The 121,665-nt window shown below is 51.5% G+C and overlaps 1 protein-coding gene across 2 annotated transcripts; it reads right to left on the bottom strand.

Annotated features, from left to right (window-relative positions):
* Positions 1 to 7,550: 7,550 nt before the first annotated feature.
* SOS1 (SOS Ras/Rac guanine nucleotide exchange factor 1) lies at positions 7,551 to 121,057 on the bottom strand. 2 transcript variants are annotated; one of them, XM_056130571.1, is made up of 23 exons: positions 120,863 to 121,057; positions 82,367 to 82,492; positions 73,210 to 73,341; positions 70,824 to 70,988; positions 69,266 to 69,475; positions 66,022 to 66,165; positions 61,629 to 61,739; positions 61,033 to 61,131; positions 48,865 to 48,992; positions 47,858 to 48,149; positions 47,494 to 47,764; positions 38,274 to 38,355; positions 36,582 to 36,704; positions 36,219 to 36,322; positions 34,313 to 34,535; positions 32,403 to 32,522; positions 29,625 to 29,787; positions 28,660 to 28,777; positions 19,209 to 19,381; positions 18,717 to 18,833; positions 16,490 to 16,754; positions 9,377 to 9,495; positions 7,551 to 8,713 (listed from the first exon to the last, which is right to left on the bottom strand). In XM_056130571.1, exons 1-23 carry the CDS (start codon positions 120,947 to 120,949, stop codon positions 8,252 to 8,254), a joined length of 3,834 nt encoding a protein of 1,277 aa, XP_055986546.1. In that variant the 5' UTR covers positions 120,950 to 121,057; the 3' UTR covers positions 7,551 to 8,251. The 2 variants fall into 2 exon arrangements, with proteins under 2 accessions (XP_055986546.1, XP_055986545.1); XM_056130570.1 differs by having other exon boundaries at positions 47,494 to 48,149.
* Positions 121,058 to 121,665: the final 608 nt, after the last annotated feature.

The following is a 121,665-nucleotide window of genomic DNA, read 5'->3' as shown; positions in this document are numbered from 1 at the left end:
GTGGCTACAGCCTTTTGCTCGTTTGTTCGTTCCGTGCTCTCGGACTCAGACGTGCCCCATGAGTGGCTGCTTCTCCCTACCACGTGTCTCTCCCAAAGCCCCAACGATGGTTTTCTTTTCTTTTCTTATTTTTTTCTTTGTTTTGCCACACCTGATAATGCTCAGGGTTACTCCTGGCTCTGCCTTCAGGAATTCCTCCTGGTGGTGCTCTGAGGACCTTATGGGATGCTGGGGATTATTTGGGTCAGCTGCATGTCAGGCCAGCGCCCTGCCCACTGTGCCATCCTTCCAGTTCCCCAAAGCAAATATCAGATAACAGAATCCAATCTCCTGCCCCAGTCTGAGTGGTGGAGAACTGTGTTGACTCATGATGCAGAAGATGCATGCTGATTCCCAGGCAGGAAGCGAGCTCCAGACCAGCATTTCCCTCGCTGAATGGTCCAGAGAGTCGGCGCGGTGAACAGTGCTCTCTGGAAACTAACTGCAGGTCAACACAGCGTACCTGCTGCGGGGGGAATTGGATGCAGCTGGGCAGAGTCCAGGGCAGCCCGAGTGTTCTGGGTTTGCAGTTCACTAGTGAGGCTCCGTAAGGCAGCTTCCAGACAGATGGACGGAGGCACCCAGGTGGCTGCTCATGTGGCCGCAGACGGGGGCAGCCCAGGTCTGTGTCTGGGGCTTCTGCAGTGCCCTCCTGTGTGTGCCAGGGCAAGTTGCTAAGAAATCAGACTCAGTTCTGCGAGGGGGGCCCGGCTGTGGCGCTTGCCACTGGGTATTTTGGAAATACAATGTCCAGCATCAGCATCTGTAGTAGGTCCCAAATGACAGTCCTAACAGAAAAACATCGGGTTCTAGTTTGCTCTCGTCCTGGGCAGGTTTGGGGTCTGGGTCCAGGCCATGCCAAATCATTGTGCGCAATTTGGCTTCCCCAGAGGCTGTTCCTCCAGCTGCTCGGGTTTCAAATTGCCTTCACTCCTCTGATGACTAATTAGGTCCTTCCTCCCTTAGGGTTTCCAACAGTAAATTTCTAAAAATACTTAAGGGTCGCTTCCCAGCTTTCAGCGTTTCCAGTATTTCGGAGTTAGAGCTGAGCTTTGTATTTTCTGAAATTAACTCCCTTTGACATTAATAGGTCGAACTCTTGTCAGGTCAAAAACGTTTAAGGGGGTGGTAGAGGGTGGGCAGCGCCTGAAAGCAGTGCCAGACTGGCTGGGCGTGGGGAGTCAAACAGATGTCACCGCTGTCACAAATGCAAGGAAACCAGAAAATCCCTCTCCACTCGGTAGTGTGGGTCATATGGAAGATGATCCCTGGGAAGAAGATGTCTCACACCTCTCAGCCTTCACCTGGTCCTAGGAAGCTTTGATTTTACATTGTAGCACCACTGGGAGGTTACATCATAGTTGCATTGTAACACCCCAGGAGCTACATTATAGTTATACTGTAGCACCCTCTCAGCTGCTACATTGTAGTTATACTGCACACTGTAGTCATACTATTGTATCCTATCAGTTGCTACTTTTCCCCTACACTGTAGCCCTCGTCCAGGAGGGCGTCTGTGGTTCCTGCTCCTTTCCTGGAAGCCCGACTGTCTTCCCCTGCTCCCCAGCCTTCCTTTCTCTCTCCCCCGGCTGTGCGTGTCTGCCACTGGCTCAGGCTCCGTAGCCCAGAGCGTGATTGGGCATCTTGTCTATCTCACAGGGACATGAGTCAGCTGCATGCCAGGCCAGCGCCCTGCCCACTGTGCAGGAGCTGGGTGGGTCTCTCTTTCCCTCTCTGCCTCTAGTCAGCACCCAGCAGTGCTCCCTGAGTGCCAAGAATCCTGGGGGCCCCACACCCTGCAGCCGGCAGAGGCTACCGCAGTGACAAAGAGCTGCGAGGGGCCATGCTCTCCCTCTGCCTTTTGACTTTTTAAAAGAAAACGTCCCAATCACAAAGGAAATAAAATAGCTCTTTGCAGACACGGTGGCGGGCATCATGCCTGCCTGCCCTCCCAGCACGTGGCCCTATAAACACCTCTCCATGACAAAGTAAGGGCCAGGGCAGGGGGAGAGGGTGGGAGACGGACACAGCCTCTGTGAGAGATAAGAGATGAGATTCCCCACCCCCTGAAGTGGTGATGTTTTGGTTTTGGGCCACACCTGGCAGTGGCTCTGCACTCAGGGACCACTTCTGGCAGTCTTGGGGACCATGTGGGGTGCTGGGATGGCACCCAGGTCGGCCTGTGCAAGGCGAGGGCTCTCCCCACTGTCGTTCAGGCCCTGGAGTGGCTGTTTTTGAGGAGCTGGGGGTGGGGGCTGGGGGCGAGCCAGGCTTTGTGCGTCCACACTCTGGGGGCAGCTGGCCTGCACGGGACATGCAGTGACACTGGCCTGAGCCTCAGGGAACCCCCGGGCCTCACCTCCTGGGCATCTTTCACAGTGAGGGCACCGGTAAAAATGCAGATTTGGAGGTGCAGTGCCAGGCCTTCCTCTCCAGTGTTTGGGAGGAGTTTGGGGCTAAGTGCACTCAGCTGGTTCTCAGGCGCTGCGGGCAGAAGCCGGCTCTGCTTGCCCAGGTCAGCACCCAGAGGGTGCTGCACCCACACACGCAGGCAGGGGCTCCAGGGGAGGCTGGGACTCAGGACTGTGGCCCGGTGAGTCTCATGGGTGGGGGAGGAAGGGGAGGAGGGGACAGATTCAACCAGGAAGCAGGTTTAAAAAAAGGTGAGAAAGTAGATAAAGGCTTTTTTTTTATACTTTTTTTTTTTATACCAGGGTCCACACCAGGTGGTGCTCAGGGCTCACTCCTGGAGGGGCTCAGGGGACCCTATGGGGTGCTGGGGATTGGCATTGCAAGGCAGGTGCCCTGCCCATTGTATATTCACTTTGGCCCCGGCCACCATGTATTTAAGGGGAACCAAGTTGATGTGCAGCATTAGGCCTGAGTTTTATTTTTTATGCATGATAGTCTTCTTTTTATTTTTGTAATTACTTAAAAATGTAAATGCCATTCCTAGGCCTTTGACTTTTTTTTTTTATTGAATCACACATTACAAAGTTGTAGGGCTGGAGCGATAGCACAGCGGGTAGGGCGTTCGCCTTACACGCGGCCAACATGGCCGACCCGAGTTCGATTCCTCCGCCCCTCTCGGAGAGCCCGGCAAGCTACCGAGAGTATCCGATATGCCAGACACAGTAACAACAAAGTCTCCAATGGAGACGTTACTGGGCCCGCTCGAGCAAATCGACGATCAACGGGAGGGCCTTTACCTTTACCTTTACCATGATTGGGTTTCAGCCCTGCAGTGTTCCAACACCCATTCCTTCACCAGTGCTCATTTCCTACCACCAGTGCCCCCAGTTTCCCTGCCCCATACCCCCCGCCTGCCTCTATGGCAGGCATATCTCTCTCTGTCTCTCTGTCTCGGTCTCTTGGCCCAAGTTCTTTTTTTTTTCTTTCTGGGTCGCACCCAGCGATGCACAGGGGTTACTCCTGGCTCTGCACTCAGGAATTACCCCGACGGTGCTCAGGGGACCCTATGGGATGCTGGGAATCGAACCTGGGTCGGCCGCGTGTCAGGCAAATGCCCTACCCGCTGTGCTATTACTCCAGCCCCCCCTTGGCCCAAGTTCTAGTAAAAGAGAACATAGAGGCTCTAGGCAGGGCTTAATATGATCTTTTGGGATCTTGTCATCCAAAATAGCCACAACTTTTGTGTCCAAATCAAATATCCTGTTTCCAAACTGTCGTTCCCAAGAGCTGGGGGTCTGATCTTGTGTGTCATCTACACGCGTTTATCTGGAAGTTTCTGCTTCTCGTCTCAGACTGCTGCGTGAATACGGGCCATCCTTAGAGGAAATGGGGCTATGTCGGTTTCCCTCGCCGGGTGCCGATTGTGAGCACACCGGGGCCTGCCGGGGAAGTGGGGTCGTGGTCCCGGGAGCGCACAGGGCACCAGCACGCAGCTGCTCTTGTGGCTGAGACAGACCCCGGCGCACCTTCTCCTGTGTCAGGCTGCCCCGTCACTGGGTCTCACCTGGGACCTCCCTCCCGTATTGACACGAAAGAAATCTTCCCTGCTCCAGCTGAGCCTCAGATCTCAGTGCTGCTAGTAAAGTGAGGGACAGTTGTGGCCCCTCACCCCGTCTGGGTCCCTGCACGAGTCTCTGTCCCCTCCGAATGGCCGGCTGTAGTCGTCCTGAACTCTCCCTTCTCGAGCCTCTTGGCTGTGCTCCCGGTCCCCCGTCCCTGGCAGTTGGTCCCTCCTGGTCCGTTCCCTGGCCCTCAGCGCGGGGCTGCTGGGTTCACCTGTCTTGTCTGTAATGACCTCATGGGTGACCGGATCCAGCCGGTGGCTCTCATTTATGCCTTGGGGTTGGGGATGTCTCTCCATGGACCTGGTGTTTGACCCCCAGCAACAGGAAACGAAAACAAATCCCTTTATCCAGAGGGATACCTCACAGGCGATCAAGAGTCCTGGGTTCGAGTAGCTGATGAGACTGGTTGGGGACCTGCTTGCCCCTGGGGCCCCCTTTGCAGCCTCTCAGTGGCCCGAATCCCTGATGAGATCTGGGCTGAAATTCAAAAGAAGGGGCCCTGGCTCAGGTGGCTGGGATGCGCAGGGCCCCCGGGGCCCCGAGTTCTGCAACCCCTGGGCTGCCGGGTGTGGGGGGGGGGTGGAGCCTGCCCTCTGTGCCACAGCTGCAGCCCCAAAGGCGCCGTCCGGGTAGAGCAGAAACCGCCACAATCTTAACCGCAGGCTTGGGTTTGATGAGTGTCAGCCTGAACATTCTCCCGCAGCGATTTAACAGGCTCTGTGAGGTACGTGGATCTCACAGTGCTTGGAAACAGAACTTAGACAAGTGAATGATGGCAGGGGTGTGTGTCGGGCTCACGAATGAATTTCAGGGTTTCCTGAAACCTGGACGTGGCAGGAATCCAAACCGAGTTAATGGGCCCAGCCACTGATCGCCACGTGATGCTGGTCCAGCCACTTCCTAGCCTTGCCTTTTCGGAAGGAACACCGATTTTCTAAAGATTCCGTGCTTCAGCACAACTGGCCTCGCATGGGCCACTCCTTGTGGTGTGCATCTGGAAACGGCCCCCTTTCCTGCCTCCTGGGAACTGGGGAGACCAGTTTAGAGTTCTAAAGAGCTGATTTCCATTTCCAAGGCCCCCGGCGACTGCAATCCTGACACTTGCTGTGGAAGGAAATATGGGAATTCTTCTATGAGAACCTGATAGGAGAATTAGTGTCTCAGGGAAGGGAAGGGGCAAACTATTCATGGTTCGGGGCTGGAGTGATAGCTCAGCGTGTAGGGCGTTTGCCTTGCACACGGCCGGCCCAGGTTCAATTCCCAGCATCCCATATGGTCCCCTGAGCACCACCAGGGGTGATTCCTGAGTGCAGAGCCAGGAGTAACCCCTGTGCATTGCTGCGTGTGTCTCAAAAAGCAAAAAAAAAAAATTCATAATACAAGCTATGAATTACTAATAACATTCAGGTATCACCAGTTCTCGTGCCATGCAGATAAGATGGTCACTGGGAGGCCATGGGTCCACTTTCTCCCAGCATATCAGCATGTTGTCAATCTATTTTTTTTTTTTGCTTTTTGGGTCACACCCAGCAATGTTTAAGTAGTAATGAAATGTTTAAAACTAAGTCATCATGTTCCCTTATAAATAATTTTACCAAATAATTCTTTTAGCCAAACCAGTGTGTGTGTGTGTGTGTGTGTGTGTGTGTGTGTGTGTGTATGTGTGTTTGTGTGGAAGGGGGCACACCTGGCGATGTTTAGGGGTTACACCTGGCAGTGCTCAGGGGACGGTATGGGGTGCCGGGGCTTGAGCCTGTGTCAGCCTCATGCAAGGCAAGTGCTCTACCCGCTGGACTATGGCTCCAGCCCCTCAGCTAAACCGATATTAACATTGTGATGCTCATTTTACTGGTAAATATTTATGTGCTGTGCAACAGGACTGACACTTGTACAACAGCCATACAATATAGATTAAAATAATAAGCGGGGGCTGGAGAGATGTTAGATACAGCAGGTGAAGCATTTGCATGCAGCTGACCTGGGATCCATCCCCAGCATCCTGTGATCCCTCACTGGGTGTGACTCAAAAACTGAAATAAGCGAACCTACCCGTCGCAGCAGAATACCAAGAAGCGAATGGTGATTTTCTACAGCTGGAGAGGAAGGAAAGGCTTCCATTACGACAGCGTAAAAGAGCTCAGGACACCTTCCCTCAGCCGACATTTATTTTGCTGAGCCACTTAAAACTTCGAATACAAGCGATCATAAAAGGAAAATGATGACAATTGTGGCTAAAGAAAGCACAGCTTGAGAATTAAGACATGACCATAGATACTGATTTTTGATTTATGGAGGAAAAAGGCATTGAGTCTTTGGAAGCACCACGTAGCCTCCCACTCAAAGAGTTCTGTCCCCACAATATCGGTCATATCACATTAGCATGGCACACTCAAATTCGATTTCCACTCAAATCCATCAATACATCCTCCAGTTTAGATCACAGTAACGTATTAGCCACATAATTTGATACCGAGTGGACTTTTACGCAATTTTCTATACCTTGCATATTTCCTGATCATCTTAATTTTAAAATACAGGACTCATTCTTATTTTTATTTTTTGCTTTTTGGGTCACACCCGGCAATGGCCAGGGGTTACTCTGCACTCAGGGATCACCCCTGGCGATGCTCAGGGGACCCTATGGGATGCTGGGAATCGAACCCGGGTCGGCCGTGTGCAAGGCAAACGCCCTCCCCGCTGTGCTATTGCTCTAGCCCCTCATTCTTATTTTTAAAATAAAGGACTCTATTTGGAGGACAAGAGTGAATAACCTTTCAATAAATTTGGAAATGTATACCTAATTGTTGCTTCTTTAAAAATGCTTCAGGATGAAGCGCCTCTTTCTACTATTGACCAGTGCATTTAAACAAATTCATCCTTGGAATCTTCCTGTCCTGAGCCAGAAGTAAACGGTTTAGGACCTTCCCCTCGGAGTGTTCCCTTTGGGGCTGTGCTTTCAGAAAGTCCCGCTGTGGTGATTTGTCTCTGAGTTCGGCAGGTCAGTGGTGACGCATTCATCTTCCTGACCACTTCTTTTTTTTTTTTTTTGCTTTTTGGGTCACACCCAGCAATGCACAGGGGTTCCTCCTGGCTCTGCACTCAGGAATTGCTCCTGGAGGTGCTTGGGGGACCCTATGAGATGCCGGGGACTGAACCCAGGTCAGCCGCGTGCAAGGCAAACGCCCTACCCGCTGTGCTATTGCTCCAGCCCCCAATACAGACTTTAAACTGTATGTACGTTGTGCAAGAAATGAGGAAACCTGTCTAAAGTCCTGTTAAGAGCCCACCCTACCCCAGCGCAGCCTCTCCCGCCGGCAGCCTGTCTCTCTGCTCCTCCCGAGGGCATGTCCACTCCGCAGTCGCCAGGGCGGCCCCCAGCGCCACCTTTATGCTCAGAGCTCGTGTGGGTTTCAGTGGAAAGAAACGAGAACCAACCACTTTGTCCATATAATAATTTAATATATGACAGCCAAACAAAGTATCTGTATCTTTATTCAATTAAATTAAAACAGGCCTGCCAATTATATTATTGAACATTCACTATATACACGTGACCAGGGCGCACCCGGGAACACGAGCCGCGGGGAGGCCGGGCAGGGGCCGCGTCCCCCTCGCGTGGCAGGGGGCCAGTAAACTCTCGTGAGGGGACGGGGCGGCAGCCTCGCACTGATGAACAGTCCAGAACGGGAGTCGGCTGCCCGACAGCTGCCGCTTCCGAGTCCTTCCGTGCCGGTGGCCCGGCCTCTCCCCGCAGCCAACGCCACGTCTCGTCTGTCGGGAGGGTGGAGAATGTTCCTAAACGGGGATCATTATTCTTAAAAACAAAAACAAAAGTACCTCTTTGGTGAAGCCTCGGCGCCCACCCGCACGCAGGCTGCGGTCCCCGCCGGCCGACTGCTCAGCCCCTCGGTGGCTAGAAACTACTCTGGCGCAGGGCCGGGCGGAGGGCACGGGCGCCCGCCCGCCCCGTCGGAGATTCCTTCTTACAAAGTGCATGAGAGTCCGAGTTACAAAAACCGTCATCACCGGCCCGAGTCCCGTCCCTCGGTCGCGAGGCCACGGGAGAGGCCTGTGGCCGCCGTCCAGTCCTCTGGCCCGGGCTCCCCTCGACGGTCACTCGCGCTGACCCTTGGGCCGGGTCCTGCTGCCTGGAGGCGGTGGTCGCTGTCCGGGAGTCAGGAGGAGTGGGCGTTCTCCAGCAGCGGGGGCCCGTCCCTGTGCACGGACGGGTGCGTGTGCTCCCGTTTGTAAGTTTTTGGCGGGAGTTTGGGGATGAGCTGCGAGGTGCTCTGCCGTGGGGGCACGGGCGGCCCGGGGGCCGGGTGCGGCGCCGCCTGGGAGGCGGGGGGCGAGGGCAGCTGTCTCCGGGGGCCGTGGGGGGACGGCGGCGCGAACGGGGAGGGGCTGTTGGGGAAGAAGGCGTTGCCGTGGTCACTCTTTTTGCCCAGCGGGGGGGGCTGCAGGTGGAGCGGGGAGCTGGAGAAGACGTCGGGGGTCCGCACGGGCTCTCGCGGCGGCACCAGCGGGGGGCTGGGGCTGTCGGGGGCTTCCGACAGCGAGTAGCGCGGGGAGTAGGCCTTGGCCGTGGGCTGCCGCGGGGGGATGGCGGGCGGGTTGTCCAGGTGCTTGGACATCATCTGCACGGGAGGAAAGGACGCGCGTGAGGGCCTGCGCGGCGGGATGTGCGAGTCACGGCGGCGTCTGCGCGCGGGCCACTCACGCAAGCCGGGCTCGGGGCTCGGGCCTTGTGTTTCCAAGGGGCTGCCTGCTAGCTCATTAAACGGTGATTTTTCTCAATTATCTTACTTTGTAAGTTATTTTTCTCAACATCTGCTTGGTCGTGCTTACCCCAACATAAAATCATTTCCGAGTTAAGTTGCCAGTTGACAGTGTTAAAATCACAGGGCATTTCCCGAGGCTCTGCGTGCTGTGCTCCGCGCAGTGGCACGGAAATGAGGTGGACCAAGGGGCAAAGGAGCCCCAGGAGCCTCCCGAGGCGCGAGGGGGCAGACAGGGCTTTGAGCGTGGGCTGCAGCCCGTGCCCCCTCCCACGCCCTCAAGGCAGGCACGCAGGTCACCACCGAGGGACACTCCCTCACTGTCTGGCTCGAGAGACCAAACCTGCTTTCCCACCGCACCCACAGCTGAGATTAACCAGGGTTTTGGACACATGCCCCCCACCGGCCCCCCGGAAGACCCCCACTCTCAGGAGCAAAGCATCACCCATGCCGCGAGCGCCCTGCCCCCTGCCCCCTGCCCCGGGGCCCGGGCAGACCCCGGTAACCGGGTTTCTGCTCTACCTTAGATGGCGACGACTCCGCCGGCGCCGATTCTGGCCGTCTCCGCGGAGGAACGGGCGGGGGTACAGACGCCCCGTCAGTGCCCCTCGAGAGGCTGATAGATGACACGGAAGCAGACCCTGTGGGAGGCCACAGTTTCAATGCGCAAAGTTCAGAACCGTCATTTCACTACTAGCCCTGAAACGGTTTAGCTGGACATGGCTCGTATTTTTTCTAAGAAATAGAGTATAAAAAGCAGTCCGACAAGCTAGAATTTCCTTTATTAGAGCAGAATGCAAAAGAAGCATGCAGAATTTTCAGGGGGGGGAAAAAAGCTGCCAAAGACAGTTATTTTGCTTCTTGAACAAAATAACCACCCCACTGTTACTCTTATTAGAATTTCAAATTTGAGTCTGAATCTCAGATTACCGGAAGAGAAAATATTAGTTTCTAATACTGGAGCACTGATTTCTGTTAAACTTTTGCTGATGGACGCATTAACCGTCTCCCTCCGCCGTCCCCCAGACTTCCTGGGACTTTCCTAGCGCCCACTGGGAGCCCTTCAGAGGGGTCTAGCAGGATCCTCGTGGCTCTCAGGGGTCCCGGGGGAGGGGCACGCCTCATGTCACTAGGCTGGGCAGAGGTCCCCTCGGAGCTCGGCAGGCCCATCTCACTCTAGACCCACGGCCTGGCAAGGGGCAGACCACTGAAGGGGCCTGAGGCAGCAGGTCCAGGGAGCCAGTTTCAAGGCACCTGCAGAGAGGTGAGTCAGACCTCCAGCTGGAACCGATCTTAGACATCAACGGCGGTCATTCTACTTTGAAAGTCATCCATAAAATTGAGAGCCAGTTTGCAAAAATGATTAAGAATATCTGAATAAAACTTCAATCATTCAAAATTAAAGTACTTGGCAGGTTCTTTTTTTTCCTTTAATGGTTGCTTCATTTTGTCAGTTAAACAATGTAACAAGTAGAAGTTTTCAAAAGAGTGCTCTGTGTACTGACAGTATTTAAAATGATCAATATTTTGATCACCAACCTTTTTTCTTAAGAGATGTTCTAAGTTAATGTAGCTTATAATTATTTTCTAATGTTTCCATTTTGAAGTCATTTGTACGAAAAGACAAAAAATTTACCTATTTAAAATCATGAAATAAATTGTTAGTTTATGTTAGGATGAATGGCAGATATCAACAATGAAAATTTATTTTGCTTGAGTGATGAATACATAGGCCACGTTACTCGAGTCACAGTTAAGATGCTTCTGAAGCCAAACAGGCGTTATGCGATCAGTACTGTTGCCAGAAGATGCATCCTGTGATTCCCACGTGGCGCGGGGAACCGTGTACCCAGTTAATTACACGCATGCTTGTGTGTTAAAGTTGGTCGTGAAATGTGTTTAGAACTTTGGAAAAAAAAAGAAGCGGTTAAGCGTGGAAGCCACCCATTTAATTTTCTTGTAAAGGAGAAAATAGGTTCTACGAAAGAGCACGAGAGTGTCTAGGCCAAAGCCGATCACTTAGGACGAGCTAGCACAGGGGAAGCTCGCTGTCAGATGCTGCAAGCAAGCGTGGGCAGCAGCGTGGCGGGAGCTTAGCAGGGCCTGGGCCGCCTCAGAGCCAAAGCACGGGAGGCTTAACCAGATATACTGACGTGGGCCGTGGGGCTGTGCCACCTGGATAAACACGGTATCGCTGCCTGCGAAAGGAAACAAGGAAAAGGAGGTTTTTTTCCTCTTGCATCAATATATTCAACTCATCTGTAAAATTTATGATAGAAAATGCTATTTTTGTCATCCTAATTCTCAATAATGGAATACGGTCTATCAAACAGCTCAATACTGCTTTGAGGAAAATAAAGAATTAAACTGAGTTAATATATTGGGAATTTTGAAGCTCCTTTTAGACCCACGACCTGATGACACGACCCACACGAGAAGCAATCACGGACCGTCCCTGAGCTCTCCTACAACACGGGAGACGTAAATGCCATACATCAAACGTCAGTTTCGCAATCTCCAAGCTATCACATAAGTAGTGAAGCGGGAAATGAAAGAGACATTCTTACTATACTATCTGTGAAAAAACCATATATATGTATATTTGCTTTTTGGGTCACTCCCAGCGATGCTCTGGGGTTACTCCTGGCTCTGCACTCAGGAGTTACTCCTGGCGGTGCTCGGGGGACCCTATGGGATGCTGGGAATCGAACCCGGGTCGGCCGCGTGTAAGGCAAATGCCCTACCCGCTGTGCTGTCGCGCCAGCCCCAGATCTGTGTAGCACTAAGCAAGACTGAGAACAGCTTTTCCTTCCAATTTTTATTCTTTTCTGCTGGCGTCACGCCTGGTGTGCTCAGGTCATGACTGACCCTGGTGGGGCTCAGGACAATATGGGGGGGGCAGGGGTGCAGGGAGTCCAACCGGGCAGGCGGGCAGTGTGCGAGGCAAGCGCACCCCCCACTTACAGAGAGAAGATGGGGCCCGAGAAGTAGCACCTTTTTTTTGGGCTTTTTTGGGTCACACCCAGCGATGCTCAGGGGTTCCTCCTGGCTCTGCACTCAGGAATCACACCTGGTGGTGCTTGCGGGACCATATGGGATGCTGGGAATCGAACCCGGGTCTGCCATGTGCAAGGAGAATGCCCTCCCCGCTGTACTATCGCTCCAGATCCTAATATCTTGGTTTCACTGCCTGGAAAACATGACTCAGATTTTGTGTGTGTGGCTGTCATCTGTGATTTTGGCGCCACACCCGGCAGTGCTCGGGGCTTACTGCTGGCCTGTGCTCCGCGATCATTCCGGGCAGGCTGGGGGCCGCCCGGGGTCCCCGAGGCCGAGCCTGGGTTGGCCGAGTACAGGGCAAGTGCCCTTCCCCTGTACTTTCCCTGCAGGCTGTAATAACACGCCAGGAATTCTTGTCAGGTACCAAACACGTTCAATGACAGTGACTCAGTAGTGAAATCCGATGAATTTAAAGAGCAGGACGAATCTGTCAGCCATAAATTCCAGATCAGATCACTGCCCATTAGGACCTCCGGGAGGGCCTAGAAGCACTGGTGCCAAGGTGCAAAGCCAGGCGCGTGGCCTCGAGGAAGTGGATGTGTGCCAGGGCTGAGGCCACCGTGGAGACATTCCCTGCTTACGGGGCGCCGCAGGAGCGAGCTTTCGCAGACAGGCAAGCAGAGCGTCACGGTTAGCTTCTGTTCCGTGCGTCACTGACAAGATTTCTGGGTGCAGCAAATATTCCCGGCTCCGGGGGCGTCCAGAGGGCGGGGCTGGGGGCACCCCCTGGGCCCAGGGAAGTGCCTGCCACCGGCTGGTGTCTCGCTGCTCACCCGAGTGAGCGCAGGCTCCAAGAGGTGGGGGTGACGAGGGGGCGGTTTCCTGTCCTCTGCGCCCTCCAGCCAGCGGCCAGCCTTGCCCTGCCCGGGCTGGTCACCTTGGTCACACCGGTCACGGCTCAGCACCCCCCACCTCGTGTATCCTGGGGTCGCTCTCGGTGGCAGTGACAAGAGCAGCGCCCGCCGGGGAGCTCCCGCGTGTGTCTCTGCGCTGTGTCTCCTGTGTCATCAAGACTCGAGTTACCAGAGATAAGACGCGCTTGGCAAGGCCCACGACAGGTACTGAGTGAATAAACCAATGTCCGCTTTTAAAATAATGTATTTTTTCCCCTTCCATTTCCTTTTTGTCTCTGGGCCACACCTGCCTGTACTCAGGGCCACTCCTGGCGGTGCTAGTAGACCATCTGCCGTGCCCGGAACAGAGCCAAGGGCAGCACCAGGCCCGGCCAGCCCCTGTGCTGTCTCTCCATGTCAGGGCATTACTGAAACAACTTAAAAGTACTTGTGGAACTGGTGTAAATTCTAATCAAACTTCTCTCTCTCTTTTTTTTTAAATTTTGGGCCACATCCTGCGATGCCCAGGGAGCACTCCTGGCAGTGCTCGGGACTGTCAGGGCGGTCAGCACATGATGACAAGCCCCTGCTGCTCTGCGGCTCTCTCCCGCCAGCCCCCGCACGCCGCGGACACGAGAATGTGCGGAGTGATCCTGGCAGCCCTCTGGGGGAGGCATCCCTGGGCCCCCACTCTGGGGCAGCCGTGGGGCCACTGCAGACGAGGCCCCCAGTGCACACAGGTCACTTACAAATCACAGGGAAAAGTCCACAGACAGGCCACGTTGTTCTGGCTATCGGGTCAGGCGTTTCAACTTCTACTAGGAGCGAAAGAGGACTGATAATTTCCTTAAAAAACGGAAGAAACTGGGCCAGAGAGACAGCACAGCGGGGAGGACGTTTGCCTTGTACGAGGCCGACCCGGGTTCGATGCCGGCATCCCGTGTGGTCCCCCAAGCACTGTTCGGAGTGATTCCTGAGTGCAGAGCCAGGAGTAAGCCCTGAGCATTGCCGGGTGTACCCCCCCCCCCAAATACCCCACAAGAACAAAAGAGAGAAACTGCGGTCAGGGCCTAGCTCAGGTGCTGGCTACCGTGTGGAGGAGCCTGGACCCCCAGGAAGCTGGGCTGAGGCCTGACCTCCAGGCCCATGTTCACGGCATCTCGTCTCTGCCCCTGGCTGATTTCCAGTCAGGCAAAGCCCGTGTTTTCTCTTGAACACGCTCTTTCTCTCTCCTGTCTTCTCAAGTAAGACTCAGTGAAAAGTACCTTGCTTCACCAAAAACAGGTGTCTGGCTGAGTGTCATTCTTCGGTGAGTGACACAGCTCACTGATCCCGCCCCCGTCCAAGGGGCCTGACAAAGACCCAGTCCCGGGGAGGGAGCTCTCCCGCCCGCTCCCCAAATGACAAAAAAGCAGAATTTACGAACTGATTGCTTTCCTGGATTTCTCACTCACGCCAAAATCTTTGAAACATCCAAAGTTATCTGCTCTACACAAATCAACAAAACAAGACCCACTCTGCGAACAGTTAAATGAGAATAATGATCTGAGGGTCGGTATCTGGCAGAAAATGCTGCTTTTCTTTCGTTACTTCAGTGGGCCAGCAAAGTGGGGTCAACAAACGGGGATTTTTAAAAGCCACAAAACAGGTTTCTATCTAACAAGACTTCATAATCCTCAGGTGTCAGAGTAAACCCAGAATAATAGCATTAAAAAAAAATGGATGTGAAAAGGTAAGGCCCTGGGTAATTACAGAAGTATGTACTAAGCGGAAGTAAAGACCCTGGGTCAAATATCAGAGGCCTCCAGAGAGAATTTTGAAACGATTCTCTGACTGGGTATAAATCTTCAAAATCTAGTTTGAGGGGCTGGAGCGATAGCACAGCGGGGAGGGTGTTTGCCTTTCACGCAGCCAAGATGGCAGATACAGGTTCGATTCCCAGCAGCCCATATGGTCCCCCAGGCACCGCCAGGAGCGATTCCTGAGTGCATGAGCCAGGAGTAACCCCTGAGCATCGCCGGGTGTGACCCAAAAAGAAAAAAAAAATCTAGTTTGACTTTTCAGCATCAATATTGCAAACAGAGAGAGAGAGAGAGCAAGAGAGAGAGAGAGAGAGAGAGAGAGAGAGAGAGAGAGAGAGAGCGCACTCGCGAACTCGCGTTTGCCATAGAGGCAGGGACGGACATTGGTGCTGGAATGTGCCCTGGTGCAGGGACGGGTGCTGGAACACGGCATGACTGAAACCTAATCGTGAACAGCTTCGAATGGCTCTATTTCACTGTGATTCAATTCAAAAATCTAGTCTGATTCCCAGAGGCACAGACAAATTTGTTTTCTTTAAAATCAGAAAGCTCACTTGCGGTCTTGGGAGACCAGCCAGCGTTCCCGCGTGCAGGGGCTGCCGGCAGCAGCAGGTCTGTCTGTCCAGCCAGGGTGGCACCTGGTCTGCACGGAACCAAGGCTTGTGACCAGATTCGGGCTCTGACTTACTAAGGAACACATCTGTGTCCTTAGCATGGCCTTAAAGCTCAACCTGAAGTTGCTCATAAAACACAGAAGCAGGCGAGGCAGATTTAGGTCGCATTCTCTTGGAAGGGCTCGGATGGGCGAGAGGCTTAGCTGGCGGCCAGGGGCCCCATGTGCTTACGAAGCATTTAAATATGCTGGCCATTACTGAAGCAGGAGCTAGAGCAAATGCACGTTGGATTTTGGAGACTTTTAAACAAAACAGAGAATGTAAGAACAGTGCATTTTATGTTCGTCTGCTCAAATATTCCACATAGAGTGGGTTAAATAAAACATATGACTAACTTTCACCTAATTCTTTTGCTTTTTCGGGGGGACACACCTGGCAGTGCTCAGGACTCAGTCCTGAAGAGGCATGGCGCACCAGCTCCGGACCCCTTTCTGCTTTTGTCCCTGTGGCTCTGTGACCCTCACGGTCACACGGTGCTTCATTTCTAGTGGACAACACGAGGCCAGAGACCAGCAAGGCTGGGCGGTTCAGTGGTCAGGGCTAAGCCTGAGACAGCAGAGAAGGCGCTTCCTCGGGCAGCGCAGATGGGGCACCGGGGGGGGGGGGGGGGGGGCCGAGAGCCCCTCCGCATCTGCTGCTTCCAGGCAGATCCCAGAGGAGTGCTCTGTGACTCTGGGGCCACACTGAGTGTGCTGAGGGCTCCAAGGACCACAGGTGGTGCCGGGAACTGAACCCAGGCCGGGAGTGTGCGAGGCCAGCGCCCTGCCCCTGCACTGCCACTCTGGCCATCAGTGATTTTTTCCTCCCCCCTGAAAAGGCCAACAAGTGAGTCTGGGGACCTTGGGCAAAAAAGTAGGAATTTTGATGTGGTAACTGCGAAGTTCAAAAGCTGTGAGTTTGGCGAGGAGAAATGCGGTTCTCCACAGAGCACACAAAACCACCAGCTCTGCAGGCGCGGCTACAGCCTGGGCCGACATTCCCTGTCGCTTCGGAGCCACCTTTGTCCTCTCTGACCATGAAGGAGTGTTTGACACTCGACACTCGCCACTGCCAAACAGTTACTCAAAGTCTCCGTTACTAATTTCCTCCCTGGGCCTTTCAGTAACGAACAGCAGATTTGAAGAGAACCGTTCGAACAGGTTCTTTCGAATCTTTCGAAACTGTGTTTGTGGGTGAGTTTTGAGAAATCAAGAAATCACAGATCCTTGGTTTCTGGTATCTATCGCACCGCTGACTCCTCCCCAGCGCTTAAACGCCGACACCTACTTGAGTGGAATGGGCTCGAGTGCTCCGAGTCGAACACGCTGCAGACGTCGGTGGCGCTGGAGGCCCCGGAGGCGGGCGGGGGCGTGAGCGGCGTGCGGGGGGAGTTGGGTGCCGACGCGGTGCTCTCCGCCTCGTTCTCGTGGATGCGGCTGTAGCTGATCTTCCTGGGCTCCTGCTGCAGGGGTGTTGGGTGTCTCATGGTACCTGGTCTTGGGTTTGACGGACGAACACCGGGAGATTTTAGGGGATAGCTATATTTTTTTGGCTGTAGACATATCAAAAGAAACACAATGCTTACAATACTGGCACAGGAAAGAAGGTTCTCCGAACATCCCGGGGAAATCCAACTCCTCTCGGGCTGCTCAACTCCTAGAATCCAGGGAACCGCAAGCCTCTGGAGAAGCTCCAGGAGGAGTGAACTCAAAGTGTCTCGTGTCTGTGAGTCGTGGCTGTCTGAGGCAGACGGAGGCCGCTGCTCTGGTTTGGAAGTGCCAGGGAAGAATCTAGAGCCTCACATGCACGGCCAGTGCCGCACCTCTGAGATACACGCGGATGCGGGAGTGCACCTTCCAAAGGACTGGGTTTTAGTTCTTAGAAAAAAAAATCCTGGTGGATGGAAAGCCCCAACATACACGATACATTTCTCCAGCCCCGTCCCTCGACCTGCCCCTCCCTGCTTTCACAAAAGAATCTGCTGAATTTAACTGGCTGGGAAAGCCAGAACCATCATCGTTGGTGCGAGCATCTCACCACTCTGTGAAACACGACAGGATCACGGTGTGCTGCTTGGGGAGGAATCGAGCTACCTAAGCGTTTTCCATCTGTGTATGTTGTCTTGCGGAATTCCTTCGGTGATACCCTGGCTTACTGTTTCTGATCATCTTTCCTCCTTGTGTTTTTGCCGTGCTCTCTGCCTGGGCCTGCGTGCCACCGGGTGTCTAACTCACTCCAGCCCTGAAGATCCATCTTTTTAAAAAACTGTTTTGTCTGTTTTTTAAAACGAATTTTTATTAAAACCCCAGATTTACAAATTTGTTCGAATATAGTTGTTTCTGGCGTTTTAATGTTCTAACACCACGAGTGTGACCTTCCCTCCACCAACATCCCTGGTTTCCTTCCCAGCCCCAAACTGCCCCCGTAGGCACAAAACAAATTTACTTTATATTGCTTATTCCAACAAAAGCTTAAGAGTCACAAATAGAATGATCAGAAAATAGATCAGCAAAAGCCAGTCTGTGATTGCTATGACTTTAACCTATGAACACAAGGAAATTAAAGCCATTTAGTACGGTAAAATGCCTATTCTTACATGTACGTAAGTTTTCAATTCTGGAATCTATAAAATATATTGCATTAAATATTATTTTGTACTTGGATCTCACTAAGGTAGAAATCTGATAGGTAAGACATGATTATTCCCATGGTGAAAAAAAGTTTTAGATTTTTTTTTCTTGTTCGTTCAAGAAATTTATCTTGAACATGAGATTTATCTCGGTCACCTGCAAGCTGTTTTTCGCTCACTTCTTATTTTTGTGTTTCTGGGCCACCCCAGCAGTGCTGGGAGTTATTTCTGGCTCTGCACTCAGGCTCACTCCTGGTGGTGTCCAGGGGGCCAGCTGGGGTCCTGGGGATGGAGAGCCGCGTGCCAGGCAGTGCCCCCCTCAGCTCTCCGGCCCCTTCTTGAATTTCTTTCTTCTTGTTTTCACTCCTGAGTTCTTATGAGAGAGCTTATATTTGAATCAGTGAAGTGATAATAGTATACTTCACTGCCAATAACATAAAACAATGGAAATAATTTTCCCAAAGAAAGTATCTGTAGCCCAATTTGGCATATTTATAATGAATAATTCACAGTTAAAAATTCCAGTAAGTTATGTAAAGTGCCAAGTATATATCAGTGTAAGTAAATGAACGATTCAAATTTCCTACCTTTAAATCTCGAATAACATTTTTGTCAAAAAATAAGCACATATAAGCCCAATTTCTTTTATTCGCTGTATCAAGGTTTATTCTGGATATCAAAGTTCACTGACTAATGGAACCAAGTGGGTCACGTGATTCTATAGATCAGAAGGGTTTTATTGAGTGTTCCTTGGCGCTTCTATCACGTTTGTGAACGCCTTCACCTGAAACCAGTCCATCTAGTACATTGGGGGCACTACCGATAAAGCACGAAGACTGCAAAAATCTATAAATGAAAAAGAAATACAGATATATGACCACTTACAAATCGTGGAGGAGGCTTAGCGTTTCGTGGTTCTATTTCCAGGGATTTGTTGAAAAGGTAATCTGTAAATTCTTTTTCCATGCTACTTCCCATCGGATTCAAGTTTTCAAAGAACCTCTAAATGCAAAGAAACAAACATCAATATGATAATCAACTTGAAATTAATGAAAATTTAAGAAAATATTTACCATAAGAAACCTTTTTTTTTTTGCTTTCTGGGTCACACCCGGCTATGCACAGGGGTTACTCCTGGCTCTGTACTCAGGAGTTACTCCTGGCGGTACTCAGGGGAGCATATGGGATGCTGGGAATCGAACCCGGGTTGGCCGCGTGCAAGGCAAATGCCCCACTTGCTGTGCTATCGCTCCAGCCCAAGAGAACCGTACTGATTTTACGCTTTATTTTATTTTTTCTCCGCGAGGAGATAAGTTTTTTCGATCCGGTGATTTCTAAGTTCAGCCAGAGATTCGCATCCCCGACGATCAAACTCGCCTTCATGTCGGATTCTACGCGTAAGCAGTAAGGCTGGTTCTGGTACTGCTGGATCTCCCCCGTTATCTCCGCGACTTTCCTCCGCTTGCTGAAGTTGATGAGCTCTTTCCCATGCCGCTTGAGGACCTCAGGGTTGCCTTCTTCTGTTTTCAAGATGTTAGTGAGATAAATCCCTGGAAGACACAAAGACATCATCTCTAAGGAGGGAAGAGCAGCTTCTGCACTCGCGGGCACCACCTCAGTGACCAGCCGGGCCAGGCCACACCCCTGCTCTGTGGAAAGCTGGGCAGAGACAGATTAAAAAAAAAACAAATATCAACTTACTGTTACAGACAGGTCTTATAAGTGTCTCCCTCCCCCAGAAGAACAGAATCAATACATTTATTTTCATTCGGGGGGAATAAGCCATCCCCTATGTCCCTCAAGGGTATGTATTCAGATTTTGTCACAACTTTGTCATGACAAAGTTATTTTACTATTAAGAATTTTAGAAATAACTTCTCGCTTCGAAGACATTTTTGGCAACAGGGGAAATGTCTAATTCACTTTTTTTTGGGTCACACCTGGCGATGCACGGGGCTTACTCCTGGCTTTTGCACTCAGGAATTACTCCTGGTGGTGCTTGGGAGACCATATGGGATGCCGGGGATCGAACCGGGGTCGGCCGCGTGCAAGGCAAACGCCCTACCCGCTGTGCTATCACTCCAGCCCCCAAAAGTTTGATTTTTTCACTTTGACCCACCAAGCACTGTAGCACTGTCCTCCCATTGTTCATCGATTTTCTTGAGCGGGCCCAGTAACGTCTCCACTGTGAGACTTGTTGTTCCTGTGTTTGGTATATCGAAGACGTCACGGGGAGCTTGCGAGGCTTTGCCATGCGGGCGAGATACTCTTGGTAGAGAGGGGCGGAGGAATCGAACCCGGCTTGGCCGGGCTGGCTGCGTGCAAGGCAAACGCCCTACCGCTGTGCTATTGCTCCAGCCCCACATTTTCTTTTTGCTTATTTCTAAGACCCTTCGAAGAGGCTGTAAAGATTCGTAATTTGAAGCAAGACTGTCTGGAGAGGCTTAGCTTGTGGGAGTGTGGAAGAAGCCGCCAATTTCCCGCGCAGGAGCTCCTGTAACTGGGGCGCAGGACCGAGTCGAGTCCTTCCATCACCGGGGGGCTGGTGACTGGCGCTGGCTGCCATCACCGCGGCTGAAACAGCTCCTCCCCAGGCCCGAGCTCCCGTCTGCTTTGGCCACCCCTGCTCCCCGCGGGTCTGAGCTACTAGGGTTCCCTGCGCTTCCGTCTCTCCCGTCCTCGAGTGAGGCCGCGGGCCGCTGTCAGGAGAGAGTGGGTGGCCTGAAGTCCAGGATTGGGAGTGTGTAAGAGCAAACGAAATGCTTCATGGGCTCCGGCTGCAGCCGCAGTCCTCTTGTTGCTCTTCTTGTCCTGGTCTGTGATGCTACTGCCTGTCCCCCGAAAGTACTGCGAGGCGCTTTGGGGGGAGAAGAGTGCCTCTGGGAACCTGAGTGGATTCCCTCAGCAGCGCTGAGAACATGACGGAGGCGCCCAGTCTGGTCACAGACGGGGCAAGGAGAGCGTCACAGGCGAGGCGGCCTCCCGTGAGCCGGGAGACGGGCGCCAGGCCTGCGGGCAGCGGGCGCTGGTTCCCGCTGGCCTGAGCCGGCACGCGCCGGGTGTGCAGGTCCCGGGCTCTGGGCGTGTGGAGGGGCAGGCGGCCGTCACGTCTCGGCCCTTCGCCATCCATCAGAGCGAACGGAACAAGGCGTGGGAGTCCTAAGGAGGAACTGGCGCTTCTGATGCTGCTGTGTGGAGACGGACTCAAAATCCTTTTTTGGTCACATCTTGAGAAAATTAAGTAATTCGCTCAATAGTTGGTAAAGTCCACATCAGCTTGTACTGGCCCTAAAAACGTCCAGGTTTAGGCCCACCCTGGCGTTTCCTGCCCCCCGGGCCCTCCTGGCTCCTCTGCGGGCGGTTCACCATTAGTTCTGGGAGCAGCTCTTGGTCTCTCTGGCTCCTTCACAGCCAGCGAGGTTCTTCTTCCCGTCAACCCTGAGCGGCCGTGTTTGACAAGCAGAGTCATTAAAAATAGGCGAACCTGACGACAAATTAGTTTCCCATCCTGGTCCCATGTCAGCAACCCAATGGGGAGACTTCGTGGGCATTAGTGCAGGGACCAGGCCGTGAAGAGCCTTTCCTGAAGCGCTTCATGCTATCTCGGAGGTGGCCAGACCACAGCACTGCCTTCTGGAAGGGTCACTCTGGCTGTCCTGTGAAGCCAGTGAGGTCAGCAATTAGACTAGAGCCGGGGGCCCGGGCGACGGTACAGCGGGGAGGGCACTTGCCTTGCACACAGCCAACCTGTGCTTGGACCCTAGCACCCCATATGGTCCCCCGAGCCCCCTGGGAGCGATCCCTGAGCACCGCGGAATGAGGCCTTGAAACAAAAAACGGGCAAACGATAGAGCAGGAAGATCCCTCAGCAGGACACAGCCTGGGTGAGACAGTAAGGGCTGATCTGGGGTCTGTGGGGGGTGGCGTGGAGCACATGCGTATCGGAGAGGGGGATTCCCCGAGGGCGCTGACCTGGGGCGGGGGGGGGGGGGGGGTGGACATGCACAATGCGAGTTCCTGAAGGAAGCTGCGGACTCTCCACATAGCATTAGGGGAGAGCGCAGAGTGAAATTCGGAAATCAATCTATTACAAAGGGACGCTGAGCTGAAAGGAGAGCAGAAGATGGAAGACGTGGTACTCACACCTTTCTTCTCATGCTATGCACTAAGAAAAAGTTTAAGCGTTTTCAACTTAGATGTGGATCCTTTGGTCCCCCCCAGCAGTGCCTGGAGGCTGCCTGCGGTGGTGGGTGACGCTGGGGGCGGGCTCCATGCAGTGCCGGACAGACCAGCGACAGCAGAGGTGAAGGCACCGGCCTGACACGCAGTGGACCCTGACGTGGTCTCTGAGCATCACCAAAGCGAGGAGTGAGCCCTGAGTACCACTGGGCATGGCCCAAACCCCTCTTCCTCCCCCAAAGAGCCAACCAGGGCTTCCGCATGCGAGACATGTGCTCCAGCCCTTCGAACCCCCCCCCCCCCAGGCGCCAGATACACTTTGAAAATTAAATGTAGTATATACTTAAACTTAGAAAATTACATATGCATATATAGGTATACATGTGTGTAAATGTATGGCCAGGCCTGCGTACTACGGTTTGCTTCGGTGGTTATTTTAGACCCCTTACACTGGGGAGAGGGACAGCAGTGCCCAGGACGCAAACAGTGATGAAAGAGAGGTGTCACCGTTTGGCTGATTCTTCCCCTAATTTCCCCAGGAATCAGGGCTGGGGTCCTCCGCTCTCATCGTGTCTGCCCACGCTCTAACGCGCACTTTTCTACATTACAGGAGTGTGTTGGCGACGTAATGCCGCACTCAACTGTGTTCTTTGGGGGCAGTGCGATACTTGACGCACTTTCAAAACTAGCCTGGGCCGTGCACCGGGGCTTTCACATGCCTCTGAGTGAACCCGCAGGCTCACCGAGCACAGACGCAAAGGCCCTCAGGGTCTGGGGGGAACAGGAGACAGGCTCTGCACGGCAGGGGAAGGGGACGTGTAAACCCAGGAGACGGCAGGAGAGAGACGCGTGAAGGGGCGGCATGTACGTGGCCAATGGGAGACCCCCGAGGCTCCCCTTACGTGTCAGCCCGCTCGGCCACTCTGCTGTCAGCGGGACCTTGGATTGTAGGGGGAAAAGCCCAGTGTTACCCAGTGCTCGACCTGCATCTTCTGAGGGGGGCAGCAGCAGTGGGGGACTTGAGTGAATGTCCTGGCTTTTCCTTTTGTGAAATGGCCCTCCCACTTCTGCCAGCTGCTGGCACGGACTGTATGTGTGTGTCTGCGCGCGCGCACGGGAACCCTTTGCTTGGGGGCAGCGGGGGTCCCAGGAAAGCCCCTCCTGGAGCAGAGATGCAGTGACCAGACTGACACCGAGAGCGCCAGGAAGGAGGCAGGCTCCAAACCGCAGGCGGAGATGCTCTTTAAAGGTCTGAGACAGACAGCAGGGCCGAGTGTGAGCTTGCCCGCCGGTCAGGGTGCCGTGGACAGCAGCGGCCAGCGTGCGGGACACCGTGACTAAGTGGCAATGCTGTCATCCAACTGGTTCTTTTTGGCCCATTCTTTCCTTCTGTGGCCACGCGTGCTCGGGGACCATCCTGGTACTGGCCACGAGCCAGCCAGACAGGTCCCGAGAGCATCACCTTCAAGCCCCCTGATACTAAGAAGGTACTCGGGTAACCGCCGAGACACAAGGGAGGGACCGCAGGCTCACTGCCACTGCCCCAGCCCCGGGTGAACGAACTGGTGCCAGTCCCCACATTTAAGAGTAGACGCGACGCTTCTAATGCTTTATCAGGGAGAGGACATACAATGAAAATAGTTGAATCAAGAATTCGGAGGTGGGGAGAATGAATCAGGAAAACACAATTATTAATGACAAAAATCACAGCATAAAAACCAGCAGTGGACAATCAAGGTCTTAAACACCGCAAATTCAAGCTATAAAAGCAAAAATAGAAATGGGACATACACTGCAAACTGGAGCAATTAAAAAAACGACATCTACCCAATCATGCATCTCAATAATAATGAAATTGTCACACTTCTACAGCTGAAACTGAATGCTGGTAGTTTTAATCTAATGTGTCAATGTCTAGCAGAAAACTGCAATGGGAAAAAATGGAAGGAAAAAGCAAAAATTACATCTTATAAAAGACCCCAGACCCAGGTGGTTTTTCTGTTGCAATCACTTAATCACTTAACTTCCTGTTAGTCGTCGATTTGCTCGAGCGGGCGCCAGTAACGTCGCCATTTGTCCCTGTCACGTGCAATATTTAGCTTAAAAGGCAGACAATTTGGAGGCAGAGAGAGTCTCGCAGGCAGGGTGCCTGCCTTGTGATCCTTGTGTACACACGTGCTCCCCCAAACCCTGCGAGGAGGCCCCTGAGCACAGTTGGGTGTGACCCAAGAACCGAAAACAAATAAGAATAGCTAATACTCCATCATATTAGAGTATCATGGAATACAAAAAATGGAAAGTTATTTAACTCATTACAAAGTCAACGAGATGGCAAACAGATCAAAAAGGGAAACGGAAGACTAATCTTATTCACTGAGATGGTGCAACAATTCTTTTTTTTTTTTCTTTTTTTTTGGGTCACACCAAGCCTATGCTCAGGGGTTACTCCTGGCTCATGCACTCAGGAACTACTCCTGGCGGTGCTCGGGGGACCATACAGAATGCTGGGAATTGAACCCGGGTCGGCCGCGTGCAAGGCAAACGCCCTACCCGCTGTGCTATTGCTCCAGCCTCGGGTGCAACAATTCTAAAATGCTAGAATTCATTTATTTACTTAAAAGTCTAACCCCACATCATGAGGCTGAATGTTAGTACATCAGAAGGTTCCGTATTCATCTCTGTAATTTTAGTTTGCTAGACAAGAAAATGTTTTACTGTACTATGACAAGATTTTTTCCTATACATAAACATACTATTATGAAAAATATTTACCTTGCTTTTCTGTTTTTTTGTCTCATTCCCAGCAGTGCTCAGGGTCACCTCTGGGGACAGTGCCAGGGACTGAGTCAGGGTCAGCCACTAATGAGATAAGAGAGGGCCTTATGCCCTGGGGTTGGCAACATTGTGCGATGCTCAAGGCTTACTCTGGGCTCTGCACTCAGATGGGTTCAGGGCATCAGATGGGACCAAACCCGAGTCCACACATTCAAGGCAAATGCCCTGCCCGCTGTAGTGTCTCTGGCCCCAAGGACCTAAAACTCTCTATGATCTTTCCGGCCTGAAAACAATTTTCTTTGCATTAAGCAAAGAGCAAGGGAACACACATTCCTGTTTAAACAGATGAAACGAGAGCTGTTTATCTTTATGGTTTGGCCTCTGCTTGCGAAATTATGACCAACGTCAGACGGCATGATAAAGGATAAAGAAACGAGAGGTACTATCGTGACTGATAGTCCTGATTAAATATTTAGAAAATCTAGGGCCAGAGAGACAGCTCACGGGGCTTGAGCACGTGCTCTGCGTGGGGAAGCCTGGGTTCTATCCCCGCGTCACTGAGCCCACTGAATCCATAAGCACTGCTGTGTCCCCACCCAAATCTAGAAAAATCTTAAAAAAAAAAAAATTCTTGGAATAAAAGAGTATTTTAAATTCTCTATTTAAAAATGAATAGCATTCACAGCAAAAAAGTAATCAGGAAAAAGCTAATTTTTAAAAAAGTCTCATGAAGTTCTTCCAAATTAATCAATAGAATGTTTCAACTGTATTTTTGGGAATTACCCCCATCCCTACAAAGTATCAAAGTTCAGTAGGAAAAAGGAAGACAAACTTGGTAAAGATAAAAGGCAGAAAAGAAACACTGAAAACCATTTTCAAACTCTTTAAAATGATATAGCCTTGTCCTGTCCTCCCCTTGTCTCCACTGTGAGATTTGTTACTGTGTTTGGCATATCAAATAAGCCATGGGGAATTTGCCAGGCTCTGCCGTGCGGGCGGGATACTCTCGGTAGCTTGCCGGGCTCTCTGAGCGGGATGGAGGAATCGAACCCGGGTTGGCCGCATGCAAGGCAAACACCCTACCTGCTATGCTAAAGTAGGGTTTTTAGTCCTGGTCTTACTGCGATCTTTTAAGTTTTGTAATTGTTCTTGACTTCCTGAGTGGTGTTCAGGAAACTCAGGTCCAAAGCGGCGGAGTTGCGTGGGCCGTGCAGTGATGAGGTCGGCTGCAGCGACGCTCGGGGCCCCAGACTCCTGCCGTTCCCCTGTGGTTCCCAGTGAAGCTGGCATGTGCGTCTGGCCACTAAACTCTCTCCTGGGCCCCAGCTCTATTGTTCCGCGTGGTGTGGCTACAGTCCCGGGTGCTGCAGATACTGACAGTCCTCGCGCTCTCCCCCACCAGATGCAGACAGCCAGGATAGAGCCAGACGCCACCAAATGTTCACTGGCGCAGAGGCCAGAGAGACAGTCCAGCGGGGAAGTGCTTGCCTCGCACATGGCCGACCCGGGCTTCAAGCTCCAGCACCCCCTGGAGTCACTCCTGGGTACACAGCCAGGAGTAATCCCTGGACATCGCCAGGTGTGGCCTCAAAAAAACAAAACAAAACAAAACAAAACAAAACTCTTTCAGCCAGTTGAGAATCACTGGTTATAAAGTGCTTTTTAAATTGGGCATTAGTATAAGAAAATATTAATGAAATAATATAATGGGAAAGATGATTATTTATCCAACCTGGATATATAAATAAACGGATGCAGAAATAAATCTGAATTTTATGATTACATGTATGGGAAATTTCCAGAGTGTTTAAGGAAAAAAATTAGATGGGACCAGTAAGTATCAGTTTTGAGCTATGGCAGTAACAAAAAACCTGTTTTAAAAATGAGAAATAATGGGATGCGACTTGCTTCGCCATCTGCTTCCGGGGACAGCCTGGACGGAACCTGCAGGAAGGGGCCCGGCCACACGTGGAAGGCAGGCGGTCTGTGTCCGGGGGCTGATGCGGGCAGAGCACCCACCTCGCCCCAGCCACGCCCGCACTTCCAGGGAAACACACTTTTAAAAACAGGCAATTATAATGGATGAGTTCAGACACTGTCATAGTAGCTTTATGGAATATTACAGAATTACAGCAGCATAAGACTAATAAAACACAACATTACATTCTGAAGGCATCTAAGTAAAAAAAAATGAGTTCATTTCTAAGTCACCCTAGAGAGAATGTGCGTTCCGAAAGGATTTGAAGAACATACACAGTAGTCTGTTTTAAAGCCCGAACCCAAAATACAGGAAAACAGAAGGAACTGAAAATAAAAAAAATGAGGCACTGTTAAGTGCAACCTGACAGAAAACTCAGATGAGGAAAAAGGCAGAAGAAAACGTCACATCACTAAAGAGGCTACAAGACAGTATGCAACAGAGATCACAGTTTCACGTGCACCCAGAGGACGCAGCAGATACTATGGACAGGCAGAGCGAGAGGAGAGTGAGAGAGAGTAACTAGGAAACAGCAGACAAATGGGGGAGCAGAGCCCCTCGGGAAGGGGCACCCACGGCAGACCTTTGGGTCGACCAGGAGAAGGGATCAAACGTCTGATGTGCTGGCCATGGGGACGGAAAGGTACAGACTTGGATTTCAGTCATGAAACTACTTAGAATCATGATCGATAGGGATGACTTTGGCCTGACTTTTCTATGGGCTGTTTGATCACTTGATCACCTGACATCCTGTTACTCATCGATTTACTTGAGTGGGCACCAGTAACGTCTCCATTTGTCCCTGTCAAGTGCTAGTGTAGCCCAGTGGCGTCTGCTCACTCCAGAAACACGAAGAGCCTCAAACCTATCATTCAGGGACTTGACAAAGAAGTCTGACCATCTGGTAGGTAGGCGGCCACGCAGTCTTTTGACACCCCGTGGAATCCAGTCGGTAATGGCTCTAGTCTAGCGGTCGTCTCCAAATCTCATTATGTGTCCAACCCATCTGATTTTCGACGCCTTGGCAAACGAGACAGCGTCCCTGATTCTTGACCGTTGGCGGAGGTCGGAACTCCGGATTCTTTCTCTCATTTGAGTGAAACGTGATACTCCAAGCATAGCTCTTTCGATTCCTCTTTGGGAGACCCGAATAGTGTTCTCATCCTGTTTGTGTTGGGCTCAGGTCTCTGCGGCATATGTTAATGCAGGAAGAACAGAGGAATCGAAGAGATGTGCCCGGGAGCCAGAGAGGTTCTTCGTCCTCTTAGCTATTTCTTCGAGGCTCTTGAAGGTGTTCCAAGCCGCTCTCTTCCTCCTGCGCAACTCAGGTCGTTCGTCAGGTTTACTTCTCGACTTAGGTACACATAGCTGTTGCAGTCGGAGATGTTCGTTCTGTTGACAGCGAACGGAACGTCAGGAACGAGACTGTTTCTCATAAACACTGTCTTTGTGAGATTCAGCTGTAGTCAGACCTTTCCACACTCTCAGTCGAAGTCAGCCAGCATTTGTGCCACTTGGCTAATGTTTGGTGTTATTAGAATGATGTCATCAGCGAAGCGGAGGTGGTGTAAATACAATGGTGAAAATACAAATACCAGTAAATACACTGGGTCTCATGGGCTGTTTCGTTTGGTAAAATTAAACATAAACTATTTCAGTGAGAAAAGAAATGTTTGACTTCCGTGAAGCCAAAAGGATAGAATCTAACGGTTGTTCAAGATGGAAATACAAAGTGTAATTTACGAGTACCGACTGGACTTGAATTTCAAAGACCAGGGAGAACCGGGTGCTCTGTATTTGTAAGTAAGGACTTTCTACTGTACCTTAGCATTACACGGTCTTAGTAGCTGTCATTTTACCCAGAAAAACAAGGAAAATTCAGGAAGGGTTGCTCACCAAAGAAAGGCACGCACGGCGGGTTAATAGACCTGAGTTTCGCCAAGTATTTCTTATAGTGATCTTCACTCAACTCATGAGCCTCTTCTAGAATTTTCTTTTGGCGACTTGGTATTTGCTAAAAACAAAAAAATAAATAGACACGTATTTATTTAGGAAATATAACTCTACAAAAGGAATCAATCACGTGCTTTGCTAAAATACGCCAGGCCACAAGTGACCCCAATTGTCCTAGTTTCAGGTTCAGGTTCTGTGTTCTCGTATGGGATCGTTCCACCTCAAAGGAACTCTTTGAAAACAGATCAAAAGAGGTGTTTCTATGTGAGAAATCGAGTTTATCTTCCCATTCCCTGAAGAATTATGTGAACGTTTAACTGTGCAATATATTAAAAATTACCTGCTGAAATCTAAGAAAAAATTCTCTCACAAGCTAAAACCTGTGCAGGCATTTTAATGAGATCCACTTTGGGAAGAGCAATCAGGAGAGTGCGGGCGAGACCCTTCCTGGTGGACGCCAGCACCCGACAGTGGTCCCCAGCCTGGCCACGCATGAACCGAGCACAGCCAGGTGTGGCCCCGAGCCAAATAAAAGAAGCGACCAGTTCAACACAAAATTCCGAGTGTGTCTCTGTCACTATCACTGTCCTCCCGTTGTTCATCAATTGGCCCGAGCGGGCCCAGTAATATCGTGAGACTTGTTACTGTTTTTGCATATTGAACATGTCACGGGGAGCTTGCCAGGCTCTGCCGTGCGGGCGAGATACTCTCGGTAGCTTGCTGGGCTCTCCAAGAGGGGCGGAGGAACCGAACTCGGGTTGCCCGGGTCGGCCGCATTCAGGGCAAATGCCCTACCCGCTGTGCTCTCGATCCAGCCCTTCGATTATGTCACCACTTAAAAACTAAGTGTTAAAGCCCCGATCCAGAGACAGGGTGGAGTTCCCTGGAAACCACCTGCACACACCCACCTCGAACGTGTGGTCCAGCCTGTACACAGGCGACGAGTTCATGGCACTGACCACCTCCAGGACGCCGTTGAAGTTGTTCAGTTCTTGAAAGACTTGCAGAATCTCGATTATTCTACTCACCACAGCTACTCTTTCTTCTAAGTTCTCGGTTTCTACAATACATCTGGGCATCAAAGACGAAAGAGGAAATGGAAAAAGTCTGCGCTTTCCCAATGAGGCTCAGATTTGAGAATTCACCAAACAAACTCTATTCAGGCAAGTAGCTTTTTGGGGACAAGCAGACAGGAGGCGGTCAAGGTCCCCTTTACTGTCCTCCTGCCAGAGAGCCTGTCCCTTCTTCATCTCTGAGCCTCCCTCAGCATCAGGCTGGGAGGCTAATCTGACCAAGGGTTTGGGGCTCTGGGAGATAGGTGTGTTCTAAGGGAATTTATCCTGGAATTCAAGAACGCTGTCTCCCATTAACCTCATCACCCGAATCAACAATGCTCAGTGTCTACCTTGGGTAGATATATTTAGCTCTTCTGGGAATAGCTCTTCTGGTAAGCAGTAATATAAAAAGTCAGCAAAAATACCGTCACAATTAAGAAGAATATTAATTGTTTAGAAAACAGCCAAGCCTGGCCTAGAGCAGTAAGCAGGACAGTGGGCGAGGCACTTGCCTTGCGTGTGGCTGGCCCAGGTTCAATTTCTGACACCCCATATAGTCCTCCGAGCCTGCTAGGAGTAACTCCTGGGCACTGCCAGGAGACCCCAAAACTAGGGGAAAAACAAGAAGCCAAGAAAGGGCCAGAGAGACCACAGCGGGGGTAGCTCCAAAGCAAACAGACAAACAAAGGCAAGGAAGATGAGGCAGGAATCACCTTGAATGGCATCTACAAAGGAATGGCCGGAAAAAAATGTGGTACACAGGGCCTCAAAAAAGAATAAATTAAAGTAAATGGTATTGGTGAACATTTTGAACATTAAAGTAAACAAAACAAGCCAAAGGGGAGAAAAAAACCCGAACGATTCTGTATTCATAACCTATGTACGGGGGATGAATGCGAATGATGCGAGATGAGTGTTGGAAACCTGAACATCATGCATATAACAAGTCTGTTTTACACACCGAAAAAAGTCTGTTCAAAGAGGGTAGATTTCATATTTAGAGTTCTTACTCTGAACACATGGCAGTGCAGGAAAAGAACTCGATGATCTCCTGAGCACTGCCAGGAGTGATCCCTGAGTACCCCTAGGTGTGGCCCAAATGCAAAAAAAAAAAAAAAAAAAGAAGAGTTGGAGAGGCAGGAAGTACTCACAAGTATTATAAATTTTAATACAGAGAAATTATAAAAAGGAACTAAATGGAAAGCATTCGCGGCCGCGCGACATCTTATCAGAATATTATCTCATTCCTACTTTGGACAAACTTGCAGGCTATTGAATGTAGCCTGCCCACAGGGCAGAGTCTGGCAAACTCCCCGTGGCGTACCCAATATGCCAAATACCAGTAACAATGATGGGTCTCATTCTCCTAAAGAGCCTTGAATATTATCTCAGGGCTAGGATGAAAGAGACGTTACTGGGGCCTGCTCGAGGCAATCGACGATTAACAGGATGATGAAATGAAATGAAAAAAAAATGGAAAGCCTAGAACTAAAAATTACATAATTGAAATAAAAATTTTACTAGGTGGGGCTGGAGCGATAGCACAGCGGGTGGGGCGTTTGCCTTGCACGCGGCCGACCCAGGTTCAATTCCCAGCATCCCATATGGTCCCTTGAGCACCACCAGGAGTAATTCCTGAGTGCAGAGCCAGGTGTAACCCAAAAAGAAAAGAAAAAATTACTAGACAGCCTCAGTAATAGACATGGATTTGAAGAAGGTATTAATTCACTTGAAGAGAGAGCTATTATTCAAGAATGATGATCCATAATAAGTTTGTCTTTCCAAAATAAATAAAAACTCAGAGAACCTGTTATTAGCAAGCTCATGGTATCTTAAATATTAAAACGTTCTTCAGGGTTAAAGCTCTTTCCTTACATATGGCTAACCCCGGCTTGATCCCCATCACTGCTTGTGATCCCCTGAACACCGCCAGGAGTCACCCCTGAGCAAAACGGGGTGTAGCCATGAATAAGTAAATATAAAAATAAGGGGGTGGGAAGTGTTCTTCAGATTGAAAGTAAGTGACTCTAGCTGATTTTCTGATAATTACCAGAAAAGGTAATTATGTGATTACAAAAGACCTGTAAACGTTCACTTTTCACTGTCTTCTAGTATTTTAACATGAAATTATGTACATACGATGTATTATTGGTTCTGTAATACAGAAATATACTACATGTAAATATATTGCCAATAACCTCACCAAGGGAGTGAAGGAGAGTTAAGTGGCAACTGGTAATAAAATGAGGGTTAAGTGATGAAACAAAAATCAAAACAATGTGTCATTAGATTTGTGTCATTAATTATCTGTACCATGTAAATATATGGTTTACGATGAATACCACAGAAATAGGGGAAAGGGACTAGGACCACGTGGGAATTATAGGCTGCACCTGAGTGGAATTAAGTCCAGCATTAAGCTGGCAAGACCGGAATCTGCTAAGGTGTAGATGGCAAACCCCAAAGCAACCCCTAAAAGCTAAAAATTCATTAATAAGATGCCATCTTCAAGTAGTCATTCAGTGCAAAAATCGGAGGAACTGGAAATACCGCAGCGAGAAAGGTGGAGATGCAGAAGCAGCCAAGGGCCACGGGGCCGGCCGAGCGCTCGGGCCGGGCCAGGGGACTTACTTCTCGAACCACAGTGTGAGGTTGGTTGTGTGTCGGATCATTTTCAGAAGATTGGGAGAATTAATTTCTTTGTCTTCTTTTGTCCACACGCTTCCAACTAATTCTGATGGCTGGACAGCTCTAGAATCACCAAGACACAGTTTTATAGGACCCTGACCCCTCTCGTACGCCACCGTCGCAGTAAGGGACAAGCTAAGTTCCCAGGCAGACCCTCCTCTCGCGCCGGCAGAAAGGTCTCTCAAGAAAAGCGTGCACAGGAACGGTAGCTGCGCCTCTTTTTCTGTAGAGCAGAACCCACTACAGTGCACGCGCCCGATCTGCTTCGGTTCTCCCTTCACACAACAAGCCAGGGTGAAGAGGACTCTGGTCCAAGCACCAGCCCACTTAGGCAGAGCAGACTGCGACTCCTGCCAGCCCCTGGAGGAGGGGGCGGGGACTTCCTGGGAATGTCCTGGGAAATCAAATGGATGCTGACGCTGGTTTCTGGAAACATGGGGAACCGTTCGGTTGAGATGACGTTAATGAACTGGAGGGCTGGCGAGAGCACGGTGGTGAAGGCCAGGGTGCCATTTCCGGCACCATGCACGGTGCCCTGAGCACCGCCAGGAGGGATCCCTGAGCACAGAGCCAGGAGTCCTGAGCACTCTCGGGGGTGGTCCTCCCCGTAGGAAAGCAATAAAAATGATTTAGTTGGAAACTTTAAAATGTCTCCTATACGGAACTAGAAGTACTTTCTGACGTTGCATGATGCGGGCACAACCCGTGGCTGGTGGGACCGGGCTTATGCTTCCAGGCGTAGCAGCCCCTGGGCCCCTGAGCCGAGGCTGCGTGCCGATGACTGTGAATGCTGTCTCTTTAAAAGATCTCCCAGGAGCCCGAGACACGGGTGCAAGAACTCCTAAAACCAAGTCTTGCCGACCGACTCGGGGCAAAAGCGTCAGGGGCCAAGGAGGCAGCTGGGAGGGCCGGCTGGAGGGCCGGCTGCCGGGCCCAGAACAGCCCCGAGAGCCAGCGGATGCGGCCCCCAAACAAAACCCAGGGCTGGGACACCTGCCGTGCCGGCAAGAGCACCAGCTCCATCCCTGGCATGGCACAGGCCCCCGAGCACCAAGCCTGGAGTACCCCTGAGCACTGCCAGGAATGGCCCCAAACGAAAACCGAAAGAACAAAAGAGCAGGGGCTCACTCCCGCCCTTTTTCACTGCTGGCAGATGTTCGCGGTCGTGTTTTGCTGAAACACGAAGCGTGGGCTGTTACGCCCGGGCCTACCGTGCCAGTCCTGGGCCCGTCTTGCTCTCGAGGAAACTCTGGGACAGGAGGACAGCAGCGAGTCAAAGCTGCCCGTCCCGCCAGCGCGAGAACATCTCGGCCAGCTGAGGGCGGCTGCAGGAGAGAAGCCAGGGCAAGGCAGAGGCTGAAAAGCAGCTTCGTTGTCTGTTCTTCTGGGCCACACCCAGCAGTGCTCAGGGCTCACTCCTGGCTGTGCTCAGAGACCACTCCTGGCGCTGCTCACGAAAGCAAGCGGGGCGCAACGAATCAAACCCGGGCTGGCTGTGTGCCAGGCAAGCGCCCTGCCTGCTGTGCGATCCCTCTACCCCCAAAGCAGCTGGCTTTCTGTTTCCACATTTTTGGGCCACGCCCAGTGGTGCTCAGGACTCACTCCCGGCTCTGCACTCAGGGATCACTCCTGGCAGGCTCCGGGGGCCATAGGAGGGGGTTGGCCGCACTCGAGGCAGGAGCCCCACCCGCATGCCACCGCCCGGGCCCCAAGCAGCTCCTTATCAGGCCTTCTGGCAGATGTCCCGTGGACTCTCTGCTATGCCTTCCCCAAACCCCGAAAGGCAGAATTCAGGACTTGAATTCAAAATGACCTTCTCTGAGAGTCCCCAGCACCAACGTCAAGGCACGTACCGATACAGATCTGACTCGAGTAGCGTGAGCTGCCGAGCAATCTCTATCGGGTGTAGGGTGAGCAGGTCGAAGTTCTCCACTTGCCCGGGTCTGCTCAAGTGCCACTCCACGGGGGGAGGGGAGCTCTGAAATGTGATGTTATGGCCCGGTCCACTGTCTCTTGCGATCTTTTTCCTTTGGATTATCTTAGTGATGGATTCAACCCACTTTTTCATCGCTTTACCTAAAACCACATTAAACATGACATTTAAGTACCAGTATACCGAATATTTCATTTTAGAAACAGCTTAAGGACGGTGGAGACAGTTCAGGGCTAGGGACCCACGGGGTGCATGAGTAAGAGCTTGCGTTTGACCCCTGGGTACTGTGCGGTCCCTCGCCAAGCACTGCCCAGTGCGGCCTATGGCGCCTGGCACCCCTGGGCTTCAGCACTACCGTAGCACCCCGAGCGGCCCCAGGCCCCTTGAGAACTGTTTGGGAGACTCTCCCAAGAAACAGCTTAAAATCATAAAACTTATACTTGAAAATAGCTCTGCCAGAAAAAGTGTTCAGATCTTTGCTGAAAACAAAAAAGATCGAATTCAAAATTAAAAATGGACTGTTGGGCAGAGCAACAGTAGAGGAGGAGGGCATCTGCCTTGCGTAGAGCCGACCCGGGTCTGATCCCCGGCGTCCCACAGGGTCCTCTGAGCACGGCCAGGAGTGAGCCCTGAGCATCACCGGGTATTGTGCACCCCCCCCCCCCCCCCCCCGGGCAAAGGAATCCCCCTAGTTCCCTTTCACTGTTTCCCTCTCATGCGCCCCAAGCTCATTCTTGACCAACGGGCAGCCACTACGGTTAGACTGGGACATATTCTTCGTAACCTTGCTGATTTGTTCTTCTGGTGTCAGGGGTCAAGCCCATTACTTCAAACATGGAAGTACTTCGCTTGACCACTGAGCTACATCCCTGGTTCCGGGTAGGTAGAGATTCTCGGTAGAGATTTTTCATCCTGACAATTCTAGATTTCAACGGAAAACACTGTTTTATATTCATCCATATCCCCCCCGCCACCAAAAGAGAAATCTTTTGTTTTCTTCTAAAAGCAGCCAGTGGTGCTGAGAACTGCTCCCCTCACAGTGCGCAGGGACCCACACAGTGCAGGACAGGCCCAGTGAGCTACAGCAAGGCAGGTGCACGAGACCCCATCCCAGGGCTCCCCAAGACAGACCCTGCCTAGCGTGGCTCTAGGGGCCACACGTGCTGGTGCTCAAGGGCCGTTCCCAGCTTAGATGTCCTTCCTGGGGTGCTGGAGGCCGCCGCAGAGCGTGAGTCCCGGGCGCTGTGGCCCAGTCACTGTCAGTCTGACCAGCGCTGCGTCCCCCCAGTGATTCCCTCGCTGCAGTGTCTGTGGTGACGGCACTTCAGTCGAACCCTTTACTCTCCGGGTTGTATTCCATCACGGAGCTCAAAGGAAGAGAGCGGCCCAGTCACAGGGCCTTGAGTGGTGGCCAGGGGAATCTGGGAGACCCGGCTCGCGAGGGGACAGGCCCAGGAAGGGGGGCTTTTGCCCCCGGTGGGAGACAGCACCCAGTAGAATCCTTCTGCTTCTAGAAGGCCCTCCGGCCTCTGAGGGTGCCCCCCGCACTGAACTTGGGCTGCTCCCAATCGCTGGTACCTGCGACGAGCCCAGGAGTCCTCGCTGTCCCCTAAGCAGGCCAAGACTTTTTAAAGTCTGAAATAATCAAGCTGAGTACTACATGAAACTACATCAGAACAACAGGTGCTATCAACAATTTCTAGGCAAAAAAAATGTTTGCCAATTAAAAAAACTGATTTCCAAATGGCCACGCTATTGTAAATACCACACTAAGCGCTAACGGCCTATGCCAAGCTATTTCACAGAACAGGCGCTCGCCAACGTACCTCTGACTGTCCCAATGAATTCTTCCATTCGTTGCAAGAGGTCTGCATCTCTCTCAAAATCATAGAAGTGGTGCTCTACCCAGTGTCGACAGACATTTAATACTCTGGCATGGACACGAGAATAACTAAGTTACATACATGGTAACGCACACATAAATGTTCACAATGCGTGGCACAAGTGAAGGCGGAAACTCGTCAAATCTGATCCATTCCTTCCACTTTCAAAATCCTGCTAAGACCGACAGTACTTGCTAACTCTTGTTTCACACCCTTTGCCGGCACCCCCTTCCTCGTGAGGGCTCCTTCGGCAGCTCCGCCTCGAGACAAAGGCGCACCGAGGCCGCGTTCCCGCCTCTCGCTTACCGCAGCTGGACAGGCTGGATGTATTCTTTCCTAAACCTTTTCAGCTCTGCACTCAGGGGCTGATCTCCGTTTTCTATAGCGATGCGATCAGCTTCCGTTGGCTCAGGCTCTGGAATTTCAAACCTAACACAGAACAGAACAAACGAGTCACGTACCAATTGGATAAGCATACAAATAAAAACCACCAAGTCCACTGAGTTCAACCGAGGCAGTTCTGTAAAGAATTCCTGAAGGCAGCAGAGGCTGGAGAGCGCAAGCCTGCACGCGGGCAGCCGGCGCGACCCCGAGCACAGAGCCGGGAGGAACCCCGTACCCGCCGGCGAAACAGAGACCAGACAAAATGCCACCATATACAACAGAGAGCACGAGTGAGGCTTCTCTAAGGAAAAATTCATGATCCTGTAATTTTTCAAAAGAAGCTGACTTGTCGACCAATCAAACTAGCCAGAAACATTGTAAAATTCAGGAAGACATGCAAAGTGAAAAATTACTGCTCATAAGGTTATGAGGTTGATGTTGACTTCTGACTTGCACGATTACGCTTCAGTCAGCTAATATAATTTCTAAGGCTAATGTTTGAAAAGTTAACTCTTCTTTGGGTGGACAAAACACTTTTCCTCTGGGACTAGAGAAATAGCACAGCGGGTAGGGCGTTTGCCTTGCACGCGGCCGACCCAGGTTCTATTCCCAGCATCTCATATGGTCCCCCGGGCACCGCCAGGAGTAATTCCTGAGTGCAGAGCCAGGAGGAACCCCTGTGCGTCGCCGGGTGTGACCCAAAAAGCAAAAAAAATAAAAAAAAAAAACCAAAAAAACCACTTTTCCTCAATTATAGTATTTGTTTACTGATAAAAGTTTTCCTGAATGTGCTGAATGCGGTATATACAATGATCTTCATTTAGTTATCAAATGGAAGTTATTAAATAAAACACTTAAAGCGAAGGTTCCCAAACTTATCTGGCCTACAGCCCCCTTTTAAGAAAAAGATCCACTAGGTACCCCCGGGAAATCTATCATTTAAGGCAAATAAAATGTATCCCTCACATTCACCAAAGGATGCCACTGTCCCGTGAATCGTCTAGTGCCCATCATCCTCTTTAGGAAACACAGATCTAAAATCATCCAGCGGGTTGGGCATTTGCAGGTTCGATCTCCAGCATCCCATATGGTTTCCCCAGCACTGCCAGGAGTAACCCATGGGCATGGAAGGGTGTGACCCAAAAAGCCAAAATAAAAAATCGAAATCATATCATCCAGGGGCCAGAGAGATACTACGGGAAGGTGCCAATCTGGGTTTGATCCCTGGCACCCCGTATGGCACCCAAGCCCTGCCAGGAATGATCCCTGAGTGCTGAGTCAGGAGTAAGCTCTGAGTACGGCCCTCAAACAAAACAAATACCAAGAAGTCATCTAAATTCGAATTCCAGAGACTACATGCTACATTTTATATAGTTCTTTAACCTGACTTATTAAATTTGAAATTTTACTTTCTGAGTTTCCATATGAAAAAAAAAAAAGAATGCTTATTTTTATCTTCAATCAAAGCTAACATTAATATAGGTCACTTAAAAGACTTTAGTTCACAAGAAAGTTCTTATCAGCTAGAATTTAAAGCTCATCCATTACATGAGGAACGAGGGAGGCGAGCCCGATCTCCTTTAGAAAAAGATGAAAACATTTTAAATTGCCAACCTTTCTATTATAAGACTCAGGAGTTCTTGAGGTTTACAAAATGATCTGTATGTTGTAAGAAACGTCCGAACAAAATTGGGATCTAAAAAGAAAAAGAAAAAGTCATTAAGATCTCGAAGTTTGGTATGATTATTAAAATGATTTTTCAAAAGAGATCAAATAATCCATTTTCAATGCCCTAAAACGTTTTGGCCACAAGGAGCGGCTTTGAAACGAACTGCTGTTTTTAAGGAAGCCAGTGGCGAGACCCAAACCCCGAAGAGTACAATTTCATACCAAGTTACGTCTTGATGCCTGCTTACTCTGCTCAGCTGATCACAGTATGGACTCAGACCACAGGAACTTGCAGGAAGAGTAAGGCTGAGCCTGGAAGCCGGCTCCCACCTGCTACCCATGAGCGTGTGCACGGCCACTTCCCTGGGGGCAGGAGGCCTCAGCAGTGCCCCGTGGCCTTTGGCCTTCCGTAGCACCTGGCTGGTTTCCCAGGGCCAGGCGTCTCCTCCTCCTCTTCTGACCTTTCTGAGGTGCGGGGGATTGAGCTCAGAGCCTCACGCATCCTAGGCATGTCTCTCCCAGCGCGTCCCATCCCTGTACCTTTCCTCTTTCTGTGAATCTATTTCTTGTCTACTGAGAGAGCTGCGACTAGAAGATAGATCTTACAGTGCTGTAGGTAAGTGAAACACCGTTTCGAATACTCCAGCCTGGTTCTGGTGACAGCTTTGAACCCCTTTCTCACGTGACCATGGGAGTTGGCATCTCCGATCTCTCCCCGCACCTACTTTCGTCCGTCTCTCCATCCTGCCAGGCCCGGCCTGCTCGCCCCTCCCCCAAGCAGTCAAGTCACCCTCCCAGAGGGGAGAAGGGCTGCAGCCTTCTCTTTAGGAAGGGGAAGAGGAAGCGTCCCAGAATGGGAAAAAGATTCTTTAGGTGATGCAAATGTCATCAAGGTATGCATTTACTTGTTTAGTAACTTGAGTTTTTAAGAGCCTCTTTTTTCACATTATGGAGTAATTTGACGATAAACGTACTGAGAACAGCAAGTCCTTTTATTTTGTTAGTTGCACACCATGAATCTTTCATAAGAAATATAATGTCTTTTATTAACACAGGGTTTAGCAAGATTCAGAACTCGCTTCTTTGGAAAATCTTTTAGCTGATTCTGTCTGGTTCAGAGGCACTCTAAATTTAGCACTGAAGAGCTACATTGCATTTCTCCTCAAAAAAAAAAAAAGTTCATGGATTTATCATAAAATAAAAATAATCAAGACAATGAATTAAATATCAGACAACCTTGCACTTAAAATACACTGAAAGAAAAATGTTACATGATAAAAATATATCATATATATTTTAACGCCCCCCCCCTTTTTATTATAATACCTTCTAAGGCTTAAGTGGGTTACTGATAAAAATAATTGAAATACAACAATCGTTGAGTAATTTCCTCTCTGTTGGTATTTTATTGTCTGTCCTCAGTTCCAGAGATCCTCAAACGTTAAAGGCCAATGTCTCATCCAGAAGAAAAGATTTTAAAACAGAAGGTTGTACGAGATTTTAGAAACAGAGATTTATATCGGTTTCATCACAACCCTCTCTTTCAAGAATCTTCTTCCTGTTCTGCAAACCTATCTGTAAGGTGAGGCCGCTCAAAACATCCCGTGTCTTAGGAAGCAAAAGCAGTGTCCACGCAGAAATGCTAAGTGGTCACGCTGGACAGCCCAGAGCCTTTGCAGGCAGAGTGCTGAGTAGCCTGGGCCCTGCTCCAAGTTGAGGGCGGCCCCTTCTTTTCTTAAAGGAAACTTCCCATGCTCCAAGTCTAAAATCAACATCCAGATCCACTTCAAATGCCACCTAAGTCAGGCTAAAAAACTGTGAGAAATCAAAAGTCAGTTTAAGCCGAAAAACAGAATAAAAGAAAAGTCCTTACGAATCAAAGTCTGTTTCAAGAAAACGGTCCACTTATAAAGGCAAATGTTTTGAAACAATTTTCTCTTTTCATCTTAAATCAAAACTCGTGGCCATTTCAGGACTGCAGTTTGCGGTGACAGGGCCCCTGCATGGGACAGGGGCCACCGTTCCTGACGCGTGCTAAGCTGTCACACAGCTGGTTCTCCAGGACATCCACGAAGGGAGTAGGCTGGTGGTCGGCTTCCCTCTCAGCGGAGTGTCTAGACTACCTGGGTGGCAGAGACGGAGCGGAATCCTGATCTCTTCTCCAGGGCGTCCCAGAACCCTGCTGCGTGCAGGGTCCAGGTGCCCCAGGTGTGGGATCTCAAGAAGCAATCTGAGTGATGTCACCACCATAGAATTTTACGGCTCGTCTCGGTTAAAGGACTAGAAAGCCACTGAAAAATCAGCCGTCGACCTGTGACTCTGTGACTCTTGTTAGGCTCCCTTCCCGCTGCGAGGAAGGCGTAGCTGTCCCTTTCTGCACGCTGTACCCAGAAGAGCAGTTTCTGGAGTCGTGGTGAAATAAACTCCCGTTACCATCACTGTGTATTTCTAAAATGACTCAAGTTTAAGTTGTTTTTAGCGGAAATGAGGATATTCTTGCCAAAAAGAGAGAAATAGCAGAAGCTGAAAATAAACCAAGAAAATCTGGCAAAGTTTAAGTGCTTTCAAAAAAATATCTTGAATGCTGATTTACACATTCCCAAGACTGTAGTGATCGACTTTACTTTTAGTCTAAAATGGTGGAAATTGCTAATGAATGAAATAGTTTTATAGTAAGAGAAGACATCACATCTACATTGAAATCTCACACAGAAAAGAGGTTAACATATTCCAGAAAGTATTTTTATCTCTACTGACTTCCCCACTTCAGTGGCTATGAGAGACCAGGACACACTAATCAAGGGAGACCTTCATCAGGTTAACCTAATTCGGTATTTTTAAAATATCCAGTAGGTATTTTTAAAATTTCATATAAAGAGGTCATAAAATTCTGTAAGAGAACAACACACTTTCTTACCTTGCTATAATAAAAGCCCGTTTTCCACTGCCCCGTTGGCCGTGGACATACAGGTATCTACCTATGTTATAAAATGTTCTACAATGTCACCTCAAAAAAAGGTAAAATTTTACAGATGGCAAAAGCTGCAGACACAGAAGCCAGGTTGGCTTTGGTTTTTATTTTTGCTTTTTGGGTCACACCTGGCCATGCACAGGGGTTACTCCTGGCTCTGAACTCAGGAATCACTCCTGGCGGTGCTCGGGGGACCCTATGGGATGCTGGGAATCGAACCTGGGTCGGCCGCGTGCAAGGCAAACGCCCTCCCCGCTCTGCTCCAGCCCTGGCTTTGGTTTTTAAAGCACAAACAACAGGAGAAAAGGGAGAGACTGAGATTCTCCTCCTCGTGGAAGGAGCTCTCTTCGAAAAGGTGCTTAATCGAACTCAGTACGAGCAGCACCAGGAATTTCCTTTCGGCCTTTGCCCTCCCCATTGCAAGTCGCGTGCTCCTCTCCTCGGCGACAAACATTCCCATCACCATCACGGGCATCGGCTGCTGCTCCAGAGCTCCCCACACAAACCCTCCCCAGCTCCACCTGCCCCTCCACTCGGAAACCGTTGTCCGACAATGTTTTATCGCAAGATTCTTCAGGATCTTCGGGACTTGGGGGTGAGAGAGAGAGCAGTGGGCACAGCATCCGCCTTGCACGTGGCCAACCTGGGTTCGATCCCCGGCATCCCAAGGTCCCTCTGAGCACTGCTGGGTGTGGTCCCAAATCCAGAGAACAAAAGAATTTGAGGAGTTTACTTTAAAACTTGTTCAGAATATAGATTTGAGGTGAAAAAGAGAACCCATTTTTTCTCTATTTTGATGGCTCTCTGACGTTGTATTTGCCAAGGTCCGTGACACTCATGGAATATGCGTCCAGTGGAAAGTTATTTATGTAAAGAGCCCCCCTCCTCCAGGGCTGCCGGTCCACGGGATAATTCCCCTTTAATGCAGCCATTTAAAACGCCATGAGAAACAATACACTCCTCAGCAAGGGTTTATAAACAATCACTCTTGAATTCCTTCACAAAGGAAACAGACACTATGCTGACGCACAAACACTTAAAAAAAAATCAGAGAGTTTAAAAATAGAACAGCGCTGGCCTATAGATCAAAAACTGTTCAAAAGAGTTCTCAAAAGTTAAAACATCCAAACTAAACTTTATATAGGACACAGACTTGAAAGACATCTAATTACAGTTTTTGAGGATCTTTCCTTATGAAAGTGAAACAGCAGCCTGATGAAAACTTCAAGACAATTTTTTTTCAATAAAAGACGTCCATGCATGGGAAAAACCCCCTTTCCCCAGACTTGAATATCAAAGTATTTTATTTCCCTATTATTCAGTTCTGACTTTTTAATCCCACCCTGGAGGACACTTCACTTTTCTAAAACAGTCTCTATCAATCCAGACAAGCCACCAACCCCCCTTTTATATTCCTGGCTCAATCCGTCAGCTGTCTCTGTATTTCCTAGAGGTGAGCAGAGGTGACTCTTGGGCACGTCACCTGTGACTTTGGTCCGCAAAGTCGCTTTCGGTGCCTGCCAGCCAGGAGCGAGCTCTGGGCCACGTCCTCCCCAGGGGCCTTTCAGATGGATTCTAAAGTGCGATACACACACACTCACCCAGAGCTTATTAAAAATGAATTAAAACAGATGTTTATTTTAGTTAGAATTTATTATTGGTCAATTAAAAATCACTGATTATATTTTTATAGTAGACCTGCATTTGCCAGGAAATAAACAGCCGTTTATACTACTATTAATTTTTAAAGGAAGTAATTCTCTAATTTTTATTATTCAACACACATAATATATTCCAAGAATAGAAAAAAGATCAGCTTGCACGAGACTCAGTGTGACATGATGGAAAAAGTATATTCTTGGGATCAAAACCCTTCCCTTCTAGTCATCACTCTGCAACTAAGCAATGATATGTCTGATTCCTAACAAATCACAGTGCTTTTTTCCCTTGGGATTTTTTTTTCCTTAGAGGTACTGGGATCCAGCTCTCACAGCAGGACAAACGCTCTACTGCGAGCTGGGCTGTATCCCGGGCTCTTGACCTTTGAGTTTTTGTAAAGTGAAGGATTCGGGTATCTTGTTTATCACGAGTGATTCATGGCAGCTTCATGAGTGACTTCATAAACAATTGTTAAGACACTTCAAGGAAGGAAGGCAGTTGAAGGCACTGTGGATCTAAATTAAGTTTAACCTACTTCTCTTGGGTCCTCATTCTTAGGACACTATCTGACCAGTACAGTCCATAAAGTGTTAGTGTTTAACTGTTAAATGTTTTAGGGGGAGGCGGGCTGGGCCATACCTGCCCATGCTCAGGGCTTACTCCTGGCTCGGTACTTAGGAATCACCTCTGAGGGTGTCCGGGGGACCATATGGGACGCCAGGGATCGAACCCGGGTTGGCTGCATGTAAGGCAAGTGCCTTGCCTGCTGGATTATCTCTTCGGCCCCTTCAATTTTATTATGTTTCCTAGCCAGTCACTTTTATTATGATTTTATATAATAAAAATGTGTAGGCAAAGCTTTTTGTTTCAGTGTAAACCAAATCCGACGTTGCACGTTCTCTGAAAGTACACACCTACGGAGTAGGTGAACTGGGGGGGTGGGACCCATAGACCAAGTATTCTTAAACAAACGATAACCTGGTCTTTACACGGCAGGGAAGGCTGAGGGCTGCGTCTATCGGATTGTTCAGAGACTTGGAGGGTAACTGCTCGGCCAGAGAGAAAAGAGTGTGGCCCTGTAACGTAGCTGACTCCGGTTTGAGTCTGTGGTACCCAGCACTGCCAGGGTCTTTCCCTGCAGAGCCAGAAACACCCCTGAGAAGTGCTGGGTGAAACCCCAAACAACAAAATATATATAAACACACAACATACATACGCCTCTTTGACATTTTATAAGTTCACAGATGTTCTATTAAAAATTCTATTACCGGTAATACTTTCAGAGGCAGAGCTTACAGACAAACTCAAATAAACTAATATTTAAAACACACAAAAGAGCTGTTTGTGGATTCTAGTAGCACTGGTAATGCACGCATGGCATTAAGTTAAAGTATTCATTTGAGCACTACTGACTTGTTTTAACTCACCAGGTAAAAGGTAAAGGTAAAGGTAAAGGCCCTCCCGTTGATCGTCGATTTGCTCGAGCGGGCCCAGTAACGTCTCCATTGGAGACTTTGTTGTTACTGTGTCTGGCATATCGAATACTCTCGGTAGCTTGCCGGGCTCTCCGAGAGGGGCGGAGGAATCGAACTCGGGTCGGCCATGTTGGCCGCTTGTAAGGCGAACGCCCTACCCGCTGTGCTATCGCTCCAGCCAGGTAAAAGAAGATGAAAAAACTAGAATTAATATTTTTAAAACCAACACTGGCATTTTCTTCCTCAAGAAAGGAGAATTTTAAAAAACTTTCAACTTTTTGATTAAAAAAAAAATCTCATTAGTTTCAATGTGAACACACCTAACTTTGAAAGTCCTGTAAGTCTAGAGTTTGAAGTTTTACATGAACTAGAAGTCGAGTCATTTAAAACAGGATTCTGTTCAAAAGCTGGAACAATGTATCAAAGTACCAATAAAACACCAAGACAATACAACAGTATTGTGTACATCAAGGGAAAAGATTGTCAGGGCCACAGAAAAGCAGTTTTATGTGTTAAAAAGATGAAAATCACCGCCCAATTCCTATTTTTGTTTTAAAGTATCTTTAGTAAATAATAAAGCAGTTCCCTAGAAAAGAAATACGTAACTGCAGCTGTGCAACAGTTTACTGAAATTTTAAGTTAGTTCTTAAAGTCCCGAAGTATAAATAAACCCAGAAGCTTGAAGGCACTTTCTATCACCAACAGTGGAATTCGGGAGAAGGAATGGAGTTTGGAAACATCTTCCAAGCGCTTGTGACCGACTTGGGATGTTTCACACTAATAACTCTTTGTCACTGTTGGCAACTTTGCAGGATAGAACTGTACCTCTTCTCTCCTACAAGTACAGGTTTTTAAAAAAAATCCTGACTATTGGAGGCAGGAGAGACAGCACAGCAGGCAGGGCACTGGACGCGCACAAGGTCAACCCAGGCTCGATTCCCTGAACCCCATCAGGCTCCCCGAAATTATGGGATGATCCCGAATTGCAGAGCCGGGAGTAAGGCCTGAGCACCAGCCCTGACCATGACTGCCCCCAAACAGCCTAAGAAATAAGCTAAAAACGCAAAAACCAGGTGTTTTCAATTAAACAGTGAAAAGTTAACGCTTACGCTCAATCTGCCGATTTCTAAGAAACACAAAAATAAGAACATGGCTAGAATATTCTGAACTTTCTGTCAAAAACACATTAAGAGCCACCAAATCCTTTCAGTAATCACAAACTTGGGGTGATTAAAAACCATTTTTGCAGCTAAATGATGGCTTTTAAAGAGTAACCTGAAGTCGATAAAGATCCGCTAAATAGGTAATTGAAATTAAAGAAAATTTTATCTCTTAAAAATTCTACATTTGGGGCTGGAGTGATCGCAAAGCTGGTAGGGCATCTGCCTTGCACAAAGCCGACCCGGGGTTCAATTCCCAGCATCCCATATGGTCCCCCGGGCACCGTCAGGGGTAATTCCTGAATGCATGAGCCAGGAGTAACCCCTGTGCCTCACCGGGTGTGACCCAAAAAGAAAAAAAAATTCTACATTATTATCTTTTCATTTTTCATGTAAAATCCTAGGAAGTTCTTTAAAATTTCCTGCAATCTATTGGACTCTCAACTCAGTAAAATGAATACACAGATTGCAGAACTGTCTAGGTAAAAGGCCTACAAATGAAATTCTTTCACTATATTAAACTGTGAAAAAAAAAAAAAAACCCCAAAACCCAAAACCAAAAACTCTGTTCCAATCACCAAAGGCTACTATCACATGGCATGAGGCAAAGGATCCCTCTGCTTTAAAATTAACCTATGGACAATGCTATTATTTTTATTAAATTTTATTTTTTACAGTGCTATTATTTTAGTATAGAAAAGGTTAGCCAAGGAACAGGCAAAAAAAAAAAAAATTAAAACTCTAGCTTACTTGTCTCAAAGACAAAAATAATGGAGATAATGAGTGAAAATCATGAAAGACTACATTTATTAAGCACTTTGATATCACTTAGAAAAACTAACTAAAGGTTACTATCTTTCAAAGTGGAAACTGTCATAATTCCAGGCCATATAAGTAGTCCCGATGGGATATCAAATAAACCAGACTCCCACTACTGACGATCTCTGTCTCTGTTAAGTGCACTTGCTAACAGGTATCTATAATGCTTCTGAAGTCCCCTGCAGGGCGGACCAAGGGCCCAAAGACCTCAAATAAACCGAAGAAAAATCTCCTCGGAAATACACATCGAGAAGTATGAATGCACGAGGAAGTCCGTGTTTGCATCCGACCGTTTCAGAGCAGTTCAGGGACGAGGGGTGGCGGAATAAAAACATCCCTTAGGAATAACTTGACATTCGTGTCCACACCCAGAGCTCCATCCCATTGCCCTTGTCCGGACATGAGAGGGAGGGAGGCCGCTGTGGCACGGAGGCTCCGCAGGCTGACGGAGCCTTCCCGACAACACCAGCCCCCCGCCCTACCAGCCCAGGGAGGCCGACGGGGGGGAAGGCTGGGCTCGTTACTTGACCGGAAGAAATAAAATTGTGGGGGAGAAAAGATTCATCATATTTGCTCCCGCTTTTTCGTACTAGGTTCCGCCCAGAGTGATCTCCCCGAGGAGGTGTGGCTATATTTGTCTCTGAAACTGCCCAGCTGAGATGAGATTATTTTCTTAAATAATACCAGTTGGAAAAAAGCAAACAGACACAAGGTAAAAGAACGCAAATTAAGAAAAAACCATGTCAATTTGCACTAGCAGGAGAGTCGTCCTGAGTGTACTGAAACTGCTCACCTACAATCTCCATCACGGAAAGAGAAGGAAAGAGGTGCCGGTGGGTCTCGAGACGCCAAGAATGAACCGTTACGACTTTTAGTCTGTTCCTGTCACTTTCTCACTGGCTATAAAGGTGAAAACGGTTCATGTAAACTGGGAAGGCAAAGGCTAAAAATTCAAAGGCTCCACACTGGCAGTATTTTTAGTCAAAGGAAAAGGCACTGTGACGCTGCAGAGTCTTTGTGAGCTGCTTTCTATTTTGGTCACAGTGATCCGGCCGGGGGTGGCAGGGCCGGGCGCCGCTTACCTGCATACATGTGGTACGTGAGCCTCTCGATTAGCTTGATCACCGTTCCCGCTTTGATGATGGGAATCCCAGCCTTGGGCTGCATGTTCTCCTCGAACAGAATGTTCTCCTCGGAGTCGGGCTCCGCGAACCTGTACAGGTCGGCGCTGGGCAGCCGCATCTGCCCCCCCTTCTCCTCCTGCAGCGCGGCCGCGTCCAGCATCCGCTCCAGGGTGCTTCGGTACTGCAGCGATGTCAAGGCTGCCATCCAATTGTTCTTCTCTTCAGCTGACTTGGCAGAGAATATAACACTGTTTTCATCTTTTAGAATAATCTCAAAAGCATGCTTGTACTCACTGGTGTCATCTTTGTCATTGATTTGTACCTTTCTCATGAAAAACTTTTCTTTGAGACGGTACTCGGCATTGCTAGCACCAGGAAGGCGGGGCTGCCCGTGGTTCGACCTGCAGCAGATCATTAAGCCGTCAAAGAGGAAAATGTGTCTCTCGTGCTTGGCCCCCACCCGCGAGAGCGTCCCCTCCATGATGAACTCGTTGCAGCACTGCCCGATGTCCTTGCCCTCCCAGCCGTCAATGTTCTTCTGGATCTCGTTCATCTTCTTGATGGCCAGCTGCTTCCCCTTCATCTGCTGGCTATAAAACCGGCACGCGGACTCGCTGGGAGGAAGGGAGAGCATTGTTACTGTCAGATGCCGGAGAAGCCCGTCTGAGGGGCGACAATTGCAAGCCCACTTAAAACAATCGCGCTAGACCACAGGCACCAATCCTCAAGTGCATTAGCAGTAAGGCTACAGAATTTTGGAAACTCAAGCAACAGCAGAGACTTCTACCGGGGACGCGTTTAAAAGAAGAGACTCACCCGAGAACTTAAAAGGCAGCTACAGGGTGATTATTTCTACCTTGCTACTAAATATTTACAAAGACAAACGCTTAAAAGTACCCCGATCTAGGGAAATTTTAAAGAGTATTCTAACAGGTTCTAGAAAGCACGTAGATATGGGCAAGAGGCCAACCAAGAGGCAGACACAGACTGAAACTAGGGGCTGGAGAAGGGCACCGGGACCCAGGCCCGAGTTCTGCGACCTCTGAACAGGCGGGGCCCCTGGGCGCCAGAAACCTGCCCGGCCTGGCTCTCTCCTCCAGCTTACCCGTTCCTCTCAGGAGGTCTTGTCTGGGAGTGTGCAAGGAAAATGCACAAATATGAAAGGTTTTTCAAACAATAACAAATTCTCTCGGCTTTGATGTCACTTCCTTTGAAAGACCAAGCTTGTCACTAACACGATTTTCTTCATTGTTTACTTGAGGGAACTGGGAGCCCAGAAGGTCTAATTTCAAGGTGGAAAAGGAAAACTCAGAAAGTGAAAATATTCACCTCAGTCTTCGTTTTGCAAGGCTTTTCGAACAGATTTTCTCCAAACCACTCTGCACATTTAGCAAAGCCGTTATTGCTTGTTTCAAGCATTCCTTGTCTTCTTGATCTTCACTTTTTTCTTCTAGCTGCTGCAAAGTCAAAATGACAAATTTGAAACCAGCATGGTAACAGTTTTGAACCAGAAAAAAAGTTCATTTTATTTTAGGATGAAAGACAACACATACATGACTCTTCTTAAGCCACTGTCTTTGTTTATCCCACCCACATCTACATGCGACCAAGGCCTCCAACTAATAAAAACGTAGAGGCAATGTTAAAACTACCTGGAAACGGGCAGTAACATGAAGCCTGTCAGATGCACGTGGCTGAGCGGTCAAGGTCACAAAGGATCTTTCCAGCACAGCTGTAGGCACATGAGGGGACACCCAGCTGTGCTCAGGATCTACTCCTGGCAGGGTAGAGGGTGGCGAGGAACGGAGGGAGGAAACGAGCACAGAGTGCTGGGAACGGAGCCCGGCAGGCGCGTGCAGTGGGCGCCTCAGCTTTGTGCTCTATCTCAGAGGCCCCGTGCAAGGCCCCTTCAGCTTTGTGCTCGCTCTCTGGTTCCAGAGGAGGAAAAAACCCTGTCCCCCCGCCCCCCCTCCCCATCCAAAGGTGCTCAGGGACCACTCCAACCCCCACGAGAAAATTCTGATGTATCTTTGATTTAGTGTGAGGTTCAGGCCCTGGACCTAGTCACCACTGGAAGCAAAGGGACGGGAAGGAAGACAAACAGGGGCCCTTACGGCAGTTCCCAGACTCCAAATTCCCTCCCCCCACGTGCCAGGTGAGGCTTATAAAAAGCCCGTTATCAAAAAGCGCAGCACTCTGGAAGCTGTAATTTACAGTGTAAGTTGCTTTCTTTTGTGGTTCTGGCCCCGTGCGAGCACATGTGCGTTATGTGAGCACAAACAGCTTGGGGGAGATAGGAACGCTCACGCATGTTGTCTATCAACTGTAGCTATGGCATGCATGCCAGCCAGAGTCTGCCCTGAACGGGAAGACATCGGTGACCGATCAGCAGTGTAGCAAGGCGACGGTGATCCAAAGAAGGGAATATATGAAAGGAACATTTAACCTTCTAAACCTTTCTCTGGTATCCAAAAAGGAAAAATTAAGAAACAAATGTTTACTCAAGAGCTTTCACACAACATTTAAGAACTTCTGCCATGCAAAGCAAGGACAAGAGCAGACAAGTAAAGCCGTACACTATTCAAAATAATTTATAAAGGTCTACTTTTCTGTTTTTTTTTTTTATGGGGGGGGGGCTCACAACTGGTGATGCACTCAGGAATCACTCCCGGCAGTGCTCAGGGGACCATATGGGATGCTGGGAATCGAACCTGGGTCGGCTGCGTGCGAGGCAAACACCCTCCCCGCTACGCTACCATTCCAGCCCCTGTCAAGGCCGACTTTTCAATTAGCTCCCTATTTTCTCAAATTGGAGTCTATCTCTGTCATTTAGCCTCTCCCCTCTCACAAGGCAGAATTACTGGAGACGAAATGCTACCTTTGACCTTACCTAGTTTAGGCTTCAAGAACTAAGATAATCTAAATTAAGAGCAAACAAGAAAAAAAAATTACAAGGTGTAATGAAAGCACCATTAACAAGTGAACTGTTTGTTTTGCAATTCAATTTATTGGGGGGGGGGGGCACATCAGGCTGTGCTCAGCATTTCCTCCTGGCTCTGGGCTCAAGAATGACTCCTGGTGGGGCTTGTGCGGCTGTTGTGATGTTGGCGACCGAGTCCGGGCAGGCCACATGCACAGCAAGCGCCTTACCCTCGTACCAGCTCTCCAGCCCTAATCTATTTTAGTTATCTTCGGCTTTTTAGCCACATGGTCTGTGCTGAGTACTCAGGCCGATTCGAACCCAGGTCAACGGGGCACGCAAGGCGAATTCAGTGCAAAACTCCTAGGAATTGCCTCAGGTCATTTTTCAATGTAATTTTGGGACTTCCTAGCTCCAGGCAGCCTCTGAAATCAATGTCAACGTCCTAAAGACCTTCCCTCTGAGCGTCCTTTGCCGGCTCCACTTGGCAGTAATCTAACCTGGGCCTGGGAGGAGGATGCCTTACACGCGGCTTCCCACATGGCGGCAGAAGCCACTGGCCGCAAACAGTGGCCACGCCAGCCCCTCGCTACCAGAGCGACAGCTGGTGCCATGTCCTTCATGGGTGTCTGCAGCAACGTGGGACAGTCGAGAACTTGCAGGGTTCAGTGTCAAAAAACTATCAACTCCTGAGATTTTTTCACTGACCACGAGACTGTATTTAAATGTGCCCCAGGAATTACATCCCAAAGCACCGTGAAGTCATGTGCTCAAGACGCAAAAAACGTACACTGCCTTTTTTAGAAGAGGCCACGCAGAGTGGGGGCGGGAACAGCTCCGGGTCCCACCCAGAGTGGGAGCGTGTGTCAAGCTGACGTCCTACACGGGGCGTGTGCTCTACACCTGAGTCACCCTTACCAGGGCCCACGCTGTCCTGTTCTAGAGAGCGGGCTGGGCCAGGGCCAGGGCACGGGGAGGGGACTGGCCTTGTACGCGCTGGTCCAGGTTCCACCCCAGGACCCTGAATGGTCCCCAGAGCACTGCAAAGGGTAATTCCTGAGCACTGCTGAGTATGGCCCCAAACCCAAAACTAAAAAAGAAACAGGCAGAAGGAGCCAGTGTACAACGGAACAGAATGTTTCAAGGAAGCCCTGCGGGAAGGGAGCGTGGGACTGAAGGCGCCGTGGAGTGGAAGGGACACGCAGCGGCTCTCTAGGAGGAACAGACGCTGCTACCGGTTAATTCCTAAGAAACAAAGCAGCCCCAGCGCAAAGTATACAGACGTAAGTCGAAATGTCTCTATCCATTCAGTGACCTCCCTTTGTTAAAAAGCAAAACAGAATAGATTTTTATTCCTACCCTAGCGTTAAAAGTATCATAAATCAGTGACACAGATCAAATTTTTTTTACTTCTAGAATTAGTCTTCTCCAATACAACAACTTTTTTTTTTTTTTAAACGAAGGAATTACCATTTACTGATGCAGAAGCAGGCAGGACTGGAATCCAGAATGATTCTCAGAACCAGGACCCAAGGAATTAAAAGGATTCTGAAACACCTGCTTTGCAAGTATTACTGCAATAAAACCTGTTCTTTTCTGGGAGGTAAGTTATGATGTCCTTACGATTTGGAACCAAAAAGAAAAACATGAGACATAAAAAAATATCACCGCTCAAGGGGCAAGCCGCCACCACATGTGTGTCTGACGTGGCGATGCACGCAGAGAACTCCACACAGCGCAGCACGTTTCGGCGCTGGATGGTTACTTGTCTGCTGTGTGATGAGATGCCACGGTCAGCCGCCACGTCGGGGATCACGGCCCAAGACTGAACTCCTGTCCCCGTCCGCTGACAGACGCTCGCAGTATCATCCAAACCATGCCAGAGAGCAACTCATGGAAACCGCAGCGCTGGACGCTTCTCTGTCCCCCCGAAATATCCCACAGGGTCAGTGCAAGAAAGGCAACGGCCGCTGGAAGCACGAGCCGTTCTTCTGGGGCAGGAAGCTGTCCTTTGTCAGGGTGGTCGGGTTTAATCGAGGCTACACCTGGCTCAAGTCTTGGGATGTAAATTCGAGTACTCTGAGGAAACAAGAAGCCAAACTCTCAAGATCTCTTAGAAAGGAAAAGCTTCCATTGAGAAGATCAAGTGTCTTAGGGAGGCTTCCGGGAGGAAGCTTGGAAGCGGATTCATCCCGGGAAAACAGGGGCAAAGGACGCGTGCAAAACTAGCCAGTGTGAACCCACGTGAGACCCCAGCTTAGCCCAGGCGCGAGAGGCTGGCGGCTGGAAAGATGCGACGGGTGAAGCTGTGAGACTCACTGTCAGGCTTAAGGATGGAACACACGCCGGGCAACACGGAGGTAGCAGGATCGATGCGGTCTTCCACCAGGACGCCTGTGACCCAGGGGCCTGTCCAGAACGGGAGGTGGCAGGGGAGACAGGCACAGCAAGAGATGATGGCCCAGGAGACGACCGTGCTCCACGGGACGGGCTCTAACGGGAGAGCAGGGGACGCGCAGAGAGGGAGCCCCTTCGGAATGGAAGGACCAGCTGCTCACCACGTGGCGGGGAGAGGAAGGAGGAGCGAGGAAGGGCTGTCCTGAGAGCAGATGGGCAGCGGGAGGACTCCCGGAGAGCAGAGGAAGTGCTCTGGGCGAGAGTGAAGGCTGCAGACAGCCGGTTCAAACCCTCACCTTGCCTCGCCCTCACCATGGAATCCTGTTGGCATCGTAGCACCCGTTTTGTGTTCAGATGAGCTCGAGCCCGTCCTTTGCACTCCTGCAGGCCTGACCCGGTAACCTGCCCACTCAGATGTGAACACAGAAAGTGCCAAGCTTCACCACACACTTTTTGTTTCCTTTTGGGCCACACCTGCAATGCTCAGGGGTTCCTCCTGGCTCTGCACTCAGGAATTACCCCTGGCGGTACTCAGGGGACCATCTGGGATGCTGGGAATCGAACCCGGGTTGGCCGTGTGGAAGGCAAACGCCCTCCCTGCTGTGTTACCTCTCCGGCCCCTTCACAGTACATTTAAAAATGGCATTTCCTGCGGCTCATGAGGCTGCCAGCTCTACTTAAGAGATCAGAGTTGGATCCTTTCTCCCTGAGGACTAAGGAAGAGAAACCATTCTGTGTTCAGACTCTCTATGAACCAGCCACCAAGCGAGGCCTCCGCTACGGAGGTTGAAGTGCTCTCGGCAACGAAGCAGCCCCACAGGCAAGGGGTCTCTTGGCCCCCGGCAGGGGTGCAGATTCTGTTTAAAATGACATCGGTTGACAAGACTGTGTGCTTTGCCCGGACAGGCTCCTGGTGCTCCCAATGGCTGTGACCATCCTATACACGGTATCTTGGCGCCATCGTGCCGGGTCTCTCCGTCGCTGACCGAGGCCCCCCGTCCTGAGCCACAGTCCTGCGGTCAGTAAACGAGGGTCAGTCTTAGGAGTTGTCTCCTGATGGTCTGCTTCCAACGAAAACCGCATCGCCTGCCTCTCTCTGGTCTTACTCTCCCAAACATAATCCCCTTCAGTTCCATTCACATTGCCTCAAAGACGAGGTTTTCTAGAGCTCAGTCGTACCCACCCCCCTTCAGTCATGTTGTCGGTGAAATGCACTGCAACGAGCGAAGGTGTCGCTATGTATTTTCTGAATCGGTTTTTCTATTCGTTAGATTCCCAGGGGTAGAACTGATGTTTCGGAGTCAAACCTGGCGATGCTCAGGGCTCATTCCTGGATCTGTGCTCAGGGGACACCCCTGGCGGTGCTTAGGGACCATCTGTGATGACAGCAGGCAGGCGACCAAGCCACTGCCACCCCTCCTGGCCCTGCCCGGGATATCCTCGAGGGGCCAGAGAGCGGGTGTAGGTCTACACAGGGGCCCTGGCTTGATTCCTGGTACTGCAGAGAATTTCCCCAAAACCGCCAGGAGTGAGCCCTGAGCACACAGGAGGAAGCCGAGGCAAAGCCAGATGGGGCCCAAGACCAAGACCAAAAAACACGATTTTTTCCAGGAGAAAAATACCCATTTTAGTGATAAAACGCTAAATCTACCAGGAATACAGAGAGAATTCTAAACATCTGTGAACCCAACAACCAAAGTCCCCAAGCCATGAAGCAAACAAACACACTCAGTGAAGATCTCGCCCCGTGCAGTGACGGGCGCCCACAGAGGAGCCACAGGAGAGCAGAGTTAGTCCACACCCAGGACAGTCGGGTGAACAGCCCAATAGGAAACGTCCCACTCAACAGGACGCCAATCCCCAAGGGCACAGGGCCCGTATGGCCAGCACAAAACAAACCACCAAAACTCGTTTTTAAACCAACAAATATTTGGGGGACCTTTCATACGGATGTCCACTGAGAACGGGAGGAACCGCACCAACAGTGTACGAGGTCCCTTGCCCCACACCCTCGACACCTGCTTCTGCACTTTTTTGGTTTGGGCCATTCTCACCGGGATGAAGGGTTGGCTCACTGCAAGCTTTGATTTTCATGTCCCTGATAAGTGACATCTCCATCCCCCCACTTTTTAACGGAATCACCATGAGACACACCGTTACGAGGTTGTTCACGATTGGGGTTCAGCACACAATGTCCCAATACCCGGCCCCTGACCAGTGTACATTTCCCATCTCTAACGTCCCCAGTCTCCCTCCTGCCGCCCTCTCCACAATGAGCATTTTTCCATATAACCTTTGGCCATCTGTACATCTTCTTTGGAGCAACGCCTATGCAGTTCTTCTGCTCCTGTAACTGCGTTATTTTGGGCAGCTGCGGACTTGTCTGAGTCCTTCTAAGTCTTGGCCACCAACCTCTCTCTATTCAGGGTGTGCAAATACTTCCTCCCATTCAGTCAGATGGTCTTTGTGTTGCAGCGATCGTTTCTTTTACTATGCGAAAGCAAAGATTTTAGTTTCATTTGTTATTGTGTGTGTGGGGGGGGTGCAGGTGGGGGCGGTGGGGGAGGGCTTCTTCCTGGCAACGCCTGGGGACCATACGTGCTGTCCTGTGGCGTATTTAATATGCCAAAAGCAGGGCCAAAGCCAGAGAAGGCTGCGATCCAAGTGCGTGTCTAACCCCTCTCCGTCCCCTGGCCCCCATCCATCGGTTTCTGCCTTCCCTTCTCTTGCTTGGACCCCCAAGACTTCAGGGCCCCCGCCCAGGAGCACACTGTCCGTTTGCTTCTCTAGCTTTTACGGCTTTCAGGCCTCGAAGTCGAGACTCGAGTAGCTTCTGTATATAATTCAATGCAGGCGCCTCGTTCTTTTCTTCTTTCTTTCTCGCGTGTGGCTGTTTCATTTCCCCAACACCAACCGCTGGACCTTCCTTGCTCAGCTGTACGATTCCTTCTTGTCATTCCAACGTTCACGACTCATTTCTCATAAACTGATATATGTGTCAGTTTCTTTCTAGACTCTCAATTCTGTTCTACTGATCTGTGTATCGTGTATGTGAAAGACATACACGATGCGGGGGGGGGGGGGGTCCAGTGACCTTGCATGTGGCTGAGCCCGGTTTGATCCCTGGCATCCCCGAGCACTGCACAGAGTAAGCCCTGAACATCACAGGGTGTGGCCCCCAACAAAACAAGAAAACCCAGAAACTGCTGCTGGGGTGGGACAGAGTACAGGGGTTAAGCATGCGGCCAACTCAGTTCACTCCTGGTATCACTCAGGACTCCTGGGCACCCCCAGGAGTGACCCTTGAGCACAGAGTCAGGAATAAGCCCTGGGCACTGCGAGCATCGGCTGAAAACGAAAAGAATGACAATAAAAATAAAATCAAAAAAATAAAAATGACTGCAGTTCTTGGTTTTACACAAGATTTTTGGGGGACTAAAATTAAACTTCAAAACCTAAGATCAAGATGAAAGGATATGGGAGAAGCATATAACACGTAGATGTACATATCTGCATATAGAAATGCGTGTGTATATGTTTACGGTAACATAGAAAAGAAGAAAAAGAGGCAGCATACCCTGTAGTCAGAAAAAAACACAAATGAACAAAAATGTTTACGTATTCAAAAAACTAACTCCACTGGATTCAACCGCTTTTCCCCAAAAGGACTAACCCTTCATAATGTGAGTGTGGGATTTTGAAACTGGTCTTTCTATGCAGATGAAACCCAGCTGCGACAACGTCTCACTGTGAAGGTGGGTGCTGTGTCCAGTCACCTGATGCCTTTGTGGGAGGAGGGAGGGAGGGACGGGAGACGGCACAGCAGGCCTTGCCAGCAGCCGCCCTGGGCTCCATCCTGGCCTCCCTGAGGCTCCTGGAGCTCCGCCAGGGATGATCCCTGAGTGCAGAGTCCGGAGTGACCCCTGAGCATTTCTGGGTATAACCCAAACGTCGAGCGAGAGGAGGCGGGAGAGACAAAGGAGAAAGAGCGGGGAGAGAACTGAGGCTGAGGCTTGGAGCCTTGCTGGGATCCCCCGAAGCTGAGAGCAGCGGGCAGGTTCTTCCCGCGGCATTGGAGAAAGGAGGTCTGCCTGAGCACAGCTAAACCCTGAGCACAGCAGAGGGGAGAGCGGAGGGGAGGGAAACCGGACAGGAGCCGGTATTTCAACAAACTTCGACAAGTAGGAACATCACAGACGGGAGGGCCCAGCAGAAAGAGAAGAGCAACTGCTGGCAAGTTGGGCGGAAGCAGATGCATGTGAAGGGAACCACGAACGTGTCCGACAGACTCGGCACCACCGGGAAAATCCGGGAGTTTGCATTCAGCGGACCCAGGTGTGACCCCGGGCACCACACACGGTCCCGCAAGCTCCGCCAGTAGGGTCAATGCCTGAGCACAGCGCAAGGAGTAAGCCCTGAGCACTGCTGGGTGTGGCTCAAAGGTCACATAACAAAAGACGCTCAAAGGGTTAGATGCTGGAGGCCCAGTGTCGACCCCTGGTTCCTCAAGGCCTCCTGAGCACTGCCAGGAGTGACCCCTGAGAGCCAAGAGCCAGGAATAACCCTCTAGCTCTGGCCCCAAAGCCACACACGCAACGTCAGGCAGGAAACATCAAATACTGAGCAGTGCTCAAGGACAGCCAAAGTTCAGACTGGCGCCTTGGGGGGCAGGGACAGGGTCTGAGTCCTGGGTCCTGCAGGGGGGGACCTCGAGGGAGCCGGCAGCAAAACACCCCTGGGTCTGTGGGCCGAGGATCACAGGGGCGCCCCGAGCACTGCAGGGAGAGCCCTCCCCAGGAAAACACAAGGGTTCCTATTTAGAATCAGGACCTGCTACTGAGGGCCGGGAGGAGTGAGGGGTGACATTCCGGTAAGTGGCCCAGAGCTGACCGAGATAAGGGGGCCAGGAAGGAGTGCACAGCGGATTGCGAGGAGGCAGAGGCCGGGAGGGAAAAAGGCAGGATGGACAAAGACGCAAGAGGCTGGGCGCGTTCTGCGCACGGAGGGCCCAGGGCTGTCCCTGTATCACATGCCCCGGGCTCCACGGGGTAGCTCCTGACTTGAGCCAGCAACAGCATGAGCGCCACTGTGGTGGCCAAAACCTAATCTCCTCCCCCCACACACGTAACACTCACTACTCATACTGGCACCGCACAGTCCTCACATCCACACACAAAAGGAAACCAGTGCTCGAGAGGTGAAGTGACCGTCACTGGCTGCAGAACAGGCTCCTTGGCATCGACTGCGACTGAGTCTTGGGGTTCTGCCACCTCCACTCCTGATTCGATGGGGTCAGCCCTGAGGCGGCGCCCACAGGACCATATTCACAATGGAACCCGGGCTGCCGCGGTGCCGGATGGAACCAAAATCACGACGAGCAAGAATCACCGAGTGTAGGAAAGACCGTAGACCCCAAGGGTTAGAAGCCCCATCGGTCCACCCGAGGAGAACTTTTAAGTTTCTTTTTAACCGAATTGTTAGATACAGAGTTATAAAGCTGTCGGCGAACACCCAAGATGGAGAGTCTTTCCGAGACAGTGTCCCAAAGCACTCTCCGGAAATGGCTTGTTCTGGGCCACACCCGGCGATGCTCAGGGGTCCCTCCTGCCTCTGCACTCAGGATCTACCCCTGGCGGGGCTCAGGGGACCTGTGGGACGCCACAGATCGAACCCGAGTGGGCTGCTTTCAAGGCAAATGCCTTCACCACTGTTATCACTCTGGCCCCTAGAAATGTGTTTTTCAAAAGCTTCTTAAAAGCTTTCCATGATCCAATTAGTTGGAGAAGTTCTGGGACAAACAAAGCCTTTACCGGCCTAACGCACACCGGAAATTCTGAGGAGCGTAACTCAGCACACCGTCTCCTCGACAACGCTGGCCGAGGAACACTGCCCCCAACTCCTGATGGCATGACCTCCCAGGATGGGCATGCTGCAGGCGACGCCTTAAAACGCTGTTCAATGAAAATAGAGACTCAAGAACATACCGCGAAAACAAATCGAAGATGAGTACGAGTAACAGCTCAGCACTCAGCGAACGCAAAAAACAAAGACAACAAAACTAGACTCGCAGCCCGTGGGCTCATCAGGCAGGGTCCCACCCCACACACTGCTGACTCTGCAGCGAAACTTGGTTCCAAACCTTCCCCGATGCTGCCAGTTTGTTGACAGATGACTGCTTCGAGGTTTCACCATCCTTTAATTCTTCAGAATTTCGTTACGGCCTTAAGAAAAATCCCATGAGTATAAGTATGATTCTGAAGCAATCTAAGTGAAAAACCTTCCCCACTCTGTGCAATTTTACCAAATCACTTCTTCGAATGATTCACACACTAAGCACGTTCCAGCGGTCGTTCTCTTAAAACAACCCGGGGTGGGGTGCTCAATCCCTGGTGCTGCTGCTGGTCTCCCACGACCACCAGGAGAGACCCCTCTGAGTGCAGAGTCAGGGGGAGGCTCGAGGCACACTCAGGTCTGGCCCCCAAACAAACAAATAATAATAAAATAAAATCATCCCTGATGTCAAAGGCGCCCAAAATTATGCCGTTCACTGCTACAGCTGAGAGCTGGGAGTCCCGTGACCATGCGCTTGAATTCCCAACTCCTCGAACTGGAGCCCTAACGGCACCCGTGTGCAGGAGCCGGGGCTGGAAGAAGCAGGAGAGAGCGCCTCCTTAGCCTCCAGAATCCAACGGAAGTTCAGTTCATCTCTGTCCACTCTAAGAGCCCATTTCCCCGTCTTCTCTGCAAAGCACTAACGATTTTTAGTAGTGCACGCTCTAGGGCAGACTAAATAGAAGTTGTCCTTAATCGAATTACTTTTGCGGCCAAAGAGGGGACAGTGGGCAAGGCCCGTGCTCTGTTCAACCCCGGCACCCCAGATGGTTCCCCCAACCCCACCAGGAGTGATCCCTGAGCACAGAGTCAGGAGTCTGCCCCGAGCACCGCTGGGTGTGGACCAAAGCGAAAAGAGAGCTCTCCATCAGAGCTCCAGGGGGCCACTCTGGGGTACCCTCTGTCCAGCCTGAGACTCTGGGCTTGGGGGTCACCAGAGCCACACCAGGGGGTGCTGAGAGCCGGGCAGTGCCAGGGATCAAACTCAGGGCCTCGCCCTCAGGGATGGCTTCCCCGCTTTGGGCCATGGATCGGAAAAGAGCACTGCGTGTGAAAAATAGAGTATTTTCATTGCCTCAGCCATTACTTAACAATTTTTGGGGGGAAATTCTTAATTTTTATAGAACATATTTTACATAGGCCAACTGGCAGTAAGACACTTAAAAAGCAAATCACGTTTACAGGATATCTTACATAAACCAACAGATAACATCAGTAAATGTGAAAGATTTAAAGGCATATCACTCGGAACTACACTTTCGGATCATGAACAACTAAAGCGTCTTTGCTGAGATGATTTCAGAGAAAAGGAAGAAAAGCAAAGGCCTTTTAAATGGTTTTGGTCTTGTTTCGGGGCCATTGGTGGCTGTGCTCAGAGGTCCAGGGGAGCGGCGCGGGGGTGGCCGGGTGGGCGGTGGGCGAGCTGCACCCTTCAAGTGCTCTCGCCTCAGCCCCGGGTCCTGCTGCTGACTGGGGGCTCCTGACCCTCAACCAGAGGGATTTTCTGAAGACAATACACAGCTCTCGGGGTGAGGGGAATGAGACCTTTTCTTGTTACTGTTTCTGGCATACTGAATATGCCACAGGTAGCTTGCCAGGCTCTGCCGTGCGTGAGTAAGGAGGAAGGAGAGGCCGCGAAAATCTCAGGGCTGGGACAAATGGAGATGTTACTGGCGCCTGCTTGAGTGAATCAATGGACGACGGGATGACAGTGATACCGTGATACCCAGCTCACAGCAGGAGTGAGCAGGAAGGGGTTTACGGGAACGGCTGCAACCCTGAACTGCAAAGGCCAGCTGGCCCGGCCTTGCACGGCCCACTGGTCTGGCGCCACCCAAGTCCCCGGATCGATGGAATTCCACGGGTGCAGAAAAGGTGGTCTTTAAAGAACCGGTCATGGAAACCATGTCCTCACACTTAAAACACGCGGATTCCTTCCAAGTCCGCTGTGAGAAGCTGCCACTCTTGCTTTTAACTGGAAAAAGGAAACAGACGAAGCGCACGGACAGAGACTCTCTCACGCACGCCCCTGCTTACGTGCTTTACAGACTGCAGTGAGTGTCTCTTACCTTCAAAAGCTCAAAGTAATGCAGACAGTGATAAACAGGGGCTAGAAGGAGCCTGGGCAAAACATACTGAACAGCTTCTTTGAAACCTTCGCCTATGGACTAGGAAACAAAATTATAAGAAAAAAAATTTCGTTAAACACGGTGTTTCACAAAGTGGCTTAGAACACAGCTGCTCGGGGCGTCCGATGCTCACAGCAAGCCCACCCCCGCGTGACCTCTCCGCCACCATCCCCGCTTCCCGCCCACCCCCCAAGCCTGCCCTCAGCGGCACAGAGGAATCGGTTTCATGCTGCTTGTTAGAGCAAAACGGCCAACGGAATCACTGAGAAAAATATCTCAGTACAAGAAAATCTGTGCAAACTGTTCTGTCTCAGCTGCGGCCGCCAAAGGCACCGGCTGAGGGTTCCCTAAGCTTCTGCACTGTTGTTTTCTTTACTGGCTTAGCCGGCTCCAGTGCCTTTCCCCAGAGAGTTAGTTATGCTCCTACCGGGCTGTGCGTGTGGAATTCGGAGGTGTCGCGTGGCTATGGGACATGACATGCGTGTGGCGGGTTTCATTTTTACAAGCATCCTATTTTGATTAAGAAATCACAGTACCTGCAAGTACAGAGCTGCCCCAGGCTTCGATAACTGACTGAGGAAACGATCGTGAAAACCAGGTCGCAGAATATCTCGCGCATAGGACTCATATGGATCAAATGCCAGCTCCTTGGAAAATCAAAAAGATGAAACAAGTTCTCTTTAACCAAAACAAAACTAAGTTACCAGCATATCTGCACTAGCACATTCAAATGTTCTCTTCAAATCTCTACAATGACACAGCTATTAACTTTAATAAAATAAATGTAATATTCTCAAGATGGTCAATAAAGTCCTTCTAATGAACAGTAGGATCTTCATCCATAATAATACCGCTTACCAAAAAAATTTAGGGGCTGGAGAGAAAATACAGTGGGTCAGGTGCTTGCTCTGCACGCAGCCAACGGGGTTCAATCCCCAGCAATGTGTCTGACCTCTCAAGTCCCTCCAGGAGTGGACCCAGAGCTGGCCCAAAAACCAATATACAAAATTGATCACTTGATCACTTGACATCCCGTTACTCATCGATTTGCTCAAGCGGGCACCAGTAATGTCTCCATTCGTCCCTGTCGCGTTGCTAGTGTAGCCCAATGGCTTCTGTTTGTTCTAGGAACACGAAGAGCCTCAAACCGATCGTTCAGGGTCTTGACAAAGAAGTCTGACCATCTGGTAGGTGGGCGGCCACGCGGTCTTTTGACGTCCCGTGGAATCCAATCAGTAACGGCTCTAGTCCAGCGGTCGTCTCCAAATCTCATTACGTGTTCAGCCCATCTGATTTTCTACGCCTTGGCAAATGAGACAGTGCCCCTGATTCTTGACTGTCGACGGAGGTCGGAACTCCAAATTCTTTCTCTCATTTGAGTGAAACGCGATACTCCAAGCATAGCTCTTTCGATTCCTCTTTGGGAGACCCGAATAGCGTTCTCATCCTGTTTGCGTAGGGCCCAGGTCTCTGAGGCGTATGTCAATGCAGGAAGAACAGTGGAATCGAAGAGATATGCCCAGAGACGGAGGTTCTTCGTCCTCTTAGCTATTTCTTTGACGCTCTTGAAGGCGTTCCAAGCCGCTCTCTTCCTCCTGCGCAGCTCGGGTGCCAGGTCATTCGTCATGTTGACTTCTCGACCTAGGTACACGTAACTGTTGCATTCGGCGATGGTTGTTCCGTTGAGAGTGAATGGGGCATCAGGAACGAGTCTGTTTCTCATAAACATTGTCTTCGGTGAGATTAAGCTGTAGTTCGATGTGCCAAAACCAGTAAATACAATGGGTCTCATACAAAATTAAAATTAAAAAAAGACTTTTCAGTATAGTATTATCCAAAAATATGATCACTGAGACGGAACAGACTTTTTGGTCTGGAAAACAAAGCTAGCCAGAGTAACAAAACACCGAGACATTCAGATTCGGTTGGGTACAGTCACTCAGAATGCCCGACATTTCTGCACAGTTCTTTTCTTTCCCTCAGCAAGCCCAGGTCTCGTGCACCAAGGCCTGGTCTCCTACCACTGAGCCGTATCCCTGGCCCCTCTCAGGGTTATTTCTTAATGACAGACTTTTACTTTCACACTCTAGAGGTGGGAAGTGTAAATGCAGCCTATATTTAAAAAAAAAAGTCACCGTTGACAGTTTCACAAAATAATTGCACAACAATTTAAATTCAGATGGCCAAGACGCTACAATTGCTATAATCACTGAAATAAATGTAATGATCAATAAAAAGTAGAACCCACTGTTTTCGATGATTTGTGAGGACAAAGACGCCTTGAGAAATAGCTTTCTGCACAGAGATGCTTTCGGTGCCTGATCCGCGGGCCCGCTGCACGGTCAGTAGCCCAGAGGGCCTGCTGCTCCATGGTCAGTGCCCTGGCACTGCCGCCCGAGCTCGGCACCCTCCTCCACTAGCCGTGCAGCCCTCGTCCTGGGCAGGAGCCGGCCCGCTCTGACTGGCACCCAGGAGGCTGCTAGTCAGTCCTTCATCAGTTTTTAAGAATCTTTCTCTTTAATTTATAGCTTGTTTTTCTCACCCTAAGGAGGCCTTTCCCAGAATGCAAGTTTTAATTTTGACAGTCAAACTTACCAAACTTTTCATGTTTTATAAAAAATACCATGAGAATTTTAGTATCTGCTCTTTTTAACTTTTATATACAATACAATGTCACTAAAATATACTGTTTTCAGTGTATTTTCTCTATCTAGTACTTAGATTCCTCTCATTTTTCAGCGCTGATAAATAGTTCTGCAATTCACACTCGGTACATGCTCCAGTGCGCATATCCAACGAATAATTCTTAGAGCATTTTTTGCTGTTCTGTTTTGCATTTTCAGCCATATACACCCAGTGCTGCTCAGGGGCCACTCCTGGGGGAGAGTCAGGGGCCTCTCGGGAAACTAGGAACCGAACCCAGGCTGAGCACTTGCCATGCAAATCCTTACCTGCTGCATGATCTCTGCAGCCCATCGCTCTCAATACTTAATAGACAAATCCCCATCAACTTAATTCTGTAGCACTATCACCCCGTTGTTCATCGATTTGCTAGAGCGGCCCAGTAACGTCTCCAGTGTGAGACTTACTGTTACTGTGTTCGGCATATCGAATATGTCACGGGGATCTTGCCAGGCTCTGCCGTGCGGGCGGGACACTCTCAGTAGCTTGCCGGGCTCCCCGAGAGGGGCGGAGGAATTGAACCCGGGTTGGCCGCGTGCTAGCACAGTGGGTAGGGCGTTGATACTACTCAAAGTAATCATGATTATTTATGGGGGGGGGCACACCCAGCGGTGCTCAGAGCTAACTCCTGCCTCTGCACTAGGGCTCCCTGCTGGGAGTGCTGGGGAGCACGTGGGATCCAGGATCGAACCTGGACCCGCAGCACCCAAGGCAAGCGCCCTCCCTGCTGAACCATCTCTCCAGCCCTGGTATTTTTTACAGCTGCCACGCGGCAGAGCTTGAGCTGGCAGGGCCCTGGGGATGCCAGCGCTGCCCCAGATGTGTTCGTGTGCGGGGGGCGGCGGCCGGTAGGACACGAGGTGTGAGATCAGACTCAGGACCTTCCACCTGAGCTTGCGCTCCAGCCCCCAAACTCTGCGCGTTCCTTTGATTCTCCGTGCGACTAAGGTCAGCCTCCTCAGTGCTGTGTTTCCAGATCATGTGGGCGCCACCGGCACATTCCCACACCGACTTTCTTTCCCGTCCACGAACAATATATTTCCGTCCACTCGTCTCTTCCTATCGAATCTAACTACGACTGCCTCGGTGTGGGAGTGAGGCTGCCCAAGCCATGCTTGGGGGACCCAGGGGGCCACTCCCGGTGAGACCCTGGCTTAGCTGCGTACACAGGTGGCAATGCAGTACTTCTTAGGCAGTGCCCGGAGGCTGCAGGAGACAGCTGGCAGTGCCTACGGGGAAAGGGGCCAAGTCAGGCAGGGATGGAACGAAGGGCCCTGCAGAGGCGAGGGGCGTCTCCCGGCCCGCTCGGATCTGGGTTTTGATGCGGCCGCTCCGTTTTTTCCGACTGACGACTTCACGGGCCTGAAGCAGAGCAGCGGGGCCCTCACGGAGCTCAAGCTGAGCTTCTTCCATTTTCCTTCCTTGGCACACCCAGGACTCGGAGGCTTCCGGGACGCTCGTGAGCGAACCCTTGGTCCTAGCCCGGAAGTCCTGCTTTACTTCCTAAGTTTAACTCTGTCAGAGTAAAATTTTGGAGAGCAAACCAAGTCAGAGCTCGAGGCCCAAGATGCTCGGTGCCACCTTTGGGGACTAGCTCAGCTCTTCTGGCATCAGCGCTACCAGTTTTTCTCTTGACGCCCCCTACGTGCGACCTGGTGTGCAGAGTCACTGCACCTCTCGGAGGCTGCGTGACAAGCAGTGAGGCCGGGCAGGTTCCTGCGACGAGGCTGCGCTCACCCCCCCTACTGACAATCAGACACGTGCCTTGAGAATAAAAGTCCACGATCGCAGGCAGCACGAGGCAGCACGACTCGGCAGTGGCTCCCACCTAGCCACGCTCGGGTGTTACTCTTGGCGGTGCCGGGGACCGACCCTGGGCTGGCCTTGTGAGACAGGTGCTTCCCTCCTGGTGCTTTCTCCAGCCTCAGGGGCAGAACTTCAAAGGCAACAGTGAGTCCTCGGACCCGAGTCTGCCCGCGTCTCTAGCCCTGCTGTCAGCGGCCCCCTTTGAGAGAGAGCACTCTATCTAGTTCAGGAGCCAACACAGAAGACCCCTGAGCACTGCTGACCCCTGCAGCTCAAAACTTGCACATGAATCTTGGCCGCACCTGACGGGAAGCCTTCATCGTACGCAGCATGACTTATGACATACTCTAGCAAGGTCAAACGGGAGCAGCTGACGCTCCATGAGTGAAACAGCACATACACAGAAGTGAGAGCAGAACATTCGCTCTGCCAAGTACTGACCTCTGCTAAGTCTTCAAAGCAGCTTCCGACTAAGGGGTGGGGGCAGCCTTCATCTGTCATTTCTACAGTGTCTTCGATGTGGCCCAGCAGCTTCACACTAAGTTCGTGAATATCCACTATGCGGCTAAATATGTTTTCCACATCCTGTTGGAAGAAGGAACACATTAATTCAGTTAGGCTGGATAATACAATTCAAGCCAAGAAGTCTATGTACATGTATGAGAGTGACAGCACAGCGGGTCGGGCGTTTGCCTTGCACGTGGCCGGCCGGGCCCACCCGAGTTCCATTCCTCTGCCCCTCTCGGAGAGCCCGGCAAGTTACCGGGAGCTCCCCGAGTCGTATTCCATATGCCAAACACAGTAACAACAAGTCTCACAATGGAGACGTGACCGGGCCTGCTCGAGCAAATCGACAAACAACGGGCCCCGTGCAAGGCAAGTGCCCTGCCGCTGTGCTACTGTTCCAGCCCAGTACAAGTGACAATACAAGAGAGGAATTTGATTTTTTCCCCCACTTTATTTAAACACTCTAGCTTACAAAACTGTTCAGGATGACTGTTCCAGGCATTCAATACTCCAACCCCAATCCCTCTCCACTTTCTCCATTTTCCCAACCACATGTCAAGTCTGCCCCAATAGCAGGCCCTAAAATATCATAATATTTTATATTCTAGATACAAAATATTACCTATTTTATATTAATTGTTACCACTACATGATTAATGGAGTGATCCAAAAAACATTTCCATTGAAGACACTTGTGAAAATTGTCGCATCTCCCCATGAGGGCATTAAGTCTCTGTCTGAGGTTTGCTAAGCGTCTGTGCGAATGTCTCTGTCAGTCGGCACTGGCTGGCTTCTGCGTGACACCCCATCCCATCTGGGGTGCGACTGCGGGGATGTGAGTGCTGGAGAGTTTGAAGAAAACGCGTAGTACTGAACTGGGCAGTCGCCGGAGGCACGGTGGAGGCTGCCTGGGCATTTGGGAGGGTGGGAGCTGCCCCCCACATTGGGGAATCTTAACAACTTGCAAACGTGAGTAGAATCTTAGAATTCCTTTTGTCAATCCCCAACATCAAAGCAAAAAGAGTTCCTCTTGTGCTGAGAGACAATTTGCAAAGACATTTCTCTATGTCAGCAGTTTCCAACTTGGAGCGTTTAGGAGACATCTTCACTTTCTTAAAAAGAACTGAACAGGCCAGACAAAATACTGCGGGTGAGACCGTGCTCAGGGATGACTCCTGGCCCTGTGCTCAGGGATGACTCCTGGAAGGGCTTCGGGGACCCTATGCAGTGCTGGGGTCAAACACAGGCTGTTGTGTCAAGGCCTGCGTCCCATCCTTGTGACATCACTCGGGGCCTTGGGTCTGTCTGTACTTCCTGGTATGTCTTCCTTTACACAGTGCCCAACGGGGGTGCAGTTCCTAGTATCCCAGATGGCCCCTCAAGCCCCACCTGGGTTCAATTCCCGACACCCCATATGGTCCCAAGTCCTGCCAAGAGTGTCCCTGAGCACAGAGTCAGTAGTAAGCCCTGAGCACTGCCGGGAGTGGCCCAAAACCAAAGTAAGTAAGTTGGGGGCTGGAGCAACAGCACAGTGGGAGGCCAGCGGGGCCAATGCCGAGGACCCACACGGTTCCCCTGAGCCCCATCAGGAGTGATCCCTGAGCACAGAGCCAGAGGCAGGCCTCGAACACTGCTGTGGGTGGCCCCAAAACGAAAACACACAAATGAAAAAACAAATCAAGCTGTTGCTCAAATCACTTAAGAACAGCCCCGTGTGCATGGGGGATACTTACCACCGAGTATCAGCTGCTGCCTTCTGCCAGTGTCTTTTGAAAAGGATGATTCTGTTTGGGGGCCACCCCCAGGGGAACTCGGAGAAACGTACTAGCACCAGGGATAAGAACGCAGGTCAGCGGCATGCAAGGCCAGAGCCTGAAACCCTGGGCGACAGCACAGAGGGTGCTGGCCCTGCACGCGGCTGACCCGGTTCAATCCCCAGCACCCCACACGGTCCCCAAGCACCAGGAGTAACCCCCCAAGCATCGCAGGGTGTGGCCCCCAAACAAAACACAACAAAACTAGAACGCAACTCCCTTGGACAATCTCGCCCGTTCCCCCTGGCCGTTCCCCACGACCAGCCGGGCTGCTACTAATCTGAACCCGGCAGTGCCGTCAGCTCAGAGTGTCGGTGCTACTGGCTCTGTTGTGTTTCAATCATGGTCACCAGCACACGGCACTGTCTCATTTTTTTTTGGGGGGGGGAACACCCAGAGATGCACAGAGGTTACTCCTGGCTCATGCACTCAGAAATTACTCCTGGAGGTGCTTGGGGGCCCATATGGAATGCCGGGAATTGAACCCGGGCCGGCCACGTGCAAGGCAAACGCCCTTCCCGCTGTGCTATCGCTCTAGACCGTACTGTCTCTTTAATTGTAAATGTCCACCTGAAGGAAGAAGCTGGAGTGTGGAACTCCCGCTGCCAACTACAGGCCATCCTGAGAGCCGGGCAGACGGGCGACCCAGCCTTCCCTGCGGCCGGGGACGGTCCGGGGTCGGGGCGCGCTGCCCAAAGCTACCCCGCTTTGGTCCCGGGAGCCCCGCTGTAGCTGCCTCGGTCTCTGAGCAGGGCCAGGAGTGAATCCTGAGCACCCCAACAGGAAGTCTGAGCACCACCAAACCCCCCATCCCCATCGCACACACCAAAAACAAGCCAAAGGACACCCAAACCCACCCTGTCCCACCCAAATAAGGAGGTTTCACCCCTTGGCGCACAGGCAGAATTCGCCATTGTATATACGGGGATCACTCCTGGAGGTGCTCGGGGATCACTCCTGGCTCTCTACTTAGGGATCCCTTTTGTTGTGCTCGGGGGCCCCTTTGACCCCTGAGATGTCGAGGTCAGACAGATGCTGCCCACTGAACTACGGCCCAGGCCGTCCGTGTGCTTCGGGTTGGCTTTGATGCCTGATGTTTCGGCAACCGACTGCTGCAGCACCTGTACCTGTGATCGGTCCCTGCGATTTAAGGCTCACAACTTTATTTATTGATTTTCTTTTTTATGGAGGAGTGCTGCTATTAATTCAGCCACTGGTTCGGCTGACTGAATTGGGCATGAACTCCACTCACAACTTTAAGAAGACGGTAACAATCATCAACTATTTCCATTCGAATCTGGGGGGGCAAAGAGCCCCTGTGCATCTGTGCATGCGATGGCGGTCTACACGGACGAGGCACTTACGTTCGCTGAGAACAGTTTTGAGTTGGAGACAAACGGCTCTCTAAACACCTTGATGATCAAGTTTAGCTCCCTGATATACTGCCGGATTTCCGCCATGAACGCCTTCACCAAGTCGTAGTAAGACTGCTCTCCGGAGGTGGACGGCTCCTCGTCGGTCAGGGACAATATGTTTATATCCTCCACATCCTGATGAAACATGTCCATCAACACCTACGGAGACACAGAGAGATAGCCACAATGAGACGCGAGTCCAAAGGCAAACTCGAAGTCAACGCGAACCTGTCCTTTAAATACTTCCTAACCGCCAAAGGCACGCGCGACCATCTCCTCCTGCGCGTGACGCACCGGGCCCTCCCCCGGTCTCTGAGCCAGGCTCTAACATCGGCCACTGTTCCAGACTCCCATTAATGCTCGCACGAAACTTTCTCCCTTCTAAACCTGCTGCTTTCGAGCTGCCGCCAAAAGTCTGTTTTAGGTTTCGCTCTGAACTTAATTTCCACTATTTTGAGTAATTCTGGTCTGTGGTTGGCATTCACACACACATCTACTCAAGACTGGTCGAAACAAGTTCCTTCTTCCCAAGAAGCCTAATATCACGATCCCTGCTGACCACATTTCCGCATCAGTCAACGTCTGAAGCATTATCCCATTACGCAATAAACAATATTTCACTCGTATTATTCTGTGCAAATGCCTGTCTCCGGGTCTCACTTCTGAAGTCTGCCAGCCACTCTTCTCACCTCCTCCCCGCATTCAAGGTGTCGCACTTACCCGATTCACTAAAATTATCTTCTAACACTTGAATGTAATTATTTAAACAGCAGGTATTTATTTTGAAATTTGAAAATACTTTTCAGATCTCATGATTTTGGCTATGCTCATTCTAGAAGGACAAATTACTAAAACAGAACTAAGTGAATTAATAAAAAGTTACATATCAATAAAGAAAAAGTGAAATAAATGCTTTATCAGGGAAATTTTCTTTCTTTGAAAATTTATAATAGAAACTTCTTGGAAATTTCAGCAACAATTTTTTTTAATCTTGTTGAACTTTAAAAAAAAAATGTAGATATAAGCATCTGTATTGGAGGAGCAGGCCTCCAATACAGAAGGGACCAAATGAGAAAATCCCAGTATGGCTTGACTCTCAGCATATATCTGCTCTTAATATTATAGCAAAACCATACAAGTAAAGCCTAAGTAAAGAAGAGCATTGGAACAGAAGAGTACTTTGCTGTATTCAAAATTTTTCAAGTAACTTCACACCTTTCAAGTTTCCCAATCAAAATAAACTTAGGAAATTCATTTAGAGTCGACTGTTATTAACCCTATTGACTGCAAGCAACATACAAAAGAAAAAGTATCTGGCATTTAGTTTAAACACTTTATTCTGCATCTCTATCATTCTATTCTCATAATTATCTTAAATACTTGCTTTTGATAACTGAAAATAATCTTTCAACATATAATACGCAGTTTTACTGTCTGAATTGTACGTTAGCATCTAATAAGTTATGAGCAAAAATACAACAAAACTTATAAAAGCTTAGCACCCTACCTTATCAGCACACATGGCCACTTTAATATCTTGTTTTGTAATTTCATAATGCCGTATATTTCTCACATAATTCCCCACCAGCTTTAAAATGTCTGCAGAAATGTATTCTAATACTGCTACAATGTAAACAGAAACCTGGTGATCAATTTTATAACCGAGAACCTCCTGCAAAACAAACAAAAAAAGTAAAAAAAGAAAATCACATACTGAAAATTTAACATTCAGGAAAAAATTAAGCATAGCTAAACTTTTATCGAGGCCTGTAATAATAATAATGATGATAATAATAATAATAATTTGCTTTTGGGGTCATACCCAGCGATGCACAGGGGTCACTCCTGGCTCATGCACTCGGGAATTACTCCTGGTGGTGCTCAGGGGGTCATATGGGATACTGGGAATTGAACCCGGGTTGGGCACGTGCAAGGCAAATGCCCTACACGCTCTGCTATCGCTCCGGCCCCAAGGCCTGTAATTATTGAAAGAATTTAATTGTAAGTGGTTTGTCGATGCACAAAATATACATATGACTACTCAAAAATGTAAACTAAGAAAAAGGCAAAATTATCCATGATCATATGAAACATGCAAGAAGCACAAATTAGTCAATGCATAAGAACTAAGCTAGGAAGGGAACCCAAGTTCAGAAAGTTGGAAAGGAACACTCGTTTGTTAGCTGACCAGAGTACCTGGGAGTAATCATGACCAGCGAGACTCTGAACACGATTAACAGAACGCAGGAGCACCTAGGCAACTCTGCCTCCAGCCTGCCTAGTGAAACTGGCAACTTGCTTCCCAAAAGCAAGCACCAGGGTCACTGTATCTGATGGTTTCCGTGGAAACCAGCCATGCTCTGTACGACAGCGCAAGAGTGCATTAAGCAGCCCGAAGGTTAGACTTCAAAGAAGATGGTCTTTCTCAGGGCTGAGCAGTTCCTTTAGGAAAACAAACTCTATTACCTAAACAATTCAATTACGTGGGCAAACCAACTGCAACTTTTAAATAAGAAGTGCACTTTTTTTTGCTTTCTGGGTCACACCCGGCGATGTGCAGGGGTTACTGCTGGCTTTGCACTCAGGAATTACTCCTTGTGGTGCTCAGGGGACCATACGGGATGCTGGGAATCGAACCTGGGTCGGCTGCGTGCAAGGCAAACGCCCTACCCGCTGTGCTATCGCTCCAGCCCAAGAAGTATACTTTTAAGTTGGGGGCAAGTTGCATTTACCTTAAGGATATATAAAAACTGTAAAATGCAAAAGTAATAAAGATACACAATCAATTAAATGCCATCTACAATTAGATCATAAAACTAAAACCTGAGAATCATAGTGTGCATATATCTTAATTTGTTATCTCTCTTAGAGTCTAGTGCAATAACTGACTAGTAAAAAAATCCTAAAAAGAAAATGACAAATTTGGTCATTTTCTCCAATTAGTACTGAATGTCTCAGACTGTTGGTAGTATACAGAGGCAGCTATTACTAATCAAATAATATAAATACGAAACAATCTTCTCAAAGCCTTGCATATTGTTTAAGTATTTAGTTTGCTTGCTGAATCAATAAAACAGAAATAGCATTATTAAAGTTCTTAGCAGTTCTTTTCCCTACTGCTGTAGACAGTGACCTGAGTTCAGTGACAGGAGGGACTGACTAGTGAGTTTAGGTGGTCTTCAGGGAATATCTGTTCACAAGTTACACACAGACTTTGGCAATCTCAGGACAGCTTATGTGTGTGTGATGAAATGAAGGAGAAAAACCTGAAGAATTTGCACTGAAACAGATCTAAGGAACGAGTTTTCTGTACATGTGTTCTATATCTTGGTGAACTATAATGCCTGACACAAGTGAAACCAACAGTAACTCTCCTCAGTCCTTTTAGTTTGCTCATCATTGTTCATATGAAATGATTTTATTTTATTATTTTTTTAATGTAGGAGTACTGCTATTTATTCAGCCACTGATTAGCTGATTGAACTGTGCAAGAACTCCACTTTACTTTTTTTTTTCATTTTTTATAATCTTATTTATTGAATCACCGTGAGAGCAGTCACGAAGCTCTCGGGTTTAAGTCTCGGTCATACAACGAAACACCCGTCCCTTCACCAGTGCCCAGTCCCCACCCCCAAGGACCCCAGTATACCCGCACCCCACACCCTCCCACATCACTCTCTCTCTACCTTGATCACACCATATGAAATGATTCTCAGTCATCTGCCCACCTTCGCGTTTCCTCCTGCTGTTTCCCCCTCCCCATGATACGACTGCAAGAGAATTCCAGTGAGACTCCCATGTCCTGTGGCTTCCACCAGCTGCAGTGTTCGCAGCGTCTGGGACCATGGGCTGGAGGCGGCTTTGGGGTATGCGCAGGCACCACTCGGCCTTACCTTCAGCAAAGGGTGGATCTTCTCGACTGGGAGGGACAAGGGGTTCCTTCGCTTCCTCTTCTCAATGGCCGACTGGGCATCCGCTATTGCCCACTTGTCAATTGGATGAGGAAAACTTTTTTGAACACGTTCCTTGGAAAATCGGAAAACAAAACTCAGTAACAAATCCTTAGCTGAATAGTGCTTAAACATTTGAAATCATGTTTTCCAGTTATGATTCATTTGAAAATAAAAGATACCAAAAGTATGTTTTTCACAAGTGATGCAGTCTATATACACACTAAAGCTAAGAAAAGACTTTCTACATGTCAGTGTATTAGTCTCTTAATTAGGAAATGAAGACACTCAGCTTCCCACTCATTACTGAGGGGGAAACCATGTCCCAAATCCAACTTCACTGTGACAGGCTAACAGCAAGAAGGAGCAGATGTCACTTAAGATCTTACATAAAATGTCAGGAGCTCAACCGAAGTTTAAGAAGCCATACCTAAATCTGATTCCTAACCGTATGTCCTTGTTTGCAATACTAATTATAAACTCAAGTACTATTTTACCGTTGAAGCCTCTAGGAATTGTGTAAAGGAACTTTTTTCTTAACTCCTGGTTCTGCACTCAGGAATCACTCCTGGCGGTGCTCAGGGGACCATATGGGATGCCAGTGATCGAACCCAGGTTAGCCTCATGCAAGGCAAACGCCCTCCCCACTGTGCTGTCGCCCCAGCCCTCAAAGAGTTCTTTTTTTTAATTTATTTGTTTTTGCTTTTTGGGTCACACCTGGCGATGCACAGGGGTTACTCCTGGGTCTGCACTCGGGAATCACTCCTGGCGGTGCTCAGGGGACCATATCGGATGCTGGGAATCGAACCCGGGTCGGCCGCGTGCAAGGCAAACGCCCTACCTGCTGTGCTATCGCTCCAGACCGGAACCTGACTTCTTAAGAACTATTTAAAAACCACAGAAACCGAGTTTCCACTGGCAGCAAAACTTGAATGTCGTATGGGAGAGTATCGGTCGGAACCCTTCATAGGCGACTGCTTCTTTGGGGGTGGGGGTGGGGGGCAAGGGATCTGGCCACACCTGCAATGCTCAGGGCTTACTCCCGGGGGCGCCAGAGATGAAACCCCTCCCGGGGGCGCCAGAGATGAAACCCAAGCCCAGGCCTCCCACAGCACACCAGATCCATCTGCCAAGCCGGCTGACCTCCCCTGGTCCCAGGCCACCGTTGTTTGTTGGGGGCCACTCCTGGCAACCTTCAGGGACTGCATGAGCTCCTGGGGACAGACCTGGGTGGGGTCAGCTGTGCGCAGGGAAAGTGCCTTAGCCCAAGGGACCATCTCTTGAGCCCCACGTCATTGATTCTTATTTATTTATTTATTTATTTACCACTTTTGGCTTTTTGGGTCACATCCAGCAGTGCACAGGGATTACTCCTGGCTCTGCACTCAAGAATTACTCCTGGCGGTTCTCGGGGCACTATATGGGATGCTGGGAATTGAACCCGGGTCGTGCAAGACAAACGCCCTACCTACTGTGCTGTCGCTCCAGCCCCTCTTTTTATTCTTAATAAAACACTTTACCTTAATAGGCCCTGATATTGAATAAGGAGTTTCCACGAAAAACTGTTGGTGTAAAAACTGAATTTCACTAATTTAATCAACTAAAGTAAACTAAAAGCGCTGGGTCGAAGCGACAGGACAGTGGGCTAGGTGCTTGCCTTGTCTGCGACCAACTTGGGTTCAATCCCTGGCATCACACGTGGTCCTTTAAGCACTGCCAGGGAGTGATTCCCTGAGTACAGAGTCAGTAGTAAACCCGACCAACACGGGCTGTGCTGTCCCACCCCCAACAACCACCCCACAAAATCCAACACACCTAAACTAAAAGGTACTTAGTTTTCACTTGCAGTATTTTAAATTTACTTGCAAGACACTAAAATCAAAAATCAGCAAATGTAGCTCCTACCTTTCTTTAACACATATTCTTAATTGGTATTTAATAGTAGCAGAAAGGCACTATATAAAAACTCAGCAGGGAAAAACCCAGGTATGCGGGACTTCTGGCAGAAATCTCCAGGCTCGCTCGGGAACAGGCCCCTCCTACCCATCTCCCTGCCCTCCCGGGAGCCTGGCAGTCACGCCCGAGAACCGCCTCTGGTGCCATCTCAGCTCATTCACAGCCATGACCCGGAGACTCTCACACAGACCTCGGAAGAGGAAGAGAGCGACACGCTGCAGAGACGCCGCCACGCCCCACAGTCAGCATCCAGTTAGAAACGTCACTCCAGCTGCATCGCCCTATGGAAAATCTCGGCCTTCCTGAACGATCTCCCTCAGCGCAGACATAAAGCAGCGTAAGGATGGAATAACGACCACCCAACTCACTGCAAACAGAACCCACGAAAACCGGTACTCAGTAAGAAACGTGCCTCTTGCGGGGCCAGAGCCGGAGCTGAGCAGGCAGCTGGTCGATCCCCGGCACCCCACGAGGTTCCAGAGCACCACAGGGACTGATTCTTGAGTGCGGAGCCGGGAGGAAGCCCCGAGCATGGCCAGGCGTGACCCAAAAGTCGAACGGGGAAAAAAGCCTCATGCCACTCGAGGGGGCTGCGGAAGGACAGGGAGGGGCTGTGCCCAGGCCGCCAGGGACAGGGTCAGCCACGGTGCGGCTCACAAGGCAGCGCCTCTGGGGAATGCAGGCGGGAGCCAAGGGGTGAGACCGGCACCGGCAGGGGCAAGTGGCGCGGGGGAGGGACCGGTTGGAGCACCAAGGCCTGAACCCAACCCGAGTGAGCTGGTCACTTCCCGGGGACTGCGACAGAAGACAAAAACACACAGCATTAAGGGGAGAAAGGAAGTCAGGGATGCCACAAGCAAAATTCAGCCGGGGAGGAGGGAATAAAGCAAGGAGCACCCGCCCTGCATGTGGCTGATTCCACAAGTGTTCACAAGTGGCCCTTGAAGCACTGCCAAGTGTGGCCCCAAAACGAAACAGAACTTCAACAGCACTTCTGACTGTACAACATCTAGATCGAAATCTTAGTCATGCGCTATTAAAATGGAAAATAAAAAGGATTCTTTTGTGATACGCTGGGAAAAAAAAAAAGAAACACGAATTTCGGGACAGATTAAGAGCAAATTTTAAAAATAAATTGGAGGGGCTGGAGCGATAGCACAGCGGGGAGGGCGTCTGCCTTGCAAGCAGCCAACCCAGGTTCGATTCCCAGCATCCCATATGGTCCCCAGAGCACCGCCAGGAGTGATTCCTGAGTACAGAGCCAGGAGTGACCCCTGTGCAGTACCGGGTATGACCCAAAGAACAAATAAATAAATAAATTGGAAAGAATTATATGCAGATAAGTTTATGTCTATGAAGTTATGAGTGGAAAATATATATATTTTTAAAAGTAACCTGCACAGTACAGTTGAAGTGACATCTGCAATTGTTTGTCCATTGCAGCACTCTTTACAATAGCCAGAATCTGGAAAAAACCTGAGTGCCCGAGAATAGATGACTGGTTAAAGAAACTTTGGTACATTTACACAATGGAGTACTATGTAGCTGTTAGAAAAGATGAAGTCATGAAATTTACATACAAGAGGTACTACATGGAAAGTATCATGTTAAGCGAAATGAGTCAGAAAGAGCGGGATAGACACAGAAAAACTGCGTTCATCTGGGGAACATAAAGCAACAAAAAGGGAGACTAACACCCAGGAATGGCTGAAATTAGTACCAGGAATTTTGCTCCATGAATGGAAGGCCAGCCACACGTGCTAGGTGAAAAGGAAGCTCAGATAGAGAAGAGAGCACCAAATAAAGGGTGTTGTGAGACCCTCCCAGGGTGGGAGAAGCATGCTAAAAGTAGTCTATAGACCAAACATGATTGCCGCTCAAGGCCTCTCTTGCAAAACACAGGACCCAAAAGAAGAGAGAGAGAACAAGGGGGAATGCCCTGCCACAGAGGCAGGGTGGGACGGGGGGATGGGGGGTGGGAGGGATGCTAGGACCCGTGGTGGGGGAGGATGGGCACTGGTGGAGGGATGGGTACTTGATCATTGTATAACTGAAACCCAAGCACAGAAATTTATAAGTCTACAACTGTACCTCATGGTGTTTCACTAATAAAAATAAATAAATAAATAAATAAATAAAAAGTAACCTGCACATACAAAAAAAGGAAAAAATATTTCAGCCTAATAATTTTTTTTCTCCATTTATGTTCAGGGTTAAGTCAGCTGCCATAAGAGGTGATCACTAATAATAATGTAGTCAGAGGTATATTCTATAGAAGTCATTAATTATCGTGAAAATGCTGCTTACAAACCGTCAAATGCCTAATTGCTGAGCAACTTGCCAGGATGTCACACCTTCATCTAACAATACAAGGTATTTACAGAGTGTTCCTTAGTGGGGGCCATACTGCCCCCCAAGATACTCCAAGCAAAGCACAGGTGAAAATCAGCCACCACTGGGGGGCCCCCAAAACTAAACACAAAAAATATCCAACTAAAACCCTGTTTGAATTGTGACAGTTCGAAGCTGATGTAATAATTTGTAGTACGATTTATCAGAACTTTCCAACTAGCAGAAGTAAGGCGAGATATGCCTAGGACCCTCCGTTCCCAGTTACTTCTGAAATATCTGTTTTCCTAAAACTAAAGGGCAACTGAAAAATCACTCCGCGTTTTTCAATCAAACAAATTCCCTAGGGGCTGAATATTAAGCAAGAATTGTACCTCACTTGAATGGTCATAGACTTTAGAGTAGCAGAGTGTATTCTTTAGAAAGAATTCTATGAACATACACACACTCCTCTAGGTCAGACGGGACCATCTTCTGAAATACCTTCATGGGGATGGGAGAGATTAATAAAAAAAAAAAAGGGAACCCACTTTGCATGTAGCTGACCCCTGATTCCACCCCTGGCCTGGCACGGGCCTCCCTGAGCACTGCCAGGGGTGACCCATGAGTACTTCCAGGAGTGACCCCTGAGCACTGCCAGGGTGACCCTGAGCACTGCCAAGGTGGCCCCAAAACATCCACTGTAAAACATATAAAATGAACAAAGCACCTTTTGGGGGTTTTGTTTCTGGTACACACCTGGCGGTGCCCAGGGGTCACTCCTGGCTCTGCTCTCAGGAATCTCTCCCGTCGGGTGCCGGGATCAGACCCAGGGCAGGTGTGTGAAAGGAGAGTGGCCACCCGCTGTCCCGAACAGAACACACGTTTGCGCTGTCTCACAGGGCCTTTCACTCTGGGCTTGGGTGCACAACCAGGGGTGGGCCTGCCTGTGGGTGCGAGGATCTGGCTCGAGTCCCCGCACGCTCCCCAGAGCCAAACCCCCAGAACAGATTCTGATGGAAACATCTCTTACATCAAATGTATTTAAATACTTTGCCAAATTCGTATCTCTTGCTATTTCAAAGGAAAGCCCAATAAATCTATTACATTGATGAAATGTTTTAAAAATTAAAGAACCTTAATGGATGAAGAAAATGGAGAATCAATTCCTAATGAAAAAAAGCTGAAATTTCGTCAGATTCGTCTCCTCATCCCCATACACTTAACAAATGCCTCTCTAGGAATCATACAGAAAAAGGCGATCTGGAAAATAACTGGACTGGAGAAAAATACAAGTTTCCATGGTTTCTATTCGAAAGTTTCTAACTGATAATTCTAGAAGAACGTACGTAAGTCGAGAAACGATCCCTCTCCAGGGTACTAGAAGCAACAGGCGTCAGAGTCCCAGGGGCCCAAAGAGCCCGTTATCCATCTGACGCCTGCTCCCATCTCCCTCATGCACAAACCCAACCCCAACCCCACCACCAACTCCCCCATTAAGTACTTAAAGGAACCCATGCTAAGTACTTAAAAATAACAAGGCAGGGCGACAGGATAAACACCTTTTGCAGGGCGTTGTTTGATTGGTTTGGGGGCCACACCCACACCCTGGCTCCAGGCTCAGGAATCACTCCTGGCGATCTCGGGGCACCATATGGGATGCTGGGGATGGGATCGGACCCCCTGGACTGCGTGCAAGGCAAACGCCCTACCCGCTGTATTGTCACTCCCGCCAGGGGAAACACCTTTGCTATTGCAGAAGTTCTTTCCCAGAGAGAACTGAAATGCTCAGGGCCAGGGCTGTGGCCCAGACGGCAGCGCGCAGTCCTGGTTCAACACCATCACTCCCCTGCCACCCCCGATCTGCCCCATGCACTGGTGGGTCTGGCCCGAGAGCCCCAGCCACGCTTTCGTCCTTCCTTCCGATTCCACACACATCCATTCCTCAGGCACTCCCCAAGAGTCTTCTCCGCACTAGACAGTGTTTTAGGTGCCGGCTATTCAGCAGTGAATGGAAAATGAAAATCCCCTGGAGTCACACTGTCTCACGGGAAAGGCGTCATCTCCACGGGACCATCCTGAACCTGACTCGGCACTGGGCGGGGGACACTCTGCTCTGCCTTCAGGTCTCGGCACCCCCAAAGAGGACCCCTGGGTGCTAGGCTTGTCGTCCTGAGCACCGCCAGACACAGCCCCAAACCGAAACACCAAGTTAGGACTGCTTGCCAGGAGGAAAATTCAAATGCCAGGCATTGCTCTTTCACTTTTATCCTGTACATCTCATTTAGATTATTCAGTGCTCTTCCCCAGCAATTTCTCATTGATCTACCCATATATCCGCTGTTCAGCCCTCAGGGAATGAGAGCAATGCCAAGGAAGGAGAGACTTCCCTAGTCGCCGTCTGCCATAAAACCATTATTAGACTGACGTCCGTTTGACCCTGAGCAGGGCATGAAGCACTGCGATAGCCAATTTCCATAAATCCCTTTCCCTACGATTCTGCCACTGAATATCCACAGTGAAATATTCAACCCGATTATCTTTTCTGCACTCACATTCAAATAATGCGAAAGAAATGCCAAATTCTAAATAGCTGGAGCTTCACTCATATAGCATCATTGACATCAAATGATCCTTCATCACTGTCAGAAAACTTGGGGGGAGGGGGGGGACCCCATGGGTTTGGGCCACACCCAGTGTCGCTCAGGGCTTGGAATCACTCCCCCGAGAGGTTCTTAGGAGACCATATAGGACACGGGGAGCAATAGGCACGTACCTTACCCTCTGGACCGTCTCTCCAGTCCCGACAGGAAACTCACGCATTTTCGATCTCCCCCTTTCTACAATCAGTACTTCCAATTTTCCTCTTTCAAACCTGATTCCTCCCGAACTCAATTTCCCCAGCTCTGTCTGAGCAGGGACTGCTAAGTCCCGAGGTCCCTATCACTGCGTCCCTCCAGTTCCTCAAGCACCCCACTCCTTGACGGAGCACTGCTATTCCATATACCTGTTTCTCCACAAAACCAAAGCTCTAAACACAGGGACCATCATAAGAGATGTAGAACTTCAGTGAAAGGGGGCTCAGTTCCGATCTAACCACACGGAACAACTGAAGAGCAAAGGATTATCCAGAATGCTTTAGAACAACAGGGGTCTTCAGAAAGCTGGGTCCTCCGACTCCTTCCCAGATGATTTCCACATTACTCTCTCTCCACTTTGATCACATTCAATATTTCGACACCAGACCCACCAACTGGGTCTTTATTTGGGACTTTACCCCAACACTCGGATCTGCCAAAAAGCAATAGGCGATTTGTTTTCTGTTGCTGGTTATGAATAACATGATGTCGTGTCGTGTCTGACTCCTTCCCACTGCACACACCGACATGTGTCTGGTTTCTCTGGGTTCTGTATCCTGTTGCCTACACGCGAGAATCTCTCTTCAGAGTGCTCCCTCCCGCCACAATATCCCTGGAGAAGCTTGGGGCATCTTGGCAGGAATCCGTCGACCCCAGCAGGGGCGGCAGGAACAGATCTGACCCGAGTCTGTCTCAGTAACACTCCAGCTGCGGGAGACAATCCGCTCGGAGAGAGGGTCAGTCGAGGGGTCAGCTCTGCAGGGACACATGCCGGCCTGCGCGAGGGACCCATGGGAGGCATGTGTGTGGACTTGAAGGACGACGAACGTTCACCTTATGTTAAAAACATATGGAAGGGCTGGAGCGATAGCACAGCGGGGAGGGCGTTTGCCTTGCACGCAAACAACCGAGGTACGATTCCCAGCATCCCTATGGACCCCCAAGCACTGCCAGGAGTAATTCCTGAATGCATGAGCCAGGAGTAACCCCTGTGCAACACTGGGTGTGACCCCCCCCAAAAAAAGCAAAAATAAATAAATAAATAAAACATATGGAAGTTTGCCAGCTAAAACATGTGTAAGCTAAGATCCACACCAAGAAAGTTAACAAATAAGTTAACTTTAGTTAACAATAAGTCTCTAAGTCTTCACTTAAAAAAATTACAAACAGGCTGGAGTGACAGTTTAAGTACTTGCTTTGCACGCAGCAATCCCCAGCACCCGAACGATTCCCTGAGCACAGTCAGACGTGGCCCATTTAACCTGCGCACACACACACACACACACACACACACACACAGATTGATAGGTACCATACATCTATATCTATCTATGTATTAAAACAAATTCTTCGGAGGATAGCACAGCGGTAGAGCGTTCGCCTTACACGCGGCCAACATGGCCAACCTGAGTTCGATTCCTCCGCCCCTCTCGGAGAGCCGGGCAAGCTACCGAGAGTATTCGATATGCCAAACACAGTAACAGTAACAACTACTGACATTACAATAAGCACCCAGATTAGCTCCTTGAATCAATACAAAGTACAATCACCAGATTTAACTGTTAAAAATTAGGAATTCCAAAATCGTGCAGCCACCATTGCGGCCGCACGACATCACGTTATTCATAACCAGCAACAGAAAACAAATCGTCTATTGCTTTTTGGCAGATCCGAGAGTTGGGGTAAAGTCCCAAATAATAATGGTGGGTCTGGTGTCGAAAAATTGAATGTGATCAAAGTGGAGAGTAATGTGGAAATCATCTGCCCCACAGGTAAGGGGAGGTGTGGGTTGGCGGGTATACTGGGGATTTTGGTGGTGGGTAATGGGCACTGGTGAAGGCACGGGTGCTTCATTGTATGACCGAGACTTAAACCTTTGTAAGCTTTGTAACTGCTCTCATGGTGATTCAATAAATAAAATTATAAAAAAAGGGGGGGAAAAGCAGAATCGATCATACCTCCACATCAGAAGCACTTCGGGGCTGAGCCTGGCAGAGCATGTTCAGCAACTGCAAAATCAATTCTTCGACATACTGAAGAGCGTCGTCACTAGACTCAAGAGTGGGGTGAACTTGTCCCTGAACCTGCAAAGGCCAAGAAAAACAATCAAAATATAGCGGGTGGCTTCACTGAATAAAACAAACGAAAAGCAACCCCCCGCCTCCCCCCAGGTGTCTGCAGTCAGAACAGTCTCTGGTTTGCAATCACAGACGTGAGCACGAAACCCAGAACCGAGTCCTCGGCCTCCCAGCCACATGCTGCGTGCTTCCGTCACATCCCCCGTGGCTGGCTGGGAAGCGTAGGAGCAACAAGGGCCGGGCGCCTGCCTGCCTTGCATGTGGCAGCCCCAGGGTCTGTCCCCGGCCACACCCACCCCCCCAGCAACCAAGTGGACACCCTGTGGGGCCCAACCACCAGTGGGCATGACAGAACAAGCAAAACAAACAAAAATACCCCACAAAATTAAAAAAAACCTACTACACAATAAAAACTTTCAAGAAAAATGTCATAAATAACATGACAGCGCCAGGAGGATGGATTTTGGGCAAGAGATGCGAGACATCTATGGCAACGAGTATCGAGATTCCTTTAAAAATGACGAGTAAGGAAAGGAGGCACAGCAGGAGGGTGTGAGCCTGGGAAGAGGATTCGATCCCAATTCCCATGGGGTCCCGGAGCACTGTCAGGAGTGATTTCTGAGTGCAGAGTCAAGAGTCAGCCCTGAGCACTGCTAGACGTGGTTCGACCCCCGAGTAAACCTCCCACGCAACACAGCAATCCCCCTTCTTGGCTTCCACCCTCCAAGCCCCACAACTTTCAAAACGTTCACGCAAAAAGACAGAGGCACACGCGTGTCCACTGTGCGTTTCCTCCAGCTGCAGGCTCTGAGCAACCCAAATGCCCAGAGACAGGGTGGAGGAGCGGTGGCCGGGGAAGGCAACGGGTGCCGTGCAGCCGGTGGGTCCGAGTTAGAGAGCCAGCACTGACGCCTCACGCGTCTGCAGACGAGACGAACAGACGTCCTCCAGAAATGACAAGCCCTGGGCCTTGGATCCGAAACCTTACGAGGACAGCGTGTGCAGGCCGGGAGACAGGCCCGTGGGGCGCTGGCTGTGCGTGCAGCTGACCTGGTCTCCGGAGCCCACACAGTGGCCTTCGCCCCACCGACACTGGCCCTTGAGTGCAGAGCCAGGAGGAACCACACAGCATCACCGAGTCGGCCCCCAAGGACCAGTGTGCGGGGCGGGGTAACAGAGATGCCCGGGCGACGGAGGACAGGGTGGAGGCTTGGGGCACTCCGTGGAGGCCACGAACAGTGACTCTGCGTGCCGGCACTGTGCACTTAAACACCACTGAAATTATGAGGAAAAGGTTCAATACGACACCAACCATTCACTATTGTTCTGCAGGTAAAGAAATCAAGCCCTACAGGGCTCAGGGTTAATTTATCTGTCGGAGCTTTTTATCTTTTCTTTGTTCGAGAAAGGGAGAATAGCCAGCTGGGCTCAGCTCAGCCCAGAGGGGGCTCGGGGATGAACCCAGGCAAATGCTGGCCCTGCGGGGCCGTGCCACTGCCCCACCCAGCACTGTTCTGGGCTGCACCTGGTGGTTCTTCGGGCTCACTCCTGGCAGGCACGGGGGTCCTCGGGGGGCTGAGGTCGGGTCACCGTGGCAAGTGTCTTACCTTTGGTCCTCTCTCCACGCCCCTCCCCTGCCCATCCGTATCATTCAGTCCAGCACAAACGGAAACTGATCTGCTCCGAAGTTTCTCCACTAGGTGGTGCGCAATCGCCTGGCGCTTGTGTCGAAACTGGAAGCCTAAACCCGGGACCACATTATTGAAGCTAGGACAGAGCTTCTGCTGATTCTCCACGCCGTGAGATGAGCGAATGGCTGCACAGTCAAATAACGGATAGAGTCCAGACCAGAGCCCAGAATCTGTGCTCCCGAGTCCAGTGCTTTAACTCGGCACTCGGTCGGAGGCTGATGTGTACACACACCCTGTCACTCACGGGGTTCACACGATTATGTGTAACTTATTAGTGTGTAAGAAACCTTCTCATCCCCCTCCGCTCTACACAACACAATCCAAGCACAACTCGACACATGCAGGTGGACAAATATCTTTACCCAGCGAGCCCAGGACCCTCCGGCTGCCGCCGTTCTGTGACACCCCCCACCCTCCTTCAGCCTGGACGGTAACACCACATGGGGACCTTTCCCTGCTCCCAGCGAGCCCTCCTCCCGCGAGCCCTCTCTTCTCCACTCAGTGGCACATCCGAGTCTCTTCTCTTGCTCATCTTCCGTTTCCCCGTGGAATTCCCCAACTCCCTCCATCCTCCAACGTGGCTTCTGCCCCTTCCCTCCGCCTCCTTCTCCAGTTCTTCCCCTCACTGAGGTCTGATCTCACACCCAAACCCCAGACGACCTGCTCGACACCCCTACGCTCCTGACAACTCAAACACCGGGGGCCAGAGAGACAACGCAGATGGCAGGGCACTGGCCTTGCATTGGTCCCCGGCACCCCTTATGGTCCCCTGAGCATTGCCAGGCGTGATTCCTGCGCAGAGAGCCATGAGCATCGCAGGGTGTGGCCCCCAAACAAAACAGAACAAAAAAGCTTCAAACATGGTTAAAAAAAAAAAAAAAGGTTTATTGTAAAAGACCATCTCACTGATGTGTACATCTAGACTCACTTTTCTCAAGACCGCCGGCTCCTGGCTCTGCAGAGGTCACCCCACAAACGCAGCTGTGGCAGAGGACTGCCCTCCTGTCCAAGGCTCCTGCAGCCCCTCGGGACAGGTGGAAAGAGCCACGGGGTTTTCTGATTAGAAACCACCTTAGGTATCCCTCAGTTGCCTCCCTGCTGAGATGCAGTGGACCTACAACCCCGCTGGCCTGGGCCTCGCCTTGTGTGAGAAGCCGAGAAGCGTCTTCAGGCACCGCTGCTGCTAGCCTGGGCCTGGGGCAGCGCAGGCCCGGCCTGGAGGTGCCGGAGGGTGACGGCTGCCAGCATCGGGCCCTGTGCCCCTTCGTACGCTGGGCTGCTCGTTCTGGCTTGCAATATGTATCGTACCTTAATACTGAATGGCAGCTCGTTGTAAATGCAAATGCACAATACAAATCTCTGTCATCAGAAACGGCGATGTGATCACGATCACACCAAGAACTGCCGCTACCAAAGAGATTAGAACCATCTGACGGTTAACCTGACAAGATAAAATGCAGTGCAGCACGGTGGTCCCGCTGTTCATCGAGTTGCTCGAGCGGGCCCAGTAACGTCTCCATTGGAGACTTTGTTGTCACTGTGTTTGGCATATCGAATACGTCACGGGGAGCTTGCCAGGCTTGCCAGGCTTTGCCGTGTGGGTGGGATACTCTCGGTAGCTTGCCAGGCTCTCCGAGAGGGGCGGAGGAATCAAACCCGGGTTGGCTGCATGCAAGGCACACGCCCAACCCACTGTGCTATCGCTCCAGTCCGCCACAGGTAACAAACATCAGAAACTAAGACATAATCAACAGTAATTCTAATTAACTTAAAAATCACCAGAGCCATCAGAGGAAATGGCATAAGCATCCTAAACACATTTAACAAAGTGTTCAGGCGTTCACCAAAGTGTAACCTAAAAAAAAAAGAAAAACCAAAACCAAAACCAAAACATGAGCAAAGTTCTTAGCTGTTAAATGTAAAAGAAAAACGAGACTTCGCTGTAAAGCTCCACGTCCAGCAGCTCAATTCACTTCTTCGACTGAAGCAATTCAATTGTCCTCAGTTTGTTACACACACACACACACACACACACACACACACATACTCCGTGCTTCAAACACGCGGCCGTGCAAGTGTGAGCAGGCAGGGTGCCGAAATCGTTCCGCATGTGAACACGACCTATGTGAGAGCCGCCATATGACAGCTCTGACCACAAGCCGCGGTCCCAGAGGGACCTAAAATATCCTTTGGCAGGGAAGGGGGGCTTGGGTCACGCTCAGCTGTGCTCAGGGGACCACGTGAGGTGGCGGGGATCAGACTCGGACCTGAGCTGCAGCTTCAGTCCTACCTGACTTGTCTTGGGGGAGGGTCACACCCTGGCCCAGTGGTGCTCAGGGCTTGCTCCCGGCCATGACCTGGGTCGGCCACATGCAAGACGAGCACCCCACCTGCAACACTGTCGCACCACCCACGTCTGACTGCGCCCCAAACCTCGGTCTGAAAAAAGCACCGGCAACAGTACGAGCGATGGGGCACTGAGGAAAGAGACGCAGGGCTACATTTCTTATACAGACAAAACATCACGGTTTTAGATGGCTGAAGTGTTACTCTTCGATTTTACGTGGGATTTAAGGCTCTTCGGTAAGTCGAAAGTCCAAATGGTTCAAGAATATAAACGAGACGTGTCTTCGGGGAGCCTCCGGACGTCAGCTCCAGCTGGTGAACACTGAGGGGTGGGGCTGATGGCGGTGGGTGCCCGTGTGTGAGAGACAGACAGACCGACGAAGTGGACAGAGGGTTCGCCTGCAGTGGCCTTCCCTGGCCGCCTGGGGCTGCCCCTCCCACCAAGACATGCACGCGACCACGAGGCTGATTACTGGATATAGTCATATGCCGCGGAAGATGCGACGAAAGACTTCTAAAATTCATTCTTCCAAGTTCTTTTTTTTTTTTTTGGTATAGCTCCTAACAGATTCAGCTGGCTATTCCTAGATTTTGCAGAATCTGAAGAGGGTCCGCGAAGGTCTCATCAGTTTCGAGACGTGCCCCCCCCTCAGGAAGCCCTTGGGTAAACTCCCAGCAAACACTCTGTGGGCTCTGATGAATCTTTAATGGCTTCTCGCTAACGGCTCTCCGAAGAAGCAGCAAGCCTTCTCGCTGTTTGCCATGTCTTGATCCCAAACCTGCTAGCCTCCTTTGGTAAACAGGGAATTTGAAAAGAAAACGGGTCTTCTTAACACCTTCAGCACGGTAAGCAACAACGCTCTGAACTTCCTGTCTCTTCCTCAGTGCTCTGAGAGTCTGGCCATGTCTGAGGCTGCAGGGCTTTATTGCTCCTCACTCTGAGGCTCAGTGGAAGCTGAAAGCAATCACCGCTTATAAAAAATTTAAAAGCTGGGCCAGAGAGCTAGCACCGGGGGTAAAGCGCTTTTCCGCAGATAGCCAACCCCAGCTGGGCTCCAGGCATACACCGGGTCCTGGGGTGCCACGGGAGTGACACCTGAGCACCGCTGGCGGGGGCCCTCCAGCAATTTTGAAAGAGGAAAACAGAACACCTCAGAGTTGAAACTTCCCCACAAAGCAACCACGGCCCTTCCTGGCCTCGCACGTGCTGTTTCTGAGCCTGCGGTCCACGCGTGTGGCTGTCTGACTCTCCGCGTGGGCCTCCTGTTGGGCGCCCCCCCTTCAGAGCTCGGCCCCGGGGAGGCTGGCCTGGACCATGACCCCGAGAGCGGGGACCGTCCCCTGCGTGAGGGGTGGCAGGAGCCTCCACCCACGGGAAACGCCCTGCACCGGGCGTAGGGGCCGGGCTGGCCGACAGGGCAGCTGCGCATTTTCTGCAGAGAGCCAGACCACGGGGGCCAGCGCCACGGCACTGCGGGGCGGGCCTTTGCCTTGCACGTGGCTGACCCGGGTTGGATCCCCGGCAGCCCATTCCCATCAGGGCGATTCCCGAGCACAGAGCCAGGAGGAATCACTGAGCACCACTGAGTGTGGCCCCAAAACAAAACAAACACAAAAGCCGCAAACCAACCAAAGCAAACTAACACGTGAGAAGGCTGAGCCGAGTGAGCCGGGGGCTGGGGGGCTGGGGGCTCCGGCGCGGGCCCTAACCGCGGGGAGGGGTGGTGCAGAGACACGTCTGGGAAAGGGCCGCCTATGGCCTGAAACACGGACACTGTCACAAATGAAGCTTCAGGTAAAAGTTCCCTCATCATGGGAACAGAGTTGGAGCCAGAGAGCACCGCGGGGAGGGCAGGGCCTGCGCCGGACCCGACCCCAGAAACACACACAGTTCCCTGGCACAGAGCTGGAAGTGTGGGCACCCTCGGGTATGCACCGAACACTGTCACTGTCCTTCCATTGTTCAGAGATTTGCTCGAGCGGGCCCAGCAATGTCTCCACTGTGAGACTTCTCGTTACTGTGTTTGGCATATTGAATACTCCCGGTAGCTTGCCAGGCTCTCCGAGATGCACCGAAGACTATTAAAAATAAAATTCCTTTTAGAGAGTTGGAACCAAAAGTCCATTTGGAGAAGACTGGGCCCTGGGAAGGGCAGGCTGTGTGCTACAATCAGAAAAGCAGAAAGAATTGCAGGGTTTTGAACAAAACTCTGACATCTCATTTGTTTGCTCAAGTCTTTCCTGGGGCTGGAGCGATAGCACAGCGGGGAGGGCGTTTGCCTTGCAAGCGGCCGACCTAGGTTCGATTCCCAGCATTCCATGTGGTCCCCCGAGCACTGCCAGGAGTCATTCCTGAGCGCATGATCCAGGAGTAACTCCTGTGCATTGCCAGGTGTGACCCAAAAAGCAAAAAAAAAAAAAAAAAAAAGTCTCTCCTGGGTGTCAGTACAAAGACCGGGTTAATACAAAGGTGAGGTTGAAGGAAGCACAAGTGCTGCCGGAGCGACCCCTCGCCAGAGCCAGGAGTGAGCCCTGAGCACCACTGGGAGTGGCCCCAAATCAAACAAATCCCCAGAACTGGTTCTGGAGAGATAGCACAGCGGGGAGGACACGTACCCAGATATGGTGCACAGGACCCCACGTGAACCCGAGTCCCAGCAGGCGTGATCCCTGAGCACAGAGGAAGGAGGAGGCTCTGAGCACCGCAAGGTGTGGCTCAAAGCTGTCCCAAAGCTGGGGCGTGCAGGCACCCGGATCCCAGCAAAACCGGACTCAAACGGGCTGGGGGAGGACAGCAGGGGGCGCTTGTCTTGGCTGCGGCCACCCAGGTTCCATTGCCAGCGCCCGGACGGACGCCTGTCCGAGCTCCGTCAGGACTGTGAGCGTCACTCCTGAGCAGCCGGTGAGGCCCCAGGCCCCAAAGAGAACACAAACACGAAACCTCGAGCGAGACACGCTGCAGCCAAACGACAAAAGCCAGAGACAGCAGCGAAAAGAGCAAAACCAAGAGAAGACTTCAAAGATCCACAGCCCACCTATCAAACGAGACTCTCTGCAGGTGAGGAAAGAACGGTGGGACACAGGCTCTAAAAACAAGCAAACACACACAACCCTGATCAAGTGGCTCCGCCCCAAGAACACTCTGGCCACGACTACCATTCAGATTCGAAGAGGTTACGGATACAAAGCCTTACGGACAAGCAAGTCTAGACCATTCCCAGAGTTCTACAATAAACATTAAAGAAGGTTCTTCAGCGGGGAAGGCACTTGCCCTGTGTGCGGCCAACCTGGGTTCTGCCCCCAGCATTCCACGGGGTCCCCCGAGCACTTCCAGGAGTGATCCCTGATCAAAGAGCCAGGAGGAAGCCCTGGGCAGCGCCAGGTGTGGCCGCCAAACCAAAGACAGTCTCAGGGACTTTCTTCAAAAGACAAAGCAAACTTCTTGTTTGTTTTTAATGTTCCATGTCTATTCAGATAATTTTCTTACATCAAGATACACGGTTTAAAAAACGATCAATCACCACTGATTTACAATTTTGTGGAATTTCAGTTTAACTTTATTCATCTATGTGTTGTCACTGCCTCCACAAAAAAAAAAAAAAAGACTGCTATCATATGTGGGGTATAAAAAAAGATTAGTATGAGACCAACAAGGGTCCACAAGCAGCAGGACTGGGACAGTCCTGCTTAGAGAACTGGGCTTACTTGGGAAGGATCCTCGGCATATGGCGGAAGGGGAACTCAGGGGCGGGCCAGTGCTGGAACCAGGGACGCACGGACAGCATGACCAACAGCACCACGAATCACAAGCACCTCAGTGAAGACGGTCCAACGTGCACAGGCCTGGGACTCTATTGAAAGCCCGCGCGTGTCCGGCCCCGGTTCAATCCTCGCAACGGGAGGTCCCCGCGCTGGGAGCAGACTCCCAACACTGCCAAGTGTGACCCCAAAAACAAACCCAAAGGAAACAGCGGAGGACTACACAGGACTGAATGACAGCGTGAGCACAAAACATCTTATTTTAAGGGGACGGGGGCTGCCCCCCGTGGTGCAGAAGAGGCCAGGCTGGTGAGTCACTGCGGGGGCACAAGGATGTGCTTCCTGGGTGCCTCCAGGGACACTCCTGGCCAGCTCGGGGGACTGTGCAGTGCCAGGGGCTGAACCTAGTTCTGCTGCATGCAGGCACAAGCCTCTGCACTGTTTCCCGGCTCCCGAGAGAGTCTCTTGGTACCAGAAAGCAAGGGTGCGCTCAGAGATGAACGGGACACGACAAAGACAGGTGAGAGTGCTTCTCCCGGGGAAAGCCGGACTAATCTGCAAATAAACGACACCTGATTAAAATAGACCAAAACTGCATTTGGGAAAAAAACTCAGCAGACAAAATTATGTTCAAAATATCAAATTCAACGGTGCACTGGAAATGACTGGGGTGACAATCCTTTACCCTGAAAAGTATCAACGTACCTCCTCCTCCTCCTATCTGAACTGTGTGGACTCTTGGACAATCAAATATCCCTAATTGACGAAGAACGCTTTCTATAAAATTCCAGAAAACAAAGGCAGCAGGAGCACAGGCTTGGAGAACCACCTACTCGCAACGCATTCGACCGCTGATCAATAGACCAAACCATAGGTGAGGAGACTCTGTGCAGGAGGACCCAGTGTCCCCCCTGAATCCTGACCTCAGCATCACTGAAGCTGGGACCGACTAACGCCAGAGCAGCGTGAAGTCACAGCGCCATCTCTGAGGGATTCTGCCAAAAAGGCTGAAAATAAATCTTTGAATCAAGTCTCTAAAATGAACTTCCATTGGGGTTTGGAGCGATAGCACAGCGGGTAGGGCGTTTGCCTTGCACGCGGCCGACCCGGGTTCGATTCCCAGCATCCCATAGGGTCCCCTGAGCACTGCCAGGGGTGATTCCTGAGTGCAGAGCCAGGAGTAACCCCTGAGCATCGCCAGGTGTGACCCGAAAAGCAAATAAATAAATAAAATAAATAAAAATAAAATGAACTTCCATTTATAGAAACTATGACAAGCCTAAGAACAAATCAGATATTATCACAAGGAAATAAATTCTAAGATATTGTATATTTTGCAGGACAATTGACTGAATTCCTGTTAACAAGTTAATTGGGGGGAGGAGGTTTTGTGATTAAAGGAATTTAAGAGACATAACAATATTATAATGTGCACCCATGTTTGATACTGAAAAGTTAGAAAAAGTGAAATTTTGTCTTGAAAATTTTGTATTTTTTAAATGAAGTTTTTATAAAAATTTTGTATTTTTTAGGTAATAGCAAAAAACTAACTTCATATGGTAATGGTATTAGTTACATTAAAAAAAAAAAAGATGGGCCTGGAGCGATAGCACAGCAGGTCGGGTGTCGGCCTTGCATGCGGCTGACTTGAGTCCGATCCCTGGCATCGCTTATGTCCCCTGAGTAACCCTGAGCATCGCCAGGTGTGACCCAAAACCAAAAAAACAAAAAAAAAAAAATGTATTGCTGTTTTAAAAGTTTACTCAACCTTTAAAGCTAATTGGAAAGACTCTGATAATCTTCAGGTTTAAAATACACAACCAATTTTTTATTCGTTTTTAATCTTAACGTCTGACGAGAGACCATGGCAGACTGTCCATCAGCTCTTGCACCTTGGTGCCGTCCAGCCTGCATGCGGCCCTGAATACCCCAGGGGAGACACAGGGACCCCTCAGGCGCAACACAATCTTCCAGTCGGAACGAACTTCTCGTCCTCGAGTCTTCTGACTGTGTGATAACCAGACCCTGGTCCCTGCCCTAGTCATTCCCCTGAAGGACCCGGAGCACAAGGTCAGGGCTGGCCTCTCCGTGAAACTATCTGGAGTGGAAACTTCTCTCCAACTGGGCTTTTCCTGTCAATTAGTTTTCATCTTCATGTTTTTATAACTTTGCTATAAAAGTCTGACTGCTGGCTAACCCATGCCTACAAGAGACCCAGAGACCCAGCTGCTCCTAGAACTCTGCCTCCCTTTCTCTCCACTGAGTAACCCCGATGCCAATTAACTAGGAGAAAAAGATTCACCCTCAATTTACCTGGCCAGTCCTGTGTGACACTGGACCTGCCTTGGCTTTGGATGGGGAGTCTACAATCACTGGCTTTAAATGCTGTAGTACATGGGACTCTGGTTGCTAAATGTTGTCAGCCGAGTATTCCAAGGTATTGCCAACATGGCAACGCTAGCAATCACGGTGTCAGTTAAGTCTGGGGTGACGTGTTATACGGAGCACTCGTGAATGAAGTGGGGGATTGTACGGCGGTCTCAGGCGAAAAAAGCCAGAAGCCCGCTGTGATTCTAAGTACCCCTGCTAGGCGAATCCACGGCCCCTCCAGATTCCGGCTCTGAGCACTCCACCGACAGTGGCTGTCACAGATACTAGTTAACAGGCGTTTGGAAGAACCGTAAGGCCAATAAAAAAATCGCTCCTGGGAACGCCGACGCATCCGGGCACCAGTGTCGACACCCAGCGCCTGTCCCTAATGGCCCAGTCACCAATGAAAGACTGACCAGCGCGCTCGGTGTTGGTTCGCCTTTCCCGACCAGATGAATAGGACACAAGGAAGATGACCAGGGACCAACTTAGCCGGCAAGAGTGCAGGGGAAGTGCTGAAGTAAGACTTTTTCTTTGAGAAGAACCTTTCAGGATTCCCCGGGCAGGAGCTGTTGCGCGCAGCAGATGCGTGTGGAAGGAGACACGCGTGTACGCAGACACACGCACCACAACGCAGTATTGCTGTCGTAAAGAAGAATGAAATCCCATCATCTGTGACAATGTGGATGAATCCTGCGGTCGGAATCATTCCTCATACGTGGGATATACAATTCAGACTACATGACTCAGGTTTGCTTTGATAGGTTTCACTGCCACTGTCACTGTCATCCTGTTGTTCAACGATGGCCTCGAGCAGGCCCCAGTAACGTCTCCTTCGTCCTAGCCCTGAGATTTTAAAACGTGCCACATCTGAGGCTCTTTCAGGGTCAGGAGAATGAGACCCATCATTGTTACTGGGTTTTGGGATATTGAATACGCCACGGGGAGCTTGTCAGACTCTGCCGTGTGGGCAGGATACTTCTGGTAGGCTGCTGGGTTCTCCAGAGTAAGAACTAGATAATAAGATGCCGCGTGCTTCCGGGAACAGGGTTTTGTAGTCTCTGGGTCTTGGCCTTAAATGCTGTTGATGGGATTACACGGCGCCAGGGGCGGCTGGTGGGTGTAACACCTACATACTGGAAGATGGGGGATCTGGGTGGAGGCGGCCCCACTCCCGATCTGAGCAGGCTTGGAGATCTACGCCCCGGGTCCCGCACACCTGGGTTCCTCTGCTGGTTCCTTCATGCGTGAGGCTCTTCCGAACGTGTGGAGTGGGCTTAAGCATGGCTGTGGCTGGAACTGGAGGTCTCAGCTGCCGGGGCTCTGCTCGCGGTGGGAAGGGAAGCTCAACCCATCCTCCTCCAAGGGGCCCCAGTGAGGACAGCCAGGCGCGGAGGCAGGAGACTCTTTTTTCGGATGGGTTTCATCAAAACAAAAATAAAAAAGGGCCAGACTTGTCCGGAGGGTCAGGCATGTGGGACGCAGGCTCGACCCCAGCTCTACATGTGATCCCCCAAGCCCCCAAGGGTGATTCCTGAGCCTCAGTAGTGAGCCGAGATCCTCCAAATACAAAATGACAAAGAGAAGAACAGAAAAGAAAAAGAGAAAGTGAACACTCTGAGCTGAGTAACACAAAGAACGGTTGTTGCCAGAGAGGGCGGCCAGGAGGGGGCCGGGGTTGGCAGGCAGCAAATGACGGTGACAGGGATCCGAAAGGGTTAACTCAATCAAGTCCCAAGCAGGTGACAGCAAACCAAGAAGTCTCAAAGCCTTGGAAGTCTACAGGTACGAGTAGCATCCTAGGGTGGCATGGCTGCCATGGGCACCCCATGAACATCTGGTAGGGCCCCGGTGGCCCCAAGCACGTGGACGCAGAGCTGGGGCGTGGACCATGGACCCTGGGCTGGCCCGGCCAAGTCCTTATCACACGAAGAGTAGTGTGTTGCGACCTGTAGCCAGGGGCCGGGACGAAGGACCTTCTGAGTAGGTCCTGGAATACTGCTTCTATGGCTGAACTGTGTCCCGCCTTCCTCAGAGAGTCAAGTTCCAAGGTCTAATACTTCGCATGTGACTGTGTTTGGAGATCAAGGAGTTCAAGGGATAAGATAAGGTCCAGTGGGGTCCCTGGGGGCAGGACCTCACCCGCACGCCTGGTGTTCTCATTACGGGAAATCTGGTCCAGACAGAAACAGAAGACCACCCGGAAGCACGGAGATGACACCTCTGACCCAGGAGACAGACACCAGGAGGAATCGGCCTTGCAACAGCCTCCGAGAGTTGTCTGTGGAGCTCGGGCTCGCTCCGGGATGCGGGACGCAGGCTCGACCCCAGGGGCCACGTGGGGTGCCAGGGGGAGCTGGGCGGCTCCGTGCAGGGCAAGGGCACCCTGTGTTCACTGCGAAGTCACGCCTACCGTTAGTCACGGCGTGGCAGCTCCAACAGGCTGACACAGACACTGGAAACACGCAGGGGCCGGACAGGGCCGGGGCAAAACACTGGCCCTACCAGCAGCCTCGGCGCCGTCCCCTCAGCACCGCACAGACGTCACAGAGAGCTCAGTCTGATCACGGGCATCCAGACACCGGGTGGTCTCTGAGCACTGCCGGGACAGCCCCGGCACTAGCCGGGACCCAAAGCAAGAAGGCAGTGAAGCAGCTAGAGGCAGGGGACTCGGCTCTTCTGGGGGCAGGACCCAGGAAGGCAGAAAAGAAGAGAGAGGGGAGGGGGAGGGGGAGGGAGAGATGGGCTGGGGGGGGGAGAGGGAGGGGGGAGAGAAGGGAGGAGAGAGAGCTAGGGAGAAAGGGAGGAGGAGGGAGAGGGAGGGAGGGAGATAAGCGTAAATGAAGATGTAGGCATGAAGACAATATGGAATGATCTAGAGAGTTCTGGGAGGACAGGGAAGTCAGAAAAAAAGGAGGGTGGAATAATTTAACGACACCTCGCCTCAGTTTCCAAAACTATACCGAAAAGACCATGTTCACATACTTCTGCAACATTTGATGTCTATTAAAATTTTTCACGGGGACCAGAAAGACAGCCCAGCAGCGGGTCAGAGACCTCCTCGCCCGTCCCGCCCTCGGCCCGAGCACTGCCACAGGACACTGACATGTCCTCCCGCAGCTCAGGAAGGGCTCCCGGGGGCAGGGCCTTGATTAGTCCAACACTTGATCGAAAAAACTAAAACAAAACCTTTTATTGGCATCTGCCTGCCTTTCTGCTGTGTACATTAGTCATGGGAAAGACAGTATTGCGAGCACTTTCCCACAGAAAATAACGACACACAACAAATTCCGAAGCGTCAAATGCCAAGTTCATATCATCTTTTATTTGTTCTACTTTAAAAACAATAAGACCTTCCCAAACAAAAATTTTATTGCTTTCTACGATAACAGAGTTCCCACCAATAAAACGAGAACTCGCTCAGGCACCCGAGATAACAGTGGGGGTGGGGGGGCACTAACACTTGGAAGAGAGATGCAACGGCAACGTATGAATAAAGTACATTACTGTAAAACTGAAGGGCTAGTTCACACAATTAAGCTACTTTGTTTCCTACTTTGTTTTCTGTGGCTTTTTGGTTTGTTTTTTACTTTTTGACTTTTCGAGTCACACCCAGCTGATGCTCAGGGGTCACTCCTGGCGGTGCTCAGGGGACCCTCTGGGATGCCGGGGATGGAGCCTGGGTCGGCCACGTGCCAGGCGAACGCCCTCCCCGCCGTGCTACCGCTCCAGCCCTTCGTTCTTTGCTGTAGCTTTCTGCTGTACCACCAAGCGCTATACACACTTTGACTGACGGTGTTTTTCCTTTTTAAAAAAATGTTTGGCGGTGCACAGGGGCTACTCCTGGCTCTGCACCCAGGAGTTAGTCCTGGCGGTGCTCAGGGGGCCCTATGGGATACTGGGAATCGAACCTGGGTCGGCCGCATGCAAGGCAGACGCCCTCCCCGCTGTGCTACTCTGCTCCAGCCTGACTAAAGGTATTGAATACACCAAATACAGATGAGAAGACTGATACGAAGAAAACTGATACCCATTTAAAATGGATATCTTACAGCAGAGATTAGGACTTCCTTTAAAGCTGCCCACAGATGGAAGTTTTTGACTTAAGCAACTTGTGAATCAAACAATTTGATCATCCAAAGCCCCAAGGAACATGTTCTAAGTAAATCAAAGGCATAAGAGCAGGGAGAAACTTCGGCACATTCAAACCCCATGCAGATCAGATTCCTTTCCCAGACGGAACAAAACAGATATTCTACGCGAAGGCACATGGGACACAGCTGCCGCGAATCACCCGTGCCGGTCCTAGCCAGGCTGTGCTCGAACCCGTGGCCTCCCGTGGAACTGACTCAGGCGCTTTACTGCTGCACTTGCTCCCCTCCCCCATTTCCCGGCCTTCTCGGTGAAGCCACATCCCAAACAGAACGCAAGCGGGACACGCCTTCAACGGGCACTGGGCCGGCGGTCAGGGGTGCGAGACATGCAGCCCCTCTCTGCACTCGGCTGCGGGTCTGAGGAAGTGGGCGTGAGCAGGTGGAAAAGCACACGCCGGGGCAGAGTAGCACGGCCCGTGCCGTGGGGCTAAAGAGCCTCGGTCCGTATCTCGGTCCCGAGATCCCGGGCGCGGCCCTGGCGCGATCCTGACGTTCTGCTGACGGCTCAGAGCGGCGTCTACTCGCGCACAGGCTGAGGTGGCAACGGGAAGCCAAAGCCGCTGCTTCGTTTTATTGGTCTTGGGCCACACCCGGCTATGCTCAGGGCGCTGGGGACTGAGCCCGAGCTGGCAGCTCTCCAGACCCTCGTGTCCGGCTGCGGTCACGACACCGCCACTGCCCTCCACAGACTCACTCCTACTGGCAGAACCTCTGGATTGGCTTTCGCTGGATGTCGTCCCCTTGCATTACTTCCTTAAATTCCAACACGAGGAAGATCAAACAACGTTTGTCGTTGTCCTTCGGACTCATTTCACTTCAAGAAACAAACTGGAGCTCCATTCAATTTGAGCAAATGCGCCTGCCTGCCTTCTTCCTCCCTCCCTCCCTCCCTTCCTTTTCCCCCTGCCTTCCTCCCTTCCGTAATGTGCCACACTCAAATCACTCCTAGATCAGGGGACGGTGCTCAGGGGACCATAAGGGACGCTGGGGAGCGAGCCCAGGTTCACCAGGTGCAGAGCAAGCGCCCTCCCGGCTGTGTGACGGCCCCGCCCCCTCATTTTTTCGTTAAATACATAATATTGCATTTACCACGCGTAATATACCACAACTCACCCACTCATCTGTTGGTGGGAAACGTCTGCTTCCAGGTCCTAAGCACCACAGGCATGCAAGTGAATTTCTGAGTCTTGGAACAGATGCCAAGGAGAATTCATGGATTCTTTGTAATAACTGAACCAAGAACATTCTGAGACTGTCAAGGGGAAAATAAGAGTGCCCTATACCATGCTGGGGGCGGGGGGGAGTCTGTACACTTACGCAGGAGGTCTGACCTGACCTATACATTAGCAAGTAATTAAATCTCCTAAGTCTCGTGTTCCCACATGGAACAGCAGCACCATTTCCCACCTACAGAGGATACTGGAGTCATCAAATCACATCTGAAATGGATTTTAAGAGTAGGCTGCTAAATTGTGAGTAGCCATTATAGCTTCCCCTATCGGAAAGTCAAGGATTATATGAAAACATCTTGGTTCCAAAATGCCACAAAGCAAAGAATGATCACTAACTAATAGGAAAATTTTTTCCATGATTACCAGACCTGAAAACATAACCCACTCCCCCCTCCCCCAAATCATACCAATTAAGACACAAAACCTTAGATCACTGGACAGATGGTACAGCAGGTCTGATTCTGCTAAATACACATCCTCACGGAGCAGGCCAGGGAAAGGCCGGCCGTGCCCGTCCCGGCGCTCAGGACACAGATGCTGCCACATTCCCAGGCCCAGTCCTCTGTCCTGGTCACTCCCTGTCAGCTAGCTAGAGGGGGCCTGATGGAGGACCTTCCAAGGAGCGGAATGGTGGGCGCATGCATTCAACCACCACACTCCAGGGCAGGACAAACTGTGACACGTGTTAAAAGCAGAAACAAGGGATGCAGATACTGAGCCCATCAGTCTCTCACCTATTTCGCCTTCAGATATACCTGCCCCCAAAATAAAAATGAAACAGAGGGAGGGGTGCTTGAACACTGTATGACTGAAACATAATCACGAAAGTTTGTAAGTCGGTAACAAGAAGAAATAAGTAAAAATAAATAAAACAACCTCCAACATTGAGTTTCTCGTATTTCACATAGTTCCACATAACAACGGATCTAACCTAAATCCCACCCAAGGGTCACCTGAAAGCTTGTTCGAAATGTCCTCTCCGGAGCCCCATTCCCACAGACGCTGCTTCAGAACGGCTCAGGGCCCAGGAACGTGCTGGTGGATTTTTTAAATAGTGTGTCATCCATTTTCAGTGTCTGTTTACACTAAGTAAATCCGACCCTCTTTGGGGGGCGGGGGAGTGTGGGTCTGGGGGCCACACCCAGCAGTCCCTGGGTGCTAATCCTGACTGTGCTGAGACGTGGTCAGGGCTCAGGTGACCATCTGGTGGGCAGCTCTGCCAGAAGCACCGTTCTGCTTTCTGTGTGGAAACGCAACGAGCCTGCGCCTCGTGGCAGGCCGCTCCGACGTTCCTCCTCTGGGCCTGGCTTCTTTCCTTCCCTTAGAAGAAGAGTCTCGCTGCTCACATGCGTGACAGCACACACCAGATCTTACTCCTGTTCTTCACTGGCAATCCCTCGTTGTGAAAAATATTGTTATGGCAGTTTTAGGACACAGCAAAATTAACATGAACTCTTTTCTTTCTCAATGTTAGCTCACTCTGCACAATGTTGTTTGTTAATATACGGAAGGAAGTGAAAAACACCGACGTCTACACCCTCGGAAGAACAAACAGCAGGTTGAAGCAGCGGCGCTGTGGGACTAGCGCAGAGAGCTCAGAGTCTGACAAGGAGCCGGAGGAGATGGTCGGGTGGGCACTGGCTCCCGCGTGGTGACAGAGTGGACGGGACGCTAACGCAAAGCCCAGGAGGCCTCCCGAGTCAGAGGGCAACAGGTCGCTCCTCTGGTGGAGAGTGCTCAGTGGGCAGGAGACCCCCCCCCCGACACGGGTGGGCTGCGCCTTTAGGAGCCCTGGGCTGGAGTTCCACTGCCCACCGTCCCCTGAGCATCCCAGGACTGGCCCGAGCACAGAATCAGGAGTCACAGTCCCCACGCATGGCCACACATGGCCCCAACACCAAATAAACAGACCAGAGAAACTGGTCGGTTGGGATTTCAGCAAACCCTGAAAAGCTTAGGACTGAGGAACACCGAGAGGGTACGTGACTGATTCCTCCTGAACCTCCAGGCTGGTAGGAACGGAACTGAATCCTCACACTGGTCGGGCAAGGCCACCCCGAGCCCTCCCGGCCCCTGTAACTGCACGGTGACTACCTTTCACTGTCATCTACAGTCCCGGACGCCCAAGCTGCTCGTGTCACCTGTCACGCCACGTCCAGGCTCCTCCAACGGCCTCTTCGTTGATAATAATCTCTCTAAAAATCTCGGAAAGAACTTTCTTTCGTTCTTTGTCTAGGGAAAAGTGCTCACATTTTACCATGAGTGACACTCTGCAAAGTGCTCTTTTGTTCTTTTCAAATAAACCCACTGATATGGTATAAGAGCCAGCTGCTATTTGTCTAGGTCAACATTTCAATCAACTGCCTCCTCTAGCCAAATCTAAAAGCTGAAAACACACTAAGTCCAACGTCTTCATCAGAAGATTCGCTTCGACTGCAACAATGACTCCTGCGCACAGTGCCAGATGCTGACAGGGGAAGGGCAGGCTGTCACTGCCCGAAGAAGGTCAGGGCGGGGAGGTGACTCAACGGGCTAAGTGCACCCAGGAGCTGTGGGTTCGACTCCTGGTCCCGCCCGGTGCTCCAGGCACGGCCGGACGGTCCCAGACACTAAGAAGAAGGAGCCCGGCGGGGCCAAAGAAACTGGAGCAAATGGCCATTCCAGCAGCACTGCTGAGGGGCTGGGACAGGCCGCCAGCAGGGGAGCGCAGGCCTGAGTTCCCCGGGTAACCAGGAAACACCTTCCCCGTCAGCAGGCAACGCTTTCCCGACTCTGGTGCGGGGCCGTTTCCGCGCACTCTACAGCTGTGAAGCTAGGTCTTGGCGACTGATGCAAGAAACAACGCAGACGGGCTGAGGGGTCCCCACCCTGCAGTGCTCAGGGACCACGTCCAGCTCCTCCTCTGGGGGGACCACGTGGGACCAGCCTCTTCGGGCAAAGCGTGTGCTCCCACCCTCTGACCTGCTTCCTGGCCTTAAGTCAGACGCATAAAACTTGGCTAGGAAAAACAAGGCTGTAACATTTCTGCCATTATGAAAATGAGTTCTCTCCGACATAAAACGAACGGCACGTAGGACTTTCCTCCGGGAGGGGGCCTGGGGGTTGGTTTCCGGGGAGCCCGCGGGGCTGCAGCTCAGGCCAGATCCGCACTCGGGATCACTCTGAAAGGGGCTGGGGGACACTGGGTGACGCCCCCCCGCAGGGAGAGCGCCTTCGCTCTCCACCCTCCCTCGGCCCCGGCCAGGGCGGGGAGAGCAGGCACCCTGGCACCTTCCGTTCCTCCCTCTGACGTCTGCTACGTGGAGATCACTGTCTCGCTCGCTCTCCTCCACTGTACGTGAGTTCGTTCGTGAAAGTCTGCCCCAAGTCTTACCAGTCCCTGCTCCTGGACATCCCCCTTCCTTCAAGAGCCGAGCGGAAAGGAGAACTGGGGGCCAGAGGGACGGCCCAGCAGCGAGGGCACACGCTGGCACGCGGCCAGCCCAGGCTTGGTCTCTGGAGCCTGTCAGAGTGACCCTGAGCATCGCCAGGTATGGCCCAAAAGGCAAAACGGAACAAACAAAACCCACGGGGAAACAAAAAATGGTAATTACAACCCCCCTGGTAAGGTTTTAAATATGGGAGACGAATAAATCCTGAAGCTCTAATGAATATTGACCAGTCAGTAACACTGCGTTTTTAGTGTGCTTGAAATCTGCTGAGGTTTTTCCCCCATTTTTTTAATTTGTCTGTTTTTGGGGACACTCCTGGCAGCGCTCAGGGACCACACAGAACTTGAAATCTGCTGAGGTATTTTTTCCCCATTTTTTGTTTATTTGTTTGTTTTTTGGGGCGACTCCTGGCAGACTCGGAGACCACACAGCGCCAGAGTTCAAAGCCAGACTCTTGCATATAAAGCAGGCACAGAGCCCAGTGGGTCTACCCCCAGAGGAGCGCTTAAGTGTACCGAAAACCTCAACGCCAAAAATGGGAAGGGGGCGAGGGGCTGGAAAGGCCAGTCAGCTCGCCAGCAGCAGAAAGTCACAATGCGTATGTGCACAGGTCACGCTGTACACCTTGAGAAAACATCGCTTGGGGCTGGGGCTATAGCACGGCGGGCGGGGCGTTTGCGGGTTCGATTCCCAGCATCCCATATGGTCCCCTGAGCACCGCCAGGGGTGATTCCTGAGTGCAGAGCCAGGAGGAAGCCAAGCATTGCCGGGTGTGACCCAAAAAGAAAAAAGAAAGAAAGAAAGAAAGAAAGAAAGAAAGAAAGAAAGAAAATATCGCTTGATTCCAGCTACACCTCAATAAAGCTGGCGTAAAACAAAAACAACACACCTATGACAAGTTCCTTTTAAAATGCTTTTTTTTTTTTTTTTGGCTTTTTGGATCACATCCAGCGATGCTCAGGGGTTCCTCCTGGCTCTGCACTCAGGAATGACTCCTGGCAGTGCTCAGGGGGACCATATGGGATGCCGGAGATCGAACCCAGGCTGGCAGCAAGGCAAACGCCCTCTGCGCTGTGCTATCGCTGGGGCCCCTTAAAATGTATTTGTTGTTAAAGTGCCCGACCACAGCACAGTGGGTCGAGCACTTGCCTCATACTTGGCCAACCGAATTCAATCCCCAGCGTCCCATATGGTCCACTGAGCACCGCCAGGAGTGATCCCCGAGTGCAGAGTTAGGAATAAGCCCTGAAGATTGCCACATGTGATCCCCAATCCAAAAACTAAATAAAATGTATTTGTTAGGTCAAATTCATTTTCTGGTCAACAGTGAATAAGTGTGATACCATTTTGCAAAGATTCAAAACCGAAAAGGAGCCCCAAGGCGCCAGGCCTCAGGGGCTGCAGGCCTGATGGCTCTGGCCTGGCCCCGGGCCCACCTGAGCAGCCCCCCCACGCCTGGGCGGCCCGCAGTCCCACACACGCAGGGGATCAGCAACGAGCACTGCTGTGTAGGGAAGAGGCTGGATGGAGCCATAGCACAGCACGCAGGACACTTGCTCTGCACACAGCCGACCAGGGTGCGATCCCTGGCACCTCTACAGTCCCCTGAGCCTGCCAGGAGTGATTCCTGAGCAAAGCCAGGACGAAGCCCTGAGCACTGCTCCCCAAAAAAAAGACAAAACCCCCCAGAGTGGAGGTAAAAGAAGTTATTAAAAAAAAAATAGAATCAGGGGCCAGAGTGATAGCACGATGGGTAGGGCACTAGCCCTGCACACGGCCAACCTGGGTTTGACTCCCTGCACTCCACATGGGCCCCCCCCACCCCGCCCCAGCCCTCCAAAGTGATCCCTGAGTGTAGGGCCAAGAGTAAGCCCTGAGAACTGCCAGGTGTGGCCCCCAAAACAAAATAGATAACAACTGAAGTTTATTATTAAATCCTAAAAGTTACCAAAGAGATCTATATTTGAGTCATCACGCATCTGCTAGTTTGAGTGAGTTTTCATCGTTTTTCGAACACTACAAAATCCAATTCACTATGAACTCTATCTACACTAACGAGCCCTCTGATCTCGGGTTACATGATCTAATCAATCCCCAACTTGAGAAGGAAGCAAAGATGTGAACTGGAGGATCCGTAAAGTTAAGTCCCAACGTCCTTTCATAATTATTTTCTCAAACTCATGAAAATTTGTAGCTGGTGAGAGAGTTCCAGTGGGCACTTGTCTCGCGCACAGCGTCGGGGCTCAAGCCTGGCATCCCACATGGTCCCCAGAGCCGGGCCGGGAGTGAGCCCTGAGCAGGAGCCAGAAGTAAGCCCTGAGCACTGCCGGGTGTGGCCGAAGGACAAGAACCAAAACCAAAAGACGAGCCGGTGAGCCTGAGAGACCCCGGACCTCAGCCAGGGCGGTGGGAATATGAAATGGTGCGGCCAAGAAGGGAAGTGACCTGGCCGCGTCGCTCGCGCTGGTTAACACAAAGTCACGACAGACCCTGGCAATCCCACTTCCGGAGAAATAAAAATGTTAGACCTCTAATAAAACTTTATTAAAAAAACTTTAAAAATACACATGAAACTCTAAGAGTAGCTTGTCTAATCCGACTCTTGAATCATCATGTAGTAAATAACTTGAGAGAGAGGGAGGGGGAAAGAGACAGAGACAGACACAGAGGGAGATGCAGAGAGAGACAGAGACACAGACAGACAGCAGGTGGTGGGGAGGGGCCACTGGGGATACTGGTGATGGTGCCCTGGTGGAGGGATGGGTGCTGGAACATTCTAGAACCGAAACGCAATCATGACGGCCTTTTAACTGTGTATCTCAATATAAAAAAAGGTTTTTAAAGAAAATAACCTTATATATAGAATGATATGAATTGAGACGGCATTCTGGGCATGTATTCTCTATCTGGTCTTATTTTTATTTAAAAATTAACTACCCAAATATGTTCCAAATGCTGAAACTCCTGCCAAAGCAACATTTATATAAGGAATGAGTATATTTTTAAAATGTCCATCAAAAAAAAAATCCTAGAAACATGTCTCCTGCAAAACGCTCAATTAATTTCTTCTCTTGAGTTATCAGAAGCCCAGAGAGTAAGGAATTTCAAATTAGGAGAACAAAACCAGGGCCTTACAGAGGTATTCAGGGTGCACCAGGTAGACAAGAAGAGGCAGCCTATTTTATTCACTGCCTCTGCCAAAAATTTTTAGTTTTTTTTTTGAAATTTTGTTATTAGTGAAACGCCATGAGGTCCAGTTGTAGACTCACAAACTTTCGTGCTTGGGTTTCAGTTATAAAATGATCGAGCACCCATCCCTCCACCAGTGCCCATTCTCCACCACCACGGATCCCAGTATCCCTCCCGCCCCCCACGCTATCCCCCCTCCCTGCCCCGCCTCTGAGGCAGGGCATTCCCTTTTGCTCTCTCTTCCCTTAAGGGGGTCGTAGTTTGCAATAGCGGTATTGAGCAGCCGTCGTCGTGTTCGGTCTGTAGTCTACTCTCTGCACGCATCTCGCATCCAGGGCGAGTCCTCCAAACACCCTCTACTTGGTGCTCCCTTCCCTATCTGAGCTGCCTTTTCCCCCAGCATGTGCTGCCGGCTTCCAAGCTCTGGAACAGACCTCCTGGTACTTATCTTGGCTATTCTTGGGTGTTCGTCTCCCATTCTGTTACTTTACATTCCCCAGATGAGTGCAGACTTTCTACGTCTGTTCCTCTCTTTCTGACTCATTTCACTCAGCCTGATACTTTCCATGCCAAAAAATCTTTAATTTTTGAAAAATCCTTTTCGGTGAACACGCAAGATGTTTGTTTTCTTCCCAGTCCCACTCCCGGCCGTGGGGTGTGGCTCCCGTGGCAACGCCAACCCTCCCGCGTGTCAGCCCGAGTGAGATCCCTGGCACGCACGGCCCCCTGAGCACACACAGGAGTCGGCCGCAGCAACGCAAAAAACAAATACCAAGTTTAAGTCCTACTTCTGTATTTCACAAGGGAGAAAGGCTTTTCACTCCGACCAGAGACCGAGAGATCACAGACTACCCCAAAGGATCTGAAGCAAGAGATTAGCGAGATCAAAGGAGAAACTTCTCACGATCTGAATTCTTCCTGACCTTCCACGAGGAGAGGCGGCCTCGGCCTGTGTCACTGCAGCCTTCCCAGCATGGGGGGGGGGAGGGGGGGGCAGACGCCCCTCCTTCCCTCGCCCCCCGCAGCCGCATCCCAGGCCCAAGCACACACCTCCCGCCTCCCGAATGGCGGCTCTGCCCCGCACACCACACGCTGCTCGGCTAGCCTCCTGGCACTGGTGAAGACGGGCAGAGGAGGAAGAGCAACCTCCGTTTAACTCCTCATCATCTTCCAGGGCTGAACCCCAAGGACTGTCACCCCCGCACAGCGAGAACACTGCCAAATCAGCACGCAGAAAACCAGCAAGCTCAGGGCGCGGAAACAGCACCAACGAAGACACCAACTCCTCGAGCAACGTCCTCAGTGACACAGCGATGAGAACGTTTGTCGAGTCCAAAGAAATGAGAGCAGAGTACATGGATCTCCAAGAGTGAAATGAAAACACTATTACGATCGAAATGACAGAGCGAGCACGGCAGGTGGTATTTTAAAGAGCCAACACACTCTGAATAGCAAGGAACAGACGCCAGAGATCATGGAGCTCTCGGCCAGAGAGAGAGTACAATGGGCAAGGCACCCAGGGGTCAATCCCCAGCACCCCAGGTGATCTCCCAAGCCCACCAGCAGCGGTGGGAAAAAACTCTGAGCACAACCGGATATGGACCAAAAACCAGTTTTTGTTTATAAATTCAAGAAATCAAGGCGCTCCAATATGAGGAGAAAACTACTAGGGAAAAAAAATCGATGGAACATAGTCTGCAAAGAAATGAAGAACATTCCAGAACCGGGGGGTGAGTTAAGAGAAACAATTTAAGAATCATCAAGTCCCTGAAGAACAGGTAGGTAGATGTGATGAAGAAACAATATTTAAGAATCATCAGTAAGGGGGCTGGAGCGACAGCACTGCGGGAAGGGTGTTGCCTTGCACGCGGCCGACCCGAGTTCGATTCCCAGCATCCCATATGGTCCCCCGAGCACTGCCAAGAGTAATTCCTGAGTGCATGAGCCAGGAGTAACCCCTGAGCATCACCGGATATGACCCAAAAAGCCAAAAAATAAATAAAATAAAAAGAGTCATCATTAAGAAATTTCCGGAGTTGAAGATTATGGGCACCGAGATTCAAGAAGCCCAAACGGTCCCAGTGAAAAAGACTCAACTAAAAAACCCCAAGACACACTGTACTCAAAATGTCCAAATCCAAAGACAGACAATACTGTATGCAGCAAGGTCAAACAGGAAAGGGCAGGGGGCATGGTGCCGCCAGCAGGTCAATCTGTACCTGTGAGGTGAGTGCATCAGCAGCCTGATGGCGCCTTCAGACTTCCAGATACCCCCAAATTGCTGCTGTGCCTTTGGCCAGACCCCAAAAACCTGGGGCAAAGTTTACCAAGAAAGTAAATGGCCCATAGTTAGGTACGTGGGAGACACACCCACAAACCACCTCCGGCTCAGCTATGTAATTGGAGGCAAGGCCTCTCTGGTTCCTGATCGAACTGCTTAACGGCCATGATCCCAGAGGCTCAGAAACTAATCTCGGAACCCAAAGGCTTCTGGCAGAAATGCGTCCAGTCCCTGCAGTAGGTTACCGGTGCTGGGCCAACCCAGGTGGGAAGAGGTTTCGTGCCTTGGCCTGTTCCCCCGGCAGCCCAGTGGCCGCCATCCTTCAGAGGCCACTGGACAGTCAGGTTTGGGCCCCCAGTGAGGAGACACGCAGGGCCTCACGGGATGGGGGTGGAGCCGGTCCTGTCCTCCCCACCCCAACGAGACTCCAAGTCACCGCCCACGAACGGCCTCTCTGGCTCCTGATCAAGCTGCTCAACGGCCATGATCCCAGAGACTCAGGAGCAAATCTCGAAACCCAGCGGCTTTTGGCAGAAATCCCTCCAGATTTAAGTGTTAAAATTTCAGAATTTCAAAATCGCGGTCCATTACTGCAGCCACGTGACATCATATGTTATTCATAACCAGCAATAGAACACAAATTGTCTACTGTTGCCTTTTCAGCAGACCTGAGTGTTGGGGTAAAATCTCATAATAATGGTGGGTCTGGTGTCGAAATATTGAATGTGATCGAAGTAGAGAGAGAGTAATGTGGAAATCATCTGCCCCACAGGTAGGGTGTGGGATGGGGGTATACTGGGTTTGTTGGGGGTGGAGAATGGGCACTGGTGAAGGGACGGGTGTTTCTTTGTATGACCGAGACTCAGACCCGAAAGCTTTGTAACTGCTCTCACGGTGATTCAATAAATAAAATTATAAACACTTGGGAAAAAAAGGTGGAGTTCATGCCCAATTCAATCAGCTAATCAGTGGCTGAATAAATAGCTGTACTCTTACATTTAAAAGAAAAAAGGAAGGAACAAAGGAAAGCCTGGAAGATTTACGGCACGTATATTAAGAGAAACCCTGAAAGCCAGACGAGAACAGAGGGACACAGCACAAGTACGCAACCAAAGAACACGGGGCTCGGAGCACTTCACCCAGCCAGACGAGCATCCCAACGGGAAGGAACAGAGCAGCTTCCTGGGCAACGGCCTAGAGACCGGCAGCCTTGAAAACCAGTTTGGCAAGAAGCCTTGGAAAAAAAAAGAAAGCAAGCTTTGGAAGGCCAGAGAGACAGCACAGCGGGTGGGGCACTTGCCTTGCAGGGAGCCGACCCAGGTTCAATCCCTGGCATCCCGCAAGCGCCCAAACCCTGCCAGAGCGGTCTCTGAGCTCAGAGGCAGGAATGGGCCCTGAGCACCTCCAGGTACGGCCCCAAAACAGAAAAAAAGGGGGGGAGGGGGAGGGGGAACACTAGAACTTCTCTATGCGTACGGCAGCCCTCTCTGGACTAAGAAGGGGATGCTCACTCTTAGCTTGCCAGGAAATTCTATACGTTTCTGATAGCAAATCAACACCTTACTTGCATTCGTTAAAATCACCTAGCAATCAATCATCACGACTGGCCTTGACTGATGTATTTTCTGGACATTCCATTCGCCATTCCTTGAAGTTCCGTTGGAGCAAGCAGTGAATAAATTTGTTCTATGTCTGCAAAAGGGCAGGCAGGAGGCTGGGCAGCGGGTGGGGGCGGGGGCGGGGCGGCTGCGGGACGCTGCATGCCTAGAACGCGATTCTGCGAACTTGGTAAATCCTGGTGATTAACAAAAATTAAGGGGGAAAAACGGCCAGGGAGTTGTTACGAAGATGGCCACAGTTATCAGCGTGTGGCTATCAAGTGTAGGTTTGAGGGGGTTTTTGTTCTTTTGGTGAAGCAAGAGTTTCTGTTGAATGAAACTTGATTAAAAAGACGTGTCATGGGGAGGGTTTTTGCCTTGCACAAGGCTGACCTGGGTTCGATCCCCGGCGTCCCCGAGGGCCCCTGAGCACCTCCAGGAGAGATTCCTGAGTGCAGAGCCAGGAGGAGCCCTGAGCATCGGCTGGGTGTGACCCCCAGAAAAGAAAGAAAGATGTGAGCGGAGAGAGAGAGGGGAAATACGTGCTCGAGAGCACAGGAAATACGTGTTCTCAGAGCGGGAACAGCGGAGACACACAGGACAAGCGGCAGAGCAGCCTGAGTGGTTTCTAAAGTTGGAACGAAACGGGGGCCACGGGCAGAGAACAGGGGCAAAGGCAACTGCCTCGCATGCGGCCGACCTGGGTTCGAGTCCCCCATAAGCTGCTGGAGCCGGCCAGGAGTGATTCCTGGGTGAGAGCAGGAGTAACCGCTGAGCAGGGCCCGGTGTGCGCCACCCTCCCCCCTCCCCCTCCCCGCCCCCCCGGAAAACCTGTTTTTCTGCTGTACGTAACAAAGCACATCCCGAGCGTTTGGTTCTATAAAATGCTCAAAAGCATCACACTAAAATTCTAGAAACCACAGAAAAAAATACTTTGGCTTATGACTCACTTTATTTTTATTCCACAATTGTGAATACGTTAAAAAAATCAGAAGCTACTTAATGGTAGAACAATGAAAGTCATGCTGTACGAAGTGGATACTTGGATCGCTCTAAAAGGAAGAACTCACGTCTACTCCGAATCTATGAATACCAATAAGGTGTCATTGGAACACTACATGCCAAAGTGGGCAGTATTTCCCCCCGCGGGCTGGAGGTGGGGGCACGCAGGTCTCAGGGGCAGGGGGCACCTTCTGTTTTCGACAGGTGTGCTCAGGTGTGTATCCACCCAGCAGGCACGTGTGCCCTGGAGCCATCTGGCTCCCAAGAACAGACCTTTTAGTTGTCTTTTTGTTCGTTTGCGGGCCACGCCTGACAGTTCCCAGGGCTGACTCCTGGCTCTATGCTCAGGAATCACTGCTGGCCATGCAGGGGGCGCATGTGGGGTAGCAGGGATCGAACCCATACCAGACACATGCAAGGCAACCCACCACACTCTCCCCAGCCCAAAGGCTTTTCAGTGGGACCTATCTTCTCCAAATTGCATCAAACTGCTTTCTATTGTCAGAATTAATTGTCTGGCTCAGATCACGTTTTCCCATAGAACTGTGAACGGACAGCAATTCCTCAGGATCTCAGAAGTCTCTTCACTTAAGTTTTACAGTAGAAACAGTTCTAAAGTGGTCGCCTAGACTCTGAACAGGCAGCTGAAATTCTGAGGTTCAGACTGGAGACTAAGAATATTCCAAGAGCGTTTTTCTGTCCTTGCCAATTTGTGCATCCCTGGCATCCCAGAGGGGATGCACATAAGCACTAAGCACCTCCAGGAGAGATTCCTGAGTGCAGCGCCAGGAGGAACCCTGAGCAGAGGCTGGGTGTGACCCCCCCCCCCTCCCAAGAAAGAAAGAGCGATGCATCAGAATCTCCAGCTATGCTTACGCCACATCGACACCAGCGTCCTGCCTCCCCCTTTTCCTTTTGATTCTGGGTTGGGCCAACTGGGCAGAGCTGGGCCAACACCGACTCCTCACTGGGGCCGGGGGCTCGCCGTGCTAAGGGGCACCAGCCAATCCCTTCCCGCTCTTTTCCCCACTCACCCACCCCCATTTTACTGTTCAGCTTTGGGTGCGGTGGCCGCATCTGCGGGTGCCCGGAGACTGCCTCCGGCAAACCGCTGGGGCCAATCCCAGAGTTCCCCGGGAGACCATGCAGTGCCAGAGACGGGACCTGGGCCTCCTGACCAAAGCATGGACGCCACCTTCCCAGGCCCCCAGCTTTCCCTCGTCAACCCCCCCCCCCCACAAAATGCTGTCCTCTCAAAAGTCCAGTGTCCAGGCATGCATGACCCCCGCTCACACCCACTGTCTCTCAACAGCTCCGATTGCAGGCAGGGAGAGAAAAGCATCACGATCACCCTAAGAGCCTGCAACCTGCATCTTCCTAGAGGAACCAGGAATTCATGACGGGGGTCTGGGTCTGGGAGGGAATCCAACGGGCAGAGGATTTCTCTGCACGTAGGAAGCCTAGGTTCCGTCCCGTAATATGGTCCCCAAAGCAGGCAGTTGGGAGGATAGCTCCAAACAGCGACAAGAATGGAACGGCTGGTCGAAGTCAAAGGTCGGGCCGGAGCGACAGCACAGCGGGGAGGGCGTTTGCCTTGCACGCGGCCGACCCGGCATTCAATCCCCGGCATCCATAGGGTCTCCTGAGCCCCGCCAGGAGTGATCCCTGAGTGCAGAGCCAGGAGGAACCCCTTAGTATTGCTGGGTGTGACCCAAAAAGAAAAGAAAAGGGAAAAAAAAACCGAAGGTCAAGTCTCATAATTTCGAGGAATGAAAACAAAAATATGTGAAATACAGGAAAAGCGCGCAAGTTCCTTCAACCACAGCCTCAGCGCCCTGAAGTCATTGGATGGGTATGCGCAATTCCAAACTTGCGTGCCTTTTGTGCCTTGTCTGGGCAAAACGTGTGCTCCGGAGACCCTGAGGACTGGCACCTGTTCCGGGGTTGGTGAGGGACCATGTGGTTTCCAGGAATCAAACCCGCGGTCTCACACTCGCAAAGCAAGTGCTCTACCTCTGTGCCCTTCCATGACCCAGCACCCTACATCATGCTTTTTAAAGAGAATTACTACATTCAGGGGCGCGGGTTGGTACTGGAATGCTGTGTTCAGGAAACCCAGGCAGGCTTCAGTCCTGGGGGCTGAGTGACAGGGAGCAGTGAGGATGCTTGCCTTGCATGCCGAAGACCCAGGCCCGTCCCGAGCCCTGCCAGGAGTGACTCCTGAATGCCAAGCCCGGGGTGGCCACAGCATCACCCGGTGTGCCCCCCAAAAAAATTAATGGGAAGAGAGCCAAGGAAAGAATTCTGGAAAAGACAGAGAATTAAGTGAAGGGTAGAAGTCTCTGGGAAGCTGTCTCGAGCATCAGTTACGAGAGCTATCTAGTTTCGTCGGGTGTCCTGTAGGAGAAGTCTTTGCTGAGCACGTTCTCCAGGAAGCTAGCAAGGATCACTGCTGTGTTAGTTCTCTGGCCGTGTTCTGGAACACTCGTCTGATTCACTATTTTGTGAGTCCCTTGCTTTTTAAGACCCCTCTTGGTCCTTTTGCTCCTCTGTGAAACCAATCACAGCCAGGCAGGTGGTCACGGCGCCGTCCGGCCCAGCAGCACCGCACCCCTGCACTGCGGCACTCAGCCACCAGCCAGGCCGGCCGAGCACCACCGAGATCCACCAGGCGTGGCCCCTGCCCACACCCCACCCTACCCGACACTGCTGGCGAGTGTTTTTCTTCAAAACACAAAAGCAAATCCAAACAAATGCACGCGCTATTTATAATTTAGGGGGGGGGGGTGATAGAGAAAATCCTAAAAGAGAACAGCAGAGAGGTGCAGATCGAAGAGCCCCCCCCTCACTCCCAGAAGACTGTCAGCAGATTTCGCCAGAGACTCGGAGGCCAGAACGAAATAGGAGATGAATACAAGATGCTGAATAGGGAAAACTTCACCAGAAATAGTCCAGCCAATCGGTTAAGAGCCCGGGGTGGGCAGAGAGCTAGGACAGCAGGTAAGGGGAGCGCCCGGCCTGGGGCCCGCCTGGTCTGACCCCTGGCACTCCACAGTGCCCCAAATCTGGCCAAGAGTGACCTCTGGGTGAAGAACCCGGAGTAAAGCCTGGCCACACTGCACATGGCCCAACACGACGACAACAGTTTTGGGGCAAAGGAGACAGAGCATGGCAGCTAAGGCGCTTGTCCTGCATGCAGGATCTGGGTTCCATCCCAGCAGTCATCCTGAGCACTGAGACACGAGTCAATCCTGCGCACCTCTGGGTATAACCCTTCCCCAGGCGTGCGGACACGTAACTGTTGAAAGAATTCACCACCACCAAACCAGCCCTCCAACAACTAAGGAACTTCCATGAAAAGGCAAAGAAAACACACCTGAAAGTGATATCTGAAAAACATAAAATAGGGGCTGGAGTGATAGCACAGCAGGGAGGGCATTTGCCTGCACGCGGCCGACCCAGGTTCGATTCACAGCAGCACCACCAGGAGCAATTCTTGAGTGCAGAGCCGGGAGTAACCCCTGAGCATCGCCGGGTGTGACCCAAAAAGAAAAGAGAAAAAAAAAAAAAATAAAGGAGAAAGGCAAAAAGGGGGACTCCATTTCAAGTTTATTGATTCCTTCTCCATCCTGCTAAGTTTAGGGAACTTTGAACTTCAGACATCGTATTTCTTTAGTTCTGTTGTATTTGGGAGCCTGGGAACTCACTCAGTTTCCAAGGGAACGGGTCGGGCAAGCACTGGGACCTGAGCTCAAACTTCAGCACAGCACGCACTCACCAAGCACCAGGTAACAGCCTGGTGGCCCCCGAGCCCCAAGGCTGCACTGCGGCTCCCAGGAACCTCAGGCAGTCTCCTGCCAGCAGGACCGAGCACTGTGCCACGAGCCCCCTTGGCCAAGTAGCACGAGACGTGGGCCTCAGGCTCCGGGGCTGGAGGCAAAAAGGTTCAAAAGCAAAATGAAATTTCCATGTGGCTCTTTTGTAATAGATTTGCTCTGTCCGCTACTTGTCGCAAGTAAAATTCATAAAATGTCTTCGTCGTCAGAAGAAAGAGCATTTTATGGGTTTTCAGGCGGATGTTTTGTTTGGGGTAAAGTTGGCGGTTTCCGAAGAGCAGGATCATCCTTCTGTCTGTTCCGTCTGGTCCTGCTGGGGACCCTGCCTGGCAGTGCTCAGGGGTCTTTCCCAGCAGGACCTCAGAAGTCATGTGCTCCTGGGGTCGAACCCAGACCTCCTGCATGCAACAAAGCAGGCACGCCAGCCAGCAGGCACTCTCTGGCTCCCGAGGAATGCGTTCACTTCACCCAAGCTTTTGTCCTTTTCTGGTTTCTCTGCCCGGTGGGGACTAGGGGCTACTCCCGGCGCAGAGCTCAAGAGACCGCACTGTGTCAGGGGTCACACCCAGGCCCCTCGAGCGACCGCCTGTGCGCGAGCTCCCTGCTGCCGTCCCGATCTTTAGTGTGAACAGAAGCTCCTTGCGGTGATTCCAGGATTCGAGGCAAGAGGAGGCCAGGCGAGATTTCCCAACACTGATCCTGTCTCACTGTTCATTCTCCCTTAGTCAGCCTTATTAAAGGTTTATCGATTTGAAGTCCATCCTTACATTCTAAAAAAAGCTGGCGGCACCGCGGGCAGGGCGTTTGCCTTGCCCTGGGTTCCATTCCTCAGTCCCTCTCAGAGAACCCAGCAAGCTACCGAGAGTATCCCACCCGCCCGGCAGAGCTCCATGGCGTATTCGATATGCCAAAAACAGTGATAACAAGTCCCACAATGGAGACATTACTGGTGCCCGCTCGAGCAAATCGATGAACAACGGGAGGACAGTGCTATACTTGAACTCTATAATGGTTAGGAAATGTACTTTGGGAGCAGAGGGAGTACAACCAGTTAGGCGCTGCTTCGCACGCGGCTGCCCAAGTCTGTTCCCTGGACACCATACTGCCCCTTGAGCCTGGAGTGATCCTTGAGCACAGAGCCACAAGGAAGTCCTGAGCGCCCCTGGGTGTGGCCCAAAACCAAACCAAACCAAACTATACACGTGTGTATTTTTTACATAAATTCAGTTCTTAGAAATATAAAAGGAAAAGAGGAGAAAAGAAGCACCTATTCTACGAGACTGTGTTTAGTCAAGAGAAATAAAATATATTTCTATTGAACATTATATAAGAACACTGATGGCATTTTTAATAGTAGCTCCAAACTGGAAACATCTCAGGGCTTCACCTGTCCGGTAACTCTTGCCAGCCGTGTGAAGGAAAGAGTCTGAATTACCGATAGACGCACTCGCAGGAGCCCGACCAGAAACTGATACGTATGGCTCTATTCATATCAAGTCTTCGAATCGATGGAATTAACCTGCAGCTGAGGAGCTGAGCGGCCCTTCTCCCCAGGAGGGGGCAGGGCCGGACGGGAGGAGGCACGTGAGGGGGACTTCAGGTATAGCAGAAACGTTCTACTCTCGGTGGACAGGCAGGCTGTATTCACCCGTCAAAACTAATCTGACTGTACAATATCCGTGTGTTCCTGCTTGTAAATTTCACCCATAAAGTAAGAGAACTGCCAACAAATACTAAACTCAAGCTGAAGTCGTAGGCATCGCGTTTAATGACGCTCACAGGTGTGTGCGACTCGGAATTGCGTTCAAACACGGAGATGAACGTAAGCTTAGCTGAATGTTCACTGCAGAATCAGAATTATGGGCGGGCATGATTTTCTCGGTGTTTCTGTATTCTGGCGTTCTGCATAACAGAGTTGGGTTAAAAACTTGGTCATATGACCAAAATATTCAAAACTAAAAAGCAAAGTACTTTCGTATTTCACCACAGCTACATACACCATGCATTACAGGGCTGGGAACCGCCGACCCTGCAGGCTTCAGCATCCCTGCCAGGGACCAGCCATCCAACACGCTCGCTTCAGAGCTCCAAACTGTCTCAGGCTCACCTCTGAAATCGTGCAACTTCAAACAGAACGCTCACTGCCTCCATTCATTCATCTCCTCCAATTCATCAAGGCTTCCGATCCACCAAAGCCACACTGTACACCTCCAAAGTCCCTCTCAAAGTCTTCCCTCCGTCCCCGGAAATGTCCCTAGCCTCTACTGCCATCAATTTACTTCTCTGCTTTATTTTAAAAAGCTTTCTTGATTTAGGTTTTGTTTTTATTATCGAATCACCTGAGATACACAGCTACAAAGTTGCTCATGACAGGGTCTCCTTCCTACCCTGTTCCAGCATCTGTGCTGTCACCTGCGTCCGTTCCCCAACACCAGTGTCCCCGGGGCCCCCAGGTCAGCACCTCCCACTGCCTCTGTGGCAGACCTCCCCTCCCCGGGCACTGTGGTTCGCCACGTGGTACTGAAACGTCAGCATGTGTATGATTCACCTCCTTTCAACACTTGGTTTCTCAGCCACCCTCCGCAGTGCTCAGGGGTCACTCCTGGGTCGACACTCAGGAATCACACCTGGCACCTATGGGCTGCAGGGGATGGAACCTGCGTGGGCCCCGGGCAAGGCAACAGCCTTAGCCGCTGCTCTGCCCCGCCGAGCCCCGCGTCACCCGAGGAAGTCCCGGCCAGCAGACCAGTGGCCGCGGCTGCAAAGGTCTGGCCCCACCCGCGGCACCGCACAGCCGTCTCCTGCGAACGTACAAGCTGACCTTTCGTTTTTTGCTTTCCTCAGAGGTGCTCAAGGGCTAAGTCCTGGCTCTGCACCCAGAGATCACTCGCTCCTGGTGGGCTCGAGGACCACCCGAGGTGTCCAACCTGGTGCGAGGCAAGCGCTCTGCCCCCGCACCATCCCTCGGCCCACCCAGCTGGCCTCTCAGCCACACTCCAGTCCTCGGACTCCTTCCTCAGCCCCTGCCTCACTGCAGAAGGAGCTCGCCTTCCATTTCATCGCGGCAACGGAGGCTACAAGCACAAACGCCCGGCTCCCCACCCAGATCCGCCCTGACCTCTTTCCCTCCCGTCTAAGAAGAAACGAGGCCGATACTCCTGCCCGACAGAAGAGAGCCGAGTGCTGAAATGCAGGCTCTGACCAAACTACCCTTCCAAATCTTCACTCGCTCTGGTTAAATGGAGGCGTTAGTGTACTAGAACCCTGTAAATCAGAGTATACTCGTGAGACTCTGAAAACAGCGCCTGGAAAATCATTCAAGAAAAATCACTTGTTTGTTTTCCGCGCACCACCGGCGATGCTCCGGGGACCATACGGGGTGCCAGGGATCCCACCAGGGTCCGAGGCATGCAAGGCAACCAACCCCTGACTCACTGTATCATTGCTCCGGCCCACGGCAAGCCCCATTTCTTGTGCTCCTGAGCTTACTTTCTTCTTGCTGAACATCTTTCTGAGTGTCCCTGCCAGCTCCTTCTCAATAAGCAAGTGTTCTCGAACACCTTGAATGCCTCCACGACACACGAGCGTCTTTCCCCAGAACATCCCAAGCTTTGGTGTTTGGGCTTGGGGTAACAGCAGGTGGTGCTCAGGGCTCCCTCCTGGTGCTGCTGGGAGACCCCACAGGGTGCCCGGATAACACCCAGGGCAGCAACGTGCAAGGCAAGCCCTCTCCACTCCACTCCCTCAGGACCGAAAAGATCATCCAAGTCACCTGTCCTTGAAGGCCTGCATTTCTTCACTCACTCCTTTCCCATGTTTTCGCCCGCTCTCCCCACCCCCCCACACCAGCCCTCATGTGTGTTTGGTCCGAGTTCATCTTGCTCAGCGGCTGGCCCACTCGCTCTCTTTGTTTGGCTTCGGCTTTTGAGCCCTGAACGGGGGGCGCTCAGTAGCTGGTCCCAGCTCTGTGCAGGGACCGTGTGACTGCAGAGTGAGCTGGGACCCCACAGGCAAAGCCCCTCCGGTCCTGAACTCTCTCTCCAGGTCCTGTTGCTTTCCTTAAAGACCACCTCGGTGATGCATCTGACGTACAGTAAACAGGACCGCCGTGAGCGATACCAGCTGAGAAACCGGAAGGTACGTACACACAGCTGAAGCTACAGGCACAATCGAGACGGACGAGCACAAACGCCCCTAAACAACTACTGATCCTTTTTTGTATACACAGAATTAGAGAGAATACAATTTTTCTCAGAGTCTGGATTCTCTTATTTGTCTTAACTATTCAGAGATTCAGTTACGTTGGCACATGCGGCAACACTTAGTGGCATCACAAAATCACAACCTACTCATTTACCTGCTGACGGATATTCGAGCGATTTCCAAATTTTGCTGCACAGAGCTGCCACAAACAGCCACTTTTTAGCCTACGTAGATACCCACTTCATTATTCTTCTGACTTTGCTTCTGCGAGTCCTAGCTCTGTTTCGCCTGGTAGCAACAACGGCCAGCTCAATAAGCCCACCTCGACAACCAAAGGGCCTTTGAAATCGCCATATCCCAGTGGCACCACAGATGCCCGGCCGCTTCTCTGCGCGCTCCCCGCCCGGACCGAAGGACAAACACCGCGGGCCCGGCCTGCTCCCAAGCACTCGGTTCACTGATCGAGCGTGCCGATTCTGCCCGCAAAACATCCTCAGATAAACCCCCTCTCCCCAGTTCAGTCCCAGGGCAAAAGCCCCCTCCCCTGAAGCGGAACCGAAGGCTGGACTATGAGCCCCTCCCGCCCGGTCTCACTCTCCTCCGGTTCTTCTTTCATTCTGTGGTCCAGTGAGTTTCCCAAAATCAAAACGTGATGCCACTCCCCCACTCATTCAAAATCCGTGAGATTAATCACCACGGCGTCTCACAGGCAGGTTCAACCCCTCCCAGGGGCGGGAGCCACCGCCCAGCAGGTAAGGCGACTTGCCTCACACGCAGCCGACCCAGGTCCTATCCCGAGCACCACCAGGAGGAAACCCTGAGCGCAGGCCAGTGTGGGTCAAAAGCACAAGAACAAAAGGGCGGGAACTCTTCAACGACCCCTATTACCTGTAGACCGGTCCAACTCCTGGCTGGCACCGGGGCCCAGCACACATGGCGCCCCCAGCCCCAGGGGAGTGGTCCCGAGCCAGGAACCAACCCTGAGCACAGCAGGCTGGGAACCCAAACAACAACATCAACTAAACCACGCCAGTGGCCTCGGCACGCTCTCCCGCACTGCGTCCACAGCAGTCCCACTCGGGCACTGTGGGAGACTGGCGTTTATCTTTTGGTCTTCGGTGGAGGACAAGGCTGGCGCAGGTCTGATCGGCGGGTGCCCCGGGTAAGACCTGAGCTGGCAGACGCAGCAGGACAGTCTGGCCACGCGGGGGAAGAGCAGGGGTTCAATCTGGCTGACGCGTATAAAACAGGGACGTTTCCGGCAGGCAACCCACAGAACCAAACCTGCCGAGACCACTGCAGAAACGCTCCCTCCCACTCTCCAGCCCAACAGACGGCCGGGGCGCTGACGGAACATACTCAGAGGTACCCTAACTTCTCAAGTGTGAAGAACGGAAAAGGGCGAAAGGCAGAGAGTTTAGTTGAGAGGCGATCACGGGGGCGCACGCTCTGCCTTGCTGGCCCCACACAGACCCCGGGCGCCACCAGGAACCACCATGCCAGCAGAGAGCCGGGAGCAGTCCCTGGGCACTGCCAGGTAGGGCCAAAACTAAAAATAAAAAGAAGTGACCGCAACAGTCTGGAGAGAAGGAACGAGAGCAGTTAAATTGGAAAGAACACTGTCCGGGGGAAACGGATCACTTCCCTGGACGTGGCGGTAACGCGGGGATGCCCTCTGTCACGGCCCGGCCAGGGCAGCCGACACAGCCGTAAGCCAAGCGGGCGAACACGGAGTGGTTAGGGGCCAGCAGGGGTTCTGACCTGGGCAGACCCTCGCCTCCTCACCCGCACTCTAGTGCCCACCAGGTGTCAGTCACACCATTCGTGGAAGCAAAAATGAGGGTGAACGACCATTCCTGCTCCCGTGAGAATCTACACGGAACGTCCAACCTAGCTGGGAAGGTGAGGGATGAAGGCCAACGAGCAGTCTTAAACTCCGCCCGCACTGCGGCCTGTCCACGCAGTCCCGAGGGGCTGAGCAGAGCTGCGGCCAAGGGAGTCCAGAGGATGCCTACGGGGAGGACTGGCAGAGGGCGGGCCAAGGAGGGTCGTCCAGAGCGCAGCGGGCTCTCTGCACCCAGTGCCCGAAGCCTCGGGAGTCCGGGAGACAGCTCGCCGGCGGGCAACGTGCAGCACTGGACCCGGCACGCGGGACCTATTTCAACCTCGGCTTCTGGGCACCAGCCACCTTTCGAAACAAAAGTGGGAAAAAAGTAAATGAAAGTGGGAGAACTTGGCCCGACCAGCCCGACTGCCTGCAGCGGTAGCTCTGCGGGGGACACAAGCGGGTCTCCCAGTGCGCCCCTGGGCCACGCTGGGAGCCCAGCAGGAAGGGACAGAACGGGAGGAAAGAGATTCCTTCCTGTCCCCTGAGAAGAGGGAAGGGCTGGGAGGCGGCTTGGTGGCAGAGAGCGCTTGCCCGCGTGCTAAGACTATCCGGTGGGCAGACCGCTGGCACGGCAGGAAGGGAGAGTTCAGACCGGACCTAAGAGCTTCCATTTGTCTAATCGTGGTTAATCACATTAAAAATCACTCTGTGCTGGCCACACTGAATGATCTGATGGCCAGATTCCAGTCGTGCCCGCCCGTGTGGCCCCCTGGCCTGCCAAATAGGGTCCCCCCCCAGGAGGCACCTGGGCGGCCCCTGAGCGGGAGGTGCCAGGCGGGGTCCCAGCTGCGGTGGGCGCGCTGCTGCGTGTTTCCAAGGACCTTCCTCCCCCCTCCCACCCCACCCAGGCCGGACACCTGCTTCCAGGGCCGGGAGACCGCTGAACCCCGAGGGGCCCGGCCGGGTGCCCGCTCAACGCCACAGCACGGCGGGAGGGCACTGGCCCTGCCCCCGGCCAGCGTGGGCCGCACCCGGCCTCCCTCCCCCAGGGTGGGATCGCCCCCAGGGGCGGCTCCAGGGTGCAGGGCGGGAGTGACCCGGCCCGGGGTGCCCCGAAAGCCGGAGGCCAGAGTCAAGAGCGAGGCCGGGCCCTGAGCGCGGGCGCCGGACACCTGCTCCCTGCGCCGGACAGCGGCGGCCAGGCCTGCAGGAGGCGGCGGGGGGTGGGCGCGGGAGCCTGGTGGGCGCGGGGCCCCTCGGGACGCAGGGGGCGAGGCGGGGCGGGGCGGGGCGGCGCCTCCGGGGGTCGCCCGCGCCCACCCACCCACCCACCGGCGCTCCCCGGGGGGCTCCCGGGGGGTCGGGCCGCGCGCGGGGCCGAGGAGCGGCCGGGGTCGCAGCGGAGGGGCGCGGGGGCGAAAGGGGTCCCCGGGCCCGGGGCGGGGGGCGCGCTCACCTTCTTCAGCGCGGGCACCAGCAGCCCCCGCCACTTGGGCGCGTTCTCGTCGCTGCCGAAGTCGTAGGGCGGCGGCGGCGCCTGCATGGCTGCGGGGGGCCGGGCTAGCCCTGGCGGCGGGGCAGGGGGCCGAGGCCCGCGCGCGGCCACCCACCCGACTCGCGCGCCGGCCGCCCGCAGCCCCCGCGGCCCCGAGGCGGCGGCATCCCGCCGGGGCGGCGTCGGGCCGGCGGCGGCGGCGGCGGGGGCGCGGGCGCGGGCGCGGGGGCGCGGGGGCGCGGGGGCGCGGGCACGGGCGGGCGGCGGCGGGCGGGCGGGCCGAGGTCGCCGAGAGCCGCCGCGGGCAGCGCGAGCTTCCGAGTCGGCCGCGGGGCTGCGCAGGCGCGCGCGGCGCTTCCGGCGGGCGGGGCGGGGCCGGGGCGGGGCCTGCGCCGGCGGGGCGGGGCCTGCGCCGGCGGGGGCGGGGCCTGCGCCGGACCGCGCCCCCTCCCCGGGCCACGGCGCTCGGGTCTCCACGGGGGCACTCGGGCTGCGGGCGCTGCGTGGCCACGCGCCGCCCCCGGGGGGCCGGGAGAGGCCGGGGCGGCCCGCCCGGCGGGGCTCGGGGGGCACCGGGCGGGTCCGGGGCGCCCTCCGCGCGTGTGCGTGCGTGTGGACGGGCCTTCGTCCCCGCCCGCAGAGCCCCGGCTGAGGGTCTCCGCGGCGTCGCCGGCTCACGCGGGACGGTCCCCGAGGCCGGCCCTGGGCGACCCTCGCTGGCCCCGGTCGGCCCTGGGCCCTGCACCGCCCCGCCCCGGGCCCGC

This window comes from Sorex fumeus, unplaced genomic scaffold (assembly GCF_029834395.1).
Source record: "Sorex fumeus unplaced genomic scaffold, SorFum_2.1 ptg000079l, whole genome shotgun sequence".
Classification (NCBI taxonomy): domain Eukaryota; kingdom Metazoa; phylum Chordata; class Mammalia; order Eulipotyphla; family Soricidae; genus Sorex; species Sorex fumeus.
Note: the sequence above shows the minus strand (reverse complement) of the source record. Positions and strands in the feature narration are given on the sequence as shown.

What these genes read in the sequence shown, in the direction of transcription:
- SOS1 (XM_056130570.1), bottom strand. Translation starts at nt 120,949, where the DNA reads ATGCAGGCGCCGCCGCCGCCCTACGACTTCGGCAGCGACGAGAACGCG. An exon ending in CTCGAGTCAGATCTGTATCG is followed by an intron (nt 32,523 to 34,312) that starts GTACGTGCCTTG and finishes TGGTGATTCTAG; the next exon opens with AGCTGTCCAGCCATCAGAAT. An exon ending in GCCGTGCGTGCCTTTCTTTG is followed by an intron (nt 19,382 to 28,659) that starts GTGAGCAACCCT and finishes TGTGTCTTCCAG; the next exon opens with GGATTTATCTCACTAACATC.